At 41.6% G+C, this 118,625-nt stretch overlaps 4 protein-coding genes across 9 annotated transcripts; 2 read left to right on the top strand and 2 right to left on the bottom strand.

Moving 5' to 3' along the window:
* Window positions 1-4,324: 4,324 nt before the first annotated feature.
* RAD1 (RAD1 checkpoint DNA exonuclease) lies at window positions 4,325-13,435 on the bottom strand. Of its 2 annotated transcripts, XM_065905587.1 has the most exons (6): window positions 13,286-13,435; window positions 12,591-12,818; window positions 11,520-11,628; window positions 9,970-10,228; window positions 7,788-7,886; window positions 4,325-7,480 (listed from the first exon to the last, which is right to left on the bottom strand). In XM_065905587.1, the coding sequence occupies exons 2-6, from the start codon at window positions 12,783-12,785 to the stop codon at window positions 7,303-7,305; spliced, it is 840 nt and encodes a 279-aa protein (XP_065761659.1). In that variant the 5' UTR covers window positions 12,786-12,818; window positions 13,286-13,435; the 3' UTR covers window positions 4,325-7,302. The 2 variants fall into 2 exon arrangements, with proteins under 2 accessions (XP_065761659.1, XP_065761660.1); XM_065905588.1 differs by lacking the exon at window positions 13,286-13,435 and having other exon boundaries at window positions 12,591-12,942.
* An 81-nt stretch (window positions 13,436-13,516) lies between these two features.
* BRIX1 (biogenesis of ribosomes BRX1) lies at window positions 13,517-21,492 on the top strand. 2 transcript variants are annotated; one of them, XM_065905585.1, is made up of 10 exons: window positions 13,517-13,715; window positions 15,272-15,383; window positions 16,797-16,840; window positions 18,205-18,275; window positions 19,011-19,060; window positions 19,164-19,237; window positions 19,392-19,442; window positions 19,568-19,669; window positions 20,657-20,785; window positions 21,038-21,492. In XM_065905585.1, exons 1-10 carry the CDS (start codon window positions 13,557-13,559, stop codon window positions 21,305-21,307), a joined length of 1,062 nt encoding a protein of 353 aa, XP_065761657.1. In that variant the 5' UTR covers window positions 13,517-13,556; the 3' UTR covers window positions 21,308-21,492. The 2 variants fall into 2 exon arrangements, with proteins under 2 accessions (XP_065761657.1, XP_065761658.1); XM_065905586.1 differs by having other exon boundaries at window positions 13,522-13,715; window positions 15,316-15,383.
* A 3,788-nt stretch (window positions 21,493-25,280) lies between these two features.
* On the top strand, window positions 25,281-58,502 carry DNAJC21 (DnaJ heat shock protein family (Hsp40) member C21). 4 transcript variants are annotated; one of them, XR_010659025.1, is made up of 13 exons: window positions 25,313-25,666; window positions 32,913-33,006; window positions 34,809-34,932; window positions 35,295-35,417; window positions 35,808-36,112; window positions 36,970-37,121; window positions 39,564-39,651; window positions 42,227-42,385; window positions 42,802-42,844; window positions 47,412-47,584; window positions 53,438-53,513; window positions 53,999-54,399; window positions 57,014-58,502. XR_010659025.1 is itself a non-coding variant. In XM_065905583.1 (12 exons), exons 1-12 carry the CDS (start codon window positions 25,318-25,320, stop codon window positions 54,164-54,166), a joined length of 1,854 nt encoding a protein of 617 aa, XP_065761655.1. In that variant the 5' UTR covers window positions 25,313-25,317; the 3' UTR covers window positions 54,167-56,969. The 4 variants fall into 4 exon arrangements, 2 of the variants coding, with proteins under 2 accessions (XP_065761654.1, XP_065761655.1); XR_010659026.1 differs by lacking the exon at window positions 57,014-58,502 and adding an exon at window positions 55,536-56,962; XM_065905583.1 differs by lacking the exon at window positions 57,014-58,502 and having other exon boundaries at window positions 53,999-56,969.
* Window positions 58,503-74,301: 15,799 nt separating this feature from the next.
* On the bottom strand, window positions 74,302-117,853 carry AGXT2 (alanine--glyoxylate aminotransferase 2). Its single transcript, XM_065905589.1, has 14 exons — window positions 117,691-117,853; window positions 111,049-111,137; window positions 109,851-110,035; window positions 106,488-106,611; window positions 104,659-104,753; window positions 100,813-100,906; window positions 100,050-100,143; window positions 95,490-95,590; window positions 94,828-94,920; window positions 91,740-91,872; window positions 90,217-90,308; window positions 88,305-88,454; window positions 82,125-82,223; window positions 74,302-76,163 (listed from the first exon to the last, which is right to left on the bottom strand). The coding sequence occupies exons 1-14, from the start codon at window positions 117,776-117,778 to the stop codon at window positions 76,056-76,058; spliced, it is 1,545 nt and encodes a 514-aa protein (XP_065761661.1). The 5' UTR covers window positions 117,779-117,853; the 3' UTR covers window positions 74,302-76,055.
* Between the last annotated feature and the right edge of the window lie 772 nt (window positions 117,854-118,625).

A 118,625-nucleotide genomic window follows, 5' to 3' on the forward strand; every position in this document is an offset into this window, starting at 1 on the left:
GACAGAGGGCAGCGTTTGGAAGGAATGGTGAGTTCTTCATGGCTGCTCTGTGGGGCAGCATTTCCTAAAGGGTATTGTAAGCAATGTTGATTCCAAGGGACGGAGGAGGAAGAAAGGCTCTGTGGCAGAAAGTGTAGGAAGAAACCACATTGAATTACACAAAGTGACACATGTTTATTTCCTGAAGTACTTCCCAGAACTTTTTACACACTAAACTTCCCCCACTGGCATGTTGGGAAGAAATTAATTTTTAAAATACCACTGTATAAGGTAATTAGCTTCCAACTAATAAAAATAAATGAAAAAAAAAAAACCACCACTGTATTTATATTTACCTGAATTCTTTGTAAACTGGTCAGTGATATAAATTTTGGCAAATAAAACCTTATTTAGAACCACAGAGATAATATCTTAGGTCTAGTTTTATTTAAAGCAAAAGGTAAATATAGCACATGTTTGAACTGAGGGTACATGAATACTTTGGCAGTTTGGTAACAAATTTGGCTCCTGCTTTAGGGCATAATAAATTCTTTATGAAAGATGGCTATCTCACCAGTGAACTATTTTACCTGATCATAGAAACATGACTTCAACACATCCTGATGAACTAATTTTTCTTTATGATTCATGGTGGTTAAGAGCTCTAGGCATGGAGACAGGACTGTTCAGACCCCAGCACCACCACTTTCTAGCTATGTATAATTCTGGTTTTCTCATCATAAGATGGGGGTGAGAACAGTACCTATCTCTTAGTGTTGCTGCAAAAATGAGATACTGTGTGTAAAGTGGTTATCAGGTAATAAATGACAGTTATTTTCATATTTACTGAAACCTGGGCTTTGACTTTATCGCCTTCTAGCTATACCATTGGCAGTGAAGGAAAATGAGACAGGGGCTAGTCACTGCAAAGCTACTGTGAGGCTGGTGTGGAAAACATTTTGCCTGATAACAGCTCAGAAGTGAGGTAGAACTCACCCCTGGAAACACTGTATCATAGAGAAGAGAGTCTAACACAGTTTCTTAAAATGCACTTATGATGTATCCGTTGTATCAGCCAGAGGCCTTTCAGTGACCTGATTTCAGGAAAGGGGACTCCTGCCATCATGTGGCGAGAGAGAGCGAGGCCCAAGGTTGGTTTCTATTTGCAGTCCCTAGCAGGGAGCCCTCTCAGATCTCTGCCCACCCCTGATTTTATGAGACCCCTGGGCAATTGACTTAATTTGTACCTACCTTTTTTTGGTCAGATTTGGAATTATATTATCTCTTGGTTTACTGATCAAGAAATTAAAGTGCCAGATAGCTTTCTGTATTTTATATGGTCCAGTAGTAGACAGAATGAATCAGTCTTTACTGGGGCTTGCATATAAAAAAAACCTCAAGTTGCTCATAAAATTTTGTATCTCATATTTCTGTGGAGCAGATTTTTTTTCAGGCAAATGGGGCTGTGAAAACCACACTTGTTGCAGGCTTGAGGTCTAAATAGGAGGTGACTGAGGAACACTTAATAGAAACTGGATTTCTGGATCAGAAAATCTCTTGGACTAGATTACTTCTAGTTCCAGGCCAACTTCTCCAGTATCAGGCAACCAGCGTATGGAAATCTTAATGGCTGGGAATGAGGATGACAGATCCTCCTTTTGGCAATTACAGTGCCTCTGGGCTGTAATCTCTGTGCTCATGAGGACCTGAAAAGCACAAACAATATATAAAAGGCCCTAAATTAGGTAATTTTTTTCAGCTGTGATTAAATACAATCCAGATATCTTAGATACACCCCTCACCTGCTGTCTGAATCAAAGGAAGTCCCCTGCTCTTTAGGGAGAAAACCTAAGACTCTAGTACCATTTTGGAGGCCCTTTAGCAGAGTTAGCATTTTAGGGGGATGGTCACTTGGTAAAATAGTTGCCTCAGACTGAGTTCAGCCTTCTAGCTCAATAAGGCAGTGGTTGGTGCTAGAAGGAGGGAGAAATATCAAAAACCAAGAAAAAAATGCACAAATGGTTTTCTCCTTTCCTCTAGGTCTTCTGTTATCAGTAAAGGGAAAATCTCTATACAGGATAGTCAACAATAAAGCCAACCTGTTGATAACAAGCATTCTTGACCACAAAATATATTTACCAACACCGATAGCAGTGGCAGATCAAAAACAGAACCAAGGATTCTGGGGGAAAAAAAAGATCCATTTAACAACGGCATTACAGGTAAAATACGTATGGCCATTAGAAACCAGGATCCTGTTACCTGAGAGGAAGGAACCTTTTCTAGACACATGCTTTAAGTTAGTTTCTCATGTCCCTGGGACTCCCATTACCTTCCATTTCCCCTTTTCTAATTTCATTCTTTCCCATTCTGACTTTTAAAAGTTCTCCAGTGCATAAGTAGTTTATGCCTGAGCATTTTAATACAGTACTTGTAAATATCTTTAGCTATAACCTGTTTGCGGTCCCTAAAATTGCTTTGTGAGGAAATGTTTGACCTTCTGGAACACTGACCTAACCTGGTCTACTAGAGTCATACCATGTTAGAGCCATAAGGCCTTTTTGATTTTTGTAAATGAAGAAAACAGGGACAAGAGGGATTGATTCATTCATGGTCAGTCTACTGACTATAAAGCAGATAGTCACCTGAATCACAGGTGACTACTCTTTCCATCCTACTATGCTGCCCCTACCAGACTGGATTAAAAAGACTTGGGAATGGAATGCTCACCAAGATTGTTAAAAAAAAGAAGCCCTGAATGGGCTTCTCTGGTGGCTCAGACGGTTAAGAATCTGCCTGCAATGTGGGAGACCTGGGTTCGATCCCTGGGTTGGGAAGATCCCCTGGAGAAGGAATGGCTACCCACTTGAGTATTGTGGCCTGAAGAATTCCACGGACAGAGGAGCCTGGTGGGCTACAGTTCATGGGGCTGCAGAGTCAGACACGACTGAGCGACTTTAAAAAAGAAAAAAGGCCCTGAACCAGTGTATATCTAGGAAATTGGCAGTCTCAAATCATATTCCTTTGTGTGTTGAGGGACAGAGGAGAAATCAGATTCCGTTTGTACTATAGCTTTTATTTTTCCCTTATTATCGCTCCTCAGTTACCTGAGCTGATTTAGTGGAGCTCAAACACCTGTGTCTTTGGGATCCATGTGTTTCTAAGAACATTTCTATCACTCATCAGTGCTTATACAACCACATCTTGGTTCTTCATTCAAGAGAGTAGTTTCTCATTTCATTCTGTTTAGTCTGTAAAACCTAGTAATCAGCCAGTACCCACAGTATTAGTAGTGAGCAGTGTTCTGCTGTGGCAGGAGGACATATATACCGGTTTATCCGGTGGTCTGGCCGTAGACTGCTCGGCTTCCTCCTGCTAGCTGCCGCTCTCCCTCAGCTGATTCCAAGAGTGCTTTAAGCCTGGCACCCAGGAGCAGGGTTTCCACTTACAGCTCTGGCCGAAGGCACCTATATTCCACTGACCTTCTCTGCAAGTACTTATGAATTAGTCACTCAGTGACTCACTGCAGATTTTAGCCCTGCTTGGAGATGGGACTGATGTTCTTGCCCAGAATATGCTGAGTTGACCAAAGCAGCCTCAGAAGAGTGGCTTCTGTTTTCACACACGCAGTTGAAAACAGGTTTTCAACAATGACTGGGATAAAAACGAAGTATTAGGAGTGGCGGCCACTTGGACTCCATTTTGGGTGGCACTAAAATTTTTAAAATTTTACTATTTTGTGAGGTCCCAAACTCTTAACATTTCCAAACCAAAAAACCTCTATCAATAAAACAACAGCATAAAGTATTACACTGTAAAATAAAACATTATTGTGTAACTCTGTTGTCTCATTTGAAATTATTTTTAGTATCTCCAGTTTTTCTTTGTTGACAGTATAAAATTCCCACCTGTCCCCTGAGATTTTGATTTTAAAATGTTTTATGAAATGGTTTTAATATCCTCATATCATGACATATCATGATCATAGCTGCCATCTACCTTGGTTCTAAAAGTTTAAAAATGTTACTATTTTGTGAAATCCCTAAGTTTTAAGAAACCACATGGGAAATGTTCAGCACAATACAGCTTAATATAAAGTTTCACTCTTGGAAAACTGGAGCTGAGAGCTAAGCTCCTTTCTAAACTCATTCAGTAGGAAGCAGCAATCTGGACAACCAATCAAAACACCTGAGGTTTCCAGCCACCCTAGTCCATAAGGTCATACACAACTTATACATTCCTTTAGTTACTGGCCACTGAAATTTCTGAGATAGATGAGGGTTAGCTACTTTCTTTTAGTCCCTGTAACCGAATTAGAAAGAAAACAAACAAAACCAAGTCCAGCTCAAACTCTCCCACATATACATTTTAATAAATGTTCATTAGCAAGCATACAGTTTATGCAACCGGCTCTGTAAGTTCAGTGATGCCTTACCACCACGTGTTGGCAGTTCCCGCATCACTTTGCATTAAAGGTCCACTTAAGGCAGACCTGACAATATTCCAGAGATGGGACTGTCCTAATCCAGTCAGCAAGAAGCAACAGAAATCCCTGGACAAATGGCAGGAAGTAAAAGTCAAGCCTCAGGCACCAGTCCTAAGGGTACAGACTACAGGCCTCACTAGATTCTTATATTCTCTCCATAAGGGGATGGGGAACTACTCTGAAAATAATTTAGCTCACATATCCTGAATACCTCTAGTTTTACCAATGAGAGTCACTACTATTAACTAGGAGTTAACATCCAGTCAACGAGCTATGAATTTCAAAAAGATAACCTACTTCAAACATCTACTTTTATTGAGGCTTCTGAAGTGACTGAGATATGGATGCCAGGAACACCCGTACCAGCTGCCTGGGGCATTTCTGATTAGAGGCTGAGCTGTCACTGCTGGAGAGGAAAACCCAAGGTAGAGCTGCTAACTGCTGCAGGGGAGCATGTAACCTGACACACGTATAAAAATGCTACGAATACAAACTCGGGAAAAGAGAAAACGCTATTTCCCAATTCCTCAGGACCCAACAGATTTCGTCTCAGGTGGGGACAAGAGGCAGCAGTATGAAGATGGAAAGGGGAAAGGGGAGTCTATGTAGTTCTGGAACCCCCACCTACCCTAAGCTATAGGGGCTGCCACATGCTGCCCTTTCAGCAATGGTAACTCATACTTAGCAGGACTTGAGAGTCACAGAAACTGTGTGGCTTCTTGTAAAAAACAAAACATGTATTACAAGACTTATTTTTATTACAACAGTAAAATTTAACATTTTTGTTTTGAAACATTTCATCAGTTCTAGGTGGAAGCACATCATTTAAGTAGGGAATAAACTAACTTAAAATAGAAAAAAATAGCTACTGTAAGTACAATTTTATTAGAAAGAATATGAGGTAAACTTCAGAAAGGCAGAGCTAAACCTTAGTCTTGTGACACATGAATTCAGTTTATAGTCACCAAAGCATCTGCGTTGCCCAAGGAAGCGCTCCCCCTAGTGGTCTCTCATGGGAACTTGAACAAAGTTAAGCTAGCGAATTAGGGAGTCAAACAGAACACACATGACTAGAAAATTCTTCATTAAATCATACCTTGATTTACGGTGACTGAGAAAGAATTAAATTTATTAGCTTCTGAATTCTAAGTAACTCAATATATGTTCAGCTGAAATAGTAGTCTTAAATATGCAAACATTTAATCATAATCATAGGTTCAACTTTCATAGTGACTAATAATCTGAAAGTGGAGGTCCTTTTATCTGATGAATATTTACTCTATCCTGGCACTATTTTAGATACTAGACACGTCAATGGGAAAAAAACAAGTAACTTTCCAATTTTAAATTTAAAGGAAAATTGTAGTCCTTGAAATGTTTACTGATTAAGTATTTTCATAATTATGTTTTAGATGTGTTTTGTTCTTAATGCTTATCGAGACAAAAAAAATCTGGACACTTGGCAGATTCAATCATTTCCTTCTTGAACACATCCTATAACTTTCTAAAACTCCAATGACTTTTGTACCAGCTGGGCATCCCGAGATTGCCTGGGAGACTCAACTAGTTATCAGGCATTCACCCTGTGCTAGATACCAAGCATTGCACGAGTCGAACAGGTATCTGGGAGCAGCACCTACGTGCCCGCCCACTGAGATATGCCTTGGTTTGGTTGAGAAACTTAAAAAAAAAAATTATTTTTGGTTGTACTAGGTCTTCGTCGTGTGCAAGCTTTTCTGTAGTTGCAGCGCACAGGCTCTAGGGCACATGAGCTCAGCAGCTGCGGCTCCCATAGAGTACAGGCTCAGCAGCTGTGGTACACGGGCGGAGCTGCTCCACAGAATGTGGGGTCTTCCAGGATCGGGGAGGGAACCTGTGTCTCCTGCATTGGCAGGTGGCTTCTTTACCACTGAGCCACGTGGGAAGCCCTGGTTGAGGAACAAGCCCTGGTTGAGGAACTCATAGGCAAATAGAAGGTATCTAATAAGTGCTTACTACAATGAATGGTTTTCAGAACACGATGAAAATCTGTAATTCTGAAGACTTTTATATCATGTTCATAGATGCCTTCAAAATGTAAATAAATCATATAATTATTCAGACTTGTTTGGTGACACCTAAACTTCAGAACACTTGCAAAGACGTCACCTGTAAAAGCAGTCACTTCAATGCAATTAAAATGCTATTTTAAAAAAACATCCTTTAAAACAGTGGTTCTCAAACTTTAGCAAGGATCAGAATCTCTGGGGGGGATGGGGAGGGCGAAGAGGGGGGAAGCTGTTTAAACTACATATTGCTAGACCCGCCCCCAGAGTTCCTGACAAGTTTCCAGGTGGTCTAGGCATGACACTCTGAGAACCACTGCTTTATGACAGAGTCTCCAGAATTCCAACTTGGAAGTGATGCCCATATGCTATTGCTTTTTCTAATAGTAAATAAATAAAAGGACATTTCTGATATGGCTTCACCAAACTTCAAATTTTTATACTCTTGGAATGTCCTACTTAAGTAGAATAACACATAAAACTTATGCACCTTGACTTATAATAACTTCCACGAGTTCAAAAGACAGAACCACAGACTAGTCCAGTACTGGATAATCTATGACTATGTGACATTACTGACAAAACCTACAGCAACTATCAGGGGACAGGGACTGTGCTGCTTCTTCCCCTTAGAAAATCTTAACAGGAAGTCATGAAGGGCACTGCCCTCAACATGAGAACATGACCCACTATGCATGTCTACATAAATGGTGTGTGAACTGTCACGTGTACATGGACGATGCATGAACCATTATGTGTACATAAACAGTGCATGAACTGCCATACTGAAGACTAAGAGTCAGGAACTTCTTCATCAGGACAGCAGTAATATTCCACAAAGCATATTTGTCCATCTTCATTTCTAATCATATACTGTAATGAGAGAAATCCTCGGTTATCTGTTCGAATAGATACCTTACAAGACAGGACTAATGCCTTTGTAGAGGGTTTCAGTAAAGAAATCTTGTATCTGCAGAAAAGTAAACAAAAAGCTGTTATTTGGACATACTTAAAGCATAATTCCAAGGACAAAAGTTAGCGAGAACTACCAAATAGCAAATATAAGAACAGAATCAAAGAGCTATCCAATTTGCTAATATTTTCTTCATTTTGAAAATTTAATTCACTATCACAATGCCAAATTTCCAAGTAAACCCAGCAACCTACTATTTATTTCTTGCTATACTTTTATCTACACACTCAAAGTCTTAAAAAAATTTATTTAATAGAAATATAGTATTTAACCTCGCCTTCATCACCAAATGGCACGTACTGACCTGTTGACCTGGGTCTGATTGCAGTGAAATGATTCCATCAAATCAGAATCTTTGGGATAGTCAAGGTGGGAGCTTCCTGCATTCCCAAAAGTAGATAACCTATAGCAGAAAATGAGCAATTCATTCATTCATTGGTTCAACAATAAGCTACATTAGTATCCAAATAAGCAAACACTTCCTTAAGAAGCTCATTCCAGTGAGTGAAACAGGTATGTAGACAGCTGTAGACAAAGCACTGTAACAATGACATGATAAAGATTCCTGTAGGATGCTGCCAGAGTACAGAGAGCGAGCAACTAATAAATGACTTTGCAAAAAGCCAGTCACAGAAGGAATCTAGGGGGCTTTGCCTCAATTTCATTACCTTAATATTACTTTGATATTGTCCTTCCCTCTTCCTCAAATCAGAACCATGTAACAGGAGAGTGGAGGAGTGATGGAAGACCCTGATCTATGTTAACGGCAAGTCCAGGGCCCTGCCAGCTATGTCTACTGCCACACCAAGCAATTAGGGCTTTTGTGTGTCTCAGATGGTTTTCAGGCTGTTTTATGGTTTTCTTTGCTTGGGAATATCAGTAGGTTGCAGACAATTTGTGAGTGTTTATGCTTGCTTAACTTACTGATCATTTGTTTTGGAAAGTGAAAGTGTTAGTGGCCCAAGTCCTGTTCGACTCTGCGATGCCATGGACTGAAGCTCATCAGGTTCCTCTGTCCATGGGATTCTCCAGCAAGAATACTGGAGTGGGTTGCCATACCCTTCTCCAGGGGACCTTCCCGACCAAGGGATCGAACCTGGGTATCCTGCATTGCAGGTAGATTCTTTACCATCTGAGCCACCTGGAATTAACATATATGAGCACTGTATGTGACTGATGAGCACAGTGATAAAGACATAGGTGCTTGTTGGCTTTCCCCAGAATCCATCTTTCCTCTTTCTCTGAGCCATGTTGTTTAGGCCCAGTCACGCTGATGGTTCCCAAATCTAAATTTTTAGTCTAGACTGATTTCCTGAACTCTATACCTATCTATCCAACTACACCTTAGTGTCACAGGTTCAAGTTTAACATATCCAGAAAAAAATATTTCAACTTCCAGTTCCCCACCACCAAATAATTTCCTGTACGGGAGATGAAAAATACCATGATCCACCTAGTCACCCATGCTGAGAGAGATCATTTAGATGAGGAGCCTCTGGAATACTCTGTTTAAAGTGCCTGGAATCTTTAATTCACATCACTGCTTAAGTAGGGTTAGACTCATTTCCATTTTGATTAGCATTTTAACCAATCTTGAGCCAATTTTTTAACTACCTTACCAATAAGAAAAGCCTGCAGTTCTTCTAAAGTAGATTCAAAAAGAATTACACCTCTCATGCCGTATGTATTTAACTCCTTTACCCTAATATTCTGAAATATTTCACAAGAGTAGAAATAAATAAATTATCTCTCTAAACTGATTCTAATCCTGAAGAGTTTTGCCATTTCATTTGTTGGGTCAGTATGAATATGAAAATATGAAATATGAAATATTTCAAATATGAAAAGCAGCTTGATAGTTTTTGATACCATATTCCTGCTGAAAATTGTCCTCTTAGGAAGCTCACCTTGACCATGCCTCCCTAGGTACCCCTGGGCTGGTTCCCTTAATGGCATGTAATTTTGTTCTCTCTAAGGTGTTCCTCGTATATCCTCATCACCTTGATTTTAAGCTTTTCCTTCCTGTAGTGCTTAATAAGGTAAATATGCACACTATAGGTGATTGATACTTGGTGAATGAACCATGTATAGAAAACACCTATTCCCTCCAGCATCTGTACTAACTTGGGAAAAAGAGATACCATATGCTGTGAACACCTTTTGCAAAAAAGTTTAAGCTCAATTTTCCTCACAATGCAACTGATCTGTGATGGTAAGTAGTACAGCAATGAAATGACCACTAGTTTATGAACTCAGAGATTGAGCTACTCTTCTAAAAACCAACACTACCTAGCTTTAAATAGTGAGTGAGTCTTCCTGGGTCTTCTAGTGTCCTGACACATAAAAGTATGAAGTAAGAGTAGAAGCTCTCTGAAGTTCTGAAAATTCTCGTAACCTGGGTAACAAAAACTCTGCATCCTAAGCAAATGTGTAAGCAGGTAGATGGAGTAAACTACATTAACTAGGACTGCAGGGCTTTCAAGTACCTGAAATAAGGTTTATCTGGAGACATGGTGATCTGCAGGACCTCACTTGTCATATCCAACTCGGAAAATGCTTCACGGAGCCCCTCTGACTGCAGAATAATTTTATTAATGACATTGGTACTGCAGAAATCAAAATCCAGGGTCTCCTCAGGCTCTTGAGTATTGATTTTACACACTGTCACCACGCCACCTTCTTCCAGAAACAGCATCAGAGGGTAACCATAACCTTGGTAACACATCCGAAGTGCAGTAAAAGTCCCTGCAATGGAAACAAATCATACTCTGGGCTTAGCTTTAGAGCTCTGGGCTCAGCTTCTCCTCAAATGATGCCTAAAACTCAAGAATATTTTACTGTGTCCATTTCTAGCATATATGTATGTATATCCTTATGAGAAGGGACTACATCTTCCTTGATGATAGCTGTGTGTAGACAATTCCAAAAATAACTGCAAAAAACTGGGAATAAAATATAACTCTTTGAAATAGTTTTCCAGGTTGCAAAAAAACAAAAAACAAAAAACACTTCAGAGATACTAGGTGATTATATATAAATATACAACTTTAGGATGGAGAATCTATACCGTCCATATTGCATGTATTAATAATAACTGTTGTAGGATAGACTGTGCTATTCTTGAAGGTTCAATCTGTGTTAACAATGGATTGCTTTCATATTGTCTTATTAAAACATCAATGTATTCACTGTGATAAGGACCCTTCCAATGTTTTCTACTGGGAGATAGTCTTTATATTTCACCACATCTTAAGGTCTAATTGGGAGAAAAAGGGTGGTTAATGGAGGTTAGGGAAAACACTGAAGAGCAGAAGGAATATGACAGGACACTCTACTCTTTCTTACTGAGTGGAGAACCACAACGATGAATGGAAGAAGGCAGGTGCTTTTAATGGAAAACCAGTCTGGGATCACGCATTAGAAAATGTATAATTTTAACCAATTCCAATAATAACAGAATTGTCAGTACAAAATTAAAATATATTTTGTAGAGGACCATTACTGATCCTTTCCTATGAAGTAAAAATCATCCTTCTGGGGTTTCCTTGTAGTTTTAACTATTTCTAAAAGTATATGATTATTTTAAAGAAAAGCATTTAGGAAAATAAACTTAATTTATAAATAGGGCTTAAAGAAAAAAAGCAAATTGCAAACACAGTGAACTGGGAGTTAGGACAACTGGTACCTGTTTTTCTGTGCCACTAACTATAATTCTTGACAAATTAGGGAAAAGAAGCAATTAAAATATATTTCTCAATGTTAAACATATTTAAGACATGTTCAAAGTATTCTTTTGATTACTTCAAATTTAAAATCCTCAAAGCTTTGTAAATTAAAAGGTGAATGTAAATATAAGAACCATTACCATCTACTAATGTTGTGAAAAATCAGAACACATGATTGTGGCAATTGAAAAATAAATTGGCAATTTTTTAAACAAATGTTTATATTACTTATATTCTAATAATTTTTCCTGTATTTTTCTGACCATCCAGAAATGCTTTCGTGTTATTATAATGACAATAAAATAGCTCACCTGGCATAGGACTTGATCCAAAAATAGACAAACAGTCTAAAAGGACAGTTAAATTAATTCTAAAAGTAACAGACTCTTCTTGAACTCTAAACTCTTGAAATATTCCAGCCTATAAAAAAAAAGTAAATGTGAAAATGTACATTAAAGAATGAAAATGCACACATACAATTCTAGAGCTCACTTTGTTTTTAAAATAACAATATTGTGCTAAACCCATGAAAATAATTTGATTATCTATCAACACATCTTAAACTTCTTCAACTGTGATCCATTAGAGTACTACTACTCAGTAGTGGAAGGTGTAACTGACTTCAGTCTGATGCAAAACTTTATGAAAAGGTCCTTCATCTAGCTCCTTGGAGTCATCCCTTACATGACTCTCCCTTGTCTCCTTTTTGTGCCCAGTTGGGCTAAGGTCATGTGGAAAACAGCCAAACAAATTAGACAACGCATGAGTAATACTGGTTCTCAATTTCTTTTGAGGACAGGAACCAAGTCTGATTAATCCCTCTATACCTGAGGTCATACTGTGCCCTTAGGTGTTCCAAAAAAAATGCTAAATTGAATCTGAAATCTTATCTGAACCATACAACTATTACTTTGTAAGAACAAACAATTATAACCAATTATAACCAATAAGAGGAAAAAATAATAGCGAAATAGTGCAAAAGAGTATATACTACAGAAACAAATGCTGTGGGTTCTCATCCCAACTAAGCCACTTGCCAGCTATAGGACTGCTGACAAATCACTTAAATAGCGTCTCAGTTTCCACAAATGTAAAATGGGAATAATAATAGAACCACCTCATAGGACTGTTGTGAGGATTAAATTATTTAAACATATAAACATACAAAACACTCAGAAAAAGTGCCCACCTATAGTTTAATATATTTTAGACATTATTAACCATTACCTCTGTAAAACACGATAGGAAAAGGGTTTGTTACCAGGAGAGAAAAAGAATTCAAATAATATTTTGTGCTCCAACTTAAATGAAAACTCTTGGAATTCACTGACCTGGGTGAAGAAGGTCATATTTCACTGTATTAAAGGTGCCAACTTCCATACCTGAATAAAAGCATTTGCTTGTACACATTTTGCGTTTTCCACTGTAACCTTGATTCCATTTTTAGTAGCGAAACACGTGGCATGTTCTCGGAAATGAATAGCCTTCAGGATAGTGGAGAGGTTCCTGACGTTGTCAAGGCTGGCCACTAAGCAGTAATCATTCTCGTCTGTGATCCGCTGGGTTAGGAGGGGCATGGTCCACGGCGCATTCGGCCCCGAGGGATGCTCCTGATGAGATGCGACAATAAAACTCCCCGTCCAGGCTGACAAAGCCCGCGATTTCAACCTGCGCTGAGCCGAGTGGAAGAGGCCTGGACGCTGAACTCGCCGAAGTAGGGACTGAAACCCCACCTCTGCCACTTAACTGTCTCTAACTTTGGGGGAAATTACCCTGTAAAGGAGGGTTTCGTCGTCTTTAGTAAGGGGACAGTAACACGAAAAGTTACGAAGGACAGAAATACGCAACTAACACGGTCACCGGGGTCAGTTTCGCCAACCCAAACAGAGGCTCCGCTTCCTCAGTCAGAGAAGAGGTGTCCCGCGCCTCCAACCTTGCTTCTAACAGGATATACCAGAGGGGCGGGCTTGAGTCCTTGGAAGGTCCTCCAAGAAACCCAGACAACCACCCAACACCACTCACCAGCCCACAACCCGCCTACAGACTTGTCTTGGGATCCCCAGCGCTCAAACCCTACCTTCGCGCAGCGCCCGGGCGCAGCTTCTAGAAAACTGCGGAGGAAGTGGAGCGGCTCCCGCCACTCTATTCAGACATTGCCGACCACCTCGGCCACCGTCACCACAGAGATAGAGGAGGCCTAGAGAGCCGACCGGGCCGTACCATAGAGACGGGAAAGAGGCACCATAGAACTGCAGGACCGTGGAGCTGGGGGCCGGGACCATAGAGACGGGAAGGCGGAGCAAGCGGCAGAGCCGGAAGGAAGGCCCAGAGCGAAGGCGCGGAGCAAGATGGCGGCGACCAAGAGGAAACGGCGTGGAGGACTGGCGGTTCAGGCGAAAAAGCTGAAAAGACACGAGAAAGATGGCAAGCTGCCGGCTAAGCCGAACGACGTATCAGAGGAGGCGGCGGAAGAAGAGAAAGATCGTATCCCAGGCCCAGTTTGCAAGGTAAAGGGGGCTTTGCGGCCGCGGCTCCACGCTCTTTCGTTGTGGTACCTACCTGATTACCGCTCTGCGGGTTTCAGAATTGCTGGGGGTGTTAGGGGAGCTCCGTCTCAGCTCGCCCGGCGGGACCCGCTGCCGCGTTTGCATCTAACCCTAGAGCACGTGGCTGCACTCTTGGCAGGCTGCTGACTGAGCAACTTCACCGATTTCAAAGCTGTTACCTGGCTCGCAGAGAAGCGACTTTCGGGGACTGTTACAGTGTTTGGTCTTCATTTCCTTCGTTTTTTGTTGTTGTCGGAGGAAGGAATTCTTCCTTAAACTTGTTTGTCTCCCTCGAGTATATATCCCTTCCAGTGATGGGATGTCCAGAATATTCCCATATTCTGAATCTTGAAGCTGGTTGTGCGATTCTTTAAAAAGCTACTGTCCTTTGGGACTATGCCTTAGACGTGATCTTTTTTTTTAAGTTTTACTTTTAATTGGAGGATAATTGCTTTGCAGTGTTGTGTTGTACAGTTTTGTAATGTACAACAACGTGAATCAGCCATAAGTATACATTTATTCCCTCCCTCTTGAACCTCATTCCCTTTCCATCCCCGACTTGTTTGATTTGTAACTCTCACGGAATACGGAAAACTAGGGTAGATACTATGAGTTTTAGGTGTATTCGACAAAGTTTTAATGTGCCAAGCACTGTAAGAAGTTAGGTTTCCCGTGCTTTGGGAGTGCAAAACTAAAACGTGACGCTTTCTCCTAAAATGTTGGAGTTTAGAAGGAAACTAAGAACTGATTTGTAAGTTGATGGTTTTTATTCAGAAGAAGGTGAACACAAGTTGTTGAATCTTTCATTCATCTGAGAGCTACTTAAGCTAGATAAAATACTGTGGAGACAATTGGTCTGCTTTAGTAATTTCCTTCCATCGTGCCCGCAACCCCCACCACAGCTTAGCATAGATCTCTACCACGTAGTGAGTGATAGGTAAATGACCCTGTGTAGTGGTTTTCAAGCACTGGGAAAGGAGTTAGCTTTGAGGAATGAAAGGTAAGCTTGAATTCTAACCCTAAGAGAGGACTAAGAGTTGTTGGAAAGAGAAATTGACAGCATTTACTGGTGCTTATGATATGAGATAAGGGCAAATGGAAGATTCAAAGCATGGGGGACTGAAATAATGGTGACATCATCAGAAAAATAGTAAGGAAGTTTACCAGATTTTAAGATTTGGTGTCCTAAAGTTGAATTTGAGGTAAGTTAAATACTGGATTATTTGAACTAGAAAGAGTTCCTTATCTTTCTGTAGAGTTAGTTGACAGTGAAAGCTGTGAGTGTGATTATGAGAACTGTCATAATCAGGAGGAGGAACTGGAGAAATTGAAGAAAAACAAAAGGAAAGGAAGCCAAGGAGGTTTCCGGATGGCAGCTGGGGTCAGTAAATGCTACTGAGATTGAATGAAAGGCTGAGGTCAGGATTGTTTGGGTTGCTACTTGGAAGCATTTATTTTTAAACAAACAAGATAGATTCACCATGAAATGTTAAAATTCTCACACTTTTTTCCTTTAGGGAAAGTGGAAAAATAAGGAACGGATTCTCATCTTTTCTTCTAGAGGAATAAATTTCAGAACAAGACATTTAATGCAAGATTTGAGAATGTTGATGCCTCATTCTAAAGCAGGTGCTTTCATATTGTATGCTTTAAGATTCCGTATTTGTAAACGTTTATATATTTTCACTTCTAGTCACACTTCATTCATTCAGCATGTCAGGTAAAGAACAGTGACTTCTCAGAAGTTTTATCTGTTCAGTGCCAAGATTTTTCCAATTAATATTTTTTAGAAATTCTCTGCAAAATTCATTAAGCACTGTCTTCTCTAAAACATTTTTTGAAAGTCCGAGAATATGTTCTCAGAGGCCATGAGCTGGTTTGTCCTTCTAAATGAATCAAGACTGCCATGTATTATTTTCTGAATTTAAAACAAAACAAAACAAAAAGCTGTTCTAATTAAAAACTTAATGTACCAGGAGTATGACTTGAAGCACCTTTAAGTTGGGACTCAGTCTACTCCTAATGCCAGGCTTTATCTTTTATAATGGGATGTCTTACAGGCAAATGAAAAGCATTTAGTAATGGGATTTGGAACCATGACGTGTTCTCATGCAGCTGTTTTTTGTGCCTGTGTCTGGAGGTGCTTAGGTTTTAATTCTTGGTAATAACATAAGTGTTTCTGAATGAAATAACAGTGTTTCTGAAACTGAGGTCTGTAGTTACATAAAGAGAATTTTAATTTATATTGTTTCCTAAGTGAGTGTTTATAAAACCTGTGTCCTAAAATTGGTTTGTGAGAATTTTTCTGTTTTGGAAAGAGATTCATAAAATTTAGGTAGACCTCGTTTTATTGTACTTCACTTTTTTGCAATGTTTTTTTTCTCCATTTGCAGACTTGTGGTAACCCTGTGTCAAGCAAGTCTCTTGGCACCATTTTTCCAATGGCATTTAGTTGATCACTTTGTATCTGTGTCACATTTTGGTAATTCTTTTAGTGTTTCAAACCTTTTCATTGATGTTATTTTGTGATCTGTGATCAGTGATCTTTGAAGTTACTACTGTGGCTCACTGGAGGCTCAGATGATGGTTAGCATTTTATAGTAATAAAATATTTTTAAATTAAGACATGTACATTGTTTATTTAAACATAATGTGTATGTCTGATAGACTATGGTATAATATAAGCATGACATTTATATGCACTAGGAAATCAAAAAAATGTATATGACTTTCTTTCAATATTCTCTTTATTACGGTCATCTGGAACTGAACAGGCAGAATCTCTGAGGTATGCCTGCACACAAAGAAACACTGCCTAGATCTTTATAATTCCTAAGGACTATTTTCAATCACTCATTTTTGCATTTCAAAAGAGCAAGATTTTTAAAGAGGTCATGTGTCTTCAGCTGTAATCATTTTGAAGATCAATAAATCTCATTTAAACTGAAAATTATAAAGATACTTAATAGTTAATTTTCTAGAAAGTATGAGTGATTTGATTGAAGTAGCTTTGAAATCTGTTTGTTTTTTTTCTTTTTACAGATACTAAAATGGATCGTAAAGATAAGTTATTTGTGATTAATGAGGTAATTTAAGAAAATAAAGTAAAATATTCTAGCAGCACTGTTTAGAAACAATATTTTAGAACCTGAGAAATTGATCATTTAAAAAATAAGTCAGTTATCTAGTGACTTAAGTTGTTTTGTATAAGACACAAATTTTATGAACTTTAATTATGTACCTTCTAAATTTTTATAGTACTCATTGTCTATTTCACACAGTTCATTGCTTCAGTACATATTATTTCTTGGTCATTCTTAAATTTGTCTTCTCTCAATAAGCATATTGAGGAAAGTATTTTGCTAGTATTAAAAGCAGTGCATGTGATATTTGCTCTTAAGGTATTATGGACTAGTAATAGCTTAAAATTTCAAAGTAGTGTTGAAAGCTAAACTTCCATTTTTAAAGCAGATTTTTTTAAAACTTAGAAGAATTGTTTTAGATACTTCTCTTTTAGTTGTTAGAAAAACTTCTGTTATTCATTTAGCACAAATTTTTGAAGCCCTATTCTATCATGGGATTATTCTATAGTAACAGTGTTAAAAGAAATGCCTCTGTCATCGTGGAACTTACATTCTAATGAGGGAGTCAGGCCCCTAATAGGTAGTATAATTTCAAATGAAGATAGGAGACATAAACAGGATCTGGATTGCAGCAACTAAAGCTCACAACTTAGCATGTAGTTATATTTATTCCTAGAAAGTAAGCAACAAAAGCATTGGATTGATGAATTTAATCCTCAGGTAGTGTATATATATATTAATTTATAAATACTACAATAATAAAGGACTTCATTCCCTTATTGCTTTTGTGCATTTCTCACTTGTGACTTTATAAATGTTTAAGACGTTGAAGTTTAATTCAACTTGAAATAGATTTTGTATACTCCTTAGTGATTTTACAGAACCAAATCACAGAAATGGTGGTATAGATGAGGAAGAAAAAACATAAATTTCTTGAGCTTAAAATAGAACAGCAAAAAGTTAAACATCAAAGTAATGGTTATGAAGGATGTTTTTGGTTCTTTAAGGACTGTTTTGCTACAGTTGGTGAGTCTGGTTGTAATGTGCTTTATTCCTGGGGTTGTTTGTTTTTAATCTTAGTAGTTTATACACAGGAATATGGTCAGAAGAAGAGGTTCTCCAAGGGAGGCCACTTAAAATGCTAGACCAAAAAGAGTAGCTGTTAACGTCAAAGAGGTGGGCAGAGCATAGTTTACCTTATGCAGAAAATCTAAACATTTCTGCAAAGAAATCTACTTTGATTTAGACCTTTGTAACCTCTTAACCTGCTGAAGTATTCTTGGAGGAATCTGAATATTCATTCTTTGAATTACTTTAGATCTTAGTTTTATTATGTACTTCATTTTTCTATACTTTGCTCCATGTAGGTTTGTGAAATGAAAAACTGCAATAAGTGTATCTATTTTGAAGCTAAGAAAAAACAAGATCTCTATATGTGGTAAGAGAATGTATTTTTTTTAAATTTTTTAAATTATGAAAGTATAACACATTTACAGGAGACTTGGAAAATAAAAGTGATAGTTCCACAATATATTACAGTTATTTTTTAGTAGATTAATTATGATAAAATATGATAAAAAATAATTTTAGTTAGAGTTTCAATATCAAACTCTCAAAAATTAATAGATTGAATAGACAGAAAAGTAGAAGAATATAGTAGACCTGAAAAGCACTGTGAACCAATTCAATATAATTAAGATTTATCCAGTTTTCACACAACAGCAGGATACAAATTCTATTCAGGTTCCTAGAGACTATAAACCAGGAGACACTGGAACATATCTAGGGATGTACAACAAATGCAAAAATTCCATGGTCTAAAGGTATTGAAATCACACAGAGTCTTTTCTTTTAAAACTGTGAAATTATTAGAAATCAATATTGAAAGAGAATGTATTAAATAAATTTGGGAATAAGTGAATATTGTTAGCACTGTATGGTATCTTTTCTTTTAAACTGTGCATTTTATGTTTTTGACTGCACCATGTGGCATGTGGGATCTTAGTTCCCAGACCAGGGATCAAACCTGTGCCCCCTTGTATTGGAAGTGCAGGGTGTTAACCACTAGACCACCAGGGAAGTCTCTGTGGTATCTTTTAAATTGAGCTGGTAGTAAGCTTTTACTACATTCTAAATTCTAATTAGTTGAAAAAACTTCTTTTATATTTTTTAGGCTTTCAAATTCACCTCATGGACCATCTGCTAAATTCCTTGTTCAAAATAGTAAGTTGACTCAATTTAAATTTTTTTGTGAGAAAATTGAAAATAATCTTTTGGGATAATTGTGCCAAATTTATAACTATTTTTGTTGTTATAATTTTTCTAGTTCACACCCTGGCTGAGCTGAAGATGACTGGAAACTGTTTAAAAGGTTCTCGGCCCCTTTTGTCTTTTGACCCTGTAAGTTTCTCGTTACGTGTCTGAGGTTAATTTTCTTACTGTGCATGGTGGGTTTTTTTGAGTGGATATAGTTGTACAATTCAATTTAGTTAATAAAACACAATTTTAAGCAAAATTAATGTTGTCAAATAATATATTCACTTTATTTTTACAGGCTTTTGATGAATTACCACATTATACTTTGTTAAAAGAACTCTTAATTCAGGTAAAATATCTTTACTAGAAACTGTTTTTAGTAAAATATTATAAATAAGTGTCTTCCTTTTAACTTTATCTAAAACACATGGTATGTCATAGAATACAGAACTAATGTGTCCCTTTTTCCACTAGATCTTCAGTACACCACGGTATCATCCCAAAAGCCAGCCATTTGTGGACCATGTGTTTACATTCACCATTTTGGATAACAGGATATGGTTTCGGAACTTTCAGGTTAGCTTTTATTTTTAATTATATAAGGTAGGATATATAGTGTTTATGATATAGAATAGGCAAATGGTACTCTTTTTCTCTTACATAGCTTTCTTTTCCCTACAGACTTGTAGTAAATAACTCCTATTTCATAACCTAAGTTCATGGCTATCCGCTGATACAGAGTATGGATTTTCTCACAAATCACTATATATTGAGTAAAATATAAGTTTCTCTCCTAAGAGGTTAGAGTCTGCTGGGGCTGGGGTGGGGTTTTAGACTTAGAAAAACATAGCCCCCGTAGAAAACATTTGTGAGAACTATTAGATGAGTCATACAGTGATTCATTCAGGAGGAGAGGTGGATGAAAACAGCAAGACAGAATTTCAGACAGCGTGTGAAGTAAACTGGGCTTTTTTCTGCTTGTGTTAAGCAGAAAAGATACGTGAGTTAAACATATCCCCTTCTTAACCTCTGAATGCAGGCATACCTTAAACAACAATAGTAATATTTGTGGTTCAGAAGTTGCTCCTTAATTCCCCAGTCGGTAGCCATTCAAAAATAAATTTTGCCATGTATCCTTTTATATGTCTTTTAATCTAATTTGAATTACATTTATAAAAACAACTCAAGGATTGATTTAAATTTTAAAAGAGTGCCACATAGGGTGCTTGAATACATTTTGTTCTCATGGTTGCAATTTTAAATAATCATTTGACCAGTTTTGCAAGAAGACATGTGTTGTGAGAAGCTAGATACAGACCAGATTGAAATGACTCAATTTTAAAGACACTGAAAAGACATTTATATTTTCCTATGACAGCTACCTGTAACCAGTAATACAGTTCAGAAAATATTGATGATTTGGCATTTGCCAAGTTTCCCTTCCACCTTAACTTTATTGGTTATCAGTTCTTTTAGGTACATTTGTAATGAGGATATAGCCCGTGTACCATGTAGAAGTATTTTATTCAAATCAAAATGAAATGTTTCCTTTTTTAATTAAAGATCATAGAAGAAGATGCCGCTCTTGTAGAAATAGGACCCCGTTTTGTCTTAAATCTTATAAAGATTTTCCAGGGAAGTTTTGGAGGACCAACTTTGTATGAAAATCCTCACTACCAGTCACCAAACATGGTAAGCTGTTTCTGTTCAGTGGTCCTTGATGTCCTAAAACTCTTGAGCCAAAGTAATTCTGTCAAATAAGTGTTCTGTTAACTGTGAAACTGAATTTGGTTTTTGCTGCATCCAGTCTTACAGATTACAATTTTTTTTTTTTTTTTGATGATGCAGGGTAAAGGGAAATAGGTTTCATAAGTGAATGTCCTTACCATGTATAAAATGTTTATTTTTATTCAAAAGCATCTTTCATATTTTTTTTGTTTCTAGCATCGGCGTATCATAAGATCCATCACAGCTGCAAAATACAGAGAGAAACAACAAGTGAAAGATGTGCAGAAGCTGAGAAAGAAAGAACCAAAGACTATTCTTCCCCATGATCCCACTGCAGATGTTTTTGTTACGCCGGCTGAGGAAAAGCCGGTAGAGATACAGTGGGTGAAACCAGAGCCAAAAGTCGATTTGAAAGCCAGAAAGAAAAGGATTTACAAAAGACAAAGAAAAATGAAACAGAAGATGAGCAGTGGGAATGCAAAATGAATCAATGGAGAACTAATTTGATTTCAGTTTTTTATATTTATTTTGTGTTCAGTGTGTAAATACTTTTGTTACTTGCGATGGCCTTCCATCTAATCAGTGCAACATTTAAAAGAAAAAACTTAAGATTTTGTGACTTTGGTCCGGGTGGGTCTATGTTTTTCTAAATAAAATATCACCAGAACTCATTACGTAATTTCTGTTTTTCTTTTTAAAGCTTTACATGTTACTAAAAACTTAGCACATTTAAGGTTTAGGCCCACTGTTTTGGATTAAAATTTTGAGTTTATTAAATCTGAAATTCAGGCAGATTTACTGGATTGTTATTATATGTAAAACAGCGTTAGGCACTTTGAGGGCATCGTTTCAGATGGTACAGTGAGGGTGGCGTGCTAGCAGGGGAAGGCATCTTACTGAGGTTTGAGTCCCTGAGTCACAAGGCACGGGAAGAGCCAACTTCTCTTGTTTTGTTACCTTGAAAAAATATGAGAAAAATATTTAGGTTTTGCAAATCTAATAAGTTGATATATGTATTGAAAACATTTTGTAGATTGCAAATTTAATTTAGAAGCAATGGGTGTAAATTACTTAACAGTAAAAGGAAGAAAACAGTTATGGCACCAGAACATGTGAATTTTTCCTGTTACGAAAGAACTTTATTTGAAGCAGAGAGAGCACTGGGCTTATCACCCTGAAGAACGATTAGTAATAGGCAAGATTCTGGGTGCAAGTGGCCAGGAACAGGGTAGGGTCATGCGTGTGGTGTTTTGTCACTTTTTTCCTGCTAATCATTTTTCCGTCTTTGCTCTGCAACATTAGTAATTGCATAGTATTCTACTCTGCCACACCTCAGCAGTCCCTTATTGTTGGATATTTGAGTATTTATCAGTTTTATCTTTTCTGGTATAGATGCTTGCAGCAAACATTCTATACATATTTAGTACAATATATGGAGTTAAGAACCCTGATCAAAAGTTAGAAACTCGTTCCTCTAAATATTGTACCTCACCAGAGGTTAGTGTTCATTTCCTTGTACCCTTGCTAATGATGAAATAATCTTTGTCAATTTGATAGGTAAAAAGTATGAATATTGTGTTTTGGCTGGGTATTGGTTTTTCTTTTGTGACTTTTTGTGTGGTAGTTACACGAATTTGTTGGAGAAGGAAATGGCAACCCACTCCAGTATCCTTGCCTGGAAAATTTGGACACAGGAGCCTGGTGATCCTGTGTTGTAGTAAAGAGTCCATGGGGTCATAAGGAGTCCGGCACAACTGAGTGACTAACGCTTACTTCAGGGGAAAAAGCCGATATTTAAGCAATTGAATATACGATGAAAATAAGACATTGTTGTAATCATTTATGTGGATACCTCATTTGAATGAGAATTTCTCAAGTCCATGTTCATTTAGAAGTCAACCTGTTTAATAAAGATCTTCCTTTAGGCTGAAATTTACATACAGTGTAATTGTCTTTAAATTTTGATACAGTATTACAAGCAAAAATGGATCCTCTTTCCCTCAGGAAAGAAAAAGAGGCAAGTGACTGAGAAGTAGCAAAACCAGATGGAATTGGAGAAAAAGTCATTTTTTTGTTCACTGTTTGTTTACTCCTCTTTCCTAATTCCATTCTCAGATAGGGAAATGTCCTGTTTTTCCTTGCACTCAAACTTCTCAATCTTCCCTACTATCATTTATAATCCAAGACCATATAGTATCCTCCTTTGGAAAAGAGGCTAGTGTATGAATTTTTAGTAGTGAGTTGGTTGGACAGTGTTGTGCCTAGAAACTTGAGATTTAAGAGTTGGTTTGTTTTGATTGTGCCGAGGGCAGGATGTTAGGGAAGAAAGGGACAACTTCATAAACTTTGGGTACCCTGATCCTGTACAAGAGAGATTTGTTAGCAACAGAGCCAACCCTTCTAACCATATGTGGTTGACAATCTAAATTTAACAACAGTTGTAGGGATCTTTCACCCCATAATACAGTGTATCAGTTACATCAACCAAAACCTGTTACTGGTTAAATACTATCCCTTAGCTGCATTCTTTTTTTTTATTTTTTGGTGGCACCTCTTGTGGCTTCAGCAGAACATGAACTGTGAGCTTCCAGATGTTCAAGCTGGTTTTAGAAAAGGCAGAGGAACCAGAGATCAAATTGCTAACATCCACTGGATCATTCGAGAGTTCCAGAAAAACATCTATTTCTGTTTTATTGACTATGCAAAAGCCTTTGATGGTGTGGATCACAATAAACTGGAAAATTCTGAAAGACATGGGAATACCAGACCACCTGACCTGCCTCTTGAGAAACCTATATGCAGATCAGGAAGCAACAGTTAGAACTGGACATGGGACAAAAGACTGGTTCCAAATAGGAGAAGGAGTACATCAAGGCTGTGTATTGTTACCCTGATTATTTAACTCACATGCAGAGCTCATCATGAGAAACGCTGGGCTGGAGGAAGCACAAGCTGGAATCAGGATTGCTGGGAGAAATGTCAATAACCTCGGATATGCAGATGACACCACCCTCATGGCAGAAAGTGAAGAACTAAAGAGCCTCTTGATGAAAGTGAAAGAGAAGAGTGAAAAAGTTGGCTTAAAGTTCAACATTCAGAAAACTAAGTGCATGGTATCCAGTCCCATCACTTCATGGGAAATAGATGGGGAGACAGTGGAAACACTGGCTGACTATTTTTCTGGGCTCCAAAATCACTGCGGATGGTGATTGCAGCCATGAAATTAAAAGACGCTTACTTCTTGGAAGGAAAGTTATGACCAACCTAGACAGCATATTAAAAAGCAGAGATGTTACTTTGCCAACAAAGGTTCATCTAGTCAAGGCTATGGTTTTTCAGTAGTTATGTGTGGATGTGAGAGTTGGACTATGAAGAAAGCTGAGCGCCGAAGAATTGATGCTTTTGAACTGTGTTGGAGAAGACTCTTGAGAGTCCCTTGGACTTCAAGGAGATCCTACCAGTCCATCCTAAAGGAGATCAGTCCTGGGTGTTCATTGGAAGGACTGATACTGAAGTTGAACTCCAATCCTTTGGCCACCTGATGTGAAGAGCTGACTCATTTGAAAAAGACCCTGATGCTGGGAAAGATTGAGGGCAGGAGGAGAGGGGCACGACAGAAGATGAGATGATTGGATGGCATCACTGACTCAATGGACATGGGTTTGGGTAGACTCCAGCAGTTGGTAATGGACAGGGAAGCCTGGCGTGCTGAGGTTCATGGGGTCGCAAAGAGTCGGACACGACTGAGCGACTGAACTGAACTTTTCTTGTGGGATCTTAGCTCCTCTGACCAAGGATCCAACCTGACTCTCAGCAGTGAAAGTGCTGAGTCCTAACGGCATTCTTAACCTAAATCGATCTTGGAAATGTAGGTTTAGAGCCCAGAAAGTTAGTGATGGATGTGATGGATCCATCAAGAGTGATGGATGGGTGGATCAGCGCAATTTTATTTACGGTAGTAAAACATTTAGTATTATTTAAAACGTGTTGATGCTCCCTCTTAAATTGTTGCAGTATAAATCATTTTTTAAATTATTATTTCTCATGCACATTGGTCAGGACAAGGAGTATTAGAGATCTCATTAAGTGGTAACCGAAGAAAAGAGTTAAAAGATCTGGTTTTGATCCAACTGAATCCTGCCATTCATCAGTGGGGCGTTCCTCAAGCTTGAGTTTTCTCATCTGTAAAAGCGTGGCTCAAATTGAGAAATTATCTTCAGAGCTACAAGATGTTTTCCAGAATCTCATCCCATCAAACTCCTTTCTCATCTCTCAGGTCGGATGTCAAGTTAGTGTCTCTCTGACTGCCGTCTGTGCCGCTCACAATGACACCCCCTGGGGCCCCGCCTCCCGTGACCCTACCTCCGTCTCACCTCGGCCCCGCCTCCCTCCCGCCGCGGCCCCGCCTCCCGCCCGCCGCGGCCCCGCCTCCTCTCCGCCGCGGCTCCGCCTTCCTCCAGGGCGGCTATTTCCGGAACAGGGCCCTCCCCCTGTCCATGCGGAGCCGCCGCCGGCGCCGCCCCCTCCGCGCTCCCGCGTGCCGCAACCACCGCCGCCTTTCGCCACCGCGCGCCGCCGTCGCCCGGCGCTGCCGTCGCCGCCGCGCTCGCTGGCTGGCCCGGTGCGGGCGCCGGGCTCCCGCCGCAGGAGAGGACCACCAGGGCCGTCGCCACCACTTCGGCCCGGGCTCGGGCTCCGGCCCCGCCCCGGGCCCCGGCCCCGGCCCGAGCTCCCTGCCCTGTCGGGCGATGAAGTGTCACTACGAAGCGCTGGGGGTGCGGCGAGACGCCAGCGAGGAGGAGCTCAAGAAAGCCTATCGGAAGCTGGCCCTGAAATGGCACCCAGGTAATTACTCCGCAACCGCCGCGGCCCCTCTCAAAAGCCGCGGCCCTCTCGACCTTTCTCACCCCTCTCCGCAGGGTAACTCTAGGGACCTGGCTGTGCCCGGGCTTACCCGCCCGGTAACTCCCCTCGCCCTGGAAACCGTGCCGGCGTCCGGCCGGTTGGCCCCTGCCCAGCCCTGGCGATGAGGGTTCTCAGCCCATCGGCGGTCGCAGCCCTCCACCCCCAGGCTTCACTCGAGACCCGAGCACCTCGTTCTGTCCCAGTCGTCCCCAGGTCCCCGCGTGGCGACTTGATGGGGAAAGATGGCACACTAGAGACTTCTCGTGCTCCTCCCGCCCCTCCGTGGATGACCCCGAGCGGGGAGGAGTCCCGAGCTTTTAACCCAGTCCTGTCGCAGCCTTTTCCCTTGCTGGAGTCCTGCGGCTTTCCTGGGCTTTCACCGGGAAAGCTGCCCTTAACTTCAGCGGGAAATCCCAGCTACTTAAGTGTAATTAAGACAAAGGGGCTAGTCAGATGTCTTCTAAAGAGCTATGCTTTTTTTCTCTTTTGGTAGGTTGATTCTGTATTTCACTTCGGGTGTTCTGCAGATTGAAAACTTTAGTTGCGTGCCTTCCCTAGTGAAGTTATGTGTTTACATCTATAGAAGTATGCTTCTTTCGGATGTTTTACTTAGTTGTAGTCCAGACCTGTGTGACTGGTGAAGTAATCTGATCTTCTCGACTGGGTAACGAAGACAGTATTTGAAGCTCAACTTTTTGAGGTTTATAAGAGGCTTTCATATTAGCACTAGTCCATAAAAATGTTTATAGAGTGGTTAGAATGGTAAGACGAGACCTCAGTCTTGTTTGGAAAACATGCCTTACTGGAAAGGTAAATATAAATGAGCAAAACAGCATAACGCATATAATTGGTAGTGGGTTACTAGAACAATGACTTGGTTACTAGACCATGGGCAGTGGGTTACTAGAACATGTTACTAGAACAATGACTTCCCTGGTGGCTCAGACGGTTAAGCGTCTGCCTACAATATGGAAGACCTGGGTTCATTCCTTGGGTTGGGAAGATCTCCTGGAGAAGGAATGGCCACCCACTCCAGTATTCTTGCCTGGAAAATCCCCATGGACAGAGGAGCCTGCAGGGCTACAGTCCATGGGGTCTCAAAGAGTGGGACACGACTGAGCGACTTCACTTTCACGTACTAGAACAATTAATAACTGCCCCAGGAATTCAAGACCAGGAGTTTTCACCATGTACTGAAAGGCAGTGAGGCTTCCCCTTGGCAGAGGAACCTGGCCTTTGGCTCTAGAGGAAAGAGGGAGAAGAAAATATAATTGTGTGGGAAACGCAAAAGATGGTCCAAAGAAGAGTTAAATGGAAGGCAGCGTTTATTGGAAGTCTGAAAATAGGTATTGAGAGAAGGGCTGAAGGAAGGGCTTAGAACCCCAAATCAGAAGGTAATGGTTCTAGTTGATGGAACAGGAAATAAAGGTATGGGTTTGTTGCTTAAAGCTGTAAATGATGACCGTCAGAGGAATTAAAAAAATCTGATGTATACTGGAAGGGAAGAGGTAAATGAGCTAAATGTTCATCTGGAAGTCACGAGCTATATCTAAAATTAATAGGTCCAAAAACAGTATAGAAGAATGGTCTTAGAGTAATAGGGATTACTGTTAGAAATAGAGTTGGAAATTTGTTAATTGTCTGAGTGGGGAAGGGTGAGAAAGAGAATTAATACTTGTGACCAAATGCACATATAATTTTGATGACAATATTAAAACGTTTTTGAGTAGTAGTCTGAGATTAGGTTGTAAAGGTCTTTGAATGGCCAAGGATGGTGAAATGTGTTTTTCCAATAATGGATAGTTGTGGCCAGTTTTATTAAGATGTCCTGGGAAGGTACTATGAAGGCAGCTTAGTAGATTGAGGGGGGCCAGAGACCAAAGTCAGGTAGAGTCAACCGTGGGTACTTAAGGACCCAAACCAGTCTTGGAATCATTGGGAGGGGTAAGGGCTGCATTGAAGGGAAGTTGCAAAGGAAAAATGACCAGATTTGATTAGCTGGAAATCAGTGCAAGGATAGGATATATACTGTCCCTTAAGACACATGATTTTGATGTGCTTTACTTTGCTGGCTCATTAGTTTGTTAAGTCTGTCACTCAGCAAATGTTTAATTTCATCCTATGTGCAAGGTAATGCATTAGGTATTTCCAAGGTTGGCATTCTGGTTGTGCTTCAAAGACTAACATTTTCATTGTTTAAAAAAGGAATTACCTTTATTTCTTTTATTGAAGAATTGAGAATAACTGCCAATAGGGTCAATAGCACTGCCTACTAAGATCACTCCTTGAGAAAGTCTGATGACTGTTCCCTGTGCACCTTACTGCAGACAAGACAGGAGTGATCCCTGTCCTGCTGGCCCTGCTGTCTTCGAAGAGACACAGAGGAAAACAGTCACTTTCCAACCGCTGAGATAAGGGCAGTAGGAGGGTACATACAAGGTGCTTCTGAGCCCCTGTACCAATCTGGACTGAGTTTTTGTGAGGGTGGGATAGATGTTCATCCCTGAGTGACATCTAGGTTGAGACCTCAAGTGGGATCGCAGTGAATACAGGAGGTGGGAGTTAGGAGGGAGCACAGCAGAGCCTAGGAAGGGGAAGAAGTCAGCTTGCCCAGGTGAGCAAGGGCTGGGTCTTGAAGGTTGTGGTAGACTGGGTTAGGAAGATTGGGCTTTGGGAAGCCATCGAAAGGTTGCAGACAGGAGAAATGAAATGATAGGTTTGTGTTTTTCAAGTATTCCTTTGACCGTGTGGTGGAAGACTGGGTTGGAGAGGCTAGGCAGGAGGTAAGGAGACCAGCAGATCTCACTAAGGACACTGACATCACCAGGATGATGAAAGGACCTGGGAGCAGAGATGATTCACATGCTAAAATTCTCAGTGAATAGGGGGGGAGTGGTTGGGAGGCTAGTGAATGGGGAGAAGGAGGGGAAGGAGGAGAGGTAGCCAGGTTGTCTGAATCTCCATTTGAATGGATAGAATGCTGATTTGTACTGAGTGGTGAATTAAGGATCAGTGACCAGGAGAGGAGGTCAGCTTCATCACCAGACCTGCTGAGCCCCAGGGGCCTGTAGGGAAGTGTGTTCTCAGGGAGCTTGGCTTTAGTTAAGGCAGGGTGTAAAAGGCACAGTCCATGAAGTGTTCTATAAGCTACTGTAAAATCATTTGGGAGAAAGTAGAGGAGGGCACAAGTTTATCTAGAGAAAAACACAAAGAATAGTATGAGAGTGCCTTTTAAACTTCACTGGCTGGATTTGAAATACCTATGGCATTTGCCTAATGTTAATAATTAAGGTAGACTTCCCATTTTTTTCTATGATAGCTTTTTAACTTTTTACAGTCATCTTTTAGATCTCAGTTCAACCTCCTAGTCAACCAGCCACAGGCATATTTAAGTGAAATAAAAAGCCTTATGACAGATTGAAAAAGTTATTTAAAAAAGAAGATTCAGAAAGCGATAGATCTTGCTTTCAGATGGTACATTGATGGGTTTTCTCGTTTTAAAAGCTTTAGCTGTCACCAGGGAAGAAGGGAGTGGGAAGAAAAAGGACAACAGAGTACAGTACAGATTAAAAGGTGAAGAAGAACCACCCACCTCCCACCCCTAAACAGTCACCTTTTCTGTCTCATATCAGGAGATTTAGTTGGGGGCTTTTTCTGTCATTCTGCTTTAATGTGAACCATGCTTCTTTGTTTATCAGACCATCATTACTAATGATTTGATGAAGACTTAGAAATCATGAGCTGGACTGTACCCTTGTATGTAAATCAGGATTGTGTTTAGCTGCAAATGATAGGAAGCCGGCAGTCGTGTTCGAAAAGCTGTTTTTTTTTTTTTTTTTCCCCGCATGTAGTAGAAAGTCAGGCCCTTCTTGGTAGTTCTGGCTGCTTGGTGAAGCCATCGAAGACCTGCTCCATCATCCTGACCATTAGACTTGAGTCTTTGTGTCAAGTGTAAGCAGTTAAGAAGTTCACTGCTTTCATGTGGAGGTGCAGAGAGAGGCAGGTGAGCCCCAGGGTAGCAGGTCTCCCATGAGGTCGTTGGACTCTGCTCAACAGCTGTCAGATGGGGCCTCACTCAGCATCTGAGATGGCAGTAGGGGTCCCAGGTGGCAGCGTGAGGGAGGAAAGGATAAAGCAGGAACAGGGTGTGTGCTGGTTGTCTTTCAAGGAAGAGTCTAAAAAGCTGCCATAGAACACTTTCATGGATTTTATTGACTAGAGCTTAGTCATGTGGTCAATCCAGACTTCAGGGGAGACTAGAAATGGCATCTTTATTTGGGAGATCGGGTGCCCCCATAAAATCAGCATTCATTTATTCCCGGAAGAGGGGATGAACCTGCATTCTCTGCCTCAGTTGTCATAATCTGCCGGCAGGAAGTATACCTAGGCTTTGGGCAGGACGCAAAGGGTGAGTTAGAGCGTAAGGTGAGTGCCACCCAGGCCCGTCCCTTTCATCAGGAAGAACAGTGCTTCTCCTGGGAAGCTTCACTTAGTATTGATTGTTCTGTGTTTGTATCTGATGGGCTGAAAGTGGGTCACCTGATAATCTCCACTTCAGAAAAGTTTGAGGAGGTAAGGTTTTTGAGTGTGTACATTACCACTGTGATCAACATCATAGTTTTGTTAGGAATAAGAGGAGAATGGATACTGAGCAGGCAACTAGTAGTATTTGTCACAGAGTAGTAATAAAAATTTCAAATAATTAAAACAGGATACTGGGTGTCCTGTGTTTAGAACCGGATGGCAACACGGCCACAGCAAGATGAAAGTTGATAGTACTCATTGCAAATAATGGAAAACCTAGCCACAGTGGTTTAAGTAAGTTAAGAACTTATTTTTCTCACCACAAGAAGGCTTGGAGGTACATGCTTGCTGGCATTGTTTGAGTGGCTGAGTAATGTCACTGTGAATCTCTTGCCTTTTCTTCATGGTCTCAAGATGGCTGCTGAAGCTCCAGCACTCACGTCCATGTATAAGACAAAGAGGAGGGAAAGAAAATACAGTGCTTTCACCAATGCTTTCACCTCACTGGTCAGAACTGTGTCACATGGCCCTGTCTAGCAGCAAGGGAGGCTGGATAAGCCAAAATGCTTGCTTAATTTTTGGCTCATCCAGCCTCCACAGTAAAGCCTGAAAGAGAAAAAAGAGGGAGAAGTTTTGGATCAGCTAATTAGTATCTGCCACAGAGTGGATTGAGCACTCTATTTAGAGTTTAAAAAACTGTTTTACAGTTATCAGTTGGTTTGTCAGTAATTAACATGAAAAATACTTAAAACTTTGTCAGCTATAAATTCAGCATGACATAATGTGATATTGTTGCTAAAAACTAATATAATTAGCTATAGTGATTAAAAGTCGAATGTTAAGGAGTTAATGAATAGCTCCTTATCATTACTGTCTGACTGCATTTGAAGTCCAGGACACAGTAAAGCCATTCACACACACACTTGGGCCTCCCAGGTAGTGCAGTGGTAAAGAACCTGCCTGCCAACGCAAGAGACACAGGTTTGACCCCTGGGTCGGGAACATCCCCTGGAGAAGTAAATGGCAACCCACTCCAGTATTCTTGCCTAGAAAATTCCATGGACAGCGGAACCTGGTGGGCTACAGTCCATGGGGTTGCAAAAAGTCAGACACGACTTAGTGACTAAACAACAACAGTTACTTCCTCATGGTTAAATTCAGGTTAAACATTTCTAGCAGGAGCGTTACAGAGATAATGCTGAATGACTGAGCATGCACGCACAAAGTAGAGTATATTATGGTGCACATAAGAAGTAGGAGATTTAGTCCAGAGAAGAGATAGGCTAGAAGATGACCCATGGGCTGCTCTAGGGAAGGGAAATTAGACCTGTGATGGAGTTTTTCATTTCTTTTTTTTTTAATTTTTTGTTAATTTCAAAGGAGCATGGTTCTAAACGCTTTTTGTGTTCAGGCACCTAAACAAAAAGAACTAAGGCAGACTGCTGCACTTGAGAAAGTGTTGTCAGTGTCAGTGGTTGAGCAGAAGGCTGCTTGAAGGACGTGGGACTGTGTGGTGGTATCTGAAAAGAGGAGGTCGGGTACACTTGAGAGCCTTGCTTTAAGACTATTTCTGTCGTTTTTTTAAGAAGCATATATTGCGTTGTAGCCTAAAGAATCTTGATGTACTCCATAGTAGACTCAAGATACTGATATTTTGCTTTTTGAGTATGTTAGTTATCTATTGCTGTGTAACACATTACCAAAGACTTAAACAGCAAATATATTCAGGATGTGGACTCACACCGTTTTCTGGGGATCAGAATCAGAACGGTGTAGCTGGCTGGTTCGACTCAAGGTTTCTCAGAAGGTTGAATCATCACTGGGAAAACTCACATTCAAGCTCGCCCCCAGGGCCATGGCACGTCTCAGTTCCTGTTGGCCGTGGGCCAGAGGCCTCCATTCTTTACCTCCTGGGCTTTTCAGAGGCCACCAGAGTGTCCTCACGCTATGGCAGCTGGCCAGGCCCAGAGACCCAAGAGAGGGCGAGCACCCAAGATGGAGACTGCAGTCTTTCGTAATCCAGTATTGAAAGTAACGTCCTGTGCTGTCATCGCTTCTGCCTCCGGGTTTCAGTCACAGGACCGACCCTGTTGAAGGGGCAGAGGATCCCACAGGGTGTGAACCCCAGGAAGGGGGGTCCTGGGGGCCATCTTGGGATCTGGCTGCCACCCTGAGGCAAAGATGCTTTCTGAATTCCGTGGTTAAGGAGGCAGGCTAAGAGAAAGGTAATTAGTGTCTATGTTATACGCTTTATGGGACTTATTTTGGTGTATGTTGATAAGAAAGAAAGCCTTAAAAATGGTGATAAAGACACACTAAATATAACCTAGCACCAAACAGTCACAGTCTTTCTATATCTGATGGATGTGTTTTGCTCCTTCTAAAAATAAAATGTGTACCACCCAGGGTTTTTCTCTTTGTGGATATCCAGACTGAGTGCTAAGTGACACACAGAGATTGAGAGAAAAGCATGAAATTTCTACTCGAGTTGACACTTACACCGATCCTGATGATCAACTGTCAGCCACTTTCTCTGCTTTTCCCCAGTTGTTTTTCTTCGTTTTGTGCACATCCATTTATGGCATTCCTGATGGAAGCGGCCCTTTTTAGAATCTGTCCTCTACTTTTCTGATGAGTGAATTTCTGTCCTTTATTTTAACAGATAAAAATCTGGATAATGCCGCAGAAGCAGCTGAACAATTTAAACTGATCCAAGCGGCATATGATGTGTTGAGTGACCCTCAGGAGAGAGCATGGTGAGTATCGTGCTGGTTGGGAAGAATGGTCAGCAGAGGGCTTTTTAGAAATGTAATACATCACACTGTTTGGGGTGTGTTCTGAAGCCCAGTCATCTATTCATTATGTAAAATGCAGTGATGGGTAGGAAGGAACCTGAGAGAAGATTACTTCACCTCTGATCTCATAGATGAAATTTGACAGTAGTAGAAATAGTTTTAATTTTCATACTTATGAAGCTCCTTCTCATTTAATAAGGTCTCTTTGATGTCTGACAAATTAAATGATGTCAGTATGCTTGCCTGGAGAATCCCAGGGACGGGGAGCCTGATGGGCTGCCGTCTTTGGGGTCGCACGGAGTCAGACACGACTGATGTGACTTAGCAGCAAGCAGCAGAAAAGGAAGAATGTTGACTTATCCTTAAAAAACAACAAAATTCTGTAAAGCAATTATTCTTCAATTAAAAAATAAATTAAAAACACAGATACAGTGTTTTGGTCAAGAATTGTAATATTTTTTTCCAAGAACTTCTTTATATGCAGGAGTTAAGCATCTACATCCATGACAGACTCTTTAATGATGACCTGATCACTTAATGCCATTTCCAGACATAAATTTCTACTTTTGAAATCCTTTTGAAGGTTTCCAGATTTTCAGTGAACTTTTTGCTGTGAAGCAATAGGTTTAATACTCTTGACGTAACCATGCAAGATGCTGCTGGTACAGAGAGCAGATGGGTGTTCAGTTCACCTGTGCAAGTCTCTCTTATTAAGAGAGAAAGGCTATAAAGAAAATTCTTATTAAATTACCTTTTCTATAAAAATTAGAGAATACTGAATTTTTCTCCTCCTGAGGAATTTGAAAATGTGGCCTTAGAAATGCTTTTGCTTTCCTTTGGAAGCTTTGAGATTCTTTCCTGCCTTCCATTTGCTCTAACTCTTCTCTAGATCTTAGGTGGTATTCCCCAATTCTCCCGTGAACTGGAAGCAGTTCAGCACAGTGGCAAGGAGTGTGGTTCTCCTGATGCTGGACTCATGGTTTTGAATTCTAGCTCTGCTGTTTATTGGCTTTGTGATTGTGGGCAACTTTATTTAATATTGCTGAGCTTCAATTTCTTGTATCAAACAAGGATAATAGTTGACTTTATGGAGTGAGGGTCAGTTGTATGTGTGTGAAGCTCTTAGATGGTTTACATAAACACTAGGAGAGTGTTACTCATGTCCATGTTGGTAAATTCCCAGATCCCAAAAGTGTATTTAGTCTGTGGACCAGATGATGTCTACTGCTGTCTGACTTAGGCTTTTTTCTGGTGAAAGTGCTCCTACCTTTCTGGGAGAGAAGAAATTCCCTGGCTTATTAAACTCCCCTCTTCATGTTGGCTAGTTTCATATATGGCTAGTATCATATAATGACTATAATGGACTTGCAGTCGAAGTTTTAATCAGCAATTCTGTGGAAGATTCTTGCAGAACCATGGATTATAGCCCACCAGGCTTCTCTGTCTGTGGGATTATTCCAAGAAGAATACTGGAGTGGGTTGCCATTTCCTTCTCCAGAGGATCTTTCCAGCCAAGGGGTTGAGCATAGGGATTGAACCTAGGGATTGTCTCCTGTATTGACATGCAGATTTTTTACCTCTGAACCACCTGGGAAGCTATTAAGTCTTTAACTGTTGATATTTTTCTTCAAGGTTTTGGTTGTGGGTTGGCCACGTTAAAGTGTAAAGAAGTTATATTTTGACTGTTTCAGAGTAAGGGAGCTTTTGAATTCTTACTTATTCAGCCTTCACTGTTGTTGCTAATTTTTTTTTTTTTTGCTTAGGTATGATAATCATAGAGAGGCTCTGCTTAAAGGTGGGCTTGATGGAGAATATCAAGATGACAGCTTAGATTTGCTTCACTATTTCACTGTTACCTGCTACTCTGGTTATGGTGATGATGAAAAGGTAAGAAGTGAACTCACTGATAATTTATCAAGCATTTAAGTAAGACTCTTGAATGCAAATTCTTAAAATTATTTGAAAATAGAAAGTGATAGACTACTCATTTGAAAACTGAGAAACATTGCCTTCATATTTAACCTGTCAGAATGTAAAGACCTTCAGTTGAAACCTAAATGTATTTGCAGTGACAGAGCTTGGGACTGTAAATTTTTTTAACAGTTAAAATTTTTTTTTTAATTAAAAATACTGGGAAAAAAATAACTAAATAAAATTTAAAAAAAATTTTCATGTTACATTTAAAAATCTTATTCTATGAGTAGACTACAAAAGTGTTAAGAATTTGTGTTTCTGTTACTGTTTTTTAGGGCTTTTATGCGGTATACCGTAATGTTTTTGAAATGATTGCAAAGGAAGAACTAGAATCTGCTTTAGAAGAGGACGTGGAAGATTTCCCAACTTTTGGAGACTCCCAGAGTGACTATGATACGGTAAAAGGAACTCACTACCATTTTGTAATTAGCATTTATCTGTGTGTCTTTTCCCCATTTCTTTATTTTTTTTTTTTAAAAAAGAGATTGTAGTTCTCCGTCTTGTACTGTGAATCTCTTATCTTTTGTTTTTCTTGATCCCCTCCCCTCTTGACTTTTTCCTCTTGATCATGGTCCCGTTCGTTAATTTCCTCATCAAATTAATTCTGAAGAGTTCCTGTGTAAAACCTTCAAAGGACTGTCTTCTCTATTGATTAATACTAATGTTTTATATATATTTATATGCATAAAGAAAAGAGGTTAGGTGTTCTGCAGCATCAGTATTTACGGCCTTCCTGGAAAAAAAATCCAAATGAAAACGAGTGTTCTGCTTGTTTCCTTTGTCCCCAGGTGGTCCACCCTTTCTATGCTTACTGGCAGAGCTTCTGCACTCAGAAGAACTTTGCTTGGAAAGAAGAATATGACACACGGCAGGCTTCAAACCGCTGGGAGAAGCGAGCCATGGAAAAAGAAAACAAAAAGATCCGGGACAAAGCGAGGAAAGAGAAGAATGAGCTTGTCCGTCAGCTGGTCGCTTTCATCCGTAAAAGGGATAGAAGAGTGCAGGCTCATCGAAAACTCGTGGAAGAACAAAATGCAGAGAAAGCCAGGAAAGCTGAGGCGATGAGGCGGCAGCAGAAGCTAAAACAGGCCAAGTATGTGGGCTGGGCTGGAGCCTGTCTAGACGTAGGTGCCGGTCCCCAGAAACGCCATGGGTACCTGACCTGCTGCTTTCAAGGGGGTTTGATCCTCACCCTGGCTTCAGCCTTTCTTTTTATGTCCTGGCACTGGGATGATGTCTTTTCATCAGCTATGAAAAAGTTTTTCTTTTAAGTTGGGTGTTTTCCTTTCAGAGGCCCATTTACACTTGAGATCCTTTACAGACTCTTATAACATTTAATAATAACTAATATTAATTGAATTCTCATTCTGTACAAGGCCACATCCTAAGTGCTTTTCTTGCAGCAGTGCTGTGATGAAAGTTCTGGTTTTTATCCTCTTTCTTTGGAGGAAATGAGACAGGCCTAAGATCACATAGCTAATAAATTGCGGAGGCGGGAATTGGAGCCTGCAGTCAGTCCAGGGCTCTGCTTTTAAGCCCCGCGCAGTACTCTACTCTGTTGGTATACTCTTGGAGACTTAGTGCCTTAAAGTTCTGTTGTTTTGAGTCACTATAAAAGCATTGTGTCCAGAGCTTTATAGCATTCTTTAAAAAACTATCTACTTGAAAGTTTTACCCACCTCATCTTTGGGAAAGTACCACTTACATTACACTTAGGATTTAAAACCACCTGAAGACTTTTAGTAAGTTGCTGAGAGTTAGATGTTTCAAAACCTGTTATCTAGCAGAGCTATTAAAATCAACCACCCAACCGCTAACAGATTGAAGTGACTTGGCCCGTTTCAGCCAAGCACAGGTTTTGAGTCTGTAGGCATGGACAGTTGGGGAGGATGGGTTTTAAGTCCCAGAAGTAAGTGAAACCAATGCAGAGACCGTGCCGTGTGTATCCAGGCTGGCAGAGCAGTACAGAGAGCAGACCTGGATGGCGGTAGCTGACTTGGAAAAGGAGCTCAGGGAGATGGAAGCGCAGTATGAAAAGCAGTTTGGAGATGGATCCGGTGAAGATGAAGTGGAAGACCAGGAGCTCAGAGATGGACAGGATGGTAACTTCCTCCATTCATTAAACACTATAGGGAATGTTTTTATTTTGCACTCAGGATGCTCACTGCTGCTGCTGCTAAGTCGCTTCAGTCATGTCCGACTCTGCGACCCCATAGACGGCAGCCCACCAGGCTCCGCTGTCCCTGGGATTCTCCAGGCAAGATCACTGGAGTGGGTTGCCATTTCCTTCTCCAATACAGGAAAGTGAAAAGTGAAAGTGAAGTCACTCAGCCGTGTCCAACTCTTAGTGACCCCATGGACTGCAGCCTACCAGGCTCCTCCGTCGATGGGATTTTCCAGGCAAGAGTACTGGAGTGGGGTGCCATTGCCTTCTCCGCAGGATGCTCACAAGCACCTGCAAAGAGTTCAGGGACACAGCGAGGAACGGGCAGGCGGGCGGGCGGACACCTAGAGAACACCTGGTTCCAGCCAAGTGTTGCCAGTGTCATGTTTGTTTTGAGAAAGAGGCTGGAAATTGGATTGTAATGTGCCATCTCCCAGTTCTTAAATATGGCAGATAATTGAAAAACAATTTGACATGGCCAAGTGAAGGTAGTCTATGGAAGTACACAGTATCATTGCGATAATTTCATTCACAATTTTCTGACCATGTTTTAAACTATTTGTCTGCATAAATATAATGAGAAGTGGGCATATTATCAGGTACAACTGATTATTTTCTAAAAATGCAATTAAATAGTAGGTCAAATTTTAATAGTAACTCTTTCCGGAAAAGCTGGTGTTGTGCAGAAGCCTGTCTGGTATATATAAGTTGTCTCATTTCTGACCTGTAGAGGGGCTCCTTTTTTGTGCTGAAATGTGTGTTTTCTCTGCCTCTGTTATTAGAGCACAGGCATGTGACTACCATAAAAGGAGAGGATTGGGCATTGTTGAGAATAGTGATCAATATACCTGACTTTCCCCACTGTCTCTGGCTATTCCATGATAAAAAATTAAGTGATCTAATAGTTTAATTAATTTTACCTTATTTACAAGTGTGGCTTTTCATTGAGTAATAGCTCAAATGGTAAAATGGCACTTCTTTTTACTCCAAATGATTAGGAAATGGAACGTTTTCTTAATGAATTAGAAGTAGTATGTGTGAAAGTGCTTTGAGAGCTATAAAGCGCCTTATAAATGTAAGGTGACATGATTATGTAGAGTTTTACAATCTGTAAGGTGCTTTCACACACAAGATCTTGCTTTGTCCTCCCACTGTACCCCTTGAATGTAGGTTTCGATCATGTAATTACCTCTGTTTTACTGATGAAGAAACTAGGACTCTGAGAAGCTCTGGTATGTGTCTGAGAACATATGAAAACATTCTTAGTGCAGATTATGTCTTCAAATTCAATATTCTTTATTCACTATTTGAATAAGCTATTTGAAGGCATGCACATAATTAGAAAGTATGTTATACTAAACATTGGTGCTATTTTGATTATTTCAGAATGTCCTTCAGAATCATACTACCATTACTTATTATAAAAAAAGCAAAATGTAGACTATAGGAGAGATATCTTGGGATCTTGATCCTGTAATAAATCTGAAACAGCAATCAGTTTACTTGTTTATTTCTTCTAAAGATAGAATGTGAGATTGTGCACACTTTCAGCAGAGCTTAGGTTTTGTAAAGGATCAGTACTGATAGTAATTATTGCATTGTAATAAAGCTTCAAGCTTATAAAATCTATGAAGACAGTGTCGGAGTTTACATATAATATGCTGTTTTGTGAACCATCTTTCTCATAAGGAATATCATAAGCTATTTAAGCTTACTTAAGTGTTTAAAAGTAGATTACAGTTATAGGTACTATACTGTATTTCCATTTGTATGGGCTTCCTTGGTGGCTCAGATGGTAAAGAATCTGCCTGCAATGCAGAAGATCCAGGTTTGATCCCTGGGTCAGGAAGATCCCCTGCAGAAGGGAATAGCTACCCACTCCAGTATTCTTGCCTGGAGAATTTCATGGACAGAAGAACCTGGTGGGTACAGTCCATGGGATCATAAAGAGTAGGACATGACTGAGCAACTAACTTTTTCACTTTTACATTTGTATCAGACACGACTGAGCAACTGAACTGAACTTGTTGAAAAAACTGCTTTGTGGTAGAAATATGAAAGTGACATTTGATTTTCTGAGCTTAGCAGACATCTAGGACTCTTGAGAATTTTTTGAATCATCTTCTGAGTAGACTTATAAAAAGGACTTGAAAGATAAAGTGATTTATTTGAAAGGCTTCCCCTGTAATTCAGTGCTGCTTTTAAAAGGCCAACTCAAATCCTGGTAACAATTGTTTTTTTCTTGGTGAAGAAGTAACAAATTTTAGTTTCTAATTTGTGTGCAATTTTAGGTCCTTACCAAAGAGATATAACTTGCTAACATGTTTTAGATTTATGTTCTAATCAAACAGGATTCTCACTGTAGGCTTCCTTCTGGTAGGTAAAGACAGCGACGAGGCCGAGGACGCAGAACTTTATGATGGCCTTTACTGCCCCGCATGTGACAAGTCTTTCAAGACTGAAAAGGCGTAAGTTTACTATCTCTGCACTCACCTCTTCTTTTGAGGTGAGGTATAACACTTTCAAAGTCCTTAAAGAAGATGCTCAGAGCAGTTGTTCGTGCGCCCTCACCTTTTATCTTGGAGGAATATCTTCCCAGTGGAGAAGGGAGAACCATCTGTAACAGCAGTTAAGCCTGGTGTACTGATTCTCATTCATTCCATGTTCCTCTTTAAACGTGTATGCTGTCTCCAGAAAGAAACGTTGCTTGTTTTGGTGAAGAAGGCAAAGTCACAGAGGCAAGGGGGCGCAGAGCTGAGGCTGGTCCCCTCTCTCCACTAGTGTGCACACTCATGTCCAGCCATCACACTGCCTTGCAGACCGTGGCCCCCAACCCAAGACCTTCAGATCTGTCCTGCCTGTAGTGTATTTGCTGAAGTGGCAAGACTTTGTCATAGGGGAACAGTGATGAAGGGAGAAGTATTAAGAAGGATACTGTCCTAACACAGGGGGCGAGGGGGCAAATATGGGCGAAAACGAAAGGAGAACTAGCAAGGGAAAAGAAGCAGAACGTGTGCAGTAGAGAAAGCAGAGGTCTACAATGGAAATGGGGCTGTGGGAATCCCAAGTGGTACCACCGTGTAACCCCAAGTGGTACCACCGTGTAACCCCAGGGAAAAGTGATAGTGTCATGAGGAGCGGGGTGAGGCAGACAAGTTAGAACCAAACAAGGAAACAAAAGCAACAAGGAAGGAGGTTTGAAAATTTATTTTTTATCTGGAAACTGAATGTCAAACTGGCAAGTTGCATGAATGGAATATAGAGCGCGCAGTTCACCTTTTGCTCACATTTCACCCCGTTCGCATGTCCTTATTCTCTTTCCACACATAGACAAGATTTTTACTGGAATAATCTGAGAGCAAGTTACGTGTGTAACGCTTCTTTACCTCTAAATACTTCAGTATGTATTCCTTAAGAATAGGGATGTTCTCTCACATAATCACAGCTGTCAGCTTCAGGAAATTTAGAACACTGATGCAGTACTTTCATTTCATTTACTACGCATATTTCACTTTTGTTAGTTGATTCTTTGTTAACGTCCTATGTAGCATTTTCCTAGCTTCAATATAGGATCTAGTGTAGGATCAGGTATTATTGCATTTATTTATTTGGTCTCATTTAATCTGGACCAGTTCCCTTGTCTGTGCCATTGATGGTTTGGAAGAGCACTGACCTTTCAAATGTCTTCTTAAGCAGAGCCGTTTCTCACTTGGGGTTTGTCCGTTGCCTCATGATTAGATTCAGGTTGCACAGTCCTAGCTAGAGTTCTGTGCACACCTGTGTTGCTCTCAGAGTTTCTGTCTAGAAGCACAGATGGCTGCGCACCTCATGGCTGGTGATGATTTTGATCATCCAGTCAGGGTGTTGCCTTATTTTTCCACTGTATAGTTAGTATTTTTCCCCTTGCAATGTTTTCCCTTATATCATGTTTAATATGTGGGGAGACACTTTAAATCCCTACAAATAATCTTTACCTTGATCAAAATTTCCTTCCTAGATTTAACATTTATTGATGATTTCATCTTGTACCAGTCTTCACTAGAATTGTCTCAAAATGAGGCTTTTCCGGTGCCAGCGCTCCTGCATCAGAAGTCGTCATTTGACCTTCTGCTGTACATGAGAGCATTGATCTGCATGTCTGTCGTCAGAATGAGTTTAGGAATTTTGTTTCAGTATGTTAAATTCATCATCGCCCTTTTTATGCTCAGAATTTCCCAGGTGTGTTCAGTGACATTTCCGTCAACCTGACTCCTGTGTCCTTTGACGTGTCTGAGTCATATTTTTGAACTCTTACTTTCCGGCATAGAATGTTCCAGTTTCTCCTGAAAACTTCGTTTTAAGGAGAATTTTAGTGGGAACGAAAAGTAGGCAACCCCCACTAGAAAATCCAGATCTGAACAGGATGAGATCTAGTCCTTTAGTGTTGTCAGTTTTATTTTGTTAAGTGTTATTTAGTTGCCCATGGGAACACTTAGATAGACATCGCTTATATAGATTCACACAGAACGGTAGAGATGCATCTGAACTTATATTTAGGGTAGTGGGAGTGAGAAGAGAGACCGTTCTAGAAAAAAAGCAAAAGGACATAAACTACTCCTATACTTCAAGGCCTCACATCACCATTTCTGAGATCCAAGGGGTCTCCCTTTAAATGTTAGAATCTTGCTTTGTGATTTTCCACTTAGCCATACTTAAGTGATTAAGAGAAAACAGTGATGAAGGTTTGAATTCTTAGAATGGGAAAGGAAAAATATAGAGCATTTGACAAAAAAAAAAAAGGAAGAAACTATGTAGATAAGAGGACAAAGGGAAGGTGGTGGGGGGGGGAATGCTGGAATACAGGAAAAAAGAGCAGTCATGGGCTTCCAGTGTACTTAAATGCCTAAAAAATCCCCAAAGGGTTCTGTGTCTCCTTATAGTATCACTGATGATTCGCTAATGGGAAAAAAGTAGATTTCAGCTTGGTTGTATTCATCCAGCAACACAGTTGGGCATCTGTGAATTAATCCCATTGCAGTCACTCATTTCAACTTGTCCTTTCAGTATGAGGAATCATGAGAAATCAAAGAAGCATCGGGAAATGGTTGCCTTGTTAAAACAACAGTTGGAGGAGGAGGATGCAAATTTTTCAGGACCTCAAACTGATGAAAACAGTCTGAATGCCAATTCTGAGGAAGAGATGGAGGATGCGCCAAAACAAAAGTACTTCTAAAAATGTCACTAGACCTACTTAGCCCATTTAGAGATTGCATTTAAAAGCTGTTTTATTGCACGGAAATTATTCTGTTATGCTAATATTGTCTGCATTTTGGAAGAAACTAGAAGGTTAAGAGAACTTTTAAGTATTGAAATGGATAAAGATATGATGTCAGACATAATTTTTACAGACTGTGTTATAACTGTATTAATAGCAGTTTTATAACTGGCTAATTGATACGCTTTACTATCAGTTGAACCACTATTATATTTTTCTAAAATGATAATGTGGGTATTTTTCTTTTAATGCTTTATGATACTCAATATTTTTTAATATGTTATTCTTTGTATCGCTAGTATTTTGGTATTTTTTCTTTTTACTTAGTCAAATATTTGACATTTTGATCTATATTTGTTCTTAGGCTTTCTAAAAAACAGAAGAAAAAGAAACAGAAACCAGCACAGGTACATTGAAAAAGTTTTATTAACATTCAATATCAAATGTTAAGTTGGAGTGCTCTTGTTTATTCAGTGTAAACTGTATTAAGGAGAGGAACTTTCACACTCTAATTTCATATTGATTGTAAAACACATTAAAAGGAGCTGAAAGTATTTTGGTTTCTCAGTGCTTTGCCTCATTATATGGGCTTCCCTGGTAGCTCAGCTGGTAAAGAATCCGCCTGCAACACAGGGCCTTATATATGTGGTCAGTTTACCTAAGTACTGTTGTCTGTGTGTTTATAAAATTTGCATGTGGAATTCTCATAGTATGGATGAACTGAGGGATCACATTAAAAACATCTAGACACACGTGATGGTAAGATTTTTAAATCAAGGTAGCCGTTCACCTCATAAATATATGAAAATGTAAGGGTTGATCATTTGTATATCCAAGTTTATTGTGCCAACAATGTAAATGAAAATTTGGAAAGGGAAAATTTGCTTTCCTACTTCTGGGCATGTATCTAGAGAAAACTCTAATTTGAAGAGATCTATACACCCCAGTGTTTATAGAAGCACTGTTTATAGTAGCCAAGACATGGAAGCAAGTGTCCTTCAATAGATGAATGGATAAATAGGGTGTGGTGCATATACACAGCTATTTAGAAAGAATGAAATAATGCCATTTGCACAATGTGAATGTACGTAAAGATTAAGTGAAGTAAGTCAGACAAAGATAAAAATCATAAATTATCACCTGCCTGTGGAATGGAAAAAAATGATACAAATGAACTAAACAAAAATAGACTCACAGACATAGAAACCAAGCTTATAGTTACCAATGGGATTAGCGGTAGGGGGAGGCAATATTAGGTGTTTGGGAATAACATATATACTCTACTGTATATAAAATAGTTAAATAACAAGGACCTATTGTATAGCACAGGAAACTGTATTCAATATCTTGTAATAACATAATGGAAAATAATTGGAAAAATATATATGTAACCGAATCACTTTACTGAAAACCTGAAACCAATACAACATTGGGAATTAACTATAATTTTTTAAAAGTGGTTCAAAAAGGAGTATTTGCTTAGAAACTTGTAGTGATTGTGATTCTTAAAAAAAGTGTTTATATTACTCAATAAGTCATTTAAATATTTTACCTTGGGGATTCATATTGAATTTCTATCTTAAGAATCATTTTTAGCTAAAAGTATGTTGTAACACAACATATTGTGTTACACATACATGTTGTTAATATGTGTAGCACAATTTTGTGGGTTTTTTGAACCTATGAAAACAAAATGAACTTGTCCATTTTACTAAGGATATTTGGTGATTCTACAGGGAATGGAATTGATTTCTGTGCTGTTTTAATGTGATCTAATTATGTTAGCTTATATTTAGTATTAAATGTTAACTGTAGTTTTTTAAAAAAATTGGAAGTGTTTTTATGAAAACTTAGGTAATGCACTAATAATTTTTCATAAAACTTTAGATTTGGCTTGTTTATCCAAATGGTTTATGTTCGCTAATTTTTAACTGTTTCCTGGGCTTCCCTGGTAGCTCAGCTGGTAAAGAATCTACCTGCAATGCAGGAAACCCCGGTTCAATTCCTTGTCGGGAAGATCCCCTGGAGAAGAGTCAGGCTACCCACTCTAGTATTCTTAGGCTTCCCTGGTAACTCAGTCGGTAAAAAATCCACCTGCAGTGTTGGAGACCTGGATTCGATCCCTGGGTTGGGAGGATCCCCTCCCTGGAGGAGTGCATGGCAACCCACTCCATTATTCTTGCCTAGAGAATTCCCATGGACAGAGGAGCCTGGCAGACTACAGTCCATTACGGGTAGCCAAGAGTCAGACACGACTGAGCTGCTAAGCGCGGCACAGCTGTTTTATATTTCAGAAGTTATCATGACACATGAATTAATCACTATTAAAACTGTGACTTGGAACTTTTTGCCTCAGTTATAAAACCACACAGCAAATTGTATATTCCTTTTATAAAATGACTCATGTCATTTTCTACCCAAAGACTCTCTAGTCATTAGTTTAGAGCACTTTTTTCTTGGGTGCCAGAACCACTGGAAAAGACAGAATAGAGGGGAATTTATACCCAGTAGGTCCTAAGAGTGCAGCAGTAAGCACATATATTTGTATTCTCTTACCAAGGAAGATACTTACCACCCCATTTTTTTCCTCCAAAGGTATATGTATTCCTTGATGATACCTATGGTTTCTGATTATATCAGGGAGAAAGCCCCAATTCAGATCTAGTTTTCTGTAGCACTTTTCCCTGAATTTTTTCTAAGCTCTTTTTGAAGGGAAAGGTGGTGTGGAGACACATACAGGTAGATAAAGGAACAGAAAGCAGCAGATATTGAGAATCATGAAACTTCAGGTTGGGAGTTTTCTGTATTGTCAAAAAAATTTGCATAAGCCAACAAGGATTGTAAAAGAAAACCCCAGAAAGTTGAAATTGAGTGTAAACAAATAAAACCCTCTTGCTGACAACAAGGAAGAATTAATGTAAGAAACTTTGAATGCAGCCCTCTGAACACCATCCATGGGACACACCCTGAAGACAGAATTAACTGCAAAAGAAAAAAATCTTAAACTTTACTTAGGAGATATATTAGTGATATTGGTGTGGTATTTTTGAAACTATTTTATGTATATTATAGGAGAAAGCAAATAAATAAATATACTAATGTTGTCGGGAAACAGATTCTGTGGTAGGAGAAGGGAAATACAGGTATAGATTGAGGGAAGGAGAGAACACTAATGAAGTACTGGAATTGGACGTATGATATTAAAAAAATTAACAAGACACAAATGCTCAGTATACACTGAGGGCCCCGAAGCAGTGACACCCTGTAGCAGTTAGCATATATAGTACACACATCTTAGTTTCTACACCCCCTTCCCCAATAAAAGGAGTCAGGATTTGGTCCTTGGGAAAAGGACTGATTCTAGGGCTGAGACAGAGAAAGTACAAGGTGAGCCTGGATTATCAATGCTGGAAATAAAGGGAGTATTCAAAAATTGATGGAAATAAGTCAGAAATACCCAGAAGTCAGCTCACGGGCTTCCCAAATATGGGAAATGTTGAGGAGTCAAAAAGAATAATGGTGATAGATTTCACATATTGGTTTTATTAAAAATCACGAGTCTATATTGAGCCTTAAAAAAGAGAGTTTGAGAAAGGAGGCAGATGGGAAGGCATCACTCCAAGAATATGAATTAATAATACAAATGCAAATGGCAGGACTATTCTGGACCCACCAGTATAATAAATGGTTCACATAAGAATCAACAATAGATGCCAGATCCTTGGGGTAAATAGTTATTAGGAAAGAAGATACTGATATACTCTGTTTATTCCTTTTTAAAAAAGGAAAAAGGTGCTTTACAGTAGAAAAATCCAACAGTAACCATCTTAACCAAATGATGAGACTTTAATCACTGAAAAATGGAAAGTGACATTTTGCTTCCTGCTAAAATGTACTGAGGGCACAGCATTATGTCTGTAACATTCCTGCTAGAAATGTTTAATCTGAATTTAATCATGAGGAAGTAACTGTTGTTGAGTCGCTAAGTTTTGTCTGACTCTTCTGCGACGCTATGAACTGTAGCCCACCAGGTTCCTCTGTCCATGGGATTCTCCAGGCAAGAATACTGGAGTGGGTTGCCATTACCTTCTCCAGGGGATCTTCCCGACGCAGGGATCAAACCCACATCTCCTGCGTTGGGAAGCAGATTCTTTGCCACTGAGCCATCAGGGAAGCCCTGTAAAAAAGGACATTACTGCAATACTTATATGGATTTTGTAACAGATAATGACAGTGTTAAGTTCTTGAGTGTGAAGAGGGAACTGGATAGGAAGGAGAATGATCTTAGGACAGACATGGTATCTTCCTGCAGCTTGCTTTTATAGTTCTGGGGATGGGAGTCAAGGGGGGACATTTTGCAGAGAAAGAGAACAAGGGGAGAAAAGAAGGAGAAAACAAATGTGGCAAAACATTACCCAAGACAAAAGCAAGTCAGTTGCATTTAGTGGAGATACATTTGTGAGGTGTTTTTTCTTGTATAATGCCAGTTTGTTACTGTTTTCTTTTTTCCAATGTAAAATAGTTCATTGCCCCATCATTTGGAAACTATGGGAGACTATCAATATCATCCCTAATTCTGCCTAAGGATATTCCTTAATGTTGAATTAAGTTGTAATCAAAGGTTATATATAATTTTCTCTCTTCTGTTTTTGCTAATGTGTTCTCTTTTTCCACATAATTGAATCAGTGTCTTTGGAAACGTGACTTTGAAGCGCTCTATAATTTTCCTTCATTTGTTCAACCATTCATTTACTGAATATTTGGTTTGTTTCCAGTTTCCCCTAATTTAATATTTCTCTAATGGACATTCATATTCTTCTTTTCTGCCTCTCCTTTTTATACCCTGAAGATATCCTCCTACTAGAGTGTATAGGACATGACCATTGTTTATTATAGCTGTTTGGTAACATAACATAAAAAACTAGTGGTATTACAGTATTTATTTTGTAATGGCGCACATGTTTTCTTACCTAGAACTATGATGATAATTTCAATGAAAATGGAACTGGAGAAGGAGTAAAGGTTGACCCGGAAGATACCAACCTAAATCAAAATAGTGCCAAAGAATCAGAAGATAGTCTCCAAGAAAATGTTGGGGTCACAGAGACTGTGGAACTGTGTGATGACCCCAAAACTGAGGCTAAAAGGTAAGTCAGAGTTGCATGTTGTTTTCTAATTACTTGTACTGGTAGTGACGATGGCTTTTCATGTATCAAGTAAAACACCCTCTCCCATGATGGACGCTGTGAGTTGGATGTATCTGTGACTTATTCATACACATGTATGTCTACCAAGGATGATGTTGGAGGGAGAATGCTAGACAGTGTGCTCAGATGCTTCAGCAGCATAGCCCAAAGCAGAAAGGAGTTTCATGGACCGAGTTTCTGTTTTTCTCATCCTGGTGAAGTCCTTATTTTGTGCTGGGTCAGTAATCCTTGGTGAGGCTACAGACAAGGCTATGCCCCACTCACCTGAGCATCACTGCCCGAACCTCCACACTCAGGCCAGGCAGCCTGCTTTCGGCCCCAGCACAGGGCATCAGGGTGGATATGCCAGCTTGGGGCCTTCGCTCTCTGGTTGCCCGGGAGTCATGGTGCTGCCCAGGCCTCCGGGGTTGGTGAGGGGGAGGTGTCACTCAGGAGATGAGTGATGTGGCTTCTTTGAAGACTGGAGAGTGGAAAGTGGAAAGAGGGGGTTGCACATACTCTGATGCTCGGTGTGTGTCCCCACTTTACACATATGGAAACTGAGTCTGGGGTAAATGACTTGCCCTAGAACAAAACTGGTAAGTGGAAAGGCTGGCTGACTGCATGGAGGACCCAGCTCTGCTAGTTCCGTGGGGCCCTGCTGTCCTGTAAAGGTCCCTTGGGGGCTGCTTGGGCGCATGAGGGGTGGGCCAAAAGGTGGGGGTTCCAGGCCCCTGAGCACCTCCTCCATCTACAGCTGAAATATTTTTGTTTATTTTCCATATGACTTCTGTGTGGGTGTCACTGGGGGAGGAAAAGGGCTACACAGTGCTCACAGTCAGACTTTGGCAACCTCCAATAAAATTCTGTTTCCTCACTTAGTGATGTGAGAAAAAGAATCAGAATTCAGGTGACCTCTTCACTGCTGAGGAGTGGCGGAGCTGGGGTAGACACCCCACTACCCCCCGCCACCCCCCAGTATCCTGATGCCCACTGCTTTTCTGCAGGACCCCTCTGCTGCTTTCTGCAGTGCATGGACACTAACTACCTGCTACATGTGTGTGTGTGTCTGGAGTACATTTTTTTTCTTCTTATTTATTTTTTATTAACATTAACATACAACATTAGTTTCAGGTATATAACATAGTAATTTCACATTTATATACATTATGAATTGATACCACAATAAGTCTACCCTCTCCATACAAAATTACTGCAGTATTCTGGAGTATATTCATATGAATACATTATATCTCCTCTAAAGTACATTTTAGAAATAGAATCTCAGATACTAGCTTCAGAGATGTAGCTGTCTTTCATAATATGGTAAGTTGTTCTTTGGGAATACTATCCTAAATTTTTCCAAATTAGCCTCAGTGCTAAATGTTGGATATATTTGTGGCCTCTCTGATGTTATTTTGTAAATTAGTAAATGTTGAATCTGTTGCATTTTATGTCATTGTGTCTTTTTCTTGATATTTTCAAAGCTGACTGAAGGGAATGGCAAACCACTTCAGTATTCTTGCCTTGAGAACCCCATGAACAGTATGAAAAGGCAAAAAGATAGGACACTGAAAGATGAACTCCCCAGGTCGGTAGGTGCCCAATATGCTATTGGAGATCAGTGGAGAAATAACTCCAGAAAGAATGAAGGGACGGAGTCAAAGCAAAAGCAACACCCAGTTGTGGATGGGACTGGTGATGGAAGCAAGGTCCGATGCTGTAAAGAGCAATATTGCATAGGAACCTGGAATGTTAGGTCCATGAATCAAGGCAAATTGGAAGTGGTCAAATAGGAGATGACAAGAGTGAACATTGACATTCTAGGAATCAATGAACTAAAATGGACTGGAATGGGTGAATTTAACTCAGATGACCCTTATATCTACTATTGTGGGCAGGAATCCCTTAGAAGAAATGGAGTAGCCATTATAGTCAACAAAAGAGTTCGAAATGGAGTACTTGGATGCAATCTCAAAAATGACAGAATGATCTCTGTTCGTTTCCATGGCAAACCATTCAGTATCATGGTAATCCAAGTCTATGCACGACCAATAACGTTGAAGAAGCTGAAGTTTGAACAGTTTTATGAAGACTTACAAGAGCTTCTAGAACTAACACCCCCAAAAGATATCCTTTTCGTTATAGGGGATTGGAATGCAAAAGTAGGAAGTCAAGAAATACCTGGAGTAAGAGGCAAATTTGGCCTTGGAGTACAGAATGCAGCAGGGCAAAGGCTAATAGAGTTTTGCCAAGAGAACACACTGGTCATAGCAAACACCCTCTTCCAACAATGCAAGAGAAGACTCTACGCATGGACATCACCAGATGGTCGACCCCGAAATCAGATTGATTATATCCTTTGCAGCCAGAGATGGAGAAGCTCTATACAGTCAGCAAAAACAAGACGGGGAGCTGACTGTGGCTCAGATCATGAACTCCTTATTGCCAAATTCAGACTGAAATTGAAGAAAGTGGAGAAAACCTTTGGACCATTCAGGTATGACCTTAATCAAATCCCTTATGACTATTCAGTGGAAGTGGGAAATGATGAACTATGGATGGAGGTTCGTGACATTGTACATGAGACGGGAATCAAGACCATCCCCAAGAAAAATGCAAAAAAGCAAAATGGCTGTCTGAGGATGCCTTACAAATAGCTGTGAAAAGAAGAGAAGCGAAAAGCAAAGGAGAAAAGGAAAGATATACCCATTTGAATGCAGAGTTCCAAAGAATAGCAAGGAGAGATAAGAAAGCCTTCCTCAGCGATCAGTGCGAAGAAATAGAGGAAAACAATAGAATGGGAAAGACTAGAGATCTCTTCAAGAACATTAGAGATATCAAAGGAGCATTTCATGCAAAGATGGGCTCAATAAAGGACAGAAATGGTAAGGACCTTAACAGAAGCAGAAGATATTAAGAAGAGGTGGCAAGAATACACAGAAGAACTGTACAAAAAAGATCTTCACGACCCAAATAATCATGATGGTGTGATCACTCACCTAGAGCCAGACATCCTGGAATGTGAAGTCAAGTGGGCCTTAGGAAGCATCACTACGAACAATGTTAGTGAAGGTGACGGAATCCCAGTTGAGCTATTTCAGATCCTGAAAGATGATGCTGTGAAAGTGCTGCACTCAATATGCCAGCAAATTTGGAAAACTCAGCAGTGGCCACAGGGCTGGAAAAGTTCAGTTTGCATTCCAATCCCAAAGAAAGGCAATGCCAAAGAATGCTCCAACTACCACACAGTTGCACTAATCTCACACGCTGGTAAAGTGATGCTTAAAATTCTCCAAGCCAGGCTTCAGCAATACGTGAATCGTGAACTTCCAGATGTTCAAGCTGGCTTTAGAAAAGGCAGAGGAACCAGAGATCAAATTGCCAGTATCTGCTGTATCATTGAAAAAGCAAGAGTTCCAGAAAAACATCTCTTTCTGCTTTATTGACTATGCCAAAGCCTTTGACTGTGTGGATCACAATAAACTGTGGAAAATTTTGAAAGAGATGGGAATACCAGACCACTTGACCTGCCTCTTGAGAAACCTGTATGCAGGTCAGGCAGCAACAGTTAGAACTGGACATGGAACAACAGACTGGTTCTAAATAGGAAAAGGAGTACGTTAAGGCTGTGTATTGTCACCCTGCTTATTTAACTTCTATGCAGATTCATCATGAGAAACACTGGGCTGGAGAAGCATAAGCTGGAATCAAGATTGCCGGGAGAAATATCAATAACCTCAGATATGCAGATGATACCACCCTTATGGCTGAAAGTGAAGAAGAACTAAAGAGCCTCTTGATGAAAGTGAAAGAGGAGAGTGAAAAAGCTGGCTTAAAGCTCAACGTTCAGAAAAGTAAGATCATGGCATCCAGTCCAATCACTTCATGGCAAATAGATGGAGAAACAGTGGAAACAGTGGCTGACTTTATTTTTCTGGACTCCAGAATCACTGCAGATGATGATTGCAGCTATGAAATTAAAAGACGCTTGCTCCTTGGAAGGAAAGCTATGACCAACCTAGGTAGCATATTAAAAAGCAGAGACATTACTTTGCCAACAAAGGTCCATCTAGTCAAGGCTGTGGTTTTTCCAGTGGTCATGTATGGATGTGAGAGTTGGACTATAAAGAAAGCTGAGCGCTGAAGAGTTGATGCTTTTGAACTGTGGTGTTGGAGAAGACCCTTGAGAGTCCCTTGGACTGCAAGGAGATCGTTCCAGTGCATCCTGAAGGAGATCAGTCCTGGGTGTTCATTGGAAGGACTGATGCTGAAGCTGAAACTCCAATACTTTGGCCACCTCATGTGAAGAGCTGACTCATTTGAAAAGACCCTGATGCTGGGAAAGATTGAGGGCAGGAGGAGAGGGGGACGACAGAGGATAAGATGGTTGGATGGCATCACCAACTCAATGGACATGGGTTTGGGTAGACTCCAGGAGTTGGTGATGGACAGGGAGGCCTGGTGTGCTGCGGTTCATGGGGTCGCAAAGAGTCGAACACTACTGAGCGACTGAACTGGACTGAACACTACATAGTGTTGTGTTACACTCCTTATCAGCATCTTTTTTTTTTTTTTTTTTTTTTTTTAAAGATTTTACTTACTTGTGCTTATTTTTGGCTATGCTGCATCTTCTTTGCTGTGCGGCCTTTTTCCTCTGGTTGCAGGGAGCAGAGGATACTCTCTAGTTGTGGTTACGGGCTTCTCATTGCAGTGGCTTTCCTTATTGTGGGGCATGGACTCCAGAGTGCTTGAGGAGTTGCGGCGCATAGACTCAGTAGTTGTGGCCCCTGGGCCCTGGAACACAGCCTCCGTCAGTAGTTCCGGCTCACCGGCTTAGTGCTGTGTGGCATGTGGAATCCTCCTGAGTCAGAGGTGGAACCCATGTCTCCTGCATTGGCAGGTGGATTCTTTACCACCGAGCTACCAGGGGAGCCCCATTTGTCAGCATCTTTTAAATGTATATACCACATAACTTAATACAGACTCCTCCGTTCTGACGAAGTGCTTGACAGCATTTTAACTCATTGGTTATAACCCATCCCATCTGTTCTGTAAACATAGTTGCACTCAGATTTTACCGTAAGAATTTGGTTAGCACAAATGAGTGCAAGTATGAGAGCACTGAGGAAAATGAAGATTTACATAGCAGATTAAGCGGAGGGATGTTTTGGAGTTAAAGGAGAACAGGGGGAAACTGAATATACTGACTGGCAGTCTCTGGGTTATAGAATACAGGGGAGAGAAGCTCATCACATCAAGAGAAAGACATCATCTTTTAACAAAAGAAAATGCTTTACGTTTAACAAATTTAATTATATGAAAAATGCATTGCAGTGTCTGTTTTTCTCATTTCATTGTGGAACTTGTGAAATGTTTATCATCAGCTGAATCAGGTTTAACAAATTGTCTCTTAATGTCATAGGTTATTTGTGAGCACTGCTGGTTGGCCGTGGAGATAGTTTGCTTCAGTAAATGGAGTATTAAGTACTTACTTTTTTTTTTTTCTTTTTTACAAAAATGCACTAAATAAAAAGTTCAAAGATATTTTAGAGGTCTTGCTTTATCTTGTGTTTCAACTTTTAAGTAAATTCCTCAGCTTTTGTATCAAATTTAGTATCTAATCTTACCTCTAAAGTTTTTTTTAAAGTTGTTCATTTGAGATGTGAAAATTAATTCACTTGGCCATTAAAATGAATTAATTTTTCTTTAAAATGCACGTTACTCTTTCGAATCTTCTTGGGTTCTAGATGACAGTTAAAAGGGGGATACGTTATTATTGAATTAGCCTGAATTCTTTCATGTATTTTCCAGTGTTTCTAAACCCAAAGGAAAGAAAGCCAAAGATACTAAAAAGTCTGTCAGAGTGCCTGCTGAACCACAGACAGTGGTAAGTCCAAACGATATTGACAGCTTTTCCGTAGACCTTGTTTAAGCAGTGTGATCTGCATCCTCGAGTCTAATCTAAATTAAGTGTGTACCTGGTGAACCCTTCACCTGCTACATGCATGTGGCTCCATCAGCAGTTTTCCTTGATGAATGTAAAATTTATTCAGAATATATGTGCCACTGACATTTTTTTCTTTATGGTAAACAGAGGCACCCTGAACGTATCAGGTTATACCAGAACAGTTGCTGTTGTGTTTTTCATTACTTTGAAATCCAGGGCCTTATCCTTATGGCATGTGCTCTTGAATGTCTCAAGACCCTTAGAGTTGATGGTATTGGTTAATGAAACTCAGCTTCCAAGAACAGTTGCCTCTGCTGAGTCTGTCTTGGTATTTTGCAATTGCTTGATATTTAATCTCAACGTGAAAACATTGCTCTCAGATAATAACACTTGCTTTTGTTTATGATTTTTCCCCCCCTTCTCAGAGTGATGTGCTTATCAGCTGTACAACCTGCCGTAGTGAATTTCCATCCCGGAACAAACTTTTTGATCATCTAAAGGCCACCGGTCATGCGAGAGCACCTTCATCCTCAGCATCTTTGAACAGTGTAACAAATAGTCGAAACAAAAAAGAGAAACGTAAAAACAGATAGAAATTCTGCCAATGCTTTTTTCTTTCAGTTGTCTCTAGATTTTGAAACCAAAAACTGAACTGAAATCATCTAAAGAGTTAAAATTTCAGTGATCTGCAATTTATTGCATTGCGGAAAATTATTTTTTATCTTGCAAAAACATTTTTTTTGTTTAATATATATTTTTTAAACATGTCACTAGTGACTGAATTCTACTTTTGCCGTCTGAAATTGACTTGAATGTCCCAAAACAGGTAAATATTGTAAAGTATGCATTCTTGACTTTTGTTGGCTCATGTGGACAGCAATGTACAGGGAGAATTAAATTATTTTAACACATACAAATTCTCCTTTCTGCTTTATTTTGTGAATTTCACATGAAGTATTTTTATATGATTTGGTGCTTTTGTGTTTTGTTCTGTTTCATGATCTGTTGATGACTCAGATCATTTTAAAATCGTCATGGATTTTTTTTTTCCACCTGATACCATGACTCCAGTTCTGATTTTAAAACCATTTCTAAATAACCTGTTGTTGATTACTGCATCCCCCCCCCCCCCCCCAGAGGATAATGATAAGTGAAAACTAATTGAACATATATGGTTGTTTTTCAACAGTAGTATTTCTTCAAGGTATATCTGTTTAACTTGAGATTTTACTGGTAATTATCAATAGGATATATCTTTTGGTTTTTCACCCTGATTTGACTCATGGAGTTGGAACAAATTAATTTAAAAGGTGCTTCCTCCTCATAAATGTGCACAGTGACAGGTATAAAGCATGATGAATTCAGGTAGCCCATGGTTCACAATATATTCTGACTCTTTTTTTTCACTGTTTTCAGAAGTTTTTTGTTTTTTCATCGTTCAATGGAGAGAAACTTTTTAAATGAAAGATTGTTCTCCAGGGCTACTATTTATGCCATCTATTCTGTAGCAAGGATGAATATTAAATCAAAAGAAATAGGGAGAATCTTTATGAGTGTGGTTGAGTACATGGATCAGTGACAAGTCAGTTTTTAGGATGGATTAAATAGGCAGTGCTTTTAGCTGAACTTGAAAGTAATTTTGAACTCACTAGCTTTGAAATATATACTTGCTGATCAGTGAGGTTAATTCTCTCCATACATCCTTGAATCATCAAGTGAAGCAATCTTTAGTTATAAACTCTGAAACACACGGTCCTGATGGCACGTTTTTCTGAACTGTTCATGGATAATATTGATGATATGGATCCATTTTGTGCGATGGACTTAAAAATATGCATTTGTGGCTAAATTTTTTATCTTTTTCATTTTAGATAGATGTTTATTTTCTTTACCTCTCCTCTTTCTCTCTAACTTATTGCTAATTGTTTCTAATTGTTTTCCTCTATTTCTTGGTCCCTTTAGGGAAAATACCAGCCAGTTTTCTGTCTTTGATCTTTTCCTCTCAAGTTTCATCTGAACACTCAAGACCTTCCTGTAATTTGAGCAAGATTAATTGGTCATAGTCATGAATAGGGATATTATTGAACGGGAGGGCATATTAGTCACAGGTTATTTATCATCAGTGAAGAATTGGAAGTCATCTGGAAGGGCAGAGAGTGTCGTGCAGACGCCCTTCAGACCTCCCTTGCTTTCCATGCAGGTACTAACCCTGCAGGTGTATTCAAATTCATTCCTACTACATGTGAAGATCGGTTGGGGTTACTTGTCAGTTTTATTCTGACTGTCAGAAATCATCCATACTTTTTAAGAGAGCTTCATCGGTTGTGATTGGAAGTTAGGTTTCACATCTCGTCCTGTGTGTGCTGCTGCTGTCATTTAACTTCTCTGAACTTCATGTTGCTTATGTCTGACTCGGTTGTTAGCATAATAGTATTGTCTCCATTTAGCACACAGGATTATTATTAAGATCAAATACAATAGTATATGTGAGAATGTTTTTTTAAATGCAGAAACTTTACACACAATTTTGTTGAATTTGGATAAATTAAACCTTTTCCAGTTAAAATATTTGCAGATAGCAGTATATGTGCTGAATTAAATGTGCTTTAAGTTTTAAGGGAATTTCCAATCTACTTCTGAAGAGGAAAATAGAAACATATGTTATGCCAAGGGTAAAATGTTATTTTTGGTGACTCACAGACATTCAGTTTTGTCTGAGGCAGAGCAGAATATTGAAAGATATTCGAGCTCATATTTTACATTGATCTCATTTAAATCTAGTGGTAACTACTATCTTGATTGAAGTTAGCTCAGGTGTGGAAGATGCATTGCTTGTTGGTTCTGGAAGGAGAGTGTTAGGGGAAATCCAATTTTTTTCTCTCCATAATCCATTCAGTGATACCAAAGCTTGGGTTCTCTATAAAGTCCAGTGAGACTTGCCCTATTTCAAAATAGGAGCAGTATCCTTATCAAAAGTCCAACACTGTAGAAAAATAAGGTTGCATCAAAATGAAAAACATCTGCAGGACAATAGGAACCATAAGTAAAAAGACAAGCCTCACTCAATCTGGGAGAAAATGTTTATAATACATGTAACTGACAAAGGATTAGTATCCCAAATACATTAAAAGCAAAAGAACCTCCTATAAGTCAGTGAGCAGTTGACAGCCATGCATTAATATGAAGTAGTGCTCAAAGTTCTTGATATCAAGACCCCTTTTAACAATTGAGAAGCCCAAACTGTTTTTTGGTAGGTTATATCTATTGATAGTTACTCTATTAGAAATTAAAATAGAGGAATTTTTAAAATATTAACTTATTTAAAATAATACATGTTAAATAACACTTTTGGAAAGCAACTTTTTCAAAATGAAAGTTTAATGAGAAGAGAGGCATTTGTTTTACATTTCTGAGGATTTCTTTAATGTTTGGCTTAACAGAAAACAGCTGGGTTCTCATATCTGCTTCTGCAGTCAGTCTGATGCTCTATGTTTTGGTGGAAGTATATGAAGAAAATTGAGCCTCCTGTGGACAGGAAATTGGATAAAGAAGGACCTTGGGGGCCGTCCCTGGATCTCCCAAGGTCGTCAGGTCATACTTGGAACTGCTGCGTTAGAAAAATGGGTAAAATACATGACCATAAAACGCTTGAGTAGTCAAACAATATGAAAAGAGGATCATTATCAGTGATAATCAGGGAATATGACTTAGTCGTTCATGTGTTCAAATGGGCAAAAAGCAAAAAAAAGTCTCACAGGATCAAGTGTTGGTAAGAGTGGAGAAATGAGAACAGTTGCTTCAGTGATGGTGTCTATGACAGTGGAAGATGTACGCCCTGACTTGACAACTCCAGGGTAGACTTAGAGGCTCACAGTATCTGCAGAGTCACAGCACGGGGACTGTCACCCAGGTCCCACCCCAGAACTGCTGAGTGAGTTTGAGGTTAACACGACTTCTCGGGTGGCTCCTTGCAGCTTGAGAAGCGGCACTCTAAGGAACCCATGTGCAGGTGGACAAGAAGACTTAGTGGCTGGTTACAGCTGAATTGCTTGTGCCTGGGAAAATCTGCAGATGGACCCTACATTTCCATGAACAAGAAAAAAAATTACACAATGTGTAATTAGATGACAAATGAGCAGTTAGAATGAGTGAACTTGCCAGCATCAGTGGCTGGCCCTTAAAAAAAATATTGAATGAAAACAAGATATCAGAAGGTGACATGTATGCCACTTATATGTAGTTTTTTTTAAGTACTGTTGTTATTTATAAGGAGAAAATACAGAACCATCAGTGGAAAACACATCATTCAGAAAAGCAGTTGCCTCAGAAAGGGAGGACCTGGGAGCATGGCAACAAAGGGTCCCCATCTGAGCCAAGACTTCTTACTAAGATCTGAAGGAAGATGTTAGCATTGATTGAATTCTGAGTGGTGGCAATGAGGGTCTATTACTCTAGTACCATGTTTTCGTTAAATACTTCAAATATCCAGAGAAATACAAATTAGTGGTCCATTTCTTGTTAACAGAAAATACACTTGCACGAAAGGGGAGATGAAGGGATTCAGGTCTACATTTTATTGCTGGTGTATTCCTTAAGCTCACTGGCAGAGGCTGTTACTTACTTGACGCTCTCAATTCCCTCCTTACAATTCTGATTTTTAACTGGGTGCAAGCCACCTAGAATCTAAGGATTACCTTCCCAGCCTCTTGTGCTGCTAGGTGTCAGTAAGTTCTGGCCAGTGATCTGAGCAACTTTGGGAACGTGTCCTCAAAGATGTGGGAGGTCCGTATTCCTTCCTCCACCAGCTTAAATGAACAGGTAATGACTGGAGCTTCCAGCTTTCCATCTGGGACCATGAGTCCTCACAGGAGCATGTCAAGAGCTTCCGTCCTTGACACTCTGAGGGACCCTACGAGCCCCCAGACTACCTGTTTCTGCGTTCCAGAGAAATAAACTGCGTTACTGAAGCCTCCGTTGTTTTGTATTTCCTATCGCAGGTGACTCACGTCCTGATTTTTTTTTTTTTTTTTTTTGAAGATAGTTCAATCCTTGTGTCAGGAAGATCCCCTGGAGAAGGGAATGGCTATCCACTCCAGTATTCTTGCCTGGAAGATCCCATAGACAGAGGAGGCTGGTGGGCTACAGTCCGTGGGGTCGCAGAGAGTCAGACACTTCTGAGTGACTAACAGTTGATTTACAAAGCTGTGTTCATTTCTGCTGTAGAGCAAGGTGATTCAGTTATATATGTATTTTTTCTTTTTTATATTGCTTTCCATTGTAGTTTATCTCAGGATATCGAATATAGCCAGTTGATTCTTATTTCAGCATATGAGAGGTATGATTTCAGCAACAGTGAGAATGTGGGCTCTTAGCTCTGAGTGATCTGGGATCAAATTACAGTGACAGCACTGTGATCTTGAGCAAGGTGTTTAAACTTAAGTCTTTTTAATTTTCTTTTAAAATCTGTAATATAGGGGTGAAATCAACCTTTGGCAGATTTGCAAAGGTGAAAACTGAGCACTATGCCTGGCACATAGTAGGCCTTCAGTAACTATTAGCTTTTACTTACTTTCAGTAATCTCTTCTGCTTTATAATTTTCTTGCTTTATTTAACTTCACTTTGGTTTCTGAAATCATCTAATGGAGTAATTTGGGGAGAAATCCATAATTACATTGATCCAATGGTGTATTTATTTTTCAAGTACTAGTTTATATATTGGAATTCTTTCTGGCTCAAAGAGAACTAAGTTTGTACAGGCTAAAGCTAAAACTATGCTATTTCAGTGTGGTCGCTTGACACCAATGGATGCTGTCTTGTAGGTCAGTGATCCTAATGGTATCAGAAGACTCAGTACATTTGTACAGATAATTACTTTGCCATTAAAATAAGTCAGGGCCCCAACATCATTGATGTCCTTCCTTTCAGATACAAAATGGCTTCTGAAAATAGAAAAGGTTCAGATTATCCTTTGCAGTATAAATAATTTGAATGTCACTTAGAGAAAGTTTCTAGCAATTTCAAAAATGAAAAGGCCATAGTATTTCCAAGCATTTAGATAAAGTGGTATATGACTAGTCTATCTCTTCAGGTAGTTATTTTCAAATTTAATAGTAACTCACTCTTCTGTGTAGGAGGTGATAGTAGTCTCAGCATATTTCTCAGCAGAATTCCCAACAGTTCCATCCAATAGTGCAGTCCATCTCTTGTGATGTAGCTCCCTGTTTCTGGGACCGTCCGTCAGGGCTCTCTGCCAGAAATGCCATAGAAGGATGCCTGCCCTGGGGGTGGGGGGTTCCCTGAGGGACAGCAGGGTCCTGGGCTGGGGTTCCCTGCCTGCTGGGGTTCAGGGGAGCCCCACAGTTTGACGAGGCCTCTGGCAAGTGGGCCACACCACTTGGCACTGGGCATCCTTTTAAAAAGCCAGTACTCCACGCATATATTTTCTCTCCAAACTTGAATCGGGTTTTGAAAGTGTAGGGCCAATGCAGATGGCAGGTGACTGCCAGGAGACTGAGGAGAAAACTTATCCCAAGTGGGCAGGCCCATCGACTGCACGCTTTAGCTGAGATACGTGTGTTCTGTGTTCTGGGTCAGCCTGAGAGAGAGCGGTGCTGCTGGAGAGAGATGTCCTTAGTGCTATCCACACCCCCCACTGGTGCTTGCATGCTCAGTCATGTCCTACTCTTCACAACCCCATGGGCTGTAGCCGCCAGGCTCCTCTGTCCATGGAATTTTCCAGTCAAGAGTACTGTGTGGGTTGCCATGCCCCCCTCCAGGGAATCTTCCTGACCCAGGGATCAAACCCGTGTCTCTTGTGTCTCCTGCATTGGCAGGCAGATTCTTTACTACTGAGCCACTTGGGGTATCTTTAAACCAGGCCCCCCTTGGCTTCCAGCATTCACTGCCCTCACGTGGCTGGAGGTGGGCCCAAGGGGATCCAGTCTCTTCTCCCTCCTTCCTGGGGCCTTCCCAGTCCTGCTGCCCAAGGACCCTACCTAACTCAGGTCCTGGGTAATGGAATCCTTGGAGTAGGCATGTGAGGGAGCCTTTTGAGTTTCCTCAAAACCAAGAGGCAGAGATGGTATTTCTTCCACTTCAACAGAAGTTCAGTGTGGAGAGACTGTAAGTCTTGAAGTTAGACTCACATAGGTTCAGACCCTGGCTCCAAATGTATAAGGCTTGTTAACTAGGACATACCCCCACCAAAACTTTGAGCCTGTTTCCTTTAAAGTAAAGTAGAGAGGTTAATACTCATTTCATAAGTTAGTGGTTGTGGCTCATGGTAAAGAGTTCGCCTATAATGCAGGAGACCCAGGTTCGATCCCTGGGTCGGGAAGATGCCCTGGAGACGGCATGGCAACCCATTCCAATATTCTTGTCTGGAGAATTCCATGAACGGAGGAGCCTGGTTGTCTACAGTCCATGGGGTCGCAAAGATTCTGGCAGAGAACCCTGTTGGATAGTCCAAGAAACAGGGAGCTCATGTTAAGTCTGTATAATGTCACCCTCCTTATTTAACTTACATGCAGAGTATTTTGTGTAAAATGCCAGGCTGGATGAAGCACAAGCTGAAATTAAGATTGCTGGGAGAAATATCAATAACTTCAGATACAGAGATGACACCACTCTAATGGCAGAAAGTGAAGAGGAACTAAAGAGCCTCTTGATGAAAGTGAAAGAGGAGAGTGGCTTAAAATTCAACATTCAGAAAACTAGAATCATGGCATCCAGTCCCATCATTTCATGGCAAATAGATGGGGAAACAATGAAAACAGTGAGAGACTTTATTTTGTTTGGCTCCAAAATTATTGCAGATGGTGACTGCAGCCATGAAATTAAAAAACGCTTGCTCCTTGGAAGAAAAACTATGAGAAACCTAGACAGTGTATTAAAAAGCAGAGACAAAGGTCCATATAGTCAAAGCTATGGTTTTTCTAATAGTCATGTATGGATGTGAGAGTTGGACCATAAAGAAGGCTGAGCACCAAAGAATTCATGCTTTTGAAGTGTGGTGTTGGAGAAGACTCTTGAGAGTCCCTTGGGCTACAAGGAGATCAAACCAGTCAATCCTAAAGGAAGTCAACCCTGAATATTCATTGAAAGGACTGATGCTGAAACTGAAGCTCCAATACTTTGACCACCTAATGCGAAGAACTGACTCATTAGAAAAGACTGTGATGGTGGGAAAGATTGAAGGCAGGGGGAGAAGGGGGCAACAGAGAAAGAGATGGTTGGATGGCATCACCGACTCAGTGGACGTGAGTTTGAACAAACTCCAGGAGATGGTGATGGACAAGAGAGCCTGGTGTGCTGCAGTCCATGGGGTTGCAGAGACAGACATGACTGAGTGACTAAACAACCACACTGGGCCCACCTGGATCATCCAGGATAATCCTCTCAAGACCCTTAACTTAGTCACTCTGCAAAGGCCTTTCCTGCAAAGGCCTTTCTGCTTTGTGAGGAAATATTCAGTTTTCAGGGATGAGAATGTAGACGTTTGCAGGCCTGAAGTGCTTTCTCCTGCCGACCACAGGCTCCTCACTCAAGGGTCATTGCAAGGACTAAGATGTCGGTGCTCAGCCTGCCGCACAGCTGTCCTGCTGGCAGGTCTTAGGTCCCAGGTAGACCATGAGCTTCCTGAGGGCCATGAGGGGCTTGTCCTCCTTCTCTGCCCTACACCATACCCAGGATGGTGCTGGAACCACCGCACAGCATCAGCAAACCTCTTGTCGGATATTTTAAGTGCACGATCCCTGTGTGGCTCTGCGTGCAGCTGGGCCAGTTCCAACAGGCACCCTTAGTGAAGCCAAGTCCCGGCTCTGCTGATGCAACAGTCATCCAATGAGAGTGCCCTGCTGTCCCTCAAACAGAAGACAGACCCGCACTGGCTCTATACACACTTGGTGAGAAGTTGAACCATCAAACTTCCTGTAAATCAAAACTATGACCTTTGTGCAAGCCTAACATTCTCCATCAGGCTCAGGATAGGCACAAGTTCCTGTGTCCACCTGACCCCTCTAAAGTGAAATCATGCAGCGTTGAGATTACAGAAGCATCCAATTTGGTTTTCTTTTTAAAGGAAATTTGAAATTTACCAGCTTCTTAATATTTTCCTCAGACCCTTGCCTGCTTTATAGGAGACAGACTCAGGATCCAAGAGAAATGTTTACAGATGGTGGTTTAGTCACTAAGTTGTGTCCAATTCTTGCAATCCCATGATAGCCCACCAGACTCCTCTGTCCATGGAATTTCCCAGGCAAGAATACTGGAGTGGGTTGCCATTTCCTCCTCGAGGGGATCTTCCTAACCCAGGGATCAAAGCTACATCTCCTGCATCCCAGGCAGATTCACAGATAAATTTTAGAAAAAAAAAAAAGATAAAAGGTAAATGAGACTTTTATTAAGAATATAACTGGAACAAAATAGAATGGGGAAAACATGACTCAACCATAAGATGTGAAAATGAAGTGGATATTGAGTGGACAGCAACATCATTGAGTCTGGGTGAAGAGAAATGTCTGCTGATCTCAGGGTGGGTTCGCAGCTGGACAGAGACATGAACGTGAAGTCTTGCTCTGCCCACCCCATGCTCAGTTCTGGGTGCTGCCCCTACGGGAAGGCACCATGGGCAGGAGTGCTGAGGGTGGCAGTGTCCAGAGGAGTTGAAAAGTTTGGAAGCACTGATTCGAGAATATACTGGAAATCAATCAAAGGTACTTAGCAATATTTAGCTGCAGAAATGACATCCTGAGGGAGCTAAACTAGGACTCTGTTCTCTGATCACACTCATCTGAAACCTCTCCTCTCTGCGTTTCGTAGTCCTACCCTTCCTGCAAGTCATACTTGAAGCCCAGGCACACCCCTCAGGTTCCTGGGACCTGGGGGAGGAGAGCAAATGGACACCCACACACAATATGTTGAAATGTTTCAGAATTATACCAAGTTAACAAACTATTGAGTTAAATATGCTTTATCCTCCTACCTTGGTCCTTATGACTTATAAGGACCCAAAAGTCCAGGTTCAGACTTTGAGTTCTCAGATTCCTTGCCTTTCCTATCAACATGAGGTGGCATGGAAAGACCTGACCTCTGACTTCTTGCCCCCCTTGCTTTTCATCCTCAGCTCCATCCTGCTTCATGTGTATCCCTGTAGATATCCCAGCTCTCATGTCCAAGTATCTGACTCACGTAGTCTGCTGTGCCAGGAAAGCGCCCAGCATTTGAGCTTGGAGCCATTTGGGCAGTTGTTGTTCAGTTGATCAGTCATGTCTGAGTCTTTGTGACCCCATGGGACTCAACATGCCAGGCTTCCCTGTCCTTCACTATTTCCTGGAGTTGGCTCAAACTCATGTCCGTTAGGGCTTCCCTGGCAGCTCAGCTAGTAAAGAATCTGCCTATAATGCAGGAGATCCCGGTTCAATTCCTGGGTTGGGAAGATCTGCTGGAGAAGGGATAGGCTATCCACTCCAGTATTCTGGCCTGGAGAATTCCGTGGACTGTATACAGTCCATGGGGTCGCAAAGAGTCAGACACGATTAGCGACTTTCACTTTCATGTCCATGAGTCAATGATGACATCCTCTGTTGCCCCCTTCTCCAGCGACCTTCTGGAATTCTGGGATCTTGTGGATTCCTTACTCCTCGAGAGTGGCCTTGCCGAAGGAAAACCAGAATGGGATACCTCTAAAACTGGGGGCCCAGAGCAGGAGTGCCTATTGCCTGAGTTTTCAAGCAATATTATTTAAATGATTCCTTTTCCATGAAGATTTCCCAACATCTCCTCAGTCAAAACAAGTATTTCTTCCCCTGACCTCCTCAAACTTGCCAACATAGTAAGTTTGATACTTACTATCTGCTCCCTCAAGAGCAAAGCAATGGAACTTGGGGTGGGCTAGAACCCACTCTGTACGTCTGGGGGTCAGCTCTGAAATCACTCTGCACTGGAGGGCTAAAGGCGAACAAAAACAGCTAGTGGAGGCTGCTCTCTGCCTTGACCCCATGAACCATTTTCAAATGGAAACTTCAGCTTCTTACACCCAGTGTCTTATTTTCTTTAAAATTTAATTAACCGCAAGTGTAATTCTATCAGTATTATCACAGCCATACCTCAGGAGAGAATGCAGTCAGGTCTTCCCCCAAAGTTATCACCCTTTGCCTACTCTAGGTACCTCATATAAATATTTGTACAGTATTTATCCCTTTGTGACTGGCTTGTCAGCATAATGTTTTCAAGGTTCATCCATGTTACAGCGTGTGTCAGAATTTTCTTCCTTTTCAAAGCAGAATACTATTGCATTGTACCACATTTTGTTTATTCATTCATCCAGTGATAACATCTGAGTTGTTTCCATCTGTTGGCCATGTAAATTATACTGCTATGAACATGGTTGTATAAATATATCCTAGAAATTCCTGCTTTCAATTCTTTTGGATCTACACCCCAAAGTGGAATTGCTGACTCATGCGGTAATCCTGTTTAACTTTTTGCAGAACTGCCATACAGTTTTCCATAATGGAAAACATTCCCAACAGCAGTGCACAGGAGTTCCAATCTCGACATATCCTTGCCAACACTTGTTTTATTCTTTTAAATAATAGCCATCCTAATTGATATAAGTGGTTTTGATTTGTATTTCCATAATGGCTAATGATGTTGAGCATTCTTTTCATGTGCTATTAGTCATTTGTATTTCATCTTTGGAGAAATGTCTATTCAAGTCTTTTGTCCATTTTTGAACTGAATCATTTTGTTGTTGTTGAATTATAAGAGTTTTAAATATATATATATATATATTCTGGATATTTAGCCTTCATTAGATATAAGATTTTACAAACATATTATCTCATTTTGTGCCTGCCTTTTCACTCTATTGACAGTGCACTTTGATGCACAAAAGTTTTGAAGTTTTCTTTTCTTGTCTTATCCAAGAAATCATTGTCATATCTGATGTCCTGAAGATTTGTACCTATATTTTCTTCTAAGGGCTTTATAGTTTTATCACTTAGGTTTGATTAACTTCAATTCATCTTGGGTTAATTTTTGTATGCGTTGCAAGGGAAGGATTCAGATTCATTCCTTTGCCTGTGGATAACCCGTCCCCGCAACCCCCACCATTTGTTGAAAAGATTATCCTCTTTTCATTGACTGGTCTTGGCATCCTTGCCAAAAGTTAATTGATCATATATGTGAGGGTTTACTTTTGGCTCTCTGTTATATTCTGTTGGTCTCTGTGTCAGCTTTATGTTACTACCATTCTGTTCGATTACTGTAGCTTTTGTAGTAAGTTTAGAAATCAGGAAAGGATAGTTCTCCAACTTTGTTCTTCTTTTTAAAATATATTCTTTTTATTTATTAAAAATTTTTTTCTTTCCTTTATTTTTTAAAAACTTTATTTTTTATTGGAGTATAACTGATTAACCAATGTTGTGATAGTTTCAGGTAAACAGGTGAAGGGACTCAGCCATACATCTACATGTATCCTTCTCCCCCAAACTCCCTTGCAATCCAAGCTGCCACATAACATTGAGCAAAGTTATGTGCTATACAGTAGGTCCTTGTTGGTTATTCATTTTAAATGTAACAGTGTGTACATGTCCATCCCAAACTCCCTAACTATCCCTTGCTTCCGTCCTTCCCCCTGGGAACCGTAAGTTCATTCTCTGAGTCTGTGAGTCTCTTTCTGTTTGGTAAGTTCATTTACATCATGTCTTTTTAGATTCCACATATAATGGATGTCATAAGCTATTTCTCCTTCTCTGTCTGACTGACTTCACTCAACATGACACTGTCTAGGTCCTCCCATGTTGCAGCATATGGCATTATTCCATTCTTTTTAATGGCCGAGTAATATTCCATTTTATATATGCACCACATCTTCTTTATCCATTCCTCTGTTGATGGATATTTAGGTTGCTTCCATGTCTTGGCTATTATAAACAGTGCTGCAGTGAATATTAGGGTGCATGTATCCTTTTGCATCATGTTTTTCTCTGGATATATGCCCAGAAGTGGCTTTGCAGTGTCATATGGTAGCTCTATTTTTAGTTTCTTACAAATATATTCTTTTTAAATTGCATACCTAGATGGCATGCATTTCTGAAAGATATTTTCAAGAGTGGCAAAGTCAGAATCTTTAGAACTTTAATACAGAAATTAAACTATTTCTTGTATTTGCTGCACTAAAAAGACTGAATGATAATATATCTTGCTTTCTTGCACCAAAACCCACCTCCTTTCCCCACAGTCTCTCTGGAAGAGCTAGAGGAGTCAGGTAGGAGTTGCATCTGGGTTTAAAGATTCTGCTAGAAGATGTAGGAGAAGAAGTGAGCAGGTAGAGGAAACCAATGCTCCTGGGAAGGTAAGCAATGCTCCTCCTAAAAAGAGGGTGGAGGGTAGGATGTTGCTAAAAAGAAAGAAACAGGGAGTTTACTGGAGATGGTTCCCAGGGTCTAGTAGCTGACTCCAGGGATGTTACCAAGAATAAAGAGGACTCTCCTGCTCAGGTTGGTGGAATTGGCACAGGACCACCAAGAGCATGGGTCAGGCCCCTGTGCCAAGTCCTGGTACTACCTGGCAGTGCTGAGTGGAACTAGCTAGACACCAGCTCCAGCAGAAGAGTGGTTTTTAATGACAGCTCTGCTAGAGTTCACTCACTACACTGACGTTCCCCATCCCCAGTATCATCACAGGAAGAAAAAAAAAATTTTTTTTTAAACATTTTATTTCTGGCATAATTTTCACTCTCTCCTCCTACCTCCTCACTTTTAAAAAATTTGCCTCAAGTGGCAATCAACAATGCCTGTAAGTTGGGACTTTTTAGCTGGAGCAGAGAAGGAGTTAGATAACAGAAAGGCCAGCTGCTTAACTCTTCATAAGTGAGGATGAGGTAATGATTTTCAAGCCGGGCAACGAGACAAGGAAGGGAACAGAGCAATGAGTAGGACAAGGAAGGCCCTGAGTGTGCCAAAGGCCAGCCATGAGACTCCCAATCACTCATGGCAGTCAGGGATGGGCTGATAGTTAGAGGAGGCGAGAAGGCTGCGATTAGGGGGAGTGGGGCAGCACAAAAGGATGGCAGGGGGGCATGCAAGAATCAGAAGTTTGGTTAAGACTGACTTGGGGGATGGTGATTACTGGTGCCAGGCTCTCATGGCAAGAAGGTAGTGGGCACAGTCAACATCTCCTGAGGCCAGGAGAGCATATGTGCTCCAGGGGGAGGAAGAAAACACAGTAGATACCTAGCAAAAATGTTCAAGATGCTGCCGATGATGTGAATCTGTAGGCCAGAAGGTTGCCCTGGACATGTGCTTGGGAATCATCAGCATCTAGAAAGTAAAGCCATCATGATGGGTGATGGGTGAAATCACAAAGAGAAAGTATATGGAGAGGGGAAGAAAGAGATCAAGATAAAAGTCCAGCAGGTACACCAGCATGAAAGAGCAAACTGAACCAAGACGAATGCATGAGAATGAAAAGGGATAAAGAGATAGTGCCTGGATGCCAAGTCATTTCAGTCATTTCTGACTCTTCGCAATCCTATGGACTGTAGCCTGCCTGGCTCCTGTCCATGGGATTCTCCAGGCAAGAATACTTGAGTGGGCTGCCATGCCCTCCTAGAGGGGATCGTCCCAACCCAGGGATCGAACCCACATCTCTTATGTCTCCTGCATTGGCATCTGAGTTCTTTACAGCTAGTGCCAGCTGGGATGCCCAAAGGGATAATATGAGATTGGAAGGTCATGGAACCACTGAAAAAATAGGAGAAGATGCCAATGATCTCAGCTGCCGCAGAGATTCTAAGTGAGGCGAGGGCTGAGTTTGGCAGTTAGAAGGTTATATTAGGGCTTTTCAGAGAAACAGAATCAATAGGAGTTATATTTACACATACACATACATTGCTATGTATATAATGACATGCATATGTGTATAAACTGTATAGTGTACATAAAGTGTACAATAATGTACACAGCTATGTAGTTAAAGAGAGATATAGCTATATATCTATATATCCATGTGTTATCCAAATTTAGATTTATTATAAGGCATTGGCTCGTGTGATTATGGAGACTGAGAAGTTCCCTCGTCTATTGTCTGCAGGCTGGTATAGTTTGAAGGCCTGAGAGCCTCAGTGGCTGATGGCATAGATTTCCACTGGGGTCTGAAGGCTTGAGAACCAGGTGTGCTGAGGACAGAGGAGATGGATGGCCCAGCACAAGTGGTCAGGCCGAGAGGGAAAATCCAATCTTTTCCCACCATTTTGTTCAAGTCTTCAGTACATTGTGTGATGCCCACCCACCTTGGGCAGGACATCTGCTTTACTCAACCCACCAATCCAAATGCAAATCTCTTCCAGGGACCCCATCACAGACATGCCCAGAAATAACGTTTCATAAGTTATCTAGGCACCAAGTGGCCCAGTCAAGTTGCCACATAAAATTCACCATCACAGGGGATGTAAGTCACTTTTGCAAGAATAGCTTCTTAGAAGCCAGCCTATGGGGTACTAAGAGAGGGGCAGTGAGGGAGTGATGTAGCAGAGCCCAGGATATTTTCTTAGCAGCTTTTTAGGAAAAAGATCTACATTTGAAAGACTTTTTTTTTTTTTTTTAATGGAAAGAGAGGTATGTTTTTAGGCTGAGAGAAAGAAGAAAAAGCATGTAGAAGTTGAAAATTCAGAAGAGAAAGAACAACTCAAGCTACAAGAGCCTGAAGAATAGATGTGTGCTGAGGTGTAGGTTTTATGTAAAATGGCCTGACTGTGAATGTGATGACTGACTCTGTGAAGGCTGAGGAAGAGGTAGCTGGTGAAAAAGCCTGGGGGCTCCCGGCAGAGAGAGCCGGGTAAAGCAGCCCAGGGATCGGGGACATTGTGGGGGGAAAACAGGCATGCAGAATTCAGGGGAAGGTGCAGGGCCACCAGGCCTGGACGCCAGCCAGAGACAGACTAGTGGGGGGACATTAGACTGTAGGTATTAAGCAGGAGAGTGATGTGATCAGAATTCTTGCTGGATAATTTCAGTGTTTTTCTGATAAAGGACCATCACTTACTGAGAATGAGAAGGCAGGGATGTGAACTGGGGGCCTAAGCAGAGTACAGAGAATTAAAGTCCCCTTGGAAGATGAATATGAGGTGCCCAAGAACCCTCTAGATTCCTCCTGCAGATATTGTGTTCAGTCACTTCAGTCATGTCTGCCTCTTTGAGACCCTATGGACTATAGCCCGCCAGGCTCCTCTGTCGATGGGATTCTCCAGGTAAGAATACTGGAGTGGGCAACCAGTCCCTTCTCCAGGGGCTCTTCCTGACCCAGGGATCAAACATGAGTCTTCAACATTGCAGGCAGATTCCTCACCATCTGAGCCACCAGGGAAGCCTGTGGATAGTACAGTCTCACAATTCATCCATGGGAGGCTTCCTTTTCTTTCTAAAGTTACCTCTGGTGCTTTATTACCAAGATCTAAGTGTGTATGTGTGTATATATATATATATATATATTTTTTTTTTTTAAATAGAGATTTCTTTATATATTATTTGTTCCTATTCATGTATACATTTCTAAATATTATGCATTTACCAATATATATATAATTTATGTTTCTGAATACACACATACAAGCCCCTATTAGATGGCTAAATGTTTATTTCAGATAAGCTAATTGCTGCCTTAAGCTGTTGGTAACTGTAGCATCTGTTGATAAAATGCACATAGCACTCTAGGTGTTAGTTTTTGCCTTTCTGCGAGGGGCACTGCGTTAGGCCCAATGTATATGAGGATGGAGAAGACAGGGTCACCAGGAGTTTAGAGTCTGGTTAAGAGGTAAGATGTCTCCACAGGCATTGACATCTTTCTCAGATGGTGACAGCCAAGTGCAACTAAGCAAGTTCTGTGTCAAAAGGAAAGGGACGCTAAGGAAAGAGTTAATAGTCATTGAGCAGCTGCCAGTGTATTTGCTTATTGAAATCCTCCCAAAGGTCCCATGTGCCTAGACTATACTATCCTTTTTTGGACCCAAGGAAACTTCAGCTTGGAGAGGTTAATTTGCCCAGGACAAAACACATGGAGAACGTGTGCAGTCTCCCTCCGTCACATCATTTTGTCTCATCTAATTAAAAGTTTGTGTTTTCATTGCTTGCTGTCTGCAAGGACCCTCCCCAATCAGTTCTTGATGAAATCACGTTCTTGACATCTCTATGTTCTCCCTCCTGGATTACGAGCACAACGTTTCCAGTTCCGCCAACACTCCTTACGTCTGTCACCAGTCAGACCAGGCCTACCTTTATCTGAACTAAACCCAAAGGGGTTGGCATGACGAGCCTTTGGTTCTGTGTCTTCACTCTTACTGAGTGCATTCGGTGGCCCTTTTCGTTTTTGCTGAGATCATTTGTGGTGTTGTGTTCTATGACTCTGCCTGGTTTTAATGCGCAGAGCTGTGCTATGTTTACTGTTTGTCCCTTAGTTGGAAATGTGGCTTCAGCTTTAAAGTAACCAGAGCAGTGTGCTGCTACAGGGCCTGGAAACTTCAAACCTACTTTTGAAACACGACTGTGATGCTCTGGCAGGAAGTGGTGATGAAGTGGCCAGTGCTGATGATTTAAGTGGGATCTAAAGGTGGAAGAAGAATCAAGTCCTCCCATAGATTACGGACACTTTAGGAGGTTATTTTGAATTACTGGAAAGTTAAAACTACATTGATATAAAAGATGGAGCATTAAAACACAAAGAAGAGCATAGTTTATTGCTGTATTACTAGTTTATCAGTGTTATTTTACATCTCTTTAAAATTATTATTGTTAATGGTATAACCAAAGCTTCATGTTTTTTTTTTTTTTAATTACTCCCTCCTGAGTGGACTGTCATTTCAAAGGTTTTAAACAGCTGCCAACATTTTAATATTATATTCTCATCACATGATTAACTGTCAGTATATTCCTTGTGGAGGAAAAAAGTTTACTTCAGCTGAGCATTCATTACCTTCACTTTAGGCAGTTTCAATAAGAAAGGAAATAGAAAGGAGTTGGCAAGCATGTGGATTTCTTGCCTTATGTAAGCTGGCTTACATCCCACCTCCTGTGGGTAGAGCAGAAAATGGAAGGGCAAGAAATGATGGTGCTAAACTCCTACCCATGGCTCCAGATGGAAAGAATTAGGAATCCATCATGTGTATAAACCAGTGAAAGAAATGAATACTTGCTCTAAGGACACAATGCTTGCCCTTCTTGCTCGGTGCCTCTGATGGCTCACACATCTTAATCACCAAATGCTCTTCAAGAAAGAGGAGCAGTTTATCTTGACCAAAGCACTTGGATAGACTCATGCAGACTTCATGGTCAATAAAGGATGCCTAGGACCAAGCTACGGTTCAGAATTTCATTTCTGCTTTTACTCTACAAGAAGTCCAGGAGGTGGGAGACTATCCAGGTGTACTCCTAGATGTGCACAAGATCCTGTGGGATTCAGAAAGCCACAAGGAATATGTTCTATGAATTAAATCCTTCAGGCCCCTTCTTCCAAGACAGGGTGTCCTGCATGACAGGGATCTTGGCCTAAGCATGAAGAAAAAATTTTAATTAGTATTTTTTTAAAATGTGTTTTATTTTTTTCCCTTCATATTTTATTAAATTTCTAAAATGGTTGATGTAAACATTATTTTCAATGTTTCCCCCTTTTTCTTTATGTGGAAAGAAAAGAAATATCGGAAATAGGATGGCTTTGAAGAACACAGAAGGAAGTGTTGTCTTTCTTGTGCAATCTCCCCAATCCCTTAATTTTCACTGACAAAGAAGAACAGAAGAATGTTCCAAGTAGAGTAAACTATAGATGCAAAGAAACAACATGCATAACATGGAAAGAAAAAAGGAAGCTTGAAAACTTAGGGGACAAACTGTGAAAGCTCTTGAATGCCATGATAGTTGGAATTTGGACTTTGTTCCATGGGCAATAAGGAGCCCTCAAAGCCTTCATAAGATGAGAGATGCAATCATATTTATCCTTTGGTTAACTGACTTTGAATCAATGTGGACAATAGCTTGGGAAGGAGTCCAGAATATCAGTTAGGAGGTAGTTGAAATCATTCAGGAGGGAGGATGATGACCCAAATTAAGGCAGTTTTGGTATAAGTAGGCCATATCGGAAAACTTACCATTGAAGAAAGTATTTATGAGCATTATTATATTGTTACCAAGGAGGATTCTTGGCCTCCTTAATCAATAGAAATTGATCAGAGGCCAGACAAGAAATTCAGGCAAGACTTTAATGGAGCCCCTGCTGCAGCAGAGGGGAGTGAGAGGACAAACAACCCTTGCTAGCTCGCTCCCTGAGGTGAGGGTGAGATTATTCCTTATATGGGGTAAGGGAAGTAGTATGTCTAGGGGTGGCTTAGGTGGTCTGCCCACTCATTAGGTGGTATTGCGTACAAGGGGCATGCACAGTAAGGACTGCTTTTGTTCCAGGCTTTTCAAAAGTGGCATTTGGGCTTTTTGGTCTCTTTCTATCTTTTGTCCAGAATTTGCCCCAACTGTGCAAGCATGCAGTTATTTTTAGTCCCGTGTGGTTTCTTTGTATTTTGTTGCTTGAGGAGAGGTGTGTCCAGGTGCAAGCATTGTAGCACTGCTGCAAAGGGGCCCAGGTCACACCTTGTCTCAATGTGAAAGGCAAAAAGATAACTGGGATAAAAACAATGCCCTAAATGATGCGCCTGAGATAAAAACTTCATTAATCAAGAAGAAATTCATTGTAGGAGAGAAATTAAGTGTGTTTTGTGTTAGAAATGTTGAATTTGAAGTGTCCTGATAACATCCAAATGAAGGTGTCTAGACAGCTAAAATCTTGGAATTGGGGCTCAGTTGGTAAACAATCTACCTGCAATGCAGGAGACACCAGTTGGATCCCTGGGCCGGGAAGATCCTCTGGAGAAGGGAAGGGCTACCCATTCTAATATTCTCCCATGGAGAATTCCATGGAGAGAGGAGCCGGCAGGCTACAGTCCATGGCTTTCACTTTCACTTTCAAACAGGTTGAGTCTATAGGATGAATATTTGCAAGTCATCAGTATAGTCAAGTTAGGGGAAATTTCCCAAGTAGATGAAGTTGCTGATAGGGAGAGAGTCTAGCAAGGAAGACATGGCCCAGGACAGAACCCTGTAGTGGAGAAGTCGCCAGGGAGACTGAGAAGGTGGCATCCGAGATAGAAGGACCACAATGCAGAATCTAAGGAAATCAGTTCAAGAAGCAGCAGTTGTTTAGAAAGAACATTCAAGGGAAACATTTTGGCCATAAGGAGATTTGGGCCATACGAAAGTCACTAGTGGCCTTTAGAGAAGGCAACTGCCCAAAAACAAGAGGCCAGAATGAGGTCCTAGTAATTGAGGCATGACAGGAGGCAAGGAATTATACTGGAACAAAAAAACTGCTCTTGGGAGATTTTATTGTGAAGGAAAGAAAGGGAATGTAGTTTGGAAGAAGAAATTGCTATTTGCTTGGTTCATTAGTTTGCAAGCACTTTTACATCTGTTAGCTTACTTGATTCCCAGGACAACTTAGAAAATAGGAAGGGCAAGTACTGATATGCCTGGGAAAAGGAGGTCAAAAAGAGGTGAAAAGGCTTTGCCAAGGTCACCTATAGCCAATTCATGGGAGAACTGAGTTTAGAATTCAGGTTATTTGGCCTATAATCCAATCATCTTTCCACTGTGCCCAAACAGAGCATTTCTAAAGTGTTTGCTCTGTTTGGGTACAGCCTATGAGAAGGATTGAGCTCCTTGTTACAGGGGTTTTAATCTTATCTAAAGGAATGTGCGGAGCCACTGGAAGGTTTTGTGCAAGAGAAGCCCATTTTTAAGTCAATGCCTGAGGGAGACGAACCTGGCAGGGAGGTGTAGCATGTCTCAGTAGAACAAACACTTCGGGGTAGACCATTAGGACGGCGCTTCAAACTGGGACACAGCTCAAACAAACATTGAGTGATAGGCTGAGAAAGTGACTTCCCATTCAGTTTTATGGAGCTTCTTCTGATTGTATTAAGGAGAGGGTCTCAGCTGGCCAGTATCTTTTTTAAAAAGTAATTTACAAAGCTCATTTATTTTTGGCTGTACTAGGTCTTCATCGCTGCACAGGCTTTTCTCTAGTTGTGACGAGCAGGAGCTGCTCTGTGGATGCTATGCACGGGCTTCTCATTGTGGCGGCTGCTCTTGTTCAGAGTACAGCCCTAGGGTGCTTGGGCTTCAGTAGTCGTGGCCCCCAGGCTCTAGGGCACAGGGTGAATAGTTGTGGCACATGGACTGAGTTGCTCTGCAGCACGTGGGATCTTCAAACAGTGTCTCCAGCATTGGCAGCCGGAATCTTGACCACTGAGCCACCAGGGAAGCCCTATTAAGTCCATTTTAAGACAAGTGGTGCACAGGTATGGAAAAGAAGTGCTATGAATGTGCATTCTAATGATGATAAAGTTTGGGAACTTATGAAAACAGACTCCTAGACATATAGAGAACAGACTGTGGTTGCCAAAGGGGAGCCAAGGAGGGAGACGGATGGCCTAGGAGTTTGGGGGTTGTAGATGTAAACTATTTCATTTAGAATGGATAAACAACAACGTCCTACTGTATAGCACAGGGAACTGTCTATATTCAATATCCTGTGACCAACCACAGTGGAAATGAATATTAAAAAAAGAAAGTATAAAAATACATGTAGACTGCTACAAGTCTTGTTATAAATAATTTCGGACATAGTATTAAAAGAATAGGAGTAATGAGAATTTAGTCCAGGGTAAGATGATGGCAGCGGAGATAAAGAAGACTCTGATAGACATTTTAACGGAGTCAAAGGACAGGACAGTTATCTATGTGGGGCGTTTTCTGCCTCATTTCTCAGGATGCTTATGATTGTAAAATTAAAAAGACTTGTGTAGTCCATTGGATTTATTTTCTCGTATAATAAGGAGCCCGAAGGTGAGGTGGCTCCAGGACAGGGTAAGTCAGTGGCCTGTTGACTTCATTAAGAACTCAGCTTCTCTCTACCTTCCAACCTCAGCAAATAAGCTTTGTCGTCAAGGTTACAAAGTGACTGTTGTGGTTGGAGCCATCCTACCCTGATATCTGATGCTTTGGTGCAAGAAGAAGACATCTCTTCCGAAGATGAAGAGCAGAGGATGAAGAAACATTTTCCCAAAGGCGCCTCCACCAGAAGATTTTCCTGGAGGAATCATGTCACATATCAGGTATAAACATTCACCACAGAGGGGAGTCAAGTTACCATAACTAACCCAGATTAATTAGGATTTATTCTCTGACCTAGGGAGTCAGATACTTTCCTGCAGGATGGCTTTCTCAAGGTAATAGGGGATAATAGGGACTCTGCTAACAAACATGGCTGGTAGGCAGTCAACCATTGACAACCAAGACCAGTGGTCTTAGAATTTCTCAAATTAACTCCTGAACATAAGTGGGGAGTTCTTGAGGCTTGTGGTGTTTTTATTCTTAAAAATTTTATTTAGCTCTTCTCTTCATGTGTTGAATTAAGGCAGAGCGAAACACTTCCACCGCAAAATCAGCTTCTTGTTTAGTGATGCACATTGAGGGTGCAATGCGGAAAGTCTGAGGAGACAAAGGAAAAATAGAGCAAAGGGTCATCATTGAATAAACTATGATTTCAAGAAAATGCACTAGACTGAGAATCCAACATCTTGCTTTCATAACAGTCCTTATATTTCCCTCAAGGGTTGGTCTCCTCTTGACCCAGTGCTGTATCCAGGCCATTCATCCTCTAGTCTCAACAGTTCTGGTACCATCTTCTCTGCCTCTTTTCATTTTTGTCATCTGCTGACCTCCTGGTCCTTGCACAACCTCCACTGAGGTCTTAGGCCTCTATCCACCCTCCAATTCTGCCACCACCGAGGTTGACTTCTGTGCCCCAGTGTACAACCCAACAAACTAGCATCTCCATTTCTTTCTTTCTTTTTTTAATTTTACTTATTTAGCTGTGCTGGGTCTTAGTTGCAGCATGTAGGGTCTAATTCCTTGACCAGGAATTGAACCTGGGCCCCTTGCATTAGGAGCATGGAGTCTTAACCACTGGACCACCAGGGAAGTCCCATTTCTCAGTTTTTTGATGGCCACATCTTCCAGAAACTTCATCTATGATCCTCCTCCACATTCCTGCACATCTCAGGCCAGCCCCACAAGCCTCATCTTCACTAGGAATTCTTCAATTTCTGATTCCCACTGCCTCTGCCTTTCTCACGGAAACTTCAGCAGTCTCCTCATGCCTCCATGATCTGTGGATCTGTCACTCTGCTTAGATCTCTGCCTCCCCTTCTTACCCAGCTCGGAGCACAGGATTAAGGATATGAACCATTCTCTCACCTGCCCCTTTCTGCCCTTCTGCTGCTGTACCCACACGGCAAAGTCCCAGCCCCGATCAGAGCTATCACAGAACTTTCGCTCCAACAGACAGCTGAGAAGCGGTAAAGAAACTCAAACCACTGGTGGACTGACATACCAACTAAAGCAGAGTCCTGCTTCTGCTGGTGCCCTAAATATTCAGGTCCTCTGTCATCCCTGGCTCAACTCCTACACCCCTTACTCTATTTCACAGACAATCTTGACTCATGCTTCTCAGATGCTGTCAGGCAAGAAGGCTCTGTAAATTTGCTTGCTCCCACACACATTCTTATATTCTTGCCTGAAGGTTCAGAGAATGAGCTGTCTCTAGTATTCAACTCCAAATTTTCCACCTGTGCCTTTGGCCCATGAAACACCATTCACCTCCCCTCCAGGAAACATCTCAGCATTCACTTGCATCTTCACCTCCTCCTCAACTTCCCCTCAGCCTATAAATAAGCAGCCTTAAAGCTCTTGTAAATCAAATCCAAGCCACACATGCATGCATGCATGCAAGCCAAGTCTCTTCAGTCATGTCTGACTCTTTGCGACCCCATGGACTGTAGCCTGCCAGGATCCCCCATCCGTGGGATTCTCCAGGCAACAGTGGTTGTTGTTGTTTGGTCGCCCAGTTGTGTCCGACTGTTTCCAACCCCATGAACTGCAGCAAGCCAGGCCTCTATGTCCCTCACCATCTCCCAGAGTCTGCACAAGTTCATGTTCATTGCATCAGTGATGCTGTCCAGCCATCTCATCCTCTGATGCCCTTCTCCTTCCCAACAACAGGGATTTTTCCAATGAGTCATCTGTTCGAATCAGATGACCAAAATACTGGAGCTTCAGCTTCAGCATCAGTCCTTCCAATGAATATTCAGGGTTGATCTTCCTTAAGAGTGACTAGTTTGATCTCTTTGCTGTCCAAGGGACTTTCAGGCATCTTCTCCAGCACCATGGTTTGAAGGCATCAATTCTTTGGCATTCTGCCTTCTTTATGGTCCAGCCCTCACAATGGTATGTGACCATGGGAAGACCACAGCCTTGACTATATGGACCTTTGTTGGCAGAGTGGTGTCTCTCAATACACTAGGGTTTGTCAACACTTTCCTGCCAAGAAGCAATCGTCTTCTGATTTCATGGCTGCAGTCACTGTTCTCTGTAATTTTGGAGTCAAAGAAGAGGAAATCTGTCACTACTTCCACCTTTTCCCCTTCTATTTTCTATGTAGTAATAAGGCCAAATGCCACTATCTGAGTTTTTAAAAAATATTTAGTCTAAAGCTGGCTCTTTCATGCTCCTCCTTCACCCTCATCAAGATATTCTTTAGTTCCTCTTTGCCTTCTAACATTAGAGTGGTATTGTCTGCATATCTGATGTTGATATTCCTCCCACCTATTCTGATTTCCAGCTTGTAACTCATCCAGCCCAGCATTTCTCATGATGTACTCAGCGTATAGATTAAATAAACAGGGTGACAGCAGACAGTTGTGTCGTACCCCTTTCTCAATCTTGAAACAAGCTGTTGTTCCATGTAGGATTCTAACTGTTGCTTCTTGACTTGCATACAGGAGATGGGTAGGATGGTCTGGTATTCCCATCTCTCTAAGAGCTTTCCACAGTTTGTCACAATCCACACAGTCAAAGGCTTTAGTGTAGTCAATGAAACAGAGACAGATATTTTTCTGAAATTCCCTTGCTTTCTCTATAATACAGTGAATGTTGACAATTTGATCTCTAGTTCCTCCTCATTTTCTAAACCCACTTTGGACATCTGGAAGTTCTTGGTTCGCATAACACTGAACCTTTGCTCTTTCCCAGTAGCATATTGGACAATGTCAGACCTGGGGGACTTATCTTTTGGTGTCATATCTTTTTGGCCTTTTATATAGTTCATGAGTTTCTCACAGCAAGTATCCTGGGGTGATTTGCCATTCTCTCCTCCAGTAGATCACATTTTGTCAGAACTCTCTACTATGACCCATCTGTCTTGGGTGGCCTCGCACGGCATGACTCATAGCTTCATTGAGTTCACAGGCCCCTTCACCATGACAAGGCAGTGACCCATGAAGGGGCCAGGCAAGAGTACTGGAGCCACAAATAAAAACGTGTTGACCTTCCTGGTCCCTTCTAGCTACCATACAAATACTCTCCTTCCTTTTTTTATACTTAATAAATAAAGTCTGGTTGATGCTATTGGCCATTATCTTTCACTCTTCCTTCCCTCTATTCACATCTCAACTCAGTGCAGTCTGGTTTCTGTCCCACCAGCCTTCTGACTCCACTCTAACTAAAACTACTGGTCACTTGCTGAGTGCAGAATCCCAATGAGCACATTCCAGCCCTTATCCTTTCTGGTCTTCTCATCTGCATTTAGCATTCCAATCCCTCCCCCTTCCCAAGCCTCTCCACTCTTGCTTCTATGACTTCTCACTCGCATCACAGCTCTCTGCCTGCTGTTGTTTTCTAAATATTTATTTCTGTGGTTGTGCCAGGTCTTCGTTGTGGCATCTAGTTTCCTGACCAAGGATCGAACCGCAGGCCCCCTGCACCGAGTGAGGACTCTTAGCACTGGACCACCAGGGAAGCCCCTCTCTGTCATCTGGGAACCTCTTATTCCACCTGCCCTTTAAATGCTGACATGACCCCTGTGTCTCTCCTCACCTCTCTGCATTTCACATCCAGACTCCCTTCCCAGGAGATCTCCTCTGCTCCCCACTTCTATGTTGATGACCTCCAAATTGTGATCCTCGCCTTGATGTTTTCCTCTGATCTACAGACTTGTCTAAGAAGCAAAGGGACCAAGTCCGAAGCTGCACTCATCCTCACACTCCCTAATCCAAGTTAGACACGAGGGAGTCATCCTTGACGCTCCCCTTCCATCATACCCAAGCCCTGTGCATTTTCCTACCCTACTGCTCTCTCAGTGTCTCCTCTATTGCTACTGCTGCTATTCAAGATCAAACAAAATCATCAGCCCCCACCTGCTCTCCCTGCCTCCAGTCATGTCCCCTCAGCTTTACCTTCCTCAGAGGACAGACTCAGAAATCAGGCTGCCTGAGTCTGGATCCTGAGTGACTTGGGCAACTTCCTAGCTGTGCAACGTGGGCAACTTACTTAACCTCTCTGTGCCTCCTTTCCTTCATCTGTAAAATAAGGATAATACTACTTATTTCATATGTGTGCTGAGAGGATTAAATGAACCAACATATGCAAAGTATTTTCGAACAGTGTCTGAAAAGTAGCCAGGCTTCTCATCTTTACCACTCACAGCCTCCAAACTCCTGCTCCAGCCCCAAGATATGTGTGTGTGTGTGTGTGTGTGTGTGTGTGTGTGTGTAGCTCTTCACACACTGTCATATTTCTGTGTGTGCTTTGAGAGTTTATCACTGTTTAAGGCTCAGCCTACCTAGAAAAGCTGACCCAGGAGTCTCTTCTCTTTCCTTCTATACGATCCTGTTTTATGGTTATGGCAAGCTTACTATATTGTATTATAATTTTCTATTTGTGTCTTTCTCCTCTGCCAGCTCCATGGAGGGAAGGCTAGATCTTATTTATCATTGTAGCTTTTGTATCCAGCCTACCAGTGGCTCCTCAGCACTTACGTGTGTGCCAGGTACCTAAGGAATAACTAGGCAAGTAAACAATGAATTGTTTTCTATCTTCATAAGTAACCCATCTTGGGACTTTGAATCATTACTTTGCTCTGTCTGATTCATATGGAAAAATATCTGGGACCAGGACTAGACAAAACTCAGCATTTCCCAGCAAAAGTGCTCCTCTGGTTTTGTTTGCTATGGTTTGGTTTGGGCTGGGAGAGTTTTCAGTTTCTTTGTTTACAAGCTGATGGGAAGCTGAGGAAAAGCTGCAGAAATAAGAGGACCCAGACCTGTTTCCTTAAGTGGAAGGAGTGAGGAGGGTCCAGAGTACAGGTGGCAGATCCAGATCTGAACAGGTGAGACGACTCGGTCTCCCTAACCTTTAGGAAAGGAGGTGGGAAATGGCTCCCAGACAGAGGAGCATCTGCAGGGACCTTGCCTAATAGCTTCCATTTTCTTTTAGAAGCATCAGTCAAGAGTACTTGCTGAAATAGACTGAGGGGCAGCAACAGAGCAGAGAAACTAGGAAGGATGACCCCTGTTTGAAATGGGAAAGGAGGCCAAAGGCCAAGGACAACTTAGGGGAGGAACAGGCGTGACCCTAAATTCTTAAATCTCTGTCCGGGAGCTAATTCCTGGAGAGGGTCCTGGGATGTGAGAGATGGAGCGGGCAGCTCACTTTATAGCAGTAGCTGCCCCTGCCCACAGCAAGGCCACACCAGGTCCGGACTGCAGGGCTGCGCTTGGCTTTTCCAGGAGTTTGGGCCAGGAAGAGCTCGCTCTCTGCCTTTCCCAGCCTGAGGGTGAAGGGCACCCGGAGTGGCTGCTTCTGAGTTCTTCATCAGGGATGCAGGCAGGGTGGCCCCCCACCTCCTCCGAGGGTCACCTGGGCCTGCCAGCCCTGTGGCATTGCTCCTGGCCGCAGCGGCCACTAAAGCTTGGTAGACTTGGGATTCACAGGGCTAGAGTCCAGCACTGAGTTCAAAACGACCGGGATTGCTCTTCCAGAGGCTAGAGCTAATTCATACATGAGACAAGCTGTTTATGCACTATTCTGACACTATTATGCACCGTTATGACACTATTATAAGCCATCCTGTAAGTCTGGTTTGTCAGCGCAGTCCGTTTCTGCCACCTTAGACTGGCCTCTGTGTCCGTTCCCCGCAGAACCGCGGGAACCAAACCATTTAGCATGGCGCCCCCTAGTGGCCCAAAGGCATCACTGTCCCTTTCTTTTGAAAATATCTGAGCTGTGAAGGCTGGGCTTCCCTGGTGGCTCAGATGATAAAGAATCTGCCTGCAATGTAGGAGACCGGGGTTCAATCCCTGGCTTGGGAAGACCCCCTGGAGGAGCTCATGGCAATCCACTCCAGTATTTTTGCCTGGAGAATTCCGTGGACAGAGGAGTCTGGTGGTCACAAAGAGTCAGACACGACCGAGTGACTAAACACAGCACCGAGCAGTGAAGCCTAGACGAGTGGAACTGGGTTCCCCTCTCACAGGCGCCAAGGAAAGGGACCAGCACTGGGGCATTAGGAGATGCCCACCTAAACTGACAGGTAAAGACCAGCCTTTTTCTTACCTGAGAGAAAAGGCCGCCTCTGCCAATCAGAAGCCCCATGCATTTGCAGTCGTGGTGGATTTGATTTACCTCTTCACGGGGAAGAGGCTGGTGGCTCACCTGTAAATACATTTAAAAAATATTTTATGTTTGACGTTTGAACAATTCAACACACTATTTCTAAGAGAAATTAAAAGCAACTCAAGCAATCAATGCTCTACTCTCCCTCTCAATCTCTCTCCCCCTGTAATTGAACAAAGCTGTTAATTTCCGGATCAGATTTATTTTGGGGGGCGGCGTTATTAAAAATATTTGTTTTTTATCCCAATTCATCCCAGATTCCCAAAGACAAGATGAAGTTGAATGCAGATCGCCAGTGCATCTTGGCGTTGCAGGTGGTTACCCCAGGAGGTTGATTCTGTCATAGCTATATTTGGAGCCTGTTTTATTTATGTGGAAATTGTCCTCAACTCTTCACTTGGTTTTGTCCCTGTAAAAAGTTCGTTTCGGAGTCCAGGAAATGGCTCAGAAGTTGCACAAGGGCACGAAAGCCCAAGCTCTCTCTGAGCCACAGCACAGCCTGGGCAGCCACAGTGGGGCCCTGTGTCCTCGTCTTCCCTCCTTGTGGAATTTGCTCTTTTACACCCAAGACTTAATACTCCAGGGTCAGGAGAGGTAAGCTCTCTGGAGACCCAGAGGTTGTTTCAGGTCACGTGGCATCTGAAGGTGGTGACTCCTTGTGGGCCCAGGCTTGCCAGCACATATCTGATGACATTGCACTGGGGACTTCTGTTGTTAATGAACACCAACGCTCCCTCTATAGTCAAGTCTGGCTGTGCATCTGCATCATCTGGAAGCCATTTTGAACCACAGACATTTAGGCCTCAGGCCAGGCCTATTGATTATTTGGGGCAGGGCTTTGTTTAGTTGTTAGGTCATGTCCAGCTCTTTTACCACCCTGTGGACTGTAGCCCGCCTGGCTCTTCTGTCCATGAGGTTTCCCAGGCAAGAATACTAGAATGGGTTGCCATACCCTCCTCCAGGGGATCTTCCCAACCCAGGGATCGAATCTACATCTCTTAATGCCTTCTGCACTGGGAGGCGGGTTCTTTACCACTAGCGCTTCACCACGATCCCATCTGAACATCATGTGCTGTGTGCTTAGTCGCTTAGTCACGTCTGACTCTTGTGACTCCATGGACTGTAGCCCACCAGGCTCCTCTGTCCATAGGGATTCTCCAGGCAAGAAAACTGGAGTGGGTTGGTGTTTCCTTCTCCAGGGGATCTTCCTGACTCGGGACTGAACCTGCATTGGCAGGTGGATTCTTTACCACTGAGTCACCTGGGAAGCCTGTAGAGCAGGGTTTCAGCATCTGTGTTTGTAAATGCTCTTCAGATGCTGGGCTGTGATCCCTCTGCTGTGAGCGCTGAGCATGGTCACCGCCGCTGGCCTCTCTTCTGTGGCATAGCCCTGAAAGAATCAGCCCTGGGTCTGGCTCTCTGGCTTCAAAGGCATTTGGGCATGATCCTGGCTCATGGGCCAACCCCTGCGATCCCTGTGAGGTGGAGGAGGGCTCCCTCCCATGCTCCCAGCTTCATTTTTCTGCTCTGGGCTTCCCAACTGCCTTCCTCTAGCCTTGGGTATCCATCCCCTCGCCCCATCCACCCTGAATCCTTTCCTGGTTAGGTGTCAGTGGCTGAGCACAGGCTCAGACTGTATCCCACAGAGGTCTGTATTCTCCATCTGCTGTGAAGCTTTAAGACTAGGAAAATATTATTCAAGCATTCAGACAAGAAGAGGACGCATGATGGGGTAAAAGACTAGGATCATCTCATTGATCCAAAATGTTATCCTGCTTGTCCCTGAGGCTCTCATGAGGGAAGACAAACACGGCAATATAATTTAGGGCCAAATGGTGAAAAGGCTTCCCGGGTAGCTCAGCTGGTGAAGAATCCACTTGCAGTGTGAGAGACTTGGGTTCAATCCCTGGCTTGGGAAGATCCCCTGAGGAGGGCATGGCAACCCACTCCAGTACTCTTGCCTGGAGAATCCAGAGGAGCTACAGTCCATGGGATCACCGAGAGTCACACACGACTGAGCAACTAATCACAGAACAGCACAAACTGAAAACTAGAAAGAAGTCGAATATGGTTTAGGGGATGAGAGTTCAGAGTCAGGAAGGGTGTCTGAGGGGCAGCTGGGTTGCGGGGTCTGGGTGGCCAGCAAGGGCCTGGGGAGGGACTTTAGTCTCACCCTGGTCTGCGCCAGCACCCTCTCTGCTCCTCTGTCCTTTTTTTTATCACTCCCTAGCCTCAACTGACAAGACTAATTGACCATCTTGTAGGCATATGCAGAGAAAAGCACGGTTGAAAAAAATCTAACAAGGCAAAGTCACAGGATAGCCTGACCCGGCTCTGTGCTTGAACCTAAGTTCCAACAGCCCCATAATCAAATAGGCATGTTAGTAACTAGCCTCTTCTTGAGGGTATAATGTAGCTTCATGTTTATTTTGTTTTTCAACTTGTTTTGAGAGGATAGGTTTTCATTTAAACAATTATAAAAGTAGTTCATGGTTATTGGGGAAAACTCCTTGAAGCAGTATGGAAATACATTTAGTAAAAATTGGCAGTTTCTCTTCCTAAAATCCTACTCCTAGGGACGCTGTCTGTTAGTAATTTGGTATGAACAAGACAATTTTTTTTATGCATACAAATGCTGTTAAATGCACAGTTTAAAAATAATTCATACTTTATAATGTTTTGCATTTGCTTTGAACAATTTACAATGTATCTTGAACATCTTTCCATGTCAGTGTATCTGGACCTAGTCTTATTAAAGACTACCTAGTATTTTGTTGCTTGTTGGTAGAGCAATTTGTTTAATCTCTTATTTTGGGACATGTATGTTGTTTTCTATTTTTGTTTATGATCAAAACAATATTGCAAACATCCTTGCTTATTTATATCTACACACATCTGTGAATATTTCTCTAGGACACATCTCTACAAGTGGAATGGCTAGGTCAAAATTTAATATTTTAATAGACACAGATGAATTTCTGTCCAAAGGGCTGTATCCAGTTCACATCCTTACCAATAGCACATGGGAGTTTTAAATCTGGGTTATATTGTACAGCATCAATACATCAATACAGCATCAAAGCCAAGCTCTGAACTGTTTCAATGACAAGAAAGTGGTCTGAAGTGTTGTAGGGGCCTGAAATCAGTCAACAAACACTGGTAAAGCACTCATCATCTGTGTATTTCTGGGCCTCAAAAACATCTAATTTATATAGGAAAAGAAGATATTGATACTTGAAAATCGAGTCAACAAGTATATGATTTGAAAGATCCTTTCAAAGGAGCTCTTTAGACAGTGAGTATGAGAGGGATTCTCTGAAGGCTGGAGGGAGAAGCAAACGCAAGCGTTAAGGAGGAGAAGATCTTGAAAAAGGCTAGGATTTCCAAAGCTAGAGACAGAGAAGAGAGTACCATATTCCATGACTGGGGAAAAGTTTGAGTGGTATTTGGATGTACTGTCATTGAGGGGACAATAGAGAAGTTCCTTCAGACCCCATGCTTACAACTACTGAAGGGCAGAGAAAAGAGAAGGGCTCATTCTACAAATACTATTTTATAGCCTGCCTTATTTTTTCCATAATACAGTCTGCATATCTTCCCATGTCACATATATTTCTGTGCCACATAGTGTGGATTTACCATCACTTAGCTTGTTCGGTATCAGTGGCCATTTGGGAGGATTCTGACGTTTTACCATGACAACCCGAGTCCTGATGAAAGTCTCAGTTCACGTGTCTTGAAGGACACGGTAACTGGGGTTGGATTAGTAGGGAAGGTAGGAGTGCCTCCTCTCTCATATGGCTTTCCTCGGGCGAGTCTGGGCTTTGAGGAGCCTAGGTATCCTTGAGGGGGCTCCTGGGTTGGGAGAAGACTGGAATGGACTCGTCTGAACCTTACGACAGCCTTGCTGGGCCCCAAGCTGAAGATAAGGATGTCACAGCCTGTGAGCCAGAGGGCCTGCTCTCATATTACAGTACTCTTATTTTCTTGTTGTCTTCCCATAGCTTTCAAATCTTGTTTAAACATTCCAGCCTTGTACTGTCTCTGCTGTGTGGTGTTAAGGGAGAAGTCTTTTTTTTTTTCATTTATTTTTATTAGTTGGAGGCTAATTACTTTACAATATTGTAGTGGGTTTTGTCATATATAGACTTGAATTAGCTATGGATTTACATGTATTCCCCATCCCGATCCCTCCTCCCCCCTCCCTCTCTATCCGATCCCTCTGGGTCCTCCCAGTGCACCAGGCCCGAGCACTTGTCTCATGCATCCAACCTGGGCTGGTGATCTGTTTCACTATAGATAATATACATGTTTCGATGCTGTTCTCTCGAAACATCCCACCCTCGCCTTCTCCCACAGAGTCCAAAAGTCTGTTCTGTACATCTGTGTCTCTTTTTCTGTTTTGCATATAGGGTTATGGTTACCATCTTTCTAAATTCCATATATATGTGTTAGTATACTGTACTGTTGTTTATCTTTCTGGCTTACTTCACTCTGTATAATGGGCTCCAGTTTCGTCCATCTCATTAGAACTGATTCAAATGTATTCTTTTTAATGGCTGAGTAATATTCCATGGTGTATATGTACCACAGCTTCCTTATCCATTCGTCTGCTGATGGGCATCTAGGTTGCTTCCATGTCCTGGCTATTATAAACAGTGCTGCGATGAACATTGGGGTGCACGTGTCTCTTTCAGATCTGGTTTCTTCAGTGTGTATGTCCAGGAGTGGGATTGCTGGGTCATATGGCAGTTCTATTTCCAGTTTTTTAAGAAATCTCCACACTGTTCTCCATAGTGGCTGTACTAGTTTGCATTCCCACCAACAGTGTAAGAGGGTTCCCTTTTCTCCACACCCTCTCCAGCATTTATTGCTGTAGACTTTTGGATAGGAGCCATCCTGACTGGCGTGTAATGGTACCTCATTGTGGTTTTGATTTGCATTTCTCTGATAATGAGTGATGTTGAGCATCTAAGGGAAAAGTCTTATATTCATGGTCTGGGCTGAATATTGAAAGAGTTGAGAATCAGTCCTTCTAAACTAGGATGGTATGGTGAGAGCAAACAGCAAGACATCTCCCGAGGATAAGAATCAGGGGGAAGGCATCGGTCTGACTATTCCTTCCCGTCCCAGAATTCTCTTGCTGTCACTCCCCTCTGAGGATCTAGACTTTACTTTTATGGAGGATTAGGACAATTTCCTACCGACAAGGACCCTAGGGGCAGCAGGAGGGACTGTGGGAAAGATTTGAGAAACAAGGTGAAGAATCAATGGGACTTGACAGAGAGAAGGAGCCACAGATTATTGTGCGGTTTTGAGGCTGGGGAATTGGGAGGAGTGGAGATATAAAACAGAAACGGTGACCTTGGGGAGAATCACTGGCTTAAGGGAAAATACTAAATTCAATTGTCCTCATATTGAGTTTGAGGTGACAGTGGGGTATGTCATCAGAAAGTCACATTCCACCTGGTTATTGAGAGATTAAAGTTCATTCACAGACAAATACAAAACCCTATAAATCTTTAACATCGTCACGCAAACCATCACCACAGCCTTCTCCTGGCCCTTTTTCCTGCTACTAGCTCTCTGGGCTGCCTGCCCCTCCCCCAGTAATTCTCCCTTTCTTTGTATTTCTAAAGCAAAATATTCAGTCATTGCTGATGCTCTTTGCCTACTATGAGCTCCCTTCTCCAAATTCTCTTCTCACTGCTCTAGAACTCTCCATGACCCGCAATCAGGTTGTTTACACTCAGTGCTCTCTCTCATGCTCAGTCGCTTCAGTTGTGTCTGGCTCTTTGCAACCCCATCGGCTGTAGCCAGCCAGGCTCCTCTGTCCATGGGATTCTCCAAGCAAGAATACTGGAGTGGGTTGCCATGCTCTTCTCCAGGGGATTTTTCCAACCCAGGGATCAAACCGGTGTCTCCTGCATTGGCAGGCGGATTCTTTACCGCTGAGCCACCGGGGAAGCTCCAACACTCTACTCATTTCTAATGAGCTTCACCGAGTCTTGCAGTCTTTGCCTGCTCTCTCTGTGAATGAATGAGCTTCTAGCCAAGGCTTCCTGCCTTAACTCTTGCTACTCCAAGAAGCTACAGAGAGATCAGTAGATCACCACCTACCTTATCCTTCACCATTTCTATTCCTATCATGAGACCTTTGCCTCGGACATCTCCTACAATTTCGAATTCATCCCGCAGCTTAGCCAACTTCAGCAACATATAGGTGCCAACTTCTTGGCTATTTTCTTGTAGATTTTCTTCTTTAATCACCTGTTGAGAGAAAGCCCCAAATGACTTTCCATTTAAACAGTTTTAAAAGGGACTGAGAAATAAATGTATGTGACCTGTTTACAAAACTTGACCAGACAAATGGAACCCAAAGTCTTATGTGGCCATCCCTCGTCTCATAGAAAGATCTGCTGTAGGAAGAAAAAAGGCTTGGTAGAGGGAACACTTCTCTTATACCCTTCTCATCTTCAGGAGTGGGTAAACATTTAGGGAAAAATAAGAGTGACATCTTCATGTTGGGCTCTGTGTGGGCCCAGAGTCAGGGCACCTGAGATATAAAAGGATTTTCACCTACTTTTGCTCACAGCAGAGATCTGTGATTCTTTTCTTTTTTAAACTTTTTATTTTGTACTAGAGCTGATTAACAATGTTGTAATCATTTCAGGAAAACAGCAAAGGGACTCAAACATACATATGCATGTATCTGTTCTCCCCCAAACTCCCCTCCCATCCAGGTTGCCACATAACATCGAGCAGAGTTCCCTGTGCTATATAGTAAGAGACCTGTGATTCTGGACCACATATGAGCAGTACACTATGTTTATAACCAGATGATAGTAACTGCATGAGTGCAGGCAGAACTTGATGTTTTTAAGATCTCCTTGTTCACCTACATCCTACCTGCCAAATTGTTTGAGGTGACTCAGCACTTGAAGAACACTAGTTGGCATTTCTACAGAACGAAATAAATGTCACATCCTACCCACACTTTCTCTTTCTGAGATATAATCATATTTGAATATACTTTTTAATTAGAAAAGGCAGCTTTTACTTATTTTTATGAAGAAATACTTTTAAATTTGTTTTTTTTGAATAAGTGAAACATGTGCCTTGTTCGAACATCACAAAGTACAGAAGCAAAGAGCAGAATGAGCCTCACTGATCCCTGTCCTCCAGCCAATAAGTTTCCCTCCCCACAAACAACCACTGTTAATAATTTCTTGTGCAGTCTTTCAGAACCTATGCTACAATTATTTAAGTAAGTGCTATTATGCATATAATACGTGCATGCTAAGCCCCTTCAGTCACGTCCGACTCTTTGTGATGCTATGGACTGCAGCTTGTCAGGCTCCTCTGTCCAAGGGATTTTCCAGGCAAGAATACTGGAGCAGGTTGCCATGCTTTCTTCAGGGGATCTTCCTGATCCAAGGATTGAACTCACATCTTTTATGTCTCCTGCATTGGCAGGGGGCGTTCTTTACCACTAGCACCAAGTGCTATTATGCATATAATTATGCAAACCTTTTCCAACAGATGAGACCACAGGCAAAAATCAATGGGCTAGTGCTGAACCCCAGCTGAATCACCTAGCTGGAATTGCATAGAACTCATTTGCTCTTTTGTCTTTTCACTTATGACAGTACAACGAAGGTAAGGAAGCATATACAAGACAGGACCAAAATTCAACTGACATCAAACATTGCCATTGGTCACCATCCATAAAGCACCAGTCAAATCACAAAAGAAATTTCAGTGCTAGCAGCTAGCTAGGGGAATTCTTATGTTTCCCATGTGTGTGAGGCTTATTATATATGATTTCATATCCAATACTTGAAGCACTGATAGTAGATCTCAAAAAATGGGAGAGGGAGCAGAATAATAACTGGAAATCTAAACAAATTCATGGACTAGGAATTAACTCTCCACTTATTATGTCATGTGATAGAGTCCTGATAATACGTGTGTAGTTTTGAAGTAGTTGCTTGGTGAAATGAGTGATGTTGACACAGCTGCTGGAACGTACCTCAAGCACGGCTGAACCAATGGCGCAGGCCACGGGGTTCCCTCCGAAGGTATTGAAGTGAAACAGGCGCTTGGTTAAGGACTTGGCAATCTCTAGGCGAAGAAAATAAAAGGTGGACACATCTATAATTTCTCATCATGCCATTTGGATTATATTTACTTTCATGTTGTAGAAAGGTGTTTATAATATATTCCACGGTATACAATTCATTCGTCACTCACCAGATAGTGATGTTGTGGATGGTCTCTCCCCTCAGGCACCCCCAACTCATATGTTGAAGCCCTAACTCCCGGTGTGACTCCCAAGAGGCAACTAAGGTCAAAAGGGTGGAGCCCTAATCCAATAGGATTGGTGCCCTCATAAGAAGAAGAAAGACCAGAGCCCTTTCTCACTGCAGAAAAGGACACAGCCAGAGGGTCGTCTGCAAGAGAGATCTCACCAGAACTCAACTGGTCTCTTACCTTGACCTTGGACTTTAGCCTCTAGAACAGTGGGAAAATAAATGTCTGTTGTTTAGGCCACCCAGCCTGTGATATCTTGTTATGGTAGACCAAGCTGATGAATACAATAGGTAAGGAAAAATTGCTTATTTACTCCATGAGAAGCTTACTAGTAAAATCTTCAATGTGTTGTGTGAATTGAAAAGTACTTTAAAATTTGATTTATGGGAAGTTACATGAATCCTCATTAATTAGCCTTTTTTCTGTATTCCACTCTTGGGACTAAGAAGGAAATATTTTTTAAATCTCTCATAGCAAGGATTTCATAACAATCTCCAGATGGTTTGAGGGTGAAAACATATATTCAGTTCATTATAGTTCACCTTCAACACCCACATTTTCGTATCTTTCCTCATTTGATAAAAGCACTGAAATATTACAAGGCACTTAATTATCCTTTGGAGTTTCTCAAGTGTACTTGCTGTTGGTGGGAAAAATAAATGAAATAATCTTTAAGATTTTCGATAATAAGTGGTTTGTAAAAGTAGTCTATGTAAAACTTCACTAAAATGGGTAATACAATTAATGCTAATGTTCATTTTATAGATTGTTCTAGCTAAGTGAGATTGCATTGTATTTAGTTGTTGATGATCAGCAGAGAAAACTCTCACTCTGAAGGCTAAGTCTATAGCTTATTGGGGTGGCAAGACTAAGTCAGAGTGTTCTCCAAGAAGATGATTCCTTGGAAACTTTAGGACTGGCTTCAGGTTAGTTAACACAGATATCTTGTGTTGGTTTTGTTTTGGAGCACATTTGCCTAGACCGTGTCAATGTAGTAGAACCCTATATATCACTGTGAGGCTGGGAGAATTGGTCTTCCCTACAACAAAGAGCAAAAAGGGCTGGTTTTCTTCCATCTCTTCCACAATCTGGCAGACAGACTGTTTCCCTTTAATACTGCTTGGGAAATGCATGTGTAGTTCCCATGATGGTCCCTAGCCCACATAAGGTACAATACACATGTTTTCTACGATTGGGAGGCAAGGGGCCCAGAAGCAGACACAAACTGCCCGTGGTTCCTACCTGGAGTTGTTACAACGGCTGCCATGGGAAAGCCATTCCCAATCCCTTTAGCCATGGTGACAATATCTGGCAGGACATCATGTGTTTGGAAGCCCCAGAAGTGAGAGCCCAGCCTTCCAAATCCTGTCTGCACCTGATGGAAACAAATCCGAAATCACCGGGAACCTTCTGAGAAATGCTGGTTTTCCTGACTCTCTGGTCTCTTTCCCGCTCTTCTATCTTCTCCTCCTTAACATCATCATCATCATCATCATCATCATCCTTGTATTATGATGGAAAAAGCACCGTGCCTGAGCTTTTGGGCACCAAAAGCCATTTGTTAGTGTTGTTTCACAACTCTATAGAGATGTTTCTTAACTCCTCTGGACCTCTGTTAGCTCTGTTGAGTGGAAACACTTCATAGCAATACATCACAGGGTTGTGGTGAGGGTTATATAAATAATGCATGTGAAAAAGGTTGTTGTGATTAGCAATCCTTAATAAAGACCCTCTGTGGGAAGGCTGCGTCTGCCCCATGCTGGATGAAGCAGTAATTACAGCATGCAGATTGGCGCTGGGGTGTCTGTCTTTCAGCCCAGACAGCCTCGTTGTCCTCTTCCCTGTGGTATCCTTTTCTTCCTGAGAATCAGTCATGAGGAGGACTCAGTAAAGCCGGTTAACTCAGGATGGAACTAAATTGACCGCAGTTGTTGTGTTCACGCTGTTTCCTCTTCCTAGAAGACTTTCCCTGCTTCCGTCTCTGGCTAACTCCTCTTGTTCTTCACAACATGGTTTCCTCACTATCTGGGCTAGGAAGACTTTCCTACAAGGCACCTAGGATGCCATCAGAACCTCTCACCTTGGACTATTATCACCAGAGTACATGTCTAATAGGGTTTCCCAGGTGGCGCTTGTGGTAAAGAACCTGCCTGCCAACGCAGAAGACACAGACGCGGTTTAGATCCCTGGGTTGGGAAGATCCCCTAAAAAAGGAAATGGCAACCCACTCCAGTATTCTTGCCTGGAGAATCCCATGGACAGAGGAGCCTGGCGGGCTACAGTCCAGAGAGTTGCAAAGAGTCAGACATGACTGAAGTGTTTAACATGCATACACCCACAGGTCTAATAATAGAGACTGTATCTCATTTTTCTCTTTATCCGTAATATCTAGCAGAGTGCCTGATAAAAGTAGACACTAAGTGTTTGTAGAATGAATAAAAAATGTGGCAGAAGTGCCTAACTGAACAAAGGGACACAAATATTACCATGCAAGTTTCTGCCACAGCCTTTTTTGGTGATGGTTCCTTGATTCCCTTCTGGTTCTCAATCTCTTGGACTGTCTCTCTCTCTCTCTTTCTCCACATACACACTGCACTTCTGGGATAGAGGTGTAGGCACTTGAAGCTGATTCTGAAATGCTCTTGAAAGAGTAAGAGTCCTTCTTAGACGTTTTTATTATGTTTCTGCTCTCTCCAAGGTGCTGTTGCAAAGGCAGATTTGGGGGTTACAATTAGATGAGAGTGAGCAACACAGGAGAAGAGCCTAGATGTGAGAGTCAGACAGACCTGGGCTCAAACCCTGAGTCTCCTCGTTATGAGTCCCTGAACACAAGCTGATGAATTTGCCTAAAAGAGAGAACGTAAGAAGAGCTCATGGCAAATCCATCCAACTTGCCTGTCTATTTTCATTTTTTATTTCATCTAAGCACCATAAATAAAAGGTAAAAAATAAATCAGATTGCTTGGACAATATATGAAATTATGTAGGGCCATAAACCACGTGAATCACCTAGGAAGTGCCAGTTCTATAGACTCTTTTAGTTGAACAGAGATGACTCATTCTAAGGTTCATAAACTCAAATGTCATAGGAGATAAGAAACATATAGCCATGAGAGAAACAGGCTAGGTCCACCTCTATGAATTGGAATGGGAACTATGTGTGCGGATGCCTTGCCTAAAAGCAGTCAATTTCAAATTTAAGTGTGGCCCACGCCAGGCCAGGAGAGACTAATGGCCCAATATGGCCCCATGCTAAGTCGTTTCAGTTGTGTCTGACTCTTTGCAACCCCATGGACTGTAACCCCCCCCTCCCCAGGTTCCTCTGTTCATGGAATTCTCCAGGTAAGAATACTGGAGTGGGTTGCCATGCCCTCCTCCAGGGGATCTTCCCAACCCAGGGATTGAACCTGCGTCTCTTAGGTTTCCTACATTGGCAGGCAGCTTCTTTACTGCGAGCGGCACCTTGGGAAGCCCTTATTGTAGATTCCAAATTCCTCATTTTATAGAAGGGAAAGCCAAGGTTAGCTAGCTAAGAAGGCATGTAAGATCCCTGGGTGCAGTACTGACTCTGCCCTCAGGATCTTCTTCTGTTCTGTCCTTTCCTGCCCCCCTTCGTCTTTCTACACCATTGAAAGGCAGGTTGCCCAGTGGTTAGTGTGGTCTTTGAGTCTGGGTGTGAGTTCTGGCTCTGTCCCTACTAACTACATGATCTTGACAGGCAAATGAACTATCTTGAACTTCAGTTCATTTTTTTTTCCCCAATTCAATTTTTTTTTTTGGCTGTACCACATGGTCCGTGGAATCTTAGCTCCTTGACCAGGGATCAAAGCCTGTAATGGAGGTGGGATCCCCAACTTCTGGACTGCCAGGGGTAGTCCCTGGAACTACTTTTCAAATATCTGTGATTATGGCCCTCTTCTTAGAGGCTGGACTTTTTTTTTCTAAGTGTGATTTCCATACAGATTTTGTTATTAAGGTAAGATGAATGCTGCCAGACTGCTGATACTATTTTGGCAAAAGTTAAGATGAAAACTTGCTTGTGAGGTTAAACTAAGTTTAAGCTGAATTCAAATAGGAAATTTTAAAAGTATGTTGAGGAATGGCAACATCCTAGGCCTGTTAACTTATTTGATAGACTTCAATTGGGACGTTGAAGTTCTAATCTAGTAACGAACTAGTCAGTCAATGAGTCAAAGATTCATTAACTTATACCCTCATCTTGGAATCTGCAAGTAGATACTTTCTGCCTGGACTGCAGAGCAGGGTTCAGAGGTGTCTCCCTGTGCGTTTCCTGTCCTGGCTCCATCACACATGCTCTGCGGCCACTCACTTCATCTGCAATGCACACGCCTCCCCGCTCGCGCACCAGTTCGAAGGCTTCCTTTAGAAACCCCTTCGGGTACTGAACAACGCCATTCACCCCCTGCAAAAGACCAAACCAAGAAGACCTAGAATAACAGCACAGGGCCTTGAAAGTATTAAAAAAAAACAAACCCCAAAACTGAAGACAGATCATGATCAATATTAGCATTAGTGATACTAGCAATTTTTGAAAGTTTCTAGAAATGTTTCAACTATGGGTGAAAAGAAGAGCCATTCCTCTTAATGCCATGCCTTCTGAGAAATGGTTGCAAATGTAGTCTTTCCTGAGAGTAGAGAAAAATAGATTAAGGGGATTTAGTAAGATTACAGAATGGCTCACCCTGACAGTGTGGGTAATAAGCAAGTGAAAACTGCTGGGGTTTTTTATTTTCACAGATTTACGAATTCAATAGTTTCATCTATCTCTCTGTTCAGTCTGGGAGTACAGAAGATGGATTTTTAAAGGTCACTTGAAAACCAGGGGCCTTCTTTTTTTCAAAGGGATGAAGAGAATGACATAGAGGGACATAACAGTGATCACTTAAATAATTTGGAAGTCACTAGAATGTATGAATTAAAATTGATAATTTACAATTGAGTTCAATTAATGTTTAAGGTTTACAGACTTACCTGAATTGGCTCTGCAAAAAATCCAGCAATTGATTTGGCCACAGAAGTGCTCAGAGTATCTTTGAATTGTTCAATATACTGGTCTTTAGCTTGACAGCAGTCTGCAATAAACAAACAAACAAAACAAAACACAGCATTTGAAGATGTGAGAAAGGCATCCAGAAGAATGGGGGGAAAGTGTAGAAAAAAAGAAAATTGAGTAGAGTCCCTCAAGATACAGTAGAGCAGGATATGGGGATATAGTTTCTGAAAGGGAAACATTGTCAGAACAACTTGGGCTTTGTTCTGAGCAGCAAGACTAGCCTAGCCACAAAGGTGTAAACAAACTATTTCAGTCATTTCCATCTGGGGAAGAAACACCCCAGAGCATCATTGAGTCTGGGATAGATGGCTGTTTCACCTAAGGAAGCCAGTTCTCTCGACACGGTAGATTTAATTCAGATGTAATTGCTCTGTGGATGTGATTTATTTGGAAATAACTGTTTACCTTGTATTGCCACTTAAACTGATATACCATTTTAAAGCTACAAAGTATCTCAGTCTTTATGGTTAGTAAGTATGTTTATATACTAACTCCAATACTTTGGCCGCCTGATGCAAACAGCCAACTCATTGGAAAGGACCCTGATGCTGGGAAAGATTGAAGGCAGGAGGAAAAGGGGACGACAGAGGATGAGATGGTTGGATGGCATCACCGACTCGATGGACATGAATTTGAGCAAACTCTGGGAGATGGTAAAGGATAGGGAGCCTGGCATGCTGCTATCCATGGGGTCATAACGAGTTGGACACGACTTGGTGACTGAACACCACCAACAACAAATATGTTTATAGAATGATGAGAATTCTAAAGAGGAAAGCGCTACAGTCATGTAACTTTCATCCACTGTCTTAGGGGAGAGGAAGCACTCCCCTCTGGAATATCAAATGTCCCACAACTAGTGTGTCCACATGTGAGAACCTTCAGAATTTTTATCCACACCTTTAATTTGGTGGATAGCACCACATAATCTCTGAATCTAAACCCATATTCATGAATAGCAGAAGAGAGGCAGAGGGAGATATGAGTGTGATGGGAGTGTCTGGTGAAAGCAGTCAGGGAGGCAAGTCACCATCTACCACCATGATGCTTACTTAGAGGCATGGACGTGGTCCTGTCTCCTGAAGGCTAGAGATAAGGAATAGAAGCCTTCAGTAATCACCATCAAAAGTGAAGCAAAGATATAATTTATACTTCAGCTCTTAAAGAGTGAGAAAAACATGACCTGGCCCCAAACATACTTTGAGGCCATATGCAATGTTTGAAAAATCTTGCTCAACAGAAATCCCTGATCTTTGGTGAGCTGGAATCGAGGGCTCAGGGTTTGAAGAAGGAATTAATGAAAGGTATATCAAAACCAGAAAGTACACTTATTAGCATCATTTATGTTGTTCAATGGGCAGGATATAGTAGACAAATGAATCTGTGCCCCTGGAGATTGAAATTTTCTATTTTTATTTAGAAAGGAAAAGAAAACAACCAAGGATGACCTTAGAGGATGAATTATACATATGTTCAAAAGATAAAATTTGGGAATTTAGCAAGACCATTTGTCACTTGAGAAATCCAAGTGTGGAGCAAAATCAACCCTAATGGCTTAAATTTGGACAAAACAAACCATGAAGAAGATTTTGCTTGAACCTGTGCTGCTGCTGCTGCTGCTGCTGCTAAGTCGCTTCAGTCGTGTCCGACTCTGTGCGACCCCATAGACGGCAGCCCACCAGGCTCCCCTGTCCCTGGGATTCTCCAGGCAAGAACACTGGAGTGGGTTGCCATTTTCTTCTCCAACGCATGAAAGTGAAAAGTGAAAGTGAAGTCGTTCAGTTGTGTCTGACTCTTAGCGACCCCATGCACTGCAGCCTACCAGGCTCCTCTGTCCATGGGATTTTCCAGGGAACCTGTGCTAGACCTTTCATAAATTCTTCCTCCACTGTGCACAAGTTCAGCAGTGTGAGTCATCAGTTGTCACTGGATTTTTCCTTCATTGGCTCATTGCGTAACTCGAGGTCAGGCCAACTCTGGAGAAAGACCTGGTGTAGTGGTGTCATCATGACAACATCAAGCAGGTGGATAGGGACTGCTCTCCTGGATGCTATCCAGGAAATGGCATAAAGAGGGAACTGTTTTCATTTTATCTGGTGGGATAGAAAGAGTTCGGCTTCCCAGGTGGCACTAGCAGAAAGAACCTGTCTCCCAGTGCAGGAGACATAAGAGATGCAGGACCATCCCTGGGTTGGGAAGATCCCCTGGAGGAGGACATGGCAACCCACTCCAGTACTCTTACCTGGAGAATCCCATGGACAGTGGAGCCTGGTGGGCCACAGTCCATGGGGTCAAAAAGAGTTGGACATGACTGAAGTGACTTAGCATGCACGCACACAAAGAGTTAAGCAAGCGTGAGGAGCCAAGAAAGAACAATTTTTAAGGAAAAGGGAGCTTGTGTTGCAAAAGGAGAAAGAGAAATGATGTGATCAGTATGAGGTTAGGAACATTGTGTGGGAAGTGGATTGAGATGTGCTTTTCATGGCAAGGTATATCTGACATTCAGGGACTTGAATGAACAGTTGGAAAGAAAACATCCTGAGGAGGGGGTGGAGGAGAGAATGAACTCTACCACACACATATTGGATTCTTGCTCAGGCCAATGAGGGGAGTGGTGACATCCTGCTGAGGTGAAAAAAATGCTCCCTGTCAAACCTGGGACCTTTATGTGTTCAGTGAGTGAACTCTAAGAGGACCTAAGAACTGGAAACTTCTCTACTCCAAGTAATTTATATGTTGGGATGTATTTACAAAGATATATAAATATGCCTTTTTATACCAAAGACTCAATGCTTCTTAAGCCTAATAGGACTAGAGGAGGCTGATGTCACTTCTTGTATAAAGATAGGGTATGAGTCTTGTCTCTTGAAGATACGAGTGAAGAAAACAGCTGACTTCAGATGTGCTGAAGACCACAGTTCCGAGAGGCAGAAATGTCTGTCTGTCACTATCACTAAGCCTCCCGAGACCACTAGAGAGATGACCCTGGGATCCTCGTATTTTCAAGTTGGCCTGACAGAGACGAGAAGGCAGAAAAGAGGGACAAGGCAGAGGATCAAGAGAGAGGGACACTGAGCCAGGAAGGAAGCGAAGGACCATGTCTGCTGCCTCCAAGGCTCAGCGCTGACGAGCTTGCAGTTGGATGGACATCTGTGAGGTTTTTGGTGCCACGTGGCGGTGAGGTGCAGGCATGGTAGCCCTTGGCATTGCTACTGTCTGCCTGTCTCTATAAAAGCTCTCTTTCCAGGACCTTCTTGGTGTTCCAGTGGTTAAGACTCCATGCTCCCAATGCACGGGCTGTGGGTTTGATCCTCGGTCAGGGAACAAAGATCCCACATGCTGTGTGGTACAGCCCAAAGATTTTTTAAAAAGGACCCCCATTAAAAAAAAAGTTCTAAAAGTTCTCTTCCTTGGTTTCATGAAGGCCTAGAATAAGGGGCCACGGGGGCAGATATTGCTGTCTACATTTCACAGATGAGAAACAGGAGCTTCATCTTTCAGAAGGAGAGTTTGAGTGAAGTTTAAAACTTCCTCACGGTTTTATGTTCTGTGACTATAACATCTTGTTCTAAAGTTCATGCTTTCAGCCTCCCACCTCCACCACGATCCCATCTGAATTTTAAGGTGATGGTGAATTTTCTTACTTTCAAAGCTGATTTTGAAGACTTTCATTTACCTTCTTCTTCTCAGCCCGGTGACTCACAGTTTCATGAAAGATCTCTCAGCAGGAGAACTTCATGCTTTCCCCCAGCGCTATTTGGAAGCAGCCACCCAAACAGGTCACCTGTGACCTGAGCATCAGGGCATGGGTCCTGCCCTGTGATGACAAGCATGGGGTGGGGCTTGCTGACAAACCAAGAACTCAGGCTGCTTCCAGGCACCCTCTCCCTCACGTGAGGAAGAGGCAAAGAATGTAAATAACAATGCAGTTGATGAATAACAGCTTTCCTGGTAAGGAGCCTTTACAGTTTTTGAGGACATGTCAGCAGCCTTCAGGAACCTCCTTCTGTTTTGACAAATACTCTCCTTGGCTGTCTGAGTCCCTGGGGGAACTTCTTGAGTGGAGTTTCGAAATTTCTAAAAGTGTTCTTTCCCCTTCCTCTGTTGGGAATTGGTGACCTCCATTGGGAACTGAGGAATAATCCCCTCAACCTTGTTTTCCTATTAAATTGGTAGCAGAACCATTGCTAGGAGAGCTGAGAGAGCGCCTCTAATGAAGCACTGGGTGACAGTGTGTTTCTGGCTTAGGTCTGATAAGTGTGAGATGCTGAGATGTGTTTCCTAACGGGGGATGGATGCTCTGATGCTCTGAAGGTATTGCGGTCATTGGCTATAAGGAGTGTTGGCTCACTGAGGAGTGACTTCCTAGTTGTATTTGCCTTGAATTTTCCCTTTCCCACTGTTTCCAATTTGCCTTTCTCCTCATTCCTTCCCCTCCGGACCTTCCCCCACATGCCTCCCTCCCGGCTCAGTTGGACCTGGTGCACAGCTGCATTTCCTAATTGTTTGCACTGGAGAATCTCGGCAGTGGCTTCCTCCCCAAGGGCCACGGAAAATATCTGGGCACATTGTCTGCAAATGACAAAAGAGGGGGTTTGGCAAGGCATGAACACAAGACAGTCAATTTGGGGCAACATATGGTACCAATCATGGCAAGCGGGTTTCCTAACTTGATACCAAGATTCCTTCCTTACTCTTCTCCCACTTAGGACAAAAACTTGATATTCTGCTTTGAAGAGATAATTTTTTTCTTGGAAATCAGTTATGAGGGCACTCTACAAAGGAAACTGATTTCTGTGTCTGCCTGGAAACAATTGGCTCAAGAGTCTGGTGGGTAAGGGCATCTGAAAAAATGAGAATAACTAGGTGTCTGATTCTGATGCTGAAAAGGTGGGTACAGTGGGTGAGAAAAAAAGGTGAGAAGGATGAGTATATGGAAATTATATGCATTCAAGGCTCTGGGAACTTATTTCAATGCATTTATTTGTAATTGACTAGATTTTACTTAAAAACAAAACAAAATGTAAAAACATCTCTAATGTTAAGTATTACTCAGACTCTGAAGGTCTTTCTAAGAAATGTCTCCTTTAAATGATCTTTCATTTGGTCAAGTCAAATTGAGGCCTTGATTAATCACAGGCTTCCTATTAGTTTTTAGTCCTAATGACTGGAAAAATCTGATCAATGATTCCATACACCTAGGAGTCTTTAGAGAAATACAGCAAAAATCTCGGAACTTACTGGTTTGCAGCCCATCCCATGAGGGAGGTCCATCTTATAGATGCCTACATTTGTCAAGCCAAGTGTGTAAGGACTGCATCCATGGTAGGCTCCTCTGCAGACAGAAAAGAGTGGGAGGACTGGGTTAAGTGTGCTTTCATTTGATCACTGGCTTGTGGAACACTGGGTGGCACAAAAAAGAAAATCCATGAAAGCTATGGAGAGGAAAAAGAACACCATTGACCTACAACCTCAATGATCTCAAAGAAATCATCTAAACCTGTGTCAAATGAATTTACCTCTTTATTTTTTCTACTAGCATCACAGATTTGAATTGTGAAAGGAATTTTGGAGGCCATCTGGCTGAGAGCTCTGATCTTAGACCTGGCCTACTCCGTTCCTCTAAGCAATGAGACTCGTATTTTACCAACATACCAGAAATTATATATTCAAAGAGTCTGCAAAGTAGTCTCTTTGAGAATCTGAGTATCTGTTCCTGTGATGTGGCTGTCGCTTGACATTTTTGGGGACTTGTCTTCAAGTGCCCCATAAGCCATCCTAGTCAGCATAGAAGAAACATGGGCTTTATTTCTGGAAACTGAAACAGTCATATTTATTACAAATTATCCTAATCTCTTGGTTTCAAATAAGTTTGGACAACTTCCCAAATCAAAATCACCCTTCAAAAAGGATTTAGGATCATTGAGACTATTCGAAGGAATGGTTGTATATCCTGAAAACAGAAACACAAACATGTATTGAACCCTACTAGGACCAAGACTGCTCTGAATAAATCACTGTTTATCTGGACATACATATTCTAGATGTTCAAGCTGGTTTTAGAAAAGGCAGAGGAACCAGAGATCAAATTGCCAACATCCACTGGATCATCAAAAAAGCAAGAGAGTTCCAGAAAAACATCTTTTTCTGCTTTATTGATTATGACAAAGCCTTTGAATTGTGGATCACAATAAATGGTGGAAAATTCTAAAAAAGATGGGAATACCAGACCACTTGACCTGCCTCTTGAGAAACCTATATGCAGATCAGGAAACAACAGTTAGAACTGGACATGGGACAACAGACTGGTTCCAAATAGGAAAAGCAGTACATCAAGGCTGTATATTGTTACCCTGCTCATTTAACTTACATGCAGAGTACATCATGAGAAACGTGGGCTGGAGGAAGCACAAGCTGGAATCAACATTGCTGGGAGAAATATCAATAACCTCAGATATGCAGATGACACCACCCTTATGGCAGAAAGTGAAGAAGAACTAAAGAACCTCTTGATGAAAGTGAAAAAAGACAGTGAAAAAGTTGGCTTAAAGCTCAACATTCAGAAAACTAAGATGGCATCCAGTCCCATCACTTCATGACAAATAGATGGAGAAACAGTGGAAACAGTGGCTGACTTTAGTTTTTCTGGGCTCCAGAATCACTGCAGATGGTGACTGCAGCCATGAAATTAAAAGACACTTACTCCTTGGAAGGAAAGTTATGACCAACCTAGATAGCATATTAAAAAGCAGACACATTACTTTGCCAACAAAGGTCTATCTAGTCAAGGCTATGGTTTTTCCAATGGTCATGTATGCATGTGAGAGTTGGACTATAAAGAAAGCTGAGCGCCGAAGAATTGATGCTTTTGAACTGTGGTGTTGGAGAAGACTCTTGAGAGTCCCCTGGACTGCAAGGAGATCCAACCAGTCTATCCTAAAGGAGATCAGTCCTGGGTATTCACTGAAAGGACTGATGCTGAAGCTGAAACTCCAATACTTTGGCCACCTGATGTGAAGAGCTGACACATTTGAAAAAGACCCTGATGCTGGGAAAGATTGAGAGCAAGAGGAGAAGGGGATGATAGAGGATGAGATGGTTGGATGGCATCACTGACTCAACGGACATGAGTTTGGGTAGGCTCCAGGAGTTGGTAATGGACAGGGAGGCCTGGCGTGCTGCAGTTCATGGGGTCGTAAAGAGTCAGACACAGCTGAGCGACTGAACTGAACAGAGCTGAACATATTCTAGAATGTTTATTTAGGTATACAAAAATCACAATTCTTTATCACTGTATTTCTTTAATAGCAAATGTTCATGCCTGTAGTCCCTGCATGCACGTTTTATCTGGAATGTGTAATATTAGATGTCCCTTGGTAATCAAATCTTCTAGAAATCAAATCTTCTCTTGGATTTAGACAGAAGTCATGATCACAATAGTGGGAGAATGGGACTATTTCTTCACTCCACCCACTTTTACTATGCCATGCCTATCTTTTACACAAACATTATCATAAGTCTGTGTAAACATCCTAGGTAAAATTATCCAATGGAGGCAAATGCAAACAAAATTGCTAGTTTTTTAATATCATTTTTAAAACTAAGAAAGCCATCAAATGTTTCTAATTAAAGTTGGGACTTCTCTGGTGGCTCAGTGGTAAAGAATCAGCCTGCCAATGCAGGAGACATGGGTTTAATCCCTTATCCAGGAAGATCCCATATGCTGCGGAGCAACAAAGTGTGTGTGCCTCAGCTGTGGAGCCTGTGCTCTAGAGCCCAGGAGCCGCAACTATGAAGACCATATGCCCTAGAGCCCGTGCTTCTCAGCAAAAGAAGCCACTGCAATGAGAAGCCCACATTCCACAACTAGAGAGTAGCCCCTGTTCACAACAACTAGGGAAAAGCCTGCATGGCAGCAAAGACGCAGCACCACCAAAGAAATAATTATAATTAACATATTAAATTATTGATTCTAAAATGTCATCCAAAGGAGCAGAAAGATACAGGGTTAGCTAGGGTGCTGAAGAATTGATGCTTTTGAACTGTGGTGCTGGAGAGGACTCTTGAGAGTCCCTCGGACTGCAAGGAGATCCAACCAGTCCATCCTAAAGGAGATCAGTCCTGGTGTTCATTGGAAGGACTGATGCTGAAGCTGAAACTCCAATACTTTGGCCACCTGATGGGAAGATCTGACTCATTGGAAAAGACCTGGATGCTGGGAAAGATTGAAGGCAGGAAAAGCCTGGCATGTTGCAGTCTATGGGGTTGCAAAGAGTCGGACACGACTGAGCAACTGAATTGAACTGAACTCTGAATTTAGAAAAAAAGGTGAAAAATGGTACAACTGGCACTGTGAAATAAGTATATGGCTTCTTATCATAAGCAGGGATGAAAGAGAGTCCAGTGTCACATGGCAAAGCTTCTGGGGGTGCAGACCAGTCTTTCACTATCTGGCATAGGGTGCAGTTAATACCAAATATCTTTTTACTTTTAATCTAGTTTTTTTTAGATTTGTATTTTATATTGGAGCATACGGGGTGGTGATAGTAGTAAAGAACACACCTGCCAATGCAGGAGACATAAGAGACGTGTGTCTGATCCCTGGGTCAGGAAGATCCCCTGGAGGAAGGCATGGTAGCCCACTCCAGTACTCTTGCCTGGGAAATCCCATGGACAGAGGAGCCTGGTGGGCTACAGTCCATTGGATTGCAAAAAGTCAGACACAACAGAAGTGACTTAGCACACAGCACATAGTTGATTAACAATGTTGTGTTAGTTTCTATACCATATCTTCAAAGTTAAAAAGCTGTTTTGTAGCCTTCTTTTTAATTCCATACAGAATCTATGACATAACTAGGCTTCCAGACTTTTTATTAGTTACCTCAGTCACGGACCCCTACTTGGATCAGGCCAATTTTTATGGTGCTATCCAGTCATAAAATTCATTTTATGGATCTTACCCTAAAACCTGAAATTAGAAAAACACCCCTGTGTAAGTCTCTCTCCTGCTCTAGGCTATATTTTAGAGATTAACATTTATTATTGGGGTGAATTGGTGTTAAAATGAATATTCCAAGATGTGATTACCTGAAAGAAATGATGTCTGTGCTGTTTGAGTGTGCTCTGGCCATCAGCATGGCTAGGTCATTGGCTTCTGAACCACTGTTCACCAAGAAAATGACCTGGAGGAAAAAAATATATGTGGTCATGAGACACAGATTATTCATTTGAAATTGTGAAAGAGTGTATCCCAGCCTCTGATTATTAAGATGAGTTCCCTTCATACCAGTCAGTTCAGTCACTCAGTCATGTCCAACTCTTTGTGACCCCATGGAATCCCATCATTTAATTATTGATTCTAAAGCTGTTCATTGAGCAGCTGCTGAGCATTAGAGATACAACAATGGCTAAGGGATTGTCCAAATTGTGAAACATTTCAGGCTTCCATTAGAATTACTTGATGCTCTTCGAAGTGCTAAGACGGAGAGGCTTGCTGAGATGTACAGTGGTTAGCAGCCAACGGAATCTGAGAACTTGGTCTCTTGGCTCTTGAAACTGAATCATCCTGCTTGACTCTGAAGGCTTGGCCCAGAGGCCCCCAGAGGGGCCAGAGGATATCCCAGCCTGTCTGTTCAGTGTTTGTGAATGTTAAAAAAAAAAGTGAGCAAACAAACAAAACATGCAGCTCATCCCGATTGAAGGGAAGGGGAGCCCTGAAGGGCACTGGATCCTTCCTAACCCGATTTTAGGTTTTAGAGTAGGACCCATCAAATGAACTTTAAGGCTAGATAGCACCACCTATGGAGAAGGCAATGGCAACCCACTCCATTATTTTTGCCTGGAGAATCCCCGGGATGGCGGAGCCTGGTGGGCTGCCGTCTATGGGGTCACACAAGCGACTTGGCAGCAGCAGCAGCATCTAAGGGGCTTTTCAGGTGGTGCAGTTGGTAAAGAATCTGCCTGCCAGTGCAGGAGATGGAAGAGACACAGTTCGATCCCTGGGTTGGGAAGATCCCCTGGAGTAGGAAATGGCAACCCATTCCAATATTCTTGCCTGGAAAATTCCTTGGACAGAGGATCCTGGTGGGCTACAGTCCATGAGGTCACAAAGAGTCGGACACAACTGAGCACACACAAGCACACAACACCATCCAAATTCACTGGATCCAATGTCGGGGTTCCTGACTGAGGTAACCAAGAGTTTGGAGTCCTGCCCTGAACTTAGGTTACAGCTATTTCAGATTTCTTCATCTCTTGTAGATCATATAGGAAATGGGGTACTTAGATAATATGGTAAAATAATAATCATAGCTGACACCAGGTACGGTGAACTGTTTTGTGTAGATATTAACTCACTGAATCCCGAAATGCAAATTTTGGCCAACATTTTAACTTCTCAATCCAGTTAAAAAAATTCAATCTTCAGATGCAGAAAAATATCCCATTTAACAAAAGTATCAAAGTGCATCTCAGACCAAATGAATTTAATAGTATGTTAATTTTCTAAAAAAATGGCTTCACTCTTTGTTAAAGAAGAAATGCCAATGACTTGGCAGAGGGACTGTGGAGCCAAGAGATGAAAACTTCCTGAGTAACACAGAGGACAGTGTCAGGAAGGCTGGGGCACCCCTTAAGTGATGTCTGCAAAGATATGGTAAGGAGAATGGTCAAGGAGAGGCAGCCACTTGGAGCTGATGAAGTGAATGTCAACTGGTTTTAGCAGCAATTCATCGATTTCTTTCTTCTCCTTGAGTGCTCAGGCATGGCTACTAGTGCACTCACTTTAATGTTCAGTTAATGTTCACTCATTTTAAATGTTCAGTGCACAGACCAGGTTCCCCACCCACACTCTCATTTCCCCGTCCGGTTTCCCTGGGATCAGCAGATCCTGTCCCTTTGAGTTATGAGCATCAGACCTTCAGAGGCTCAGGAAGAAGTGCTGAAAGCTTCTCTGCATATTCGTGGATCAGAGGGTGGAAGAAGACGGAACTTGTATGCCACAGGCGGCCCAGCTGCCTTTGGGCTGCTGCGTTTACTTTCCTGGATAAACAGAAGAGCAGACTTATCCACACTGCCACTGGCATGTCCCTCCCCACACAACACTGACCATTGAATTCAAACCTATGGGTATTTACCAAAGAGTTTCAAGAGGCAGATTTCATCCAAACACAATAGAGAGCTTCTTTAGCTGCCAGAGGTATCTGGTAATGGAATGTATTGCCTCAAAAGGTAATGAATTCCTGACCAAGAGAAGTGTTCAAAAGCAGACTAAATGATTGACTGCTGGGGATTTTAAAAGATAAATTCCTAGAGAAGAAGGAATTTTGAAGTTATAATCTCTTCTAACTAGATTTTCTTATTAACTACACTTTAAAGAGTTTGGAAAACAGAGAAGACTACATGTAAGTCTGGGTGTCTTTCCATTTTATTCTAAGGAATTATAGCTCAATCAAACACATGTTTATAAGATCAACAACTTTTCCTTTAAAGAAGATTCTAAGATTTGGGTCTTAGTAGTGGTCGGTGTTGATGAACATTCTGTTATCACATTTTGTGAAGGACCCAGTCTCACGTTGAGGGATAGTAGGAACTAAAGGTATATAAATATGTGAGCCCTGACTTGGAATGCCTTGAAAAGATAGGCCAAGGTGTTTGAACTTGATCCAAAGAAGAGAAACTGCTGAAGTCTGTTATCAATAATTGATACACCAAAAAAAAAAAAAAAAAAAAAAAAAAAAATCAGTTCAGTGGTTAAACAATTTTGAGGAATACCAGATCAAATTCTTTACTGCAGGACTTATCAGTACTTTAATAGGCTAATGTGCCCTGTGTCTCCCCAGGAGGGAGATGGAGTTTAAAGTGTTTCCCAACCTTCTTTTCTTTTTTTTTTTTTTTTCTTCTTTTTTTTTTCCAACCTTATTTTCTAATAGAACCGTTTAACAATGAACCTCTCCTGTGAACAGTGTCCCACAGAACTCACTTCAGAAAATTGTGGATTATTAATAAACTCTTAAGTGGAAGAGACACTTGACAAAAGCATTATTTAGCAAAATAAATCTGAGAGTCACATGAAGGTAGGAGGGAAGACTGGAATTGGTGAGGCCAGTTACGTGGAAGGCATGGTAGCCTTCCACGTGTGGGGGAAACAGAACCAGGACACTGGGAATTCCTGAGAGGGGCCAGTAGGGAAAGGCATTTCAGTGGAGGGAAACTAGATCTTGGTATCAAGTTGGTTATATAGAGTGAAAGGCAGAAAAGAGTCCAAGATGATTTTGGTTTTCTTGCCTGTGATACTGGGGGAAACCCCAGGGTTGGTTGAGAAACACAACCAGTCTTAACTACCCAGCTCCTAGCAAGGACTTACCCAGAGGAGGTGGCTCATATGTGCTCCCTGAATAAATGAATACGTGACTAGAAACAGTTTTGTGGGAAGCATGGTGGGTTTAGTTTTGGTAATGTTGATTTTCAGCTGATGGTGGAGTATCACGGGCAGGGGGTATCCTGGAGGCTGAGGGCATCTTACTGCCCATGTTGGGTGTCTTAGACATGTTATCATAGCTTGCTGAGGAGGTGAGGAGCTGAGGAGCTTGGTGAGGGTGAGGCTGCTGAAATGTAGCAACTAAGAGGGAAGAGGTGGGGAGATGGGGTGAGACCAATTCTATGGGGGAAATAACAAGAGAAGAAGGGAGTATAGAGAGAAGAGGGGAGGGCTCAGGAAAGAGCCTGAAACACTCAGAGTCAGGAGGTCAGAGGGATGAGGTGAATGGGCAGGGGGCAACCAGGAGATGCATCAGGGTCATGGGAGCCAGTGGGAGGGGCTCACTCACAGACACCATGTTGCATGTAATTGGGAGGATTCAATGTGACTGTTTAAAAATGTTCTCTATTTCATTTTTTCTTTACTTCTTTCATGCATGTTTGTGTTTTAAACTGTATCTGAAATTTATTTTTCACACTCCTCAGAACGTGGTATGAGACTGTGTGTAGGTACCATGTTGCTTTAGTCATGTCTGACTCTCTGCGACTCCATGGACCACAGCCCACCAGGCTTCTCCATCCATGGGATTCTGCAGGCAAGAATACTGGAGTGGGTTGTCATTTCCTACTTCAGGGGATCTTTCTGACCCAGGGATCGAACCTGCATCTGTTTCATCTCCTGCATTGGCAGACGGGTTCTTTACCACTGGCACCACCTGGGAAGCCCTTCGTTTGGGACTAGTTCCTCCTGAAGATGCAGACAGCCTCCTCATGGCCTGACAGGTGCTCATGGAAAAGACCTTTCACCCTCTCTTGCACAGAAGGGCCCACACCTTGTTTAGACTTGCTGCTTTATTTCTGCCCCATGTACTATGAGTTTTATCGATCAGATTATTAAAGGCAAGCCAGAATAAATCTTAAAATGAGATGGCTGCACTCAAACAAAAAGTACCACAGAGGGACCTGCCCAGGGCATCCGCGTGTAGGCTGATGATCAAAATCACAGAAAATCTCAAGATTAACACAGTCATCCATTTCTGGTGTAAATTTTCAGCTCTGGTTACATCATCTTCTTATTATCCTTTCTTTCCTCCTCCGTTGCATAAAGTTGATAAAGAAGAGTTGGATTAGAAGTGATTTCTCATCTCTCATCATCTCTTATCCCCCCCCACACCTGCCCTGTGTACCCTGAGAATGCCGGGAATTTCCTTCTTCTCTGCCTTCTCCTCTTCTGCCCTCCTTCTCTGGGCTTCCCTGGTGGCTCAGTGGTAAAGAATTTGCCTGTGATGCAGGAGACCCAGGTTCAACCCCTGGGTTGGGAAGATCTCTTGGAGAAGGGAATGGCTACCCACTCCAGTATTCTTGCCTGGAGAATTTGATGGAGAAAGAAGCCTAGCGGGCTATAGTCCAAGCGGTTGTACAGAGTCTGACACGACTGAGTGACTAACACTTTCACTTTCACTGCCCTTTCCTCAGTGCATGCCCTCTCTTTGAAAAGCTGTAGCTACTATTGAGGAGAAACACACACACAGCCATACCCCAATCACATGGTACACATCCTATTGCATGTACCATGAGGATGACAAAATCTTGCATTGTTAAGAAAAGGCAAAGCATGCTGCGAAGATTTTTTTGTTGTTGTTTTGTTAGCCAGAAAATAGGAAGGAGCACATTAGCCATAAACTGCCATGCCTAAAGAGAGAGAGCTTTTCATCAAGGTTCTGAGTCACTAAGATGATCGTTAGCCTGTTTCCCATATATTCTCTCGGAGTGAAAAATCCAGAAATTTTAAGGATACTCACGGGTGGCAGTGACCAACACTGACAGTGACGATCCCAGAAAAGAAATCCAGGTATCTGTTTCCCTCATGATCAAACAGCCACTCCATGTGTCCCTGGTGGAGCAAGAGGGGCTCTGGGAAATAGGCTGTGAGCACAGGAGAGAGATGTTGCTTATGGATCTCCAGGACTCGGCTATAGGCCAGCGACTGTAAGGAGACAGGAGTAAAGTGCTTAGCATCTTCTTTATTCCCACATTGCTTACAGATCAACAGCAGGTCCACACAGCAGCACCTGGAGTCCCCACCGACCTCACTCACCAGGGCGTCTATTTGCCCAGGGACCTCCTTGCAAGACACACCCAGAGCCTTCCTCTCAAGGGGAGGAAATTATTCATGTGGCCCTTTGGTCCTTTTCTACATCAAACATGAAGAAGGAGGCTGGAATTTTCTACCTCTCCATAGAAAGCGTTGGCTTTTAGTTGATTTTAGCTGTGAAAAAAGACTGAAATAAAAGTCTGAAATATCATGTTTTTTTCCTCTAATTTTTTTTTGAGAATAAAAAAATGGAGAGCTTGTAGTATTCAGGACTTTAATTATAAAGCTTCCGTCCTATCGTTCTCTTCTCTGTGGGTCCCTCCTGACTTTATCGATTCTACAGTTTCTAACTTATGAATGTCATGTAGAATGAAAGGGGGGTTGGAGAGAGAAAGAGAAAGAGTGAGAGAGAAAGAGAGGAAAGGAGAGAGAACGAGTCCAATATTTACTGCGTGACTGCAAAATGAGAACTTGACACTTTCTGGGGGCGGACTCAGGAAGGTCAGGTCAGGCACAGACAGATGAGGTGGAATGAAATGTGTGCCATCACATGTGTGTTCTATGTATTTCTTCGTGTGTGTACACGTATACCTGTATCCCTGTGATACCTGTGTGGTCACGGACAGTCTCTTCCTTATACTCTCTGTCTCCCTCTGCTTTGTCTCCCATCTCTGCCTCTCTCTCTCTCTCTCTCTCTCTCTCTCTCACACACACATACACACTTCATATAATACCACTGAGGGAGTAAGAGAGTTCGGAGGCTGCCACTGACTTGAAGGCTGTGATATCTGAGAAGGCTCAGTGGCAGGCAGGGCTGTCTGTGGGTCTTTCTTGAGGAAACAGTTACCTTAGCCCTCCCTAGAAGAATCCCCTCACCGGAGTTCTCCTAAAACCTCGGTGCTTACCTGGTATCTTTCGGGTGTGAAGTCACATGGCGGCATGCTGGGCTTTGTGTGAAGACCGCGCCTGGTCACAGATGTCCAGAAAGCACCGGCTGAAAGCGGAGTGGTTAGTGTCCTCACACAGGCCTGTTCGTAAAAATGACCCATCGCCACCCAAGTCAAAGTCCTGAGGGCAATTTTATTTCTTAGTTTTGAGAAAGTCATTTAAATTTTAGTTTTAATGAGTAAAATTTAAATTTTAGTTTGGGTTTAAAACTGAGGGATTTTTTTTTTTTTATTTAAACAGCTCAGAAAGAGTTTATTACAAGGCAGTCAGGCAAAGAGAATTGAGGACGGGTCTCAGAACTGCCTCCCCCAAGGTGAAGGGGTTGGGGTACTTAAGGTACAAGCAGGGTGGTCTTAGATGTGGGGGAAGGAAACTGGAGGTAGGGAAAGAGGTGAGGTGATGGGCGTTCTGCTTGGGCGCATCTCAGTTACAAATGCCTACATGTAATTGATTTACTTCATTGTCCAGCAGAAATTAATACAACACTGTAAAGTAATTATGTTCCAGTAAAATAAATAAATAGCAAAAGAAAACAAAAAACCCCAAAGTGGAGGTGCTGAGCATGATCAGAGGATGGAGTTTTCTGGCCTCCGATGTCACCAGGCCAGTGTCCAGACACCTGAACAGGCCACAGACTGAGGTATCTTAATAATTAACTTTTTCTTTTTTTGGCCATGCATTGAGGTTTGCAGGATCTCTTAGTTCCCTAACCAGGAATTGATCCCAGGCCCTTAGCAGTGAAAAGGCAGAGTTCTAACCACTGCCTAGCCAGGGAATTCCCAATAATGAATTTTCTTAAACAACAAGGTCCTACTGTATAGCACAGGGAACTGTATTTAATATCCTATGATAAACCATAATGGGAAAGGATGTGAAAAAGAATGCATATGTATGTATGTATAACTGAATCACTTGCTGTATAGCAGAAATGAACATAAGACTGTAAATCAACTATACTTCAATAAAGCTAAAAATAAAAAATAATGAATTTTCTGGAGAAAAAAAGAGTTCCTCTTGAATCTGAGGGAAGGCACGGAAGTTACTGGGGAAAGTCATAGTTTCTCCCGCCTTGGTCCCTCACAAACCTGGGAGGCTTCTCCCTCTGCCACCATACTGTAAGGACGACAATTCTCTGTTCAGCTCAGACTTCCCTCAGGGCTGGGGGGTTGCTGGATGGAGTACATCTTTTTTGTTAATGGAGGTGCTTTCTAAGCTTTGGGCTGCCTGGTCCCTGAATCCCAGGGCCAATCCCAGTTTCTGGTCCTGCGTTGGCTCTCAATAAACAAGGAATGAATGGCTGTTGACTGTTTTTGTTGGGGAGGACGAAAAAGGGCCATGGACTATAATAATATGTACATGCAAGGAGACCTAGAAGATAAAACCTTCTTGTAAAACACAACTCAAAGTCCATGAAAACACAAGACCAGGACAAACACAAGATAAACTGGAGCCAGAGGAATCATTAAATATTTGGAGCTAGAAGGAAGCTTAGGTTTTTTTTTTAGTTTGTTTTTTGCTTTTGGTCAAGATGCTCATGTTATAGATGTAGAGGCCAACTTAAAGTGGTGAATTAATTTAAGATCACCAAGCCAGTTAGCTACAGAAGAAGAACAAAACTTTGAGTTTCTGACTCCCAGCCTGGTACCATTTTGCTTATTCACTGGCCACCTCCACCCTCCTCTTCCATCACAGATTTTGATCCCTCTCTATAGCAGGGGATGGAATAATAGAATCAGAGGACACTGGAGCTGAAAGAGATGTCTAGAAACTTTCTAAGTACTCTTGGAAAAGAATGCTGCTAATTTTGAGGTTCAAGGTCAGTATAGAGATAATTTTACAGGTGGGGAGAGCTTGGCAAATGATTTCTCTTGTTCAGCATGAAAGTTTGAATCCATGGATGTAATGTTGGAGTTTTGTGTGGCTATGGAGTCACCATCCTGAGGAACACAATGAACAGTTGTGCTTTTAAATGAGCTGGAAAGTAATGACTCTGGATATGTTTTCTTTCTTTCATGAAAGAGTTCATTCACTTTTCTGCTCTAAAGAATCATGAATGTCATTAATTTGCTCTTACTTTGAAAGCAAATGGCTTTGGCTATCCATACATAGAAATGACCCAAAAATAAAACTAAGTTTTCTGAGAATTTCACCTTTTGAAAAGCTTTTCATTGTGTCTCTCTACATTAGTTACTCTTCTGAGATGGGGAAAAAAATTCTGAGTGTTTCTAAGAATTCAAATTCTCTTCCCTGCAGTCTCATCTTCCTATCTGTAAAATTGAAGTTACCCATTGAGGAGACTGAAGGGTCTCTTGACTCCAAAGTTACAGGAAATTATGAAAGTGGTCTGGAGAGGAAATAAGGAGAGTTGGAAAAATTTGATAAAGAAAAACTTGAATTTTAAGTGGTCAAGGTAGGTATATTCAATTTGTTTATTCACCAAATTCTTAGGAATATGATGGTGAAATGAGGGCTCAAAATGAAATTCATAAAATTCTGCTCTCAGAAAGGAAGAGGGAAGGAAGAAAGATTAGTAATCAAGTAGGAAAAATAATGTCAAAAGTAAAATAAGTCTAGATAACATCTCACATTTATATGTGGAATCCAAAAAATAAAACAAGTGAATAACCATATTAATAACAAAAAAGAAACCAACTCACAGATATAGAGAACAAACCAGTGGTTACCAGTGGTGAGAAGGATGGGGGGGAGGGGCAAGACATGGGTAAGAGATTAAAAGGTATAACTACTATGTATAAAATAAGTAACGCATAAGAATATATTGTATAGCACAGGGCATATAGCTGATATTTTATAATTATTTAAATAGAATATAGTTTATAAAAATATTGAATCACTATTTGTCTACATGAAACTAATCTGATTGTACTTAAGAAAGAAATGTAGATAGCATCTTAAAATAGCTGAAAATCTCTCTCACTAAACAACCCAAACGCAACAAAAACAGAAAATACAATAATCGATGGACAAAAAGAAGCAAAATGCTTCAGTTTTCATTATTTACTAGAAAAAATCTAAATACATTGTTAATTGCCTGCATTCTCTATTCAAAATAACCTGTGTTTTGAGGATGCCATAGATTTGAAGTTTAACAAAGTGTCTCTGAGACTCCTGGAAATTGTGTGTGTGCACATGGGGATTTCCAGGTGAAAATTCTAGGGGAAATTCTCTTTGTAATGATAAAAAGTTTTCTAATATTCATAACCAGCTTTCAACACAGAGTGGAAATTTATCAAGAGCTTGTGACTCTTTCAAATGAAAAAAAAAAGGTTATAAAACATTTGAAAATATACAATGCTCATACTTGGTAGAACATTAAAGAAATTTATTAAAGTGCTAACGACGCCTTATTTCTGCATAGCATATTAAGACACTTTAAAAAAGTTGTCGAGAGGGGGAACGGATTGGGAGACTGGGATTGACATATATACACTCTTATGTATAAAGCAGAAAACTAATGAGAACCTACTGCATAGTGCAGGGAATTCTACTCAGTGCTCTGTGGTGACCTAAGTATGAATGAAATCCAAAAAAGAGGGGATATATGTACATGTATCATTGATCCACTTTGCTATACAGCAGAAGCTAACACGATATTGTAAAGCAACAATACTCCAATAAAAAAACATAAACCAAAATAAATATATTTAATTAAAAGTTCAAAACCAAACCAAAACAAAACAAACTTGCCACTTTGGGTGTCTCATTTGATACCTGGCATAGCCAATGGGTTCAGAAAGGAAGATATTATCACTCACCTTAGAGCTGAGGACATGATTAAAAGTGAGGTGTTTGCAGCTTTGAGCCACCCCTCACCATCCTGTGATTCTTACAAACACCTCCTACCTTCCCTCCATATCCTTCCAAAAAATGTTCTTTTGCTTAAAGTGAACCAGGGCCAGTTGACTTTGTTCACTAGCAAGAGCTCTGCCTGATTCTGAGGCTGGTGACTCTTTTCATTCCTTTTGGCACTTTTGGGGGCAAGCCTAGTCTGAGCCCCTCCTTGCCTTCTGTTGGGCTTAGATCAGTCCACAGATGGTAGAGAGGATGGTCCGGTGGTGCAGGTGGAACACCTACTTTTAGGCTAATTTGAATGTTTTTCTTAGGAAAACATTTCGCAGGAGGCTTGGGAAGTTTCTCAGCTGGAAATGGGTGTTATTTGCAATTAATTTGCTCTCTTATGCACCCCTCCTTGTGGGAGAGAAGGCATATGGTAGCAAAATGGTATTGTTTGAGTGTATACCCACCTGCCTGAACATGTTATACATTTAATAATCTTGTGTGTGTGTGTGTGTGTGTGTGTGTGCTCAGTTGTGTTGGACTCTTTGTGACCCCATGGATTGTAGCTCACCAGGCTTCTCTGTTCATGGGATTCTCCAGGCAAGAATGCTGGAGTGGGTTGCTATTTCCTCCTCCAGGGGATCTTCCCGATCCAGGGATCGAACCTGAGTCTCCTGCATCTCCTGCACTGGCAGGTGAATTCTTTACCACGAATGCCAATTTAGCTAATTAGTGAAAAAAGAAGGCACAGACAAGATATTTTCTATACTCTTTCATCCAAAAAACAAATTGCTTCTGTAACTTTGTGGATATAGTTAGCCTAATGTGATTGTGCCCGTCAAACAGAGGCAAGGCTGAATATTGTGTGCACACATATATCACACAATATACATGTAGGTGTTACATAAGGATTGTGACACTTTTTTTTTTTTTGCATATCTGGCAATACTTACACCAGGCGATCTGCCTATCTAACATGGACCCTGTCTCCCCCTCCCCCCCATTTTATTTTTCTATCCCCTCACCATAATTTATAGCCCATATCCCTACTGGATATTTTAAAAATATATTAAAAAAATATATGTTTATGCATTTTTCTGTTTATCCTCAGTCTCCCCCATTGAGACACATAAGGGCTAAGGTTTTGTTTTGCTCACTGTGGCTTGGTTTAAGCACAGGGCCATGGTAAGTGCCCAATTACTTATTGACTAAATGTCTATTTGTAGAACCCAGCAGGTCCATAAGAAGGGTGTGTTCAATGAGTGTGTGCTTGGATGAACAAACAAGCAGGCAGGTATTTAAGAGTAGTAGGTAAGAAAGTGGAAGTCAAGCACCAACGTTTTTTGAAAAGCCAGGTAGAGTAGGACACCCATGTCTATGTGTCGTGGGTTTTGGTAAGATGACTTCTCCCCCGCAGTGCCCTTGGGGGAAGAGTCCCTGGTGAGTTGATCAAGATCTCTAGGCACCGAGCCTCACCTGGTCCCACTCCCAGCCCAGCTCCACAACCCTCAGGGCTGGGGTAGGAAAGGGAAAGGGCCAGCAGAGACAGTATGTTCTCTTGCTTTGTCAACAACTGGCACTTTTAGGACAGCGTCCTCTTTACCTAGCATGAGACTCTGGGCATAATTCTAGCTCCTTCTCAGAAAATGTTAGAGTTAAATAATGTTCTGGCAAAAGACCCATGACTGGGGGAAAAGAGAAATCCAAACAGAACTGGAAGAAGAGTGGTTTAGAAAGGGCTTGGTGGAATCACTCTGACTTTGGAGTCAGATAGGCCTGGCTTTGAATCTCAAGTTGTCATGTCTACATTTCTGCCTTTGATCAAATTTTTAAATCATCCTTTATCCTTCTGTCTCATCTGTGAAATGGAATAATAGTACTCCCTAAGAAGTTTGGTTGAAGATGAGAGCACCAGATGTATATTAAATTTCAAAGAGTCACAGCTGTTAAGGGGGAAGAAGGCAACTGGAAGAGGAAGGCAGGAGAGAGGAAAAGGAAAGATGTGCAGAAAATGAAGATAAAATTGATCATCATAGGGCAATGGAAAAGGGTCCCCTTTGTTCAGGGCCTGTGGGGCTTTGGGTCTTGCTATGTCTCATCAAAGAGATATATGATGCCTACTTATGCTCATGTTTCATCAGGGAGATTAGTGAGAAGGTAGTGGGCTCCTATGAAACAAGATATATGTGAAAATCAGGAACACATAGGATATATATATATGTATATATACATATATGTATATATATATAAACATGAAGCTGCCGCCAGACCTGGCCACCCCAGGTCTGCTTCTGCTGGAGAAAAAGGAGAGTCTGCTTGGAAGAAGAGGCTCAGAGTCTAGTCCTGGCTTAGGGGCCTTTGGGTAAATGACTGCACTTCTCTGAGGTTCAGTTTCCTTGTTAGTAATTGAGGTGGGGGGTACCACCTCCTAGGGGCATGGCAGAAATTTGTGAGGATGCTTTATGTCTTTTAAAGTAGCTATCTTCAAGCATCTGTATACTAGAGTTAACACTTCATTATTTGAATTGCTTTCTTTTATTTCTTCTTTATGTTTCTGCAAATATTGAAATTGTGTCTAGTCTGATTTTATTACCCATGAATTTCATTTTGGGATGAAAGGTTACATTACAAAACATTGGACATGAGAAGGGGGCACTGGGCCTGACAACGTGAGGTCTAGCCCACAGGTTTCAGATGATCGGTCTGGAATTCCAGGATTCCAGGCAACAAGCTCCAGAACTCAGCCCTTCCCCTCTCACTGACCTCTTCCACTGACCTACATCCCCCTGGTTTCCACTCACCATTCAGGGAAGAGCACGTCTTGGGGGTCCAGCGAGATAAGGTCTTCAGGTGCAAAGCTTTCAGCAAATGTCTCCAGGCTTGCGACATCTCTCCCAGTCAGGAAGCAAGTCCCCACAGAAGCAGGTCGGAGCAAGGACTCCACGGTGCACTGACCAGCTGAACTTTGAGATCTGGAAGGAAGGGGAGGAGCTCCAGAGGGGAGTCATGGAGGGGTTGCTGCTTTTACTTCCGGGGGGCTGCAGAGCTTCCGTGGCGAGCAACAGTGCCTTAAGGGGAGAGAAAGGGCAAAGGAAAGAGGGAGAGGAAAGGAGAGAGGGAGGAAGAGAGGAAAGAGAAGGCAGGTAGGCAAAGCAAAAGTCTTCTGGATGTTTTTTAATTGAAGGATAATCTCTTTACAATATTGCATTGGTTTCTGCCATACATCAACATGAATCAGCCATAGGTACACATATGTCCCCTCCATCTGGAACCTCCCTCCCACCTCCCACAGCATCCTACCCCTCTGGTTCTCCTGGACTATTTTGTTAGTTTTGTGTCCCATGAGGGTCTCATTGGATGAACGTTTCTCTGCCGAAGGGTGATGATGGGTGTGAGAGGAGGGTCAGGATATAGTTGCAAGGGTCAGAGACCAAGAAAGGAAAACAGTGAAAAGGAGAGAGAAGGAAGATACGCGTGAAGTGAGCAGGTAAAGACATGCTGTTGGTGTTGGGGGTCTTAAGGAAGACAGGAGGGACTAATGGGGAAGAGAGTGGCTCATGGGAAAGGAGAGGGGTACTGAATAGCTAGGGAAGGCCCTGGACTGCTGCCTTAGGTATCAGCATAGCGCAAGAAGTTGAGAGCTGAGGAGTTGGGGGCTTTATTTTTACTATGCTTTAATTTCTTAAATTCCCATTTGTCACTCCTGTCTCTTCTGCACCCTTATCCTCCACAAGTA

This window comes from Muntiacus reevesi, chromosome 14, assembly GCF_963930625.1.
Source record: "Muntiacus reevesi chromosome 14, mMunRee1.1, whole genome shotgun sequence".
NCBI classification, from domain to species: Eukaryota; Metazoa; Chordata; class Mammalia; order Artiodactyla; family Cervidae; genus Muntiacus; species Muntiacus reevesi.

Bases quoted from the DNA above. Each gene is read 5' to 3' on its own strand.
- RAD1 (XM_065905587.1), bottom strand. From the start codon at position 12,785: ATGCCCCTCCTAACCCAGCGGATCACAGACGAGAATGATTACTGCTTA. The intron at 11,629-12,590 runs GTATGGAAGTTG...TTTTTTTTATAG, and splicing joins AAGCAAATGCTTTTATTCAG to GCTGGAATATTTCAAGAGTT. The intron at 10,229-11,519 runs GTGAGCTATTTT...TTTCCATTGCAG, and splicing joins TGGATCAAGTCCTATGCCAG to GGACTTTTACTGCACTTCGG.
- BRIX1 (XM_065905585.1), top strand. From the start codon at position 13,557: ATGGCGGCGACCAAGAGGAAACGGCGTGGAGGACTGGCGGTTCAGGCG. The intron at 19,670-20,656 runs GTTAGCTTTTAT...TTTTAATTAAAG, and splicing joins TATGGTTTCGGAACTTTCAG to ATCATAGAAGAAGATGCCGC. The intron at 20,786-21,037 runs GTAAGCTGTTTC...TTTTGTTTCTAG, and splicing joins ACTACCAGTCACCAAACATG to CATCGGCGTATCATAAGATC.
- DNAJC21 (XM_065905582.1), top strand. From the start codon at position 25,318: ATGCGGAGCCGCCGCCGGCGCCGCCCCCTCCGCGCTCCCGCGTGCCGC. The intron at 25,667-32,912 runs GTAATTACTCCG...TTATTTTAACAG, and splicing joins GGCCCTGAAATGGCACCCAG to ATAAAAATCTGGATAATGCC. The intron at 39,652-42,226 runs GTAAGTTTACTA...TTGTCCTTTCAG, and splicing joins TCTTTCAAGACTGAAAAGGC to TATGAGGAATCATGAGAAAT.
- AGXT2 (XM_065905589.1), bottom strand. From the start codon at position 117,778: ATGTCGCAAGCCTGGAGACATTTGCTGAAAGCTTTGCACCTGAAGACC. The intron at 110,036-111,048 runs GTAAGCACCGAG...GTCTCCTTACAG, and splicing joins TCACACCCGAAAGATACCAG to TCGCTGGCCTATAGCCGAGT. The intron at 82,224-88,304 runs GTAGGTGGTGAT...ATGTATTTACAG, and splicing joins TAGAAATGGTGAAGGATAAG to GTGAGCCACCAGCCTCTTCC.